Source organism: Ascaphus truei, chromosome 10 (genome assembly GCF_040206685.1).
Source record: "Ascaphus truei isolate aAscTru1 chromosome 10, aAscTru1.hap1, whole genome shotgun sequence".
Lineage (NCBI taxonomy): Eukaryota > Metazoa > Chordata > Amphibia > Anura > Ascaphidae > Ascaphus > Ascaphus truei.
Window position 1 is genome coordinate 41149069 of NC_134492.1, and position 104162 is coordinate 41253230.

The 104162-nt window shown below is 43.9% G+C and overlaps 1 protein-coding gene across 5 annotated transcripts; it reads left to right on the forward strand.

The window, feature by feature from the left end:
• The first annotated feature begins 6754 nt into the window (after positions 1–6754).
• FAM78B (family with sequence similarity 78 member B) lies at positions 6755–88609 on the forward strand. Of its 5 annotated transcripts, XR_012804113.1 has the most exons (5): positions 6755–7386; positions 73683–74224; positions 80123–80384; positions 86763–86857; positions 88135–88609. XR_012804113.1 is itself a non-coding variant. In XM_075616789.1 (2 exons), the coding sequence occupies exons 1-2, from the start codon at positions 7124–7126 to the stop codon at positions 74203–74205; spliced, it is 786 nt and encodes a 261-aa protein (XP_075472904.1). In that variant the 5' UTR covers positions 6756–7123; the 3' UTR covers positions 74206–80112. The 5 variants fall into 5 exon arrangements, 2 of the variants coding, with proteins under 2 accessions (XP_075472904.1, XP_075472905.1); XR_012804114.1 differs by lacking the exon at positions 86763–86857; XR_012804112.1 differs by lacking the exons at positions 86763–86857; positions 88135–88609 and adding an exon at positions 82510–83019.
• The last annotated feature ends 15553 nt before the right edge of the window (positions 88610–104162 follow it).

The following is a 104162-nucleotide window of genomic DNA, read 5'->3' on the forward strand; positions in this document are numbered from 1 at the left end:
AATAATAATATTTCGAATGGAAGGTAAAGATTAAAAGTACGTAGCTCTCATGTTAAGATGGATAATGGAAAGTTCATTCGTTTTTAGTACATGCTATTTTTCTATTTTAACTGCCACTGCAGTGGAAGCTACAGAGACCCAGAAATTATAATTGCCTCTATTATGGTTACTGCTGTAATCAGTGTTTCTGTAATGTCAGTGCTCACTGTAAATGTAAAAACGTCACATTAACACTCGGATACAGAATAGATATTTGTAATCTATTTTAATCATTGTCTTTTTCATAGTAATAATTATATCAGCACCATTGACATTCAGATAAAAACTCCCTACATCTTCTGAAAGGAAAAGGCGATGTTTGGCAAAGCTAATTCAAGCAGCTATACTGAAGTAAGGGCCACATGTTTCGCCATTTTGAATGAAAGCAAGGATCATTTTACCCTGTAATATGTAATAAATAGAGAGAGCAATACTTATAAGAATATATAATGTATTCATGTTGTAGTTCAGTACAATTCATCTCGCCTGTGACCAACCCAGCTCCTTACTGCTCCACCTGTCTCTACATTAAACTGTAATGTACACTGACTTATTCCTGATACACAAATATATATTAAAGATACAATATTATTGTATATCTATATTATACACTGTAGCAATATATAAGGACATTCTATAATGTCTCTGTGTGTCTATGTTGCTGGTTCATCTTCCTTTTGTTCAATCTCAACTAAAATCTCTATCTTTTGTGAAGCTTTAGTTAGCCTTCCCATGGTACTATTACCTCTCTGCTACGTCCCCCTCCTGCACCTATCACTCCTTTTACTCTACTTTTCCAGAGTGAGTGCCCCAAAAAGTCAACTAAGTGTCTGCATTTGCGACCCCACGGTGGGAGCTTTGTATAAGGCCGCGTCCATGCTCAGTGCGACCGTGTGGTCGATTGCTCGCGCGGCGCAATCAAACACATTGAGGTCTATGCTCATGTCCACAGTGCGCGTGAGCGTTCGGCGCGGCTGTTTTTTCGCGAGACAACGTTTTTTGTCTTTGTCTCGCGATGGCCAGGTCACGTGAGCGGTTCGCCCAATGAGGTTGAACCAGCTCCGTGACGTCATCGGCCACGCCTCCCCGTCGCGAGGATCTGACAGGCGCGCGCGGGGCCATGCTCTCTGTCGCGCGCGCGCGCGCGCCTGTACCATGGACTCGGCCTAAAGCACAGAAAAGAGCACAGCACCAATAACATTTATTTGTCACCTGCTTCTGCCCCAGATGTAGGAAACTAGTTAAACACGTGTCTGCCATTAGATGCAGACCATTAGTTAGATGAAGCTATGGCAAGTTAGACCTGGCAAAGAATTTGGATACATATAAAATAGAAATAAATGATGCACCCAGACACAGTGTGAGACATCTCATTATAATGCATGCACCTGGTGACTCCTCGTGTTCCCACTCTCACACAAGTAGACGCCCACAGGGGAAGAACGCATCCCTGTATGCATAGCCGCTAGTATCTGTGTGTCTCACACTAGATTGCTTCTTTTATTTGCAAGTTTAGTTTTAGTCTGTACCATCATAATTAAAAGAACAACATTCATCTGGACCAACGTTTTGTTCACGTGTGTCTAAGTGTATCTGCCTTCCCCTTAGTTTTACGTGTAGTTACATTATACATAAGTTGATTATCATGGACAAATGAAAGTGACCAATCCTTCCACAGTACAAACTACAGCAAAGATTTACAACTGTTGGATTTATGTGCATGTTTCCTTCAGGTGCACAGGTCCAGCTTTATTCACCCCATTGTCACATGCCGTAATGGGGTAACACTGCAGAGAAGGACTCTGGGCAATAACATGCAAATGAGCACAATGGGCATATCACGTTTAGCTACCTATCCACGTTTACACGGATTGCCTGGAGCCTTTGTCTGCTGCATCGCACAGCGTGTACAGTTCAGCCTGGGACGAGGAAGCGCAGAATCAGTGGACCCACTTCAAGACAGCTGTTTCGTCTATTTCGAGCCTGGTTACTCATTCTACACTGTGAAGCTGGTGAGGAGTACAAACTAGACACAAGAAGTTAAAACAATTTAGAGTGAATATTGTGGGGTTTTTTACTATCTGTTTCTGTCTTTCTATTTCCCTCAAACAGATGTGTACTGCAATTAGTACATGTATCACAGGTGAGAAATCCTTGGCTTAAGCTCTCGAAAGCAGGGAGGTTCTGATACAGTATACTGTTCCATGTATCTCCAGAATTCACTTAGCACTGATGTAAGGTGTCACACTGCGATCCCATATTAGCTGCTAATGATGCTTAGGGCCAGATACTGTAAATCAAGGCTCATAACGCCACCTAAATCAGTAACGGACGTTATTTGTCCCTGAGGTTAACGCGTATCCTCAAAGCTAATTATATGCGAAAACAGCGGTCTTTGTTTTTCTAATTAGCATAGGCTTCACGTCACGTCATTGTAGCACATCACATTAGCTTCCAATATCATGATGTTAAGTATGTCTTACTCCCATCCAGGACCAGCATGTTCTTTTGCGGGGCTCGAAACAGGGACTTTCGCGGAGCCTCTGACCTGGTCAGGTGCGGCATCTCAGGCAACGCGGCATCATGGCGCCATGCGCCGTCATTTTGTCATGGGAACGCGATGCCATGTGATGTCACGTCATGGCAACGCGGCGCCATTTGACATTGCGACGCTGTGTTAACGGGACTTTGAAGGAGGAGATGCCGCCGGACAGGGAAGAGAGTTACAGAGGCTCCGTGCTCTCCTCCAGCAATCAGCTTAATTGTTGTGGGGAAGAGCGCAGGGATTCGGTAACCACGAGGCACGGTGCAATGGGCCAACGGCACCGCCAGCCCTGCTCCCATCCACCCTGAAAAAGATATTTTGCAGTGGAGAGAGTCTGGATGGGTGTGATCCCAAGTTTATGTTTGATAGCTAATGTAATGTTAAGTTCTCACGTTAACATTAACCTTTGTGGATATACGCTGTCAGGGGGAACGCCTCTGTTGCATATTATTATCACTAACGGCCATTATCTTTAACGCAATGCTGTTTCTGGGAGAAAACATGACTTTATAGGCCTTTGAAGATGTACGTTAATGTATAATGTGACGTTAACTTATGTTACAACAAAGGACAGGGGTGCCCAATGCTACATCCAATTGAAAAAACATATATGGTAATAAGTATAAAGTTTAAATACTTGAATAATGATAATAATTACTTGGTTATTTAGTTAAACCCTTTGACCAAAGCGTCATACGCCTGCATACAAGCGTCAAGGTATAACCAAATTAATGCAGGTCCTACACTACACTGTGAACCCTTCCCTTTACCTCTGTATGAGGGGAAAGAACCATAGTAGGTCCTGTTCTTGTGTTGTCAACTGGATGTAGCATTGGGCACCCCTGTCTTTTGTTGTATACATTTGCCACGCTCAGTAGCACTCATTTTGACATAAATATATATTCATGATGTGGGGGGTTTAGGAGTTTGAGCTAGCTGGGAATGTGTGCGTTAATTTATGTTAACATCACATTAAGTCACCTAATAAGGTTTTGTTGTTCTGGTCCGAAGTGTATCTCCCCCTATGTCTGGAGCCAATACTCGTGTTAATGTCGTATACTCTTATCTATTAAAAAAAATGATGGAAGAAAAAAAATACTACAGCTACTTGTAAAATGGCTTTTTTCTTCAACATAAAAGAAGAAATCACCTTGATTTGAACATTTTTTTTAAAGTTTGTAAAGAATGCTATTTTTGCTAAAATGCATAGGCACATCTGTTTTTTATTCTAAAATCAAATATAGAAATATAGGAAGCCTGGATATTGGTTAATATTTTTAGAATCTGACGCACCAAGAGATAAAGTGACTTGCCCAAGATGAAAGAAATTGGGACATAATTTTAAACCCACATCAGAAGTCTGTCCACGACAGCACCCCTATTTCAGGTTTTATTCCAAGTAAACTAGGGGTCTATGTGTCAAGGCAAAAATTGTGTCATTCTGGTTCAAAAACATTGCTCCAAATGCATCAAAGAAAAAAAATCAGATCAAATATATTAAAAAAATAAATAAAGTACCACGCACGTTTCTTTATATTTGCCCAAGATCTGCACTAATTTTGCCTTAATTCATACCCCAGGATAGAATAAGCCCCAATGCAGGTATTACACTTCGATCCAGCGTTAACTGCCATTCAAGTCAATTCCAGATCGGGCTGCGATACCTGCATCAGCGCTTAGTGGTCCCAGGCCATAGAACCCTATACGTTTTCTTTGTTTTATCAGAACTTTGGAAGGCGTTTATCAAACGAAAGTAAAGATTGCTTTGTCTGCCTGATGTCTCCCACTGGGATTCCCCAGTTTTTGGGGGTTTGAACAGCTCAGTGAGTGCATTTCCAAAGCAATTCCTTGCAGCGCAGCAGGGGTTAAAGTGTCAGATGAGTTTAGCACATTCCATGCCTATTTTTAAACTGTATAGAGAGCGTTCCCCAGCCTAGCTATTACTGCTTATCTAAAAACATTGGGATGATTCCGGACCTGCAGGATTGTCGTCTGGTGTGTTTCCCTAGTCAGTTAATCTAAAACAGGTCAGGCAAACTCCAGTCCTCAAGGGCCAGCAGCAGGTCAGGTTTTAAGGATATCCCTGCATCAGTACGCTGCTTCATTGACTGAGTCCCACTGATTGAGCCACCTGTGCTGAAGCAGAGATATCCTTGAAACCTGACCTGGTGCTGGCCCTTGAGGACTGGAGTTGGCCACTCGTGGTCTAGAACACCTCCATGGTTCCCCTTGATAGCCTGCAAAGGATTCTGGTCCTAAAGAACCAAGTGCAGTATGTACAGTACAGTATGTATGTATAGTTTTGTTTATATAGCGCCACCATTGTACACAGTGCTTTACAAAACTACAATACAAGGAACATAAAGTAAAAACAATGGGGATGAGCGCAATAGGAAAATGGCAAAATAAGGCAGAGGGAGACCAAGTACTTTCTTTTCAGTTGAACAATTGGGTTAACCCTTTAACCTTTCTCACTACTGCAGGGCCCTGAAACACATTGCTAAGCAATGTATCACATCCCTCTCGGCTAGTGACAGGGTTAATCGCCAAAGCAATTAAGTGAAAGCCTCCAGGTTTTACTATACTATATAACGAACAGCCAATATGCAAAAAAGGCTGGAACAAGGTTCCTGCTGCAACCGAATCGTTGATCGTTTAATAAATTATCATTTTTCATTTGAAAAGTCGTGTGTGTGTGTGTGTGTGTGTGTGTGTGTGTGTGTGTGTGTGTGTGTGTGTGTGTGTGTGTGTGTGTGTGTGTGTGTGTGTGTGTGTGTGTGTGTGTGTGTGTGTGCTTTTGTTCTGAAATGCATGGATAATAGTGGAAGAACAGCTTCACTGCTCAGTATTTTTAGTTTTCAGAATAACATCAAAATTGCAAGGATACTATTGAACTATATATGACATACAGTGCATATGTATGTTTGTGCATGGTGTGTCTGTATATATAAGTAATAATTTATGCAATAACCATGTGTGTTGTATCTGTCAGCCCCTCTTCTGGCCTCTGTTCTTGAATTTTGTGTGGGTGTTTAAAGCAGTCATTACATACATTTATATGCATTTATTCACCATCTATATATGAAACAGAATTAATATAACAGAGATGTATCAAACAGATCTGTAGTTACTATTATATATATATATACTCTATTGATCTCTGACGAAGTATTATTATTATTATTATTGCATTGTTCATAGTAGTACTGTACAATCCCTGTACACACACACACACACACACACACACACACACACACACACACATATATATAATATATATATATGTGTGTATATATGTATATATATATGTATATTTATATATATAGTGTGTGTGTGTGTGTGTGTGTGTGTGTGTGTGTGTGTGTGTGTGTGTGTGTGTGTGTGTGTGTGTGTGTGTGTGTGTGTGTGTGTGTGTGTGTGTGTGTGTGTGTGTGTGTGTGTGTGTGTGTGTGTGTGTGTGTGTGTGTGTGTGTGTGTGTGTGTGTGTGTGTATGAAGCAGAAAATAGCTGTGTTAGTCCAGTTGCGATAATGCATGCATGTGTCAGGGGATTTAAACCTTCTAATAAATATTAGTGTGGCCGGGAAGGGACAAACTCCTATGATGCTGGTAAACCGCTTTTCTTTCAGGGTATAGATTCAGTGTAGAGAGTGTTGAGGTATCAGGTACATGCAGAGGCTGAACATGGAAAGATAAATCACAAAGAAGGGTGTGAATGGAGGGTGGAGGGAGCTCATATCTCTCTCTCTCACACACATACACACCTCCTCCCCATGCCATATCTCTGCCTCCCCTCCCCTGGCAGAGATAGAGAGAGAGGTGCATGTTGGTACTTGGGCTGCTGAAGATCATGCAGCTCCTTTGAATCCAAAGCTTATATCTGGCAGGGGTCTCCCCATGTCTTTTCCTGGCTCTCTGACAGCACAGTGGGTGGGAGGATCAGACTGAGAGAGATCCCCCCTGTACAGAGAGCGTCTGAGAGCAAGGCAGTGGAGAACAGAAGCAGCTAGACATCCCAGCTCCCTGCCACCTGGGACATGACAAGCCCTGGTCACCCCAGCAGGGCACAGGAGAGGCTGGATCTGGCCTGGGGTGGGGGGCAGGGGAGGGGAGGGGGCAGGGTAGAGGGAATCGGGGGCAGGTGGCATTGGAAAACAGCATGGTAGGAAGATCAAGATGAAGAGGAGGAGGAGGAGCGGGGAGGGGGGTATCCATCCATCAGTGTGCAGTATAATATTACCATCTGGCTAGGAAGATCCAAAGGAAAGCAGCAGCATACTCACAGGACTCATCCCCTGCAGGATTTGGAAGATCTGCATGGTATATATGTATATGTATGTATATGTATATACATATATATTATTGATGTTTTTGCAGGACATATTGCTGCATTTGCCCCCCTTGCCAGGAAGAAATACAACGTGATTGTCTTACACCCATACAGCATAGGTCTGCTTTTGCTACTGCAATTGCCCTGATCGGTTTCATTGATGCCTCTGCCCTTCTGCCCCCGACTGTCTCCGGCAAAGAAGCACCGATCATGGGCTGCCTGCAGAGCCTCACCTGCAAGTCCCGCATTAGAAGGGAGAACATCACCGTGTACGATGTGTGTGCCACCATAGACCAATGTCCTACCTCCATCGAGGAGAACTCGCCTATTGTCTTAAGGTACAAGACCCCTTACTTCAAATCCTCGGCCCGGGTCGTGATGCCACCCTTGTCCAGGAATGAGACCTGGGTGGTGGGGTGGATTCAAGCCTGCAACCAAATGGAATTCTTCAACATCTACAGCGACCTAGGCATGTAAGTCACCACCCTTGCCACTGATAATTATATATCAGTGATGTTCACCCAAAGTTGAGGTTACCATAGCATCTTCATAGATGTCACATGTAGTGTGATTGTATGTGTTGAACGATAATATCGGTTTCATGGGGTAATGTGGTGTCATTTCCATGAAAACCTAGGGTTACCATATGATATTTAGAGATATCAATGAGTAAATTAGGGATCTCGGCTAATATTATATTGGAATAGGTTGTCAGTCACTTTGAGCCAAAATTCATAATCTGCTCTTTGTAGATGTCAAGGATAAAAATAAGTGAGATCATTGTATTTGGACAGCAATTTATAGGGCGATGTCGGTCATTTATTCCTAAATTAGTGTCTGTCCAGGGTCCAGGAGTGGGTGAATGTGGGTTGGGAGTTTGACACCAAACTTATATGTTAATAATATTAGTTTCATGTTAAGTTATTCCTAACATTTTCACAGATATCATAGACCAACCACCCAAGGGAATTATTTAAGGGACTTTTGAAGAATAAATGTGGATTGCCAGAAAGTTTTAGCAAAAGTATATTTCACCTTAGATCTTCTTTTTTTTCTCTCCAAAATTGAAGGATGAAAAATGAGGGTATTCTGGATGGAAAAAAATACAATTTAGTGCAATAATTGTGTATTGAGTTAGTGAGACTTTAGTGATGCTTAGAATTAGTTACTGTAAATTAGAGATAATATATATATATTATATATATATATATATATATATATATATATATATATATATATATATATATATATATATATATATATTTGATCCCCTTAGGTCAGAGTTATCTGCAGCACAAAAAGGGTTCAAATGTATTGCAAACTAAGCCACATGAACCCTCATGTACTTAAAGGAGTATTGTATCTTAGCCATTGTAATTAGAGGCTATAGCTTAAGGATTGTTTTTACGATGAGAGATGTTTGGTAATAATTTATCAGCATTAGATATATGCAACAATAGGAGAGGAAGAAAGTGACTTCAAATTGCTACTTTTTGGGGGGTTGAGCAGAGTATTTTTGAGCTGTAAAACAGGCCAGAGAATGTGTGCTTTGCATCCAGTGCACAATATTCAGCCACTTGTGCAATCAAAGGCTGCTGAATGCTATTACTGCCCCATAATCTTCAATGTGCCCCATGTATTCCATCACATCAACACATACATGACATACAGGTACATTATATTTTTCAAATGTTCTCGCATAGGTACAATGTGCTAGGCATATTATGTCAGACACTGCTGCAGCGTAATACCCAATTATCATGCGGCTATCTGAAACTTGGCAGGCTGATGTTCCAACCCATACACCATCTCCTTCCATAATCTCCTATGTGTATTCCCATCCCATCTTTATCATATGCTCATCCTTTTCAGTGTGTTCTGAAATATCAGTCTCCAGGGTATCTTCTGTGCCACACAATGTAATCCCGGCTTTTCTTACATCCCCTTTCTTCTAGTGGACCAAGTAACTGGAATGTGTGGCACATACCTTTCAGCATCATCATGGGGACAAGGACAGGAATCCACACCACATGAATCCACACCACATGCATGCCACAAAACACAAGATAAGGACATACAGAATCATAAGGGATGCGTACATCTTCCAACTTCACAGACATGTACCTTTCTCCTTCTGTTACACATGCAAATGGGGCATATCCCACTCAAACCTTTCTACTACTATATGAAATAAAGTTATTATTATAGTACGGAATATCAGGGACACATACAAACCCTCCCGGAAAAAACAGAGAAATACACTTATGCCCATATTTACTAAGAAGCGTTCTGCTTCAAGACACCTTCTGCCACTGGAAGACCCCTTACAGCCCAGCGAAGTCAACAGGCTATAAGTCATCTTCTGGTGCCGGTAGGTGTCTCATGTCAGAAGACTAATGAGAAAATATTGGCCTTAATCTTCTCTAAGCACATTAGGGACACACAACTCATACACACCCATTTCCCAACTTTTTTCTACCAAAATGGCAGTAAATAGTCAAAAATACATGATTTATAAATCAAGAGCTAGAATGAAAGGTACACTAACAAGTACTAGAAAAGAGTCATACACCGGGCTACATACGTACTGTACAGTAACTCCCTTACACTTTAGAGTAAGTGTTTTGGAAGGATAAGTGCTGTACATGCGTAATGAAGGCAACCGTGAGTGTTTGGAAGGCCTGAGGGCATTGTCTGATCCAGTCACTGCAGTCTGTCATGGTTCTGGATAATAGAGAATGAATGGTCATGTGAGTATTGCAGTCTCTCCAAAGTTGAAGGGGCTATATAACACTAGCTAGTCTCTTCAAACAAAGGAAAGCTTCAGCTAAATACAAAGTACAAGTATCCAAACTTTGATATGGGAGAGGCCTGCAGTACATTGCAGAGCAATTTTTCCCTGGCCCTACAGGCCCCACACGGGTTGAGGATATTTCATCCAAGCAGGAGCTTATTCAAAATAATTATTACCTTTAAAAGACAAAGTCACGTGTATTCTGGAGTACAAATGTGTGAAACTGTTCAAAATGCATTCGCAAAATTGTAAGTGCTTTTGCCCCAATTTTTTTATTTTTTAAATAATGTTTCCAAATTGGTAAGCGTTCAGCTAAAGATCGCCAGGCAGTACGCAAAACATGGTCTGTGCGCCGCATTTATACAATGTTCAAAATGGGCCAGCTCTCAGAAAACACAATTACAAGAGACTTGCGTGATCCTTCCTAATAGCTTTCTGAATTGTCCGGTTTAAAGTAGAGTATAGAAATGTGGTGCTGCGATGACTGCCAAAAGAAGAAAGCAACGTCTTCCTCTGGCCCCTTCCTCAGGCTTACCTGAGCACCTGAACGCTGTGATTGAATTAAGACTACTCCAGAAGAAGTGGGTGAGTGCTGGTTCTTATGAACCTTTATGTACTATACTATGTACCATATTTATAGCCGCAGCATTAATTGAATCGAGAATTGCAAAAAGCTAATCTAGCGCTTTTAGCGAATTTGACAAAAAAAAGAGGCAGTTCGAGTGGCACTTTAAAAAAAGATATATATATATATTTGTGTTTTAATATATGCAGCCTTTGATTACCTTTATTGAAAACTAATTACCTAAGCTGACGATCGATTGGTTTTCCTGTAATCGGTCAGCAAAGTTCCCAGGGTTCACTAAATGGCTGCCTTTCAGTTTCAATCAATCAGCTACAATGTATTCTTATATTACTAGGGTAACATTTTCTGTTGATACCGTTTGCAGCTCCAACAGCTGGGAATATTAGCAACAAATTATCCCAAATGGGAAAGTGTTACAAATTTCTTGCACTGCTGGGGAGGTGGGCTAATGCCCGCTGTTGAAATCAAAGGATGCTCAGTATATTAAAATGGCATTAGAGTTGAATAATAATGGGAAAAAATGTAGTAAGTGTTATCTAATACTACACAACTGATTTATTTAATTTAAAAACAAGAACAAAAAAAACGTAGCATATTGCTTGGATTGTCGCTATAAACAACATTGCAGTGCACATTGACTTATTTCTTGGCGAATCACTTGCAAACTCTAACTGAGGCATGGCTTTTTTATTCTTTGCAAAAGGCCACGTTTGGCATGGTTTACGGCCTCATGCGGAAGTTTCACACGTCTCTATTCTGGAGTACACTTTCTAAGTGAGCAAAAAAAGCGTAGAAATGAACTGCCACTTATGTGACATATAATTCTGTAACACGTAACAACGATTAGAATGCGCGGAAAGTCCCTTAGGAATATGGAGGAAACGTGACAAGTGTGCGAAAAACAGCTCTTGGAAAATGCAGAAAGATGGGAAATATGAGCAGGAAAACCTTTAGAATGTCCGGGGAGATCTGTGGAATTTGTAGAACAATTTAAGGAATGTGCAGTCACCTTTAGAATAAAAAAAAAACATTTAAGCAGCTGATTTCTATATACAATACATGTGAGGCGTGCACTATCATTTTTAAACCTCCCTGTGTCATTGGAGGAAAGCTACCAATTGCCTTATTTCAGTTAAAAATAGAAATGCAAAGCCTCAAACACAGGAATAATACAGCATACTAAAATTATTAGAGCAAAATATAGCCTCCTACAGGCCGGTTGCTGTCCTTATCTCACCACTGTACCTACTGTAATATACTCTGTGCTGGCTCCATTCTTCCCCCCTTTCCTCTACCTCTCTATCGGGCCTGAAGTCTATGGGGTTTATTCTGTAAAAGGTGATAGCACCGATTTGGCTCTATTGCAGTTTTCAGAATAAGTCCCTATGTCTTCCTATCATTGTTCACCAATACCCCTCTCTCCTCTTTGCAGCCTGAAAAATGGTTATCCCTAATTATGCAGGTGTTTTTCTAATGGTAACAGCCAAAGCAATGAATCCACTACCATCTCGCCAAACACATTTACATATCTTCTGTGATATACACTGACATTCCTAATGGACTTACATTTACTACTGCTATCTCTCTATAGCTTCTATTCAATATGCTGAATATGCTTTGAATCTGTCTTCAACATGTTGGGTGAAGAGTTCAGCTCATTTGAACTGGATGGGACTAAAATCTTCTCTTGCACAGGGAAGACCGATTCACAACATGTTACATTATGTTACGTTTCTTACTATGTCACATAGATTGCAACCTCTTCAGGACAGGCTGTTCCTTCCCACTGTGCTTACTTTTATCTATATCTTTGTAATTTCCCCATATCTTATGTTACCTATATACTTTAGTGTATTATAAAATGATGAATATGTGCTGATACTATACTATTATAACGTACATTTTACAACCATGTGGATAATAATAATGCTGGTTCCTGATATAGTGTGAATTTGAAGCCTATGCTTCTGAAATGGAAGCCTATTTGTGTAGTATTAATTACATCAGTTCACATACTCACCATCTTTAGCTGCAGTCACAGGAGCTCTTGCTGCCAACTGGCCGGCACTGTTATTTTCTACTGGGCTATTTGAGAAGCAATGATACTGGAAGAATGTTTTTAATGTCCTCTCTCAGTGGTAGAACTGCCATTAAAAAGCACTGGCACTGTATAGGAGTACACAACCCTTTTGAGACAGCATATTTATAATGTTCATAATATAAGTGAGATCACTTATTCTTTAAAGAGGAACAGCAAGCTACGGTTTGCAAATAAAAAAATCAGTGGCACTTAATACCTCTCATCATCATCATCATCATCATCAAACTTCAAGCACTGTTGTATAGACCAGGGGTGCGCAAAGTGGGGGGGGTGGCATTGCAGAGGCCCGCGCTCTTCCCCCACGGCATTTAAATTAAATGCCGGGGGGATCGCGTCAGGCCCCTGCAACTCTAAACTTACCTTCACACTGCCGGCGTCAGGACTCGTGTCCATGGCAAAGTGGCGAGCAAATGGCACCGTGTGGTCATGTGACGTCACACGTGGCAAGTGACGTCACAGGTCACGTGACATCACATGACCCCACATGGGGGGGGGGGGCACCACCGGAACAGAACAGGCAGAGGGGGTGCTGCAAAAAAAGTTTGCACGCCCCTGGTATAAACCTTTAAACAACAAAAGGGATCATGAATGCCCCCTCCCTTTCAAGAAACAATAGGGACAATGCTGGATATTGTGACCTGTAGCAGGTTGTAGCTAGGCTTAGTGTGTAAAAGAAGACAGAGTATTAATGATATGGCCAGTCAATCACTCAACATTCAGCAGACGTTACAAGGGTTAGAGGAATATCAGCTTTTGCACAGCTAAGAGTTTAATATACTGTAGATCTACCCTGAAGAACTGTAGCATAGCACAAAAAGTACATTGAATACCTGCCCCATATTGCTTGCTATTTAATGTGTACTTTGGAACAAGGAGATAAGGTAATATGCAAAAGTTTATTTTAACCTTTCATTTTGTAAAGCGCTGCGTAAACTGTGGCACAATACAAATCAAAAATGATATATACATAATACACGCTGGCTCCAAACCAGGATCTATCTTGTTATAGCAGTTGATTTCACTAAAGAAGTTTGGTTAGCATCCAAGCAATTGCCATATAACTGCAATATGTAGAGTTTCAGATGGTTGTCTGACTCCTTAATGTCATTACAGACAATAATAATGCAGTTGAGACCAATTGCGGGCTATCCAACCTCTCAGAATATATGGAATGTGTACGGTAATTCTTAAACGTCTCATTCATACAGTATGATGGTTTAATAATACTAACCAATGAGCGATTTCTCTCCAATAAAGTGAAATTGTAGTTGAATAATTTTGCTTAGGCTTCTCAATGTAAAACTTCATTTAGGGCTGTGCAACTATTGGTAACACAAATGAAAGTAACAGTTGTCCATTGATGGGTACGCAGGTTCCAATGAGTGCGACGTGACTGACCTACTTAGATCATTCCAATGGTTTACATACGTCTTCTATATCCAGTGCTCCAATGAGCAGAGTTACACGTGACATCCAAACTGATTAAAAATACAAGATAATGCTAGGGTACAGACTGGGTAAAAATCCTGACACCAAAAAAGTTCAGGGTAAAAAGGTCAATTGAAGAATATCTGTAGCATCCCTTTTGTCAACATGAAATATTATTAACAGCAACTCAACAAAGCTATCATAAGTATTGCTTGCGCTCTCACTCTCAAAGGTGCTATTTTAATGCTCTCATAAAAAACACCATGCTCAGCATGATAGATATGACCCGGGTTTCTGGCCAGGATGGTGTAACATCACATTGCAACGGGTTGCAACATACTGTACTGTATGACAGATTCTATCATTATGCTTGCAGTGTATTGCAATAATCCAAACCCGTCATAATCTGACAGGCAATGGCAGGAAGTGAGCCTGTCATAAATAGCTCACCTGTCCCCATTCTAAGGCCCAGGTCCACAAAAGGGTGCTACGCTTTAGCACGCCTTTACTCCCATTCATGTAAATGCATGCTAAAGTTTAGAACCCCTTTGTAGATCTGAGCCTAAGTATATAGCAACGTCGTTAAACCAGTGTCAAAGGAAGGGGTCATCCACAGTCTCCACATCGGCCTGTCTCTTTTCAACAGTTTCTGTCTCCAGTTTACTTTACAGTTGAACATTTGTGGTTCTAGGTCACTCACTCAGGTTAAAGAAAGACACCTTTCCAGAGCATACTGTATAAAACAGTAGAAGGCAACCAGTGTCCCAAATGCTTCCTAGAAGTGACGCCCTTCGGACTTGTATTCATACCCAGAGGCTACCTGCTGCTGCCATTGTCACTCACTGAAAGATAGGAGAACGGTGTCCACAAGTCACATTAATACTGCAAAGTTCACTATTCTAAAAGTGGATATTTATCTACTAGATTTTCATACATTTACTGTGCGCAGAGCAAGTGTGAAAAACGTACTTCATTTAGTTACAGTTCTTTGTAAGTGAAATTGTAGTGTAAAGAGCTTTTGAGAAACATGTCTCTTCTTCGGGTATACTAACAGGACACTTGTAAATGGAGAGTGCACTTGAAGAAGAGACCTCTATACTTCTCCAGGACCAAGAGTAATAAACGACATTCTTGATTGTCGAATTCCTTGATCACCCTATCAACAGGCTGTCCAACCCAAATAAAAACACAGACACCAATTTTGCATGAAAACGGCCACAGCATTTATTTACATTTTAAAAACACACATTCCTTGCCAGCCAATAAACATATTAACATCTGTAACATATTATCAGCCATGTCCCGGCCACTGACACTAATGCCAATTGGCACCTACTGGTAAACAGAAATACACCAAAGCTTGCACCGCCCTTCCCAAGCACCAAGCAGCGTCAACCAAACATGTACGTCTTTTTCCTTTCTTTTTTACTTATAACGGGAGGGGAGCGAGGGAAACTTGTCTCTTCCAAGTTTAATTAAGTAATAATCCCCGAAGGACAGGGCATTATTGTCCAATAATGCGCTGGCTGGAAGGTTTGAAGGCCTGAGGCGAAGTCGAGGGACTTTAACCCAGCCAGGGAATTATTGGTCAGTAATGCCCTGTTCTGAGGGGATTATTACTATTATAGGCTAAATGTGGGCTTTTTTATTTTTTTCATAAAAAAGATAGACACTTTTGTAGTTATATTGATTTTTATTAGCATAATCGTCTACATTCTTATGCTTCTACTGCACGTGTTTATTAAAATGAAATTGTACGTACACACAGCCCCCCTCTACAGTATATACAAACACTCTGCATCCCCCCTCTATATACACACCCACTCTGCAGCTCCCCCTCTATACGCACAGACACACTACAACCCCCCTCTATATACACAAAGACACTCTGCAGGCCCCCCTCTACACCCACAAAACACACTGCAGCCCTCCTCCACCCTCTACACACACTGAAGACACACATACAACACACGCAGCAGCCCCACTCTACACCCACAAAAACACTGCAGCCACCCTGTAAACCCACAAAACTGCAGACACACACACACACACACACACACAACAAAACACTCTGTAGCCCTCCTCCACCCTCTACACCCACTGAAAACACCCACACTGCAGCCCCCCTCTACACCTACAAAACACACTGCAGACACACATACCAAAAAACAGACTGCTGCCCCCTCTACACCAACAAAACACACACCAGGAGCCCCCCCCCCCCTCTACACACACTGCAGCCCCACCGCTACACCCACAAAACACAATGCAGACACACACACCAACAAAAGACTCAGCAACCCTCCACCACCCTCTATAGTATACCCACAAAACACACGCTGCATACACACAACAACAAAACAGACTCTGCCGACAGAACACACACTGGAGACACACACACAAACAAAACACTGCTGCCCCCCTCTAGATTCACAAAACACGCAGCAGACACACACATTTCTCCTCACTCTCCTGTGCAGCTCTCTGTAGGCAGGGTGGGGGAGGAGTCAGTGCCTTGCTGGTGCTTCCTGTCCATCACCTCCCCTGTCTGAGAGCTGCTCTCACTCTGTGTGTATGAGAACTGAAAGCTGATTGGCTAAAAAACTTGGCAGGGTGCCAAAAATTCCGTCCCATTATTGAATGGAAAATTCCCGGAATTTTAACCAATCAGAGAGCAGGGATTTCAATAATGCCCGGAATTTAACAGCTTATAATACAAAATAATTGCCCTAACAGCTCCTCTCTAGCCGAACTCAGTTAGGCCTCACCCCTAGATTTTAACCTGACCAATCAGAGTGCTTTTGCTAAAACATTTTATTTTGCACTATAAAATACCGGGTAGCCATCACCAACGTCATGATACCCATTCCCAAGTGGTACATGGGTATCTTCTTTAGTGTCTGTGTCAAATGTAAGAAACGTTTGTTTTACGTTCAATATACATTGACACACGTTGTTGACGCTTACACGCTAATTCAGACTTCCCAGTTTAATTGACACATCAAAATCAGAAATGTTGCCAAGAGAAGCAGACATTGTTCAATTCCATTACAGTATAAGTAACTACTCCCCTAAACCCTCACATTACATGCACATTGCTTGCTAATTCAAACAGAGCAAGACAATATATCCTAAGCTGTTTATGCATATTTTTAATTATTGGTTTTACATCAAGTTAATGGCAAGATGCCAATTTTGTGACTTTGATACATCCAGTACTTTTATTTTACTAGCTATTTTTTAATGCAAATGCAGCACATTTGCTGCTGATCCTAGTAAATTGTCTCTCACTATTCGACCTTTGAAGGTAACGGGGAATTGCACTTGTGGCCCCCTACCGAAATTAATTTGCTTGTATCTTCTGCGGCTGAGTGTATTTGTAGTACACCAGGGCCCCGGGTATACGGCGGGTTCTGTTCCAGAGGCCCGCCGTATAGTGAAAATCGTCGTAAAGCGGATCCGGTGATTTTCACTTCTGCGCATGCGCATACCGGCATTTTTGCCGTTCTGCTCATGTGCAACCTATGGTATGCGCGCGCAACCTGCGGTCTGCGCATGCGCGCCGGGCGCACCCGCCCATTCTGCGCATGCGCGATTTACAAACCAACACGGCGGCCCCCTTCTTGGTGCCGCCATATCAGCGGATCGCCGAGAAGCGAAGCGCCGAGAAGCGGGGCCCGGCTGTATATTCTTATTTTAAGTCTCATTCATCTTTCACACACTCCTTTACAACTGAAGGGAAGAGATAAATATGTAGTTGAATGAGTCAATCGAATGAACAAGATATTTGAGATAAGGGTGTCAGTCATGATTTTCATTTGATTTATTTATTAAAAAAATGTTTTACCAGGAAGTAATACATTGAGAGTCATCCTAAGTATGTCCTGGGCAAAGTTATGATAACAATACATGGTTACATTACATTAACAGAGGCTGTACATTATATTTAAAGACATTTCATGAACAGTTAAAGATACAGTACTATGTTTTGGGTGTATGTAACAGTTACAGACCAGATTAAAATGTGAGACAGCTGAAGTATGGAAAGAATTTAGACTGGTGGCGGCTTTGAGAATCTCAGGTAGATTTTTTCCAGTGAGGAGGTGCACGGTGACAGAAGGAAAATCGACTGGATTCTTTGTTGAACCTTGGGACTGTGAACAGTATTTTAGAGTCAGATCTCAGGTGATAAGAGCTACTGTACGTGTGGTAGGGGAGAGGAGTTTGTTCAGACAGGCAGCTTGCTTGCCCAATAAGTATTTGTAGGCGAGACAGGTGGATCCTGCAACAGAAAGGGTTAATAGAGATATAAAAGCTATTCCAATATGACTGTTTTCATTCTCATTATATTATCACATTGCTGCCAAAATGTTAACGTGCGCAAGTCAAGATACATTTGCAAAGCTTCAGTCCAACAAAATAATATGCTGGATACATTACATCCACCACATGTATGTAGTGGAAGTAATGCATTCAGCATACTATTTTGCTGGTATAATAAACTGTTGGTAGGAGAGACAGAGTGGGTAGGACACGGCTCTCATTGCCCCCGTGTCACCCTGCTACGTGACATACCTGATGTGCCAAGTCAAAACTTGTTTTGGGATATAAATGGGTATTTATTATTAGATTACTACAGAACTGTGTCACTATATTACTATGCCACTATATTACAACTCAACATGTTGCTTGGTTACTGTGCCATGTTACTATGGTGCCTTGTTGCTATGTTACTGAAGATAGCAAGTGTATAACCAATCCTATCTTCATGTGCCAGGCCTTTCGGTTTAAGTTACTTCTTGATGATTAGAAACTTAGCATGAGTGCAGAAATTAAAGTGCTCTCCGGGACTATGGCAAGTGAAAGGTCAAGATCAGTTTTAACGAACGTCTTAACAGTGTGAACGGAGAGTGTGACAATATATATAGATTACTTTGCCATTTCATTCTAACCTGCGTATCATGAATAGGTCTACACTTCAGTGCTTTGGTCATAGAGATCACAGCATTTATACTCAGCGTGTGCTCATAATGATGCATGTGTAAAATACATACTGTACAGTACATATTTTGAAACTATAGACTCCATTGGAGAGAATGGTACTGAACGGGAAACTATATGTCTGAGAAGTTAATCTATTCTGCTGGTGCTATTATTCTTTTTGTCTGGCTTTGTCTCATTATGACTCGAAACACTAGTCCGTGATGCATTGCGAGAACTGAAATATCTTACTTAGCGAGTGCTATAAGGCCCCTTTATCTACTTATTGGTTCAAAGGATGCCACAGATTTCTCGATGTAGTACCGTAGTTTCTCGATTGTAAGACGCACCATTGATTTAATAACAGCTTTTCGGGGAAAGAAGAAACACTACATTAAATGTACAAAAAAAAATGCCAATGACAACTTAAATGAAGGCACAGCAGGTATGGGAAATAAATCCCTGTAGGTGCTACAAATGTCTCTGCAGTATTGTGCAATATGGCATAGGAGTCCAGGCAAGAGTTAACTTCTTATGCAGTGTATTCAAGCATTGAGTGCTCACTTGAAGGCCATATGATAGGGTAATATAAAGAGTGGTATGCAGGCACCACAGTGGGTGTGTGAAATGTACACTCACTGAAGAGAGCACACCCCACACCCACTTATGGGACAGCACCCCTCAACCCATAGGCATGAAACATAATAAAGACATGAATTGTAGAACTGCAATCACAGAAATAAGTAACTCACGAAACCTTCCTGGACAGGTGTAGCGTGCCTTCTTCCAATGAGAGGAATCCAAGTAGAGAAGAAAGTGGTGGAGCACTGCTGAAAAAATGAAAGGGCTGGAGGCTGCTTGCAAATTAAAAAATGCTTTAATTTATGGCATTAGTAGACCGGGCTACAAATAAGGTACCTCTGATGCGTTTCGCGCTATAGGAAACGCATCAGAGGTACCTTATTTGTAGCCCGGTCTACTAATGCCATAAATTAAAGCATTTTTAATTTGCAAGCAGCCTCCAGCCCTTTCATTTTTTCAGCAGTGCTCCACCACTTTCTTCTCTACTTAAATGAAGGCACCTTCAGCCTGTCATAGGGCAACAGCAACCTCCTTCTCTGCACTACGGGGGGCGCGCTAGGGACGGCAGCATCTCGTTCTAGGAACGTCATTCCACAACGTAGGAGATCACGTGAACCTCAGCTGACTCGCATTAGCGGCCATATTGATACAGGAACCATTCTGTTACAAATACCCGTTCTTCAATGTTTGCCAGCACATATATAGCTGCTATTCCAGATTGGGGAGGATGAGAAGGGATAGGTCTTCACCTCTTATTGGAAGAAAGAAACGTATCAGGGGCATTACAGCAATATAAAAAATGTACATCTACTTCAGTTAAATGGCCAACTACATCACAACTTACTCCTCTACCTAGGGGCTGGCAAGTTTCTTTTGGCATCGATTGTAAGACGCATCTTGATTTCAGAAACTTTAAAATGTGGAAAAAAGTGCGTCTTAGAATCGAGGAAATGCGGTAATTTAGTCTTATACAGTATACAAATGTATGTACACAAAACTGATGCATGGAATGCTCCTGCCAAAGAGAAAGCTGGTAGAGTAACCCTAGAAATTTTTATCCTTTACAGTCTACAAGCAAAAGTCAAAGAAAACAACAAAGCACTACATCATCAACTTTCTTACACCTAATGCTGCTTAGAATACAATAGATATTTCTATTTTGCAATACAAATATATATATAACCATTGCTTAGGTCAATTCTATTCAACATACTGCATATATGCTGCAATATAGTTTCATTAAAGGTGTTATATTTTTCAGTTCAAAAGAAGGGATCTTTAGTTACACATTTTCACCATTTTCGCCTCCCCCTGGCAATCCCCAAAGGGAAGGTCCAACACGAACAACAAATATTTACTTTGATTCAAAAGCTGAACTTTCCCTTCTTTTCTCTTTCATATTTATAGGAAGGAACTCTAAGGGGGTAATTCTATATCTGCCGAATCGGCCATTTGGGGATTTTTGGCCAAAATGGCTTGAATTACGACTTTTACAGATATAGAATCAGGCCCTAAGTCAATCACCGTTTGAAAACACTTACTGACTACTACCTACAAGTGGATCATCTGTGAGTAGGTGTTGTGGAGCGTAAACCAAAAATTCTTGAGGTGAAGCTTTCCATCACCTGACCTGTCCAGCTTAAGAATTGCAAGGCTTTGCAAGTAGGGACCATGACAAGAAATACCGGGTCACATTTATTAAGCCATTTTCTGCTATAAGACACCGTTCTGCGCTGGAAGACACTTTATAGAACACTTGCTTCAATGATCTGTAAGGTGACTTCCAGCACTGGAAGGTGCCTTATGGCAGAAGACTGCTTAGTTAATATGTCCCACTAGGGTAGCCCTAGAAGTGATAGGCTCCATACAGTATCTCCAGGACTATCACATGGAGGGCCCAGCCCTTGTTCAGACAGGCTTTGTGCCCATTACATGAGATAATTACCCCCTAGAGGTGATGGGCTCAGTATATGTAAGCTAATAATGTGTGGTGACAGCCCCACAGGTGACAGGCTTCACATCTCTCATTAATTCTGCATCCAGCACTCCGACTAAGGATATATTTCTTACTGTTGTAGTAATGCTGTGTAAGAGATCAGACTCAGAGAAGTTCCTTACACAGCTCTTTGCTTTTTTTAGCAGCAGGGAAAAATAATGCAGCACAGGGAACCAGGTTTGTCCTTGACATAGAAAGGCGATAGATAGTGTATGTTTCTTTGTGTCATGTTGGGTAATGTTAGGTTCTCTGTTACAAGATGTGAATCAAAACATTAAAAACTAAAATTACACCATCACCGGGAACTTTTCATGTGCTTGTTCATTTATTCAAAATATGTCGACCAGGAAAGATACTCTGAGATGAAGGGTTCATTTACGAGCGTGTCCTGTGTTATATTACGGAGGCATTCCAAAGGCTTGACACTGTAATAAACAGAATAATACATTACAGTTACAGATCTTACAGTAAGACAGTGACCTCGCCTTGAATTCTACAATTAAGAATTACAAATGGAATTAACAGTTCTAACAATATCTACAAAGTATAACAGCAGTTTATTATTATTAATAATAATAATAAGTAATAATAATAATATTAGCAGCCATTGGTGTATCTTTCTCTTATTTCCCATTATTCCTTTTCGCATAAGATGTGTATCCGTGCCTGCATTATTTTTCTGTGTTGGAAGCATTTGGATGTTATTATGTGAGAGTCCTGAGATATAGGCACATGAGCAGTGAGGCTGTATATGTCTCTATATTGCAGTATAGCCATATACGATTTTTAAGTATGAGTTCATAAGTGATACAGACAGTGGTAATAACACAACGGCTGCCTCACACCCAGCTCCTGTATACACCCCCAAGCAGCTGCCTGACACATCAAGTTATTTACACTGTAATTATCACTACTCATTAGGAAGAGGGGAGGTGCCATTTCCTTCATATATCCTTATTTCCACGCTGCATGGGAGGCAATTATTGTCTAATCATTCTCGGATAAATCAACATTTCTATTCCATTTCAATGATCCTTTAGTTCAGGTTAATTGAGTTCTCTGCTCTGTGGAAGAGGGATCTTTGGACGATGAATATGGGCCTCTTGGGATTCTTTCTGTGGTCAGTATGAAGCTCCTCACTGGTGTTAGCAGAATCACTGTAATCCATTGGTCAGTATACAGGCTCTCTCTGATGTTACCACAGTTTTATTAGGATACTTTCCTTAGCAGAAGATGAATATTTGGCATTATTAGAATAGTGTATGTCAGGGCAGCGCATAAAGAGACAGTGAGATTTGAAAAGCTCTGTACTATAACTGCATCTATAATATTCATATTAGTCCATTAAACTGTGTCACAACTTTAACCAAATGTACATCTCGCCAGAGCCAATAAAGATACTAGAACTTTAAATGATATACCATTACAGTGTAATGAGCAATAGGCATCTAATATTTTGTATTGATGGAATCTCTACACTATCCTCTCCATTACTATTAAGAGTATCCTATCTGACATTAGTGGGGGTATAATAAGCAGTTAGTAAGAGGGGGCAATCTCTGGTATTGATGGGATTTTAGAAACCAGTCCATGACCAGTACAAAGTACATCTTTTCTAACAGTAGGTTCAGTTTAGGATCTTCTTTATAGTAGTCTTCTGTTTTATTAGTGTGTCTTCTGGTTACTGCTAACCCTCTACAGTTAACACAAGATGACTATATGAGTGCAGCATTCTCCTCTACAGTAACAGGTGCAACTGATTATTATCCCCTCCTTAGCTGGTTGAAATATTCTTAAAATTATAGCCCCACTAATTCTTTCAAGGCAAATAATGCTCTATACTATAAGAGTCTATAGGTATTATTTTTTTTCAGTGAAAAGTTCATACATATTAGTCTTTATGCATTTTAAGTCATCCTTAAAAACCATCTATTAGGTTGAACATTAGAAGCAATGAGATCTATACATAAGTGACTATATGATAACCTATTCACAGTAATGCCTTGTTGCCCCTCTGCATGGATGTAGACTAATATAACAAAAGACAAAAGACCCAGTGCTGCATCCAATATGACTAATTACATAGTTAAATACTTATCTGGTTTTCTTTTCATAAGTGAGGGTCCTTTAGTTAAATTCTTTGGCCAAAGCATTTTGAGCCTGCAAACCCCGCCAACCTATCACCTCTTCTGCAAGTCCTAACACTACCTGCAAAAAGCTCTCATGACCTCTCTACTGGAGGGAGAACTGTCTTAATAGACGGGTCATTCACAGGTGCATAACAAGATCTGCCATTTAAATGTGGGAAGAGTGAACTTAAAACCAGGGGACAGTATAAGTATGTAACTATATAAACAGATAAGTATTTAACTATATAATTTGTCACATTGTGAGGTCACAATCCCAGTAACACCCCTTCTGACACACATATATGTGGTGTGGTGGGGTTGGGTTCTGAGCTTGCAGGGGTTGTGTGTAATGTAGAATTACAACTAGATAATGGGACAACATACAGCTGCTCCCGACAGCATCTTCACATTCCCTCTTTTGTATTCCATTCCCCCTCCCCCAATATCCCTTTGTCTGCTTGTCTTCACTTGTTTCCTCTCTGCATTCACCTCTTTATCTGTTCCTTTCTTCCCACCTCCACCAATGAAATGCAATATGAAGATTCATCTTCACTATGATGTGAAACAGCTAATAGTGGAATACTTGGCAGCACCAAGAATTCAAGGCATTTTCAGCATTTGGCCAGCTCCGTTCTGCGATCCACCAGCTGACATTGGGAGGGGCAGAAAGCAGAGTGTGACAGAGTCAGGGAAACCAGGGATAATGAGTAACCTTTTAATCACTGATAGCAGGTATTACACATGATCTGTTATTATTACTCAGTGTGCTCATTGCTAAGGACAGCTTATCTTTATAGTGGACAGTATAATTATAAGTGTTTACACATCCGGACAAAGAAAGGTTTGCTTTGGATGGAGCGTTAGGCTTTGTCCATAGTAGGACGCGCTAGCTTCCGCGCTCCTCCTCCTCCCCGGCGTCGCGCTTGCAAAACAAACTTGTTTGTATTGCGAAGCGGTGCTCTCCCTGTAGCACGTGCATGCTCTAACGCACACGCTCTATGCACTACTACATTGCCGTCCTAGTGTTTGTTTCGGTGCGAGCTGCGTAGCCTGCACTATGTACGAAGCCTTAGGCAGAAAATGTAGATAATTATATTTGCATTTCTGAAATGGAGGGAGATCTATAAAGGAAATGTGTATTATCTTTAATTGCGCATCTCAGCATCAATGCACTTTGCTCCAATTTTTGTGCCTTTGTTTACAAATAGGATAGTGTCAGTAGGAGGAATTCGGGATTCGTAACATGATGCACATGTAATGGGAGGTATCAAATTGAGTACATCGTTTCACCTTTCACTAGAAAGCTGCAAGGTCTAATGCTGTGTAAACTTCCCTGGCTCACAATCTTGATCAAATGTACAAGATTTTCACTTACATTTTGCATGGGTTGAAAAAGTATCTTAGTGGTAAGAATACTGTGGCTCTAATCCTAATTTCATCTCTCATTGTGAATTTGGGGAGTCACTCCTCTGTGCCTCAGGTTAAAAAAAATTATTGTAAGCTCTTCTGGGTAGGAACTCGTGCCTGAAAAATTAGATGCAGATACAGAGATTTTGAAGGTAATGAGGGGGGGGGGGGGGGGGGGGATTACTCAAGACAAAAAAGCCTCACATAATTAAATTCACTCCAAATTTGCCAGCATACATAAACCCATACGAATATACAAAATAACATTCTTTGTTCAGCTGATTAATGAATGAGGTCATTCAATATCTGCCGAAGAAAACGTTTGGGCCGTTTTCGCATGAATCTCTTCAATTGAAAACGGCTTCAGCAGATATAGAATGTACCCTGGAGTGTTAGTGCTGGGAGAAATACTGCACAAAAACATTTTTCTAGCACCTCCTAAATGGTGTTTTTTTGTTTTTGAATCCCCTATACCAGTGGTTCCCAATTCCAGTCCTCAAGAAGCCCCAACGGGTCAGGTTTTAAGGATATCCCTGCTTCAGCACAGGTGGCTCAATCAAAATGACTGAGCCACTGATTGCTCCACCTGTGCTGAAGCAGGGATATCCGTAAAACCTGATCTTTTTTTGGGGGGGGGGGGGGGAGGGGGTACTTGAGGACTGGAATTGGGAACCACTGCCCCCTATACCTTAGCACTGATGAGTGCAAGTTATGAACTGCTGCTGTATTTATCCTTCAGTAGGTGTCAGCCTGTAACTTGCCCTTTTAGACGCAGTATAGATGCAGTACTTATAGACTCAGTATGTATAGTGTATTCTGTGATTCTGGTTGCTCTTTTCCTAGTTAGGCCTAAATATATTAAAGTGTTCAAATGCAATGAAATATGTAAGTTGTTGAAAGAAAAAAAAAAAATATATTCTTTATATTTAATAAAGGGTGCAATACCACGTGTGAGTCCCATATATATTTACGTGAATATTGATTGATAATATAATGAAGAAATCACCACTGGGAGAGAGAAAAAAAGGGGGGGGAAGAAAAGGAGACATACAAAACAAAAAAGAAAACGCGCGAAAAATCAAATTTAAATATAAAATGAGAAATAGATGCAAAAAAAAACAAAATGTGAAAGACAAAAGTATATATATTGAATATAAGTCCAATCTGTCTGATTTCCTACTGTCTCTGTACGTTCTCCCTACCTACCAATTAGACTGTAAGCTCCTCGGGGCAGGGACTCCTCTTCCGAAATGTTACTTTTATGTCTAAAGCACTTATTCCCATGATCTGTTATTTATATTATCTGTTATTTATTTGATTACCACATGTATTACTACTGTGAAGCGCTATGTACACTAATGGCGCTATATAAATAAAGACATACAATACAATACAATACAATTTCCATCAACAAATTGGATAGTTACTCAAAATAGTTGAATTCTAGAAAGTAAAAACAAAAAGAGAGCACAAAACAAGTTCCGGAGTAGAAAAGATTGTGTTTGAACACGGGATGAGCATATAAAGGTTAATTATCACATCGGGAGTATATGGCCTCCTGTTTGACCATATGCATTTTCTCTGTTTTTGTGGACACATCAGTTCTTTTACTGTATCCTTATGTACATATTTACTCTCTTTATGGGACAATAGTTCCTTTGGTGGATACTATATCTTTATGTACATTAATATTTCTTTTACCTTGAGTGCAATGTGAAAAGGGGACTGCTGTGACCTTGTCACTTTCTCTGTATCTTGATACATATATTTTCCCCGTGCACCAGGTTTTCTATACATCTTGACACTTGGGTTTGAGCGGTATCCCGCCATCATCTGTTATATAATTATCACATCGACAAGATTTCATCAGTAAAAGTCAGTCAAAACGGACGGGCATACAGTACGGGTTAGGAAAAGAGACGTTGTCTGTTAGGAATAACAAACGAGCTCCCGCCCGGTTGTGATCAGTCAGCTGATTAATGATTTTTCAGAAAGTCATATATAGTAGAAGCTGCAACGTGATCGCCCGTGCATCCCAGATCATTTTTATCTGCCTGGTAGCCTCACCGATTTTTGCCGTCGGTGCTTCCGAACGCTGCTGGAGATTAGATCCTACACAACCAAGATGCTGAGTACCGGAACATTACGTCAATTTCTTAAACGATACATTCACCTTTTCACTGCCCTTATGACGTTCTCAGGACTTCACAAGATCCGGCAGGCCAGGGGTGTGATGTTGTCAGCATCATAAGGGTTATGCTTGTATTGGGGTGATATTGTGTTCACCTCTTCATTGGGGAGGTGTCGGTGTGCCCCATTTTTAGATGATGTTCATCGAATGGAAGAGAAGGACAGTCCACTTCTGTTTGCATAATCAGGAGACGGCTGTGACTACATAATTGCTACCCAAGCGATCACATGGTGGCGATTCCGGCAATCCAGTGCTATTAAGTGCTAGTTAATGGTAAATATGTTACATGCTTGAGCGCATCCACTATTTTGCAGATCCAGTATATGTTTCTAAGGGAAACACTGGACCAAAACCAGTCTCCCCTTACGCGTTTAAAAAAAATTGACGCTTCCCCCTTTTTTAACGTAGGGGGAAAGCAGAGGGTTGCTCTAGCTGAAACGTATTCATTTCTGCTCAAGGGACCCCCGGGTTCCCAAGACATGCACCTGCAAATGTAGCGCTGGTATTCTCCCCTCCAGGGGAAACAAAATGGTAGGTTTAATTTCCCACGATACATGGACCAATTGGATGCACTTACTATTGACCCATGTGACACGGGATTTAAACCACCAGGAAGTACCACTGCTAGCATTCTCGGTATTTATCTCGGGGACCAGGGGGCCCCCAGAGCTGAAATTAGCTATGATCAGCTCCTGTGACCCCCTGCTTCCCACGTACGTAAATAAAAAAAAGTCTTTATTTTTCATTTTACAATCTCGGGGTGAGAGAGGTACAAAATAATATGGGAGTTTCAGGGTGCAGGACCGGGGTACACGGGTACAATAATTACATGTGATTACAAATATACACAAACAGCACAGGTAACATTTTCAACAGACTCATTCAAGGTTTTACATATACATCGTTCTTAGCTCAAGTGGCGAATTCCTGTCCCCTGGATGGATGTGTTTGTGTGTGTGTGTGTGTATATATATATATATACCTATTAAGGTTATGGTGGGTAAAAAAGTGACTAAAACCCTCCACAGTAAAGCATAAAGCGACTGTAAATATTCCTGTATATTCATTTGCATGTCTTAGACAGGGTTGCAGACCTGTCTATACATGCAAATGAATATACAGGAATATTAACAGTTGCTATATATATATATATATATATATATATATATATATATATATATATATATATACTGTATGTGCCTCGTACTATTATCCTAGTTTCTCCTACTCATTATCTCTCGCTATTTAAGTTTTTCGCTAAATATAAGTATCAAGTAAGTCTAATATGACTCAATGATCTCTGTACCGGATTGGACACTTTTTATGCAATTCATTTAAAGTGTCACCCAACTAAAAAGCAAACATTGTCCTATTTAGTGGTGGGAGGCAAGTATATATCCCTGTCCCCTATACTGGGTTATTAGATACAGAGTTTGAAACAAAGTACCAGGCTTCTTTAGCCTTAGAAATATATACAGGTACAAGATGCAGTCATAGGGAAAAGTTTCTAACATTAACCACACTTAAAGCAATATTTGGAGGTATTACTGTATATTGTATTGTATATAGCTATCTGTTATTTAACAACAAACAGACAAATCTACCGCTGATACTAGAAAAAACATACAGTATTTAGTTATGATGATGTGCATAATAACTATTTAGCATCATTAACTAAGCAACCGTTCAATATATCTGTTACAATACAGCAACAGTTTGTGCTAAGGCAGGATATCACTATATTCTCCCCTGTTACCAGAAGAACATTTTCTGTGCAGAATTTGTAGGCAATTATTTACTAAGGCCTGGGACATAGTGGTTTGCCGAGTGCGGAAGCGCGCTGAGGCTCAGGGAAAGTGGTGCTTTCCCTGGCCTTACACAGCGCGCCGTCCGTGGGCGTGTCGGGGGCGGGCCAGTGACGTCACGGAGCTGGTTCGCCCTCATTGGGCGACCCGCTCACGTGACCGGCCCTGCGCTCCGGCAAGCAGGAAAATCTGAAGACTCGGTAAGACACACGCTTCCCCCAGCGTGCGGAAGCGTGCGCGAGCCCCTGCTAAAGCCACTCTCATTGCGGCTGCAGGGGCTCAGTGCCAAGCAGCAGCACGCCTCGGCACGGGTCAGCGCATAAGCGCTGACCATGCCCGAGGCCTAAGATAGACCTGCCAAAGATACATTTCTATCTGAAAGCACATTAACGCTCACATGCTTACTCTCCGTCTTTAAACTTTATTTGTTGTTTGTCTATCCCCGTTGTTATATCCCAAACACATTTATTTTTAATTACAAAATTAAAGTTTAAGTTTTGAATACTGCAGGGTGTTTCTAGTGCCACATAAGGGGATCCTTTTCTCTCTGAGTAAACATTCTCCCACTCAAAGACACAAACCGTTCCTATCAAAAGCAGTATGTTTCCATATTGTTACCCATGGGTCCCAAGCTGTTGTAAACGTGTTGGTAGGGTCATTTAACCAGGCTGTGAGTTTCTCTAGACACATTACGTGCCATATATTGTTGATTATCTTATTTAAATTCCGGGTGGGGTCTTCCACGCGGAAGCTGTAACACATCTGGTTGCTAGTAGTGCTTGGTTTATTAATTTTCCCTGTTTGGAGTTGGTGTTTTCTACTTTCTTGTGTAGGAGTGCTACCCAGGGAGAGGGGGTTTGCTGTACATTTAGCATTTCACGTAGCGTTTTGAAGACCTCTTCTGTCACTACTGGGAATTAAAACAAAAAGAGAAAGCCAGCACCCCCAATAGCACTCACGGTTACAGCATCACTGTTATCTTAAAAAAAAGTGTTCACACCAACTGCAGCATCTTGTGGTGATATTGAAACGCCTGTCTAATTTCAAAGGACAAGGCAATATATCAAAATACAACGTTTCGGGCCCAAAAATGGCCATTCATCAGGTAAGTTTATACATTGTATTTTGATATATTGCCTTGTCCTTTGAAATTAGAAAGGCATTTGAATATCACCACAAGATGCTGCAGTTGGTGTGAATACTTTTTCTTAAGACAACAGTGATGCTGTAACCGTGAGTGCTATTGGGGGTGCTGGCTTTCTCTTTTTGTTTTGTTGTCTATAAATATCTTAAGTGTCACATTTTTGAGGCAGACACCCCAAACTAAGAATGCATTCAAATTGGCTGATTGATAGTTTTGCTCAGATGATGCCTTTTCTCCACTATTGTGAATGGCTCAATGGGAGAAGGGGTGGCTCAGTGAGTAGAGATACTGACTCTGTACGACCACGTGGCCTGGTTCAATTCCTGGTGTTAGCTCCTTGTGACCTTGGGTAAGTCACCAAGAACATAGATTGTAAGTTTACCTGGGAAGGCACTCTGTCTCTAAAAAACCCTATGTGCTGTGTACTATGCTGTAATTGGGAAGTGTTTTTAGTCCTATTGGGAAAAAAGTGCTATGTGAAATAAAGTTATTATTCCTGTCACGAAATATGATAGAGCCCGTCAGATCGCAACCCCAGAAACATTCAACGGTGAGTGTTGCTTATCAAATGTATGAATCCTGGTTGACGTCATATACCACATGTATAATAACTTGTAACTTTTTGTTACCTTATTTACAGAGGTTGTGAAAATAGTGTTCCACATGTCCCTCAACTCTTGCAGCAGCAAAATCATTTTTTAATGTCACTAAAACACTGCAACCAAATGCATAAGGGAGGTGATATAATAATGTTCCAATAATTACATTCCAAATTGATATATGACTCACAAGTGAATGTATTAAAGGTGTAGCCTTGAAAACATAGAAAATCCAGGCATTTTATTCTAATTCTTATTAGAAATATTTTTTTTAAAGCTATAAAATAGTCAGCCTTGCTACTTCTGTAGGATCGAGCAGTGTTCATTTTATTCAGTGCTTAGCTTCCAACATTTGCACACAAACATGCAATAATATACCATGGTATAAAGCAGTCTGCCTGGGGAGGCCCCTATCACTCAGTCAGATGTCATAACTTTTTTTGTCTTCATTGTTAGACCCTATCTAAAGCTGCTAATACTGTCTGAAGAAGGGTTTCCTAATGCGGACCTGAAACCTCACAACATATGACTAACTGGTGGGGACCTCCCCAGAGAGATCGCTTTATATACACACACCATGATATAGTATTAAATATTTGTGTGCATCAGGCTGCGGCCCCTCTGGCGCTGATCGCGCTCATGCTTGAGAGCGGTGACGTCACCAGCTCTCCAAGCATGAGCGCTGGGTGTCCTTGCTATTTCGCAAGCGCGCTGGGGGGGGGGGGGGACGTTGCGGGCAAATTGAGCGCGCTTGAAACTTACATATTTTTGTTTACTTGAGCGCCAAGCTTGAGTGAGCGTGCGTGCCCAAGCAAAAGCGTGAGCCGAGACTTGCACATAAAGATTTGTGTAACTAAAAGCGGCAAGCACTGCGCGCTCAGCGACAGCGGAGCCGCAGCCTAAATTAGATGCCGCTGTAGCACCTGAATACAATTGATACTGTTTCCGCATTCTAGAATGTATATTTTTTTATGGTAGATTATCTGGGAGATTGCTGGACTCTCCTTCTTTCCATGCATCCCGTTTCCATTTGTTGTTTCTCGTTCTCTTTTCCTGTTGTCGACAACCTTCCTTCTTGATGTGCTATTTTTTAAGTGCTACAGTACACAAAGGAGAGGAAGGAATCATTGTAGAAAGCGGGAACTTGCCTGTCAAAGGCAACTTCAACAAAAATATGTATTTTAACGTAGATTGCGCCTTAGTAACATCTCAGTCATTGTGGGAAGAAATAAAGGTATTCTCTTTCTTGTAAACTCATTATATGGCCCTTATTTACTAATCAATGCTACTCCATAAGACACCTTCCACCACCGGAAAGACACCTTCCACCGCCGGAATACAGCCCACAGCCCACGAGAATGATAGGGTCATAAGTTGTCTTCTGGCACCGGAAGCTTTTCTAACAGCTTAGAAAACGTGGAGCTCTACGTTGCAACACAAACTGTTATTGGTCCCTGGCAGCAACTAATTGACTTTCATGGTGGGGGATGTCAACATTTGCAGAATAATCCGCCCTTGTAGGATGGAAATACCATGAGTAAATTGCTGTTGACATACAGTACGTCCAGCAAATTGCCCTACTTCTCATGCAAGCCCCCCTTCTCTATCTCAATAAATCATGCTCTTTTGGAGAATCAGAGATACACTCAAATGAAAGAAGGAGGAGAGGGGTAGAGATGGAAGGCGATAGGAAACTATCAATGTGGGAGAGGGAGTTCAGTTGCTGGAGAGGAATAGGGAGTGTAATTAGGAGGGGCAGGTCAGTATTTCTATTCGTACAGTGTGCGTCGTGTCCTCAGCTGCACTCAGTGTAATTGTCATGCTGCCTGTGTGATGTGTTTCCCCAGTCATTGCCGTGTCCCCTTTGGGGTCAGATTAGGAGGGAAGTCGGCATTGATTGCCCAACACAATCCAGTGCTCATTATGGTGAGGCACTGATTCAGCCTGCGGTGTCAGGGAGACCTACTGAAATCCACCCAGAAGTCTTTGCAGGCAGGCCAGGAGTAGGTGATTCTGAATTGCTACCGCTCATTCAAGTCGTATGTTCAGCCCATTCAGTGCAGGAGAGACCTACACTCTGAGGGGCACATATCTAGCTACGAACCAAACAATTCTTAATCTGATTGTCATTTATTTATAATGTGTCAACATCAATTAATGCAAGATAACACAATAGGTCAGTAGGGCCTTGCTACTGTGATCTTACAAACGAAGAGGTGGAAATGGGAAGGACACAAAGATCACTGGGGAGAGTGGGACTGGTGGTGCTCGGAGGACGTATGATGTCATCTAATTAGTTTGTTAATGATGAAGAGGATATCAGAAAGGTTGTTAGGCTACTTTGCAGGCATTCGATAATAGGGAATGTTTACATGTGTGAAGGGCTGGAGTATACGGTCAGCAGATGGGGTGGGGCTGGATCTACATAGGAATTATACATTGATATTGAGCACAGAATTCTCAGGGAACATCTGAAAGTGTAACTACAGCTACTTCCGCATTTTCCAACCAGGAAGTAACAAGCAATACACAAAGGCAACTTTTAATTATGCTTTTTGAAGTATGGCGAACAGCACTTCACATACCCAGAATGCCACTGGATAAGAGTTACCAATGAACACTGGACAAGAAATATGTGGAGCGAGTTGACAGGTGTAGGAGGCTTTTGATGTCTCAACATCTGATCACCATTAGCTTTGAATTATGTATAGAACTGCAGAGGTAAATGTGTTGTGGATCACCAGGGTATTCTCCATCTGCCTTGCAAAGTCTGATAGTGTTATGTATAAAGATACTAAAAAGAGAAATTATATGCTCAGCACTAAACACAAATATTTTTGCCTGTAGCAAATGTTACAAATGTAATAAATTTACCCTGCATGAACACCAAGGTTTTAAAATAAATGTAAACAGTAGCTCCAAAGGGCTATAAACTCTCCTTCCTGGATCTCACCGCTATGAAATGGTAAAGTTTAGGACCCGCAGTTTCTGCATTGCACAATTTTTCCAGGTTTAGAAGATGGATCTTCCTTTATAGACCTGCCAAATGAGGTTGCAGTTGACATAACCGTTGTGAGCTGTAGAAATCATTTTGTCCACGTTACCATTATTAGGGGTTGTGAAACGACAGAAATAAACAAGCTGAAAAGCACTGGGCTAAACAACTTGCAATCGGCCAAATGTCACTCTCGGCCAAAGTAACAAACAAATAAAAATTGTCATTTGGTATAAAAATGATCGGTGACCCAAAGCCTTTGTATGCCAACACACAGGTTTAATAAACTCAGGTATCAATGCCTAATATATCCAGAGGTTTGCATATACCATTCACTCATAATTAAGTGCTTTTGTAGAAGTTCACTGCAATTCATTAAGTATAATTTCACGGATAGCCAAATATGAGGAGTGGAGTTTTCATAAGGTCATTTTACCTTAACGTGACGTAGGAAGGTTTTACATGACAATGAGACTGTACACAATAATACATTGTAAAATAGGATGATCTTACTTCTAAGGACCAGATCCACACAGCTCTGTTAAAGGAGAAAATCCAGACGGGCGATTCATTTTCAATTTTTTGAACATAGGATTGAGGCATGTTTTTTTTTTTTTGGAGCTGGACACCATTCATTTCTGCTCCGGGGACCCCCTGCTTCAGAGATACTTACCCCTAAAGAGGGTGCCGGCATCTCATGCAAGTTTAAAGTTCCTGCGTCACATGGGCCAATAGGAAGCCGGAGCTGAAGACGTCACGGAGCTTTGAAAAGCGGCCATTGCGTGATCCCTGCTAGTCGAGCGGAGCGGCTACTGGCCCCTCTCAGAGGTAAGTATCTCCGGAAGCAGGCGGCCCCCAGAGCTGAAATCAATGAGGTTCAGCTCCGGAGAGCACCCCGCTTCAATCCTACATTTGTTTTTTAATGAAACATTTGCAAAAAAAACAATCACCTGCTTGGATTGCCTCTTTAAGGGACATAATGTGACATTAACCATACTTAGCGTCACATTGAGATTTAACCCAGTAATTCTCAACCTTGTTTGATCTCAAGGCACCCTTATTTATAATGCACAGTTGCTGAGGTACCCCTACAATTATTAGAACCTAAACTAATACACACACAATAGGGTACAGAAATATTGTATATACTGTACACAGGCAGTCACAGAACATAACAGAAAGAAACACACCACAGGGCAGGCAGCTACACACACACACAGACACACACACGCATACAGACAGACACAGTTACACAAAAAGGACACACACACCAATCACCACTATCTCTCACAGCTCTCTCTTGTCCATGCTGTTTCCTCCTATCACAGCTCTCTCTTGTCCATGCTGTTTCCTCCTCTCACAGCTCTCTTGTCCATGCTGTTTCCTCCTCTCACAGCTCTCTTGTCCATGCTTTTTCCTCCTCTCACAGCTCTCTCTTGTCCATGCTGTTTCCTCCCCTCACAGCTCTCTCTTGTCCATGCTGTTTCCTCCTCTCACAGCTCTCTCTTGTCCATGCTGTTTCCTCCTCTCACAGCTCTCTCTTGTCCATGCTGTTTCCTCCTCTCACAGCTCTCTCTTGTCCATGCTGTTTCCTCCTCTCACAGCTCTCTTGTCCATGCTTTTTCCTCCTCTCACAGCTCTCTCTTGTCCATGCTGTTTCCTCCCCTCACAGCTCTCTCTTGTCCATGCTGTTTCCTCCTCTCACAGCTCTCTCTTGTCCATGCGGTTTCCTCCTCTCACAGCTCTCTCTTGTCCATGCTGTTTCCTCCTCTCACAGCTCTCTCTTGTCCATGCTGTTTCCTCAGGCTGCTTGGCCTTGCCCCAAGCCAGAACTGGGCAACCTTCTGACACCTCCTCCTGGCTGGCTGCATAACTCAGCAGCACTAGATCAGGATCGAGGAAACTGCCCAATCCCCCTAGCAGCCCTTTGGCTTTGGTCTGGGAGAACAGGGGAATCCTGCAGCAGCCTTTTGATACTCCCACGCAGTAGCGGATTTAAAACTGTGCCGCCCATAGGTGCACCTTTTTGCTGCCTGGGCCTCCTCCTGCTGCAGTGCCACTCTCCCCCTTCTGCTGCAGCTTGGCGTCAAATAATGCCGCAACGTCACGTGATGATGCGTTTCATGACAACGTGACGCCATGTGACAGCGCAGGTCAGTTGATGCCGTGATTCTACAGAAGGAAGAGGGCAGCGCGAAGTAGAAGGTACGAGACCGTTACAGAGTCCCGGCACTCAGGGGGGAAGAGAGCGGAGCCTCTGTATATGGGAAGAGCACATTTGCTGCCCCCCTATCGGGCTTAAAGGAAAATCCGCCACTGCTCCCACGGCACCTCAGGGTACCCCGGATTCCCTGTTGAGAAACACTGCCTTACCCCATATCTTCAAAAGCTTACAATGTAACAACAAGTCATGTTTTCTCCTGGAAAGAGCATATAACGTCCGCTAGTGTTAAAGCTGCAGACCAAGCAATATCCTACAGGTGTGGGGTTTTTTTGTTTTTGTTTTTTTAACATAAATCAGTTCTTTACTATGAGAAAATACTTGAAGCATTTAAGAAAAAGAAAAAAAATAACTCGGAATTACATTTGGTATTAGAATGTAACAAGCATTTTTTGTTTCTATAGCAACCATTTACAAAGTCACATTCCCTTCCGCTTCTGAAACAGGCTCTGACACAGCCCTTTTTGAGCCCTGCCCTCTCTCTAAGGCCCGGGCCATAGAGGGGTGGGGAGAGCGGAGGCGCGCTAACGCTGAGGCTCGCCTGCTTCAGTCAGCGCGATTGCACGGACTTGCAGGCGAGCCAGCGTGCGAAGGGAGCCGGGGGAGGTGGTTGGAGGCGGGGCAGTGACGTCGCTGGGCCAATTGCCCGCGACGCACTGACGTCAATGTCACGGCGCCGTGACGTTGACGCTGCTTAAGGCTGATTGGATGTTTTCAGCCGACAGCGCGCTGAAAAACAGCTTGTCACTCGGCTGAAAACTCCAAAGCCTGAGCACGCCTGCGGACGCTCGCGTGAGCCCCCTCTCAAGGCATCCTCATTGAGGATGCAGGGGCTCAGCGCGGAGCGTCCGCAAGCCTCAGCGCTGCTTGTCCATCTATGGACCCAGCCTAACAGTGCACTAATTGTATCTAGTGACTGCCTGGTCACATGATCTTCCCCACAGAACTTTGCATCTTTGGTCCGCTTCTGCTGCACTGACAGCCATTTAGTGAAACCCCCGAGCCGAATCTTCGCCGATCAATCACAGTACGGATTGATCGGCAACTTAGCTAATTACTTATCATTGTGTGGATTGTATTGATGCACATTGTCACGGGGATCAGTACTTTTAATACCTTTATACCTTCTGGGATCAATTCACTAGGCAGGACAACATTGTTAAAAAAAAATGGGCTTTACTGTATATGGTGAGACCGCAGACATACAAATAATGCACAAAACAAGGGAATACATACCAATTGGAGGTCTGGGGGGAATTTTCTAGCCTCAACTAGTGCAGGGCACCTGCTTTAGGTACTTTAGGCTTACCCTGTCCGCCTCTTGTCCCAGGCTTCTCAGTGCTTCTCTCAGTGCTATCTAGCACAAAGCACTTTTGAATCTCCCGCTCTGCTGTGCCTCCGTCAAATTTTAGCTTGCTCCGCTGGTCGGGCTTGTCCAGTGCTTTTCTTCCGGTGTTTAGCCCTTTCACACAAAAAGAAGACAGGTGTGTGGTGCTCTAAAAATAGCCTACTGGTTTAAAATACACTTGATTGAAGAATCCTGCAAATGTGTACTCCCCAGTGGAGGAACAAGAAATATATCCCAAGGTATTCAGAACAATCACAACTCCATAATAAACCGACTAGTGGACTAGGGTCCCCACAAGCACTGTAGTAAGGGACCTCACAATAAAGTGACCCAACATAATGTATCGGAATGGAGAATGTCCAAGTGATATAAATAACTCACTCTGAGTGGAATGTATCATCCAGATTGTTCAAACTTCATCCACAGTAGGGGATGTGCTTCCGTTTTTTCAATATGCTGACAAGAAAGACAATGGGAAAAAGCAGGCACCAACAATTCAGGAACAAAAAAATGAAAGAATATCCAAAAGAGCGTGTGCCCATTAAAAATAAATTATTTAATGGATTCTTGCAAAAGTAACAGCAACATTACGGGGTACAAAGCCCCCCACCAACGCATTTCGAGCGTAAGCTCTTTTTCAAGGTGACTTAAAAGTACTCACCCAGCCGTTTTTATAGTCCTCAGAAGCGTGCTGTAATTCATCAGCCGTTCACTTCCTGAAACTTTCAAGAACGACGCCGGCGTGATGACGTCAGCACGCGACGTGAGGAATGCAAAAATGCATCCGGTGTCACAACACTTTACTAATTGTAAAATGGGTAGTATTGACACTTTCACCTATACGGGGATAGAGCATGTGCCAAGTCCGGTCAGAGGTGGCAACAGAGCAGAACTCCTAGACAAGCGTGGACTGTATTGGATTTTTACGTTAAAAACAAAGATTCCCTCTGGCCTAAACTCTGACTGGGACTTGGCACCATTTCTACATTAATTTATAAATTAATTAATTTGTGAGTTATGGTTATGAATATGATAGTGTTGAATGCACATACATTTTTTCTTCAAGCCAAAAAGGATAAAATTCTTCTTTGCCCATTTTTTACACATTTTTTACACATTGTCTATATTTGCATTTATGAGTCAAACTGATGTTATTGCTATTGTTATTAGGTTTTATGAATGAACTCATTACTGTTTCATAGGTAATCATCCTTCATTATGGTCTATTATTCTTATAACAATTTTGATTAGTTAATATCATTTAAATGTTATCTAATAGGATAAAATACTTTGATTATTTCATCTTCAACTATTCCTAATATGGACCTTAATGTAGTCACTTCCAAGTTCATCACACTATACTATTTTTTCTTTTTTCAAATGGATAATGACGTTCCTTTTTTATGTGCATTTTTCTGACAACATTAATATACATATTGTATGTATTTACATGCACTTATATTATTACTATCTAGTCTATCCGTTTGTTTGGTATGTCATTTCTTGTTTTTAGTAGGAATATTCATAGTTTATTTTATGATATTTCTTTTTAAACTGCATTGTTTTTTTCTATTTGATTGATTCTCTACTTTAGGAAGACGCACCAGGTACTCCTATTGCTATTTCTAGCATTGTATATGTTTGTTGTTCATGTTGTTAATAAAGTTGACATATTTTGTATGTTTTTTGCATTCCTCACGTCGCGTGCTGACGTCATCACGCCGGCGTCGTTCTTGAAAGTTTCAGGAAGTGAACGGCTGATGAATTACAGCACGCTTCTGAGGACTATAAAAACGGCTGGGTGAGTACTTTTAAGTCACCTTGAAAAAGAGCTTATGCTCGAAACGCGTTGGTGGGGGGCTCTGTACCCCGTAATGTTGCTGTTACTTTTGCAAGAATCCATTAAATAATTTATTTTTAATGGGCACACGCTCTTTTGGATATTCTTTCATTTTTTTGTTCCTGAATTGTTGGTGCCTGCTTTTTCCCATTGTCTTTCTAGCCCTTTCACACAGAAACACTTTTGAAAAGCCCGCCAGCGCGATCACTCCCGGAGATTGTCTCTCTCTCTCTCAGACTTGCATTGCCTCTCTCCATCTCGCTCTCCCTGCACCGGCCGGTCTCCTTACATAGCCAGCAAGCCCTATCTTTAACATGGAGAGGGCTGCCAGCCAATCACAGATGGGGGCTCACCCATCTGCACCAATGGGATGAGGGGAACCGGCTTCAGTGCCCAGGACCGCCACTTTATGACAGAGGGGCTGGGAAGCGGCAGATTTAAAAGCTGCCTATGGGAATCGTGCTGCAGGACTTGGAGTCTGCAACGGCTCCCTCCGGCCAGCCCCAAATCTCCCGGTGGGAAGACTCCATAGAGTCTGGAAGAACAAAGCGTCCCCTCGCGGGTTGCCCCTGTTCTCTGCTCTATTCCTCCTTTGATCCACCATCTCTCTGCTGGCACCTTGACTAATGAAATTACCGGGGCTGCCTTCAGAGATATGAATACAAAAAAACACTTTATAACACAGTACAACATATTGTACAGTGGGAATCAGGCTATCAGAGCTGAGGAATGAAAATTGAGTATTTCCGGGAAATATTGGGACACCGGCACGACTCGGTGTACCCTGCTTGTCGGGTAGAATTACCCTACTACCGGTAACTCCGGTCCACAATACTTTATCCCAATTCTATCCCTTGTTCCACCCTTTACTCCCTCGTCCCAAAATCCCGGGTTTTTCATACTTGGGGTTATTCTACCATGATAGTACACCATCTTTATCCACAGGCGCATAACCGCAGAGCAAGCCTGCTTGTCGGGTACAATTACAGTACTACCGGTAGAATCGAGCAGCAACATGTTATGTCTATGTTAACTCTAGATTCCCCCCGAATATCTACCCTGAAACTCATGTTCCCAAAGTCCTGGTACTGCAGCTCTTAACCCTAAGGGATCCAACCACACACATTGGACCCAATTTAGGAGCTTGCAGAGAGGTGGCTAGAGAAACATGATTTACAGGGGACACAGATGTTATACATTACTGGCCCTAAGGGCTTGCCCACATAGCCCAATACATACGGTTTTAGGGGTAACCAGCCGGGCTTCACCTTTATTATGAAGGCCGGCTACCCCCTACTGTCACACATATATTAAAGGGGGGGGGGGGGGAAATGGCAGCTTGGACTGCTGCTTAAATGAGATGCAAGAGAAGAGTTCCCCCTTTATAGCGCAAAGCCACTAATGTCCATTAAGGATAAAGTAGGGACATAACATTACGTTAGTTATATCATATCTAAACTTGTCGTTACTCCCATCCAGACCATGAAAAATAGCAAAAAAGGAGGCGGGTGGGAGTAACGCCCAGACATACTGAAAGCCCCATTACTGGAAGCTAACGCAATGTTGCGCAACTATTACCTGACATTAAGCCTATGCTAATGAGATGTAGAACGCCATTGTTTTTGCATATAATTAACTTTGTGGATACGCGTTAACATCAGGGGAAATAATGTATAGTCTTGTTTTAGGTAATGTCACACTATAAGCTCTGATTTAATGAAACTATTGTTATCTATCCAGTGAAAAGGGCAAAACAACTGATTCATCAACTTCCCTAGCAATGGCTAATGATAAGAGAATAATTAGATTACACAAAACAACCAAAGACATTGTGCGGTTTAACACGTTTTCAATATATACAGGAGTTTAGAAACAATCCTCGTCGTGGAAGAGATTAGGCAAAGATTGTAAAAACACTTCAAATAATTTGCTTACCAGGGAGGTGTTAAAAGTTACAAAAAATGAATCGAAAATATACTAGTCTGATTTTTTAATTGTCAATCCCCGACATTTACCTTCTGGACATATACAGGTAGCCCTCGTTATCCAACGTTTCACTTTACAACGAATGGCATATCCAACGCTTTACAATGCAACCCATAGGGCCATTTTTCGACGCCGGAATGCATTATCCAGCGCTCACCGACACTGATTAACATGGGACTCACTTTACAACGGTTTCACTATCCAACGCTACTTCCAGAACGGATTCCGTTGGATAACCGAGGATGCCTGTAGCCATGTCAACTCTCACTGATTTTTTGCAAGTCTCTGGTTTGGAGTCAGTCTCACTGATTTTTACCATAATCAGAGTCTCCCTGATTAAATTCAGCACTCACTGATTTTGGATCTTGGAGTGCGACTTTTATGAACATACCACTGCCGGTAATTCCCTTCGGCCCTGAGAGTGAATGCCCCTTGAACCAAAAGTGTATACAAAATAACATCTAGAATAGGGCACCTTCTGTCTCCTCTGCTAAGGCAAGACAACCCAATCTTGTTTAACCCTTTGATTGCCCCATAACGTAGTTACCACGTATTGAGGTCTTGCACACCGAGGGCTCCATGATATCGTAGCTACACCATGGGCGTTTTGCTTGTGCATTGAGGAGGATCGCTGCACATGATCTGAACGGAAGAGGTATGGAAATTTGCGTTATCAGTGGTGTACCGTGGAGCGATCAAATGATCGCGATGGGCTACAGGGGCTTTGGCATGCAGGTGCCGTGTCTCCCGTCCCCGTCCCCCCATTAGCCTCAAAGGGTTAAAGTGATCAAAATGTACTACTGATTTAATGTTAAGAACCACCGGTAAAATATGTTTTCCTGATTAGTCCAACATTCTAAGCTGTAGCCGTGTGTGGTGACATGGTTCTCTTATCACGAAGCGCTATGGATTACTCGCTAGCGAGGAAAACATATATTCCCTCCAGTCATTTGTATTGAGCTGTACAGTATGATTGCTCCTTGTGAAGACAGATAGATGCTGACATGTGAAAGCTGCTGTTAGGGGTGATTTGGGGGAAATGAGGGAGATCACCTCATCTTGCATTGAGATTGGTAGGAGGGAACTTCTATTAGAAGAACCATACACTTAATACAGTATGAAAGTATATCAGTCTCCCAAGTTTATAGGGAGAGTTGACCCATATCTAAATAAACCATAATAATAGCAGGAAGAATAAATAGGACGTATTTCACATAACCCTTTTTTACTGTGTCTATAATTCAAATAATGCAAAACATTTGAAACATCCTAATCATTTTAGATTAAGCCACGGGTCTAAAATCCTACTAATCCTCCCCCTTCCAGGCACCTAGCACCTGTGAAAAGCCAGACACTCTTACCAGACTGCAATACTGTAACATGGCCTGTAATGTCCTAAAGGGGAAACCCTGCAGGGGAATTACAAGTCCGTCCGAGTTAAATATAGCTGCCAGATTCAGTTTCTGCTGCAGTTACTAAAGCTGGGGCCTCTTCCATCCATCTAGTCCCAGCCAGCCTGTCCAATACAGCACAAAATGATGGAAGAAAACTACAGTATAATGAGAGTTAATACTAACCTGTCTACCCCAACTCATTACACCCGTCAGCCCAACAGGACAGATCCCAATGGGGAAATGAATCATGGTGTATTGCTGATAAACAATGCTCTACATCACATATAAAATAGTAGCAAAAGTACTTACAATCCAGTTTTTGAACATTGGGCTGAAGGAGTAGCTTAGTGGTAAGAACATTGCCAGTGAAGTGGGTGAAACCAGTGTTAGCTGTCATAGGGCCAGATCCACAGAACTCTGTTAACTCGTGTGTGTCATAATGTCCTGTTACCTAAAACAGTAAAGGGTGTTATTTTCCCTCAGGTTAACGCATATCCACCAAGCTAATGTAACCCTCCCTGCCCGGCTTCTAGGGAGATTACATCAGTGTACAATATTTGGCTACTCAGCATAGTTACCTTGACAAGGTGCTGTATTCAGGCGGATGGGTGATGAAGTGAAAATAATGGGCACCAGGAACGTTTGTAGTACAACATTAGTCTTTATTCATCTCCCAGGCACTGACGGACACACACACACACACACACACACACACACACAACGTTATACTATTTTCTCATTGTTATTCATGAATACTGTGCTTCCTTCAGGGCCCGCTCTTAACACTCAGAGGGAGGTATATCTGCTTAGTTGCTTTAGTGGTATTGGACCCAGCCACCTTGTTTTTCGCCGTAACTTCTTTTATACCCAATTTAAGATGGGCCCTTGTTGGGAACCTGGCCGGTCCTCTGCAGGTGAAGATTATACTGCCCTGTCTGGGAACTACCACTTCCATACAGGCTGAACCGAATAGTGGTATGGATCTGCCAGTAGAGCCGATCCTCTGACACCCGGTTACCCTCTGTCTGAGGCCCTCTGTGGTGTGTTGCTGTCCCCTCTCTGGGACCTGCTGGATTCCACTAGCAATCTTCTGAGATAATAACTTAAAGGCCACTGTCCCTATCTACAACATAATAAATAAGGGGGGTCTGTTCTGTTCTATTACTTTATGAAAACATACCTATCTACTCTCCCTGAGGCTCCTCTCCTCTTGTCCTCCTGAAACCTGAACCTCTAGAACCTTCCTCCTATCCTAGGTACCCCATTGTGACGTCAGGATCCCTATGGCAACACAGGGTGAGGCCCAGCATACACTAACTTGCTTGTAACCCCTTAGGACTGGGGTTACACTAATTATGTGCAAAAACAACAGCTGTTACATCTCATTAGCATAGGCTTAAAGGTGCTTTCCCGCCTACGTGTTTTTTTGGGGAGGGTGGGGGGTTATTCGGTAGCAACAGTGGGTCTCGGGAGCTAAACCCCATTAATTCCAGCTCCAGATTTAAAAGTCCTGCATCAGGCAGGCCAATAGAGTAGAGAGACACAACTATATTGGCTCCGTGACACGGAACCTTTACTTGCAGAAGATCCCGGGATGAGCCGGGGATCCTCCTTCATGTCTATGTGCCAATTAGGCAGACGTTACCACAATAAATAAATGCCACATTAACTCCTGTCATTGAGTTAAAGGGGAAATCTGATTTATGTAGCTGAAAAAAAATACTCTTTGGGGCCTATATATCAAGTGTCCAAGACCGAAGACTGAGCCACTGATTGAGCCACCTGTGCTGAAGCAGGGATATCCTGAAAACCTACCTGTGGGTGGCCCTTGAGGATTGGAGTTGCCCACCCCCTGGCCTATGTACTAACCTGACATTTCTCCATTTGCACAATCCGTATGAAAAAAAAAATATTTTGGGGGGGCGCACAGAACTGGACAACGCTTGGCGTACTGATGTTCATGGTATGTTCCAAAAATTTTTACCAAAATGTATTACTTGCACAGTATAGCTATGATAAATAATATTACACGAATCACTTATATGTACTATTACTAGTTGTAATTAAAAAATACACATCAGGTAATTCTTTTTTAATTGAAATTGTATCAATCAGGTATTCAACATATTTCAGGGTTGCTGTTTTTTTCCTCTAAGGCTGGGGTGCGCAAACTCTTCTCCCTGCGCCCCCCCCCCCCTGCCTGCTCTCACCCCCTCTCACCCCCTGCTCGCGCCACGCCGCGACATCACGTGACCCCGCAGGTTGCCATGGTGACGCGTCACTGGAAAGTTAAGGTAAATAAAGTTACAGAGGCCTTGCACGATCCCCGGCATCTAATTTAAATACACCCCCCGCCTGAAACTCTCGCGCTAAGGAACACTTATTGCCACTAAGTTGCCACTTTTTTTTGTTTTTAAGTTTTTTTTTTTATATATTTAATTTTCCTTCTCCGGCGGTGGCATTTATCCGGCAGCATCACCCCCTGCATGGTCCCGTCGACATGGCTCCGCGACGGCAAATGGCGTCGAGTTGCCATGACAACCAGACGTCACTTGACGTGACGCCTTGAGGTGTCACATTGTTAGGGCAAAGTGGTCCCGCTGGGCATCCCATTTATGTCACCGTGATGTCACATCATCATGGCAACGCTACACCATTTGACATCGCAGAGCCATTTTGAATGTACGATTCCGGGGGAGATGCCGCCCGAGAAGTCAGTGAAGACTTTTGGGTCGGACCGCCAGGGCGTGCTCATCCCTGGCCGTCCTCCTCTGCCGCCCTGCTTTGCTCCCACCGTTCAAGTCCTCTGACTGCCGCCCTGCGCCGCTCTGCATGTGCTGCTTCATCTTCTCCCACCGTTGCCCCCCAGTTTGTGCACCGTGCCCAGAGATTTGAAAGCTAAACCCGCAGCCCGGAGATTGGTTAGTGTAACCTGTAGTCTCCGGGTCAAACCCAGAGTGGTGGCAACCCTGCTAAGGAAGCAATGAATTTGCTTTGCCTCATTAAATGACTTAAAAAGGGAACAGCTGAATATTTGATTTCCTCTGGGTATCTCAAATAAAATGTTTGCGGTTAATTTAAAAGTTCAATCTTCTAAAAATGTTTTAAGAAGTGTCATTTATCAAAGTCTGTTCAGCTCCGGGGACCCCCTGGTTTCCATGATGGTACAAAATAAGGGGTAACCACTGCTTAAAAAAATGATTGAACCCCAAAGAGTTTGCCACTAGAGGTGACTACCTGCTCAAACCCAGAACCGCTCTAGAATTGGTATGAGAAGAAGACTAGGGTGCAGAGGGATATAACAATATAGACAAAAGACTCCTCCCCTGACTAAGTGTACGCTTAGTACGCGAAACGTGTGTAGGGATTTTTAGTGACGCCGCGTCGGTAGTGGGAGGCGGCCGGCATCCGGAACAACATCGTGACCTGGTTGTATGGCGGTGTGTATGCTACATATAATTTCTATTTAGAGAACACTAAGAATGATCACAATAGCAATATGTGTTGCTCTTTTGTAGCTAAGACCTTGTGCGCTGCCTTATAGCTACTGTATAACTGTGTCCTGCTGTGTTTTATACCTAAGCAGCAGTATTGTGCATAGAAGAATAGGCCAGGGCCTATGGCCATGGTCAAAAAGACCGTGCTGAGCTGCGCTGAGGGGAAACATCATCCCTATCAGCACGGCTTTAGACGGCGCTTCCGCACACTTCCGCAGGAGTGCGGAGGCGTCTGGAATTTCAGCCAACAGCCCAATTTAATTTTTCCCGCTAAGGGAAGCGCAGGGCTGGTCACGTGACCACTAAAGGCCAATGGCAGTCCGTGACGTCGGCGCCGTGACGTGGCACGCTAGCCCCGCCTCCCGCCCGCCTCCCACCCGGCACACGAGCGTGCTCGCTGACGCTCATGCAGGGACACGAAAAATCTCCTGCTTGAGCAGGAGAGCATGAGCGTCGGGACTGCTCAGCGCTCTTGTTGTCACCATGTCCGAGGCCTAAGCCAGCGGTGCACAAACTGGGGGGCCGCAAGATTTGCTAGGGGGGCGCGGTGGTTACAGAGGCCCCTGCGCTCTTCCCCAAGGCATTTAAATGAAATGCCGGGGTTGGCGTGAGGCCTCTGTAACGTCCCTTACCTGCTGCCAGCCGGGTCTTCGGCGACGCGTCACCATAGCAACGTGGTGTCAAAGGACGCTGTGGGGTCATGTGACGTGACGTGTCGCCATGACAACACGGGTCAAATTACACTGCAGGGTCACGTGACGTCACGTGACCCGCGACGTCATTTGACGCCAGGTTCTAACCGAGGGGGCGCGAACACTGGGGCTCCCAGGCAGGGGGGCGCACGCCAAAATCTTTGCGCACCCTGCTCTAAGCTAATGCTGATACATAGGCTTTTCATATTACTTTATAGAGGTCATCCGTCTTATATATAGCACACTACAGCAACTCTATACAGACACTCAAATTGTTTATTCAGCTTAAAGCTGCAGTTCAGTCTATATCCTGCATGTGTGTTTTTTTTAATAAATCAGTTCTGTAGTAAGAAAAAATACTTTTAGCATTTTCGGTTTTTAAAAAAACAACTTTGAAAGACCAATTTTCTTGTATTCTATTTTAACAAGCATTTGCTTAGGCACTGCCCCTTCATGGCCTGTCACAAACCCAGGCACACCCCTTTGTCAGCACTGCCCTCCCTCTCTCTAAACGTGCACTAGCATCTGGTCACATGATCTTCCTCATACAGTAGTACATTCAAGGAAGCTGGAGAAAAGGGATCAGCCATGCATAGCAGCTCGGATAGGCGATTTCAAACTTATTACAGTGTTTATTCCATTCATTGCACGTGTATATAATGTAAAAATTGTAATAATTCCATTTATAGCAAACGTGTATATGTGAATATTATTTAGATGTATATGTATGTTACTGAAATGTGGAGTGAGTGTGTAGGTAAATACACACAATACACTTCCACTGCATATATATATATATATATATATATATATATATATATATATATATATATATATATATATATATATATATATATATATTATATATGTATGTATATGTGAAGTTATGTGAGTAAAAAAGTGACAAAAACCCTCCATAGCAAGGCAAATAGCAAATGGAAATATTACTGTATGCTCATTTGTATGTATATATATATTTATATACACACACACTTCAAATACGGATAGTGATTCACGTAAATGATATATATATTCACTTTCTGGGAGTATAAGAGTGACTGTCCTGTTGTTCCTTTTTTTGTATCCATCATTGAATGGTATGCACCCTCTCTTTACGTTTATTTTATACTAGCTGAGAGACCCGGCGTTGCCCGGGATGTAATGTTCCCGCTCCTCTCTCTCTCCTCACCCCTCCCCCTCTCTCTGTTTGTCCCCCATTCACATCAATCCAGTTCCCCCCCTCCCTCCTTTACAGCTTCATGCAGTGTGTGTGCGTCAGTCATTGTGTGTGCGTCAGTCAGTCAGTGTGTGTGCGCGCGCGTCAGTGAGTCTGACGCAGAAACACAAACACACACACAGACTGACTGACGCACACACACACACAGTCAGTGTGTGCGTGTGTGTGTGCCTCAGTCAGTCAGTGTGTGCGTGCGGCAGTCAGTCAGTCATTCAGTAAGTGTGTGGGTGTGGGGGTGTGCGCGCGCGCGCGTCAGTAAGTGTGTGTGTGTCAGTCAGTGTGTGTGTGTGTGTTTGTTTGTGTCAGTGTGTGTGTGTGTGTGTCAGTGTGTGTGTGTGTCAGTGTGTGTGTATGTGTGCAGCAGTCAGTGTGTGTGTGTGCAGCAGTCAGTGGGTGTGTGTGCAGCAGTCAGTGTGTGTGTGTGTGTGCGCGCGTCAGTCTGTGTATGTGTGCGTGTGGCTGTGAGGGGTTGTGTGCATGCGGCTGTGAGGGGTTGTGTGCGTGCGTCAGTATGTATGTGTGTGTGTCAGTCAGTGCGTCAATCAGTCAGTGTGTGTGTGTGTGTGTGTGCGTGCGTCAGTCAGTCAGTGTGTGTGTGCGTCAGTGTGTGTGCGTGCGTCAGTCAGGGTGTGTGCGTGCGTCAGTCAAAGGGCAGGCGTGGGGGGGGTGAAGGGCAGGGGTAGGGGGGGTGAAGGGCAGGGGTAGGGGTGGGTGAAGGGTAGGGGTGGGTGAAGGTCAGGGTTAGGGGGGGGTGAAGAGCAGGGGTAGTAGGGGGGGTGAAGGGCAGGGGTAGAGGGGGGTGAAGGGCAGGGGTGGTGAAGGGCAGGGGTAGGGTGGGGTGAAAGTGAGGCACAAATTGTTGGCAGGAGTAAAATGTCCCTACACACACACACACACACACACACACACAACGGGAGTGAGAGGTGGTGGAGAGTGGGACTGGCGCAGATCCGAGGCTGCTTGGCCCCCCAGCGGCTGGGGAGTTGGCGGCCGGGGGGGTAAGGGAGCAGGCGGGGGGGGGGAAAGGGAGCAGGCGGGGGGGTAAGGGAGCGGGCGGGGGGGGGGAGGGAGCGGCGAGGGGGTAAGGGAGCTTTGGCGGCTGGGGTAGGAGGGCCGCGCTTACCCCCTTTGTGAGTGTTTGTATGATATAGATATATATGCACACGCACGCATATACATGCGCACGCGCACACATACACGTGCACACGCACACATACATGCACACACGTATACATGCGCACACGCACACGCACACATACATGCGCTCACGCACACGCACACAAACATGCGCACACGCACACATAAACATGCACACACGTACACATAAACATGCACACACGTATACATGCGCACATAAACATGCGCAAACGCACATATATACACACAAACATGCACACACGTATACATGCGTACACGCACATATACATGCGCACACGCACACATATGCACACGCACACAAACATGCGCACACGCACACATAAACATGCGCACACGCAAACATATACACTGTGTGCGCATGTTTATGTGCGTATATATTTATGGTATTGCTTGACCTGAGGAAGAGGAAAACTCTTGAAAGCTTGTCCCATGACACAAATTGTTGGTCCAAATAAAAAAAAGGTATCAATAAATACTGAAGAACATATATATATATTTTTTTATATATACTGTATGTATATATGTATATGTATGTATGGATATATAGCGAAGGTCAGCAGCCGGCAGCGGAGGGAGAGAAGGACGGCATCCTGCAGCGAAGCTCGACAGCGGCAGAGGACAGTAGCCGGCGGCGGAGGGAGAGAAGGACGGCATCCTGCAGCGAAGCTCGGCAGCGGCAGAGGACAGTAGCCGGCGGCGGAGGGAGAGAAGGACGGCATCCTGCAGCGAAGCTCGGCAGCGGCAGAGGACAGCAGCCGGCGGCGGAGAGAGAGAAGGACGGCATCCTGCAGCAAAGCTCGGCAGCGGCAGAGGACAGCAGTGGTGGAGGAAGGGAGAAGAGGACCATGTGAATGGGACAGGAGCGGGACAGGAGGGCGGTAGGGAGGAGTTACGCTGTAGCAGCGGCAGACACTGGAAGTCAGAGAATACTTCTGTCAGACCGCTTGTGTGTGTGTGTGTGTGTACACACACACACACACACAAGCGGTCTGACAGAAGTATTCTGACTTCCAGTGTACACACACACACACACACACCTCTATCTAGACAAATCACCCAAAAATCTACTCGCCCCAGTCCCACCTTTTAAAAAAAGAAATGGAATAAAATTCCTAGTAAGAACTAATAACATTTGTTTTTGACATAACCGTTTATTTATTGTATTACATTTATACTTTACTTCAACTTGTCCTTGTTACTGTACATAGTTCCTTACTAATCTAATAAAAAAAGCCAGATATAAATGAGTGAGGGAGAGGGTGGGCGGGAGAGAGTGGGTGGGTGGGTGGGCGGGAGAGAGTGGGTGGGTGAGTGGGTGGGTGAGTGGGTGGGAGAGGGTGAGTGGGCGGGAGAGGGTGAGTGGGAGGGTGAGTGGGTGGGTGGGTGGGCGGGAGAGGGTGAGTGGGAGGGTGAGTGGGTGGGTGGGTGGGCGGGAGAGGGTGAGTGGGTGGGTGGGTGGGAGAGGGTGGGTGGGTGGGTGGGAGAGGGGGAGTGGGTGGGTGGGGGGGAGAGGGTGAGTGGGTGGGTGGGTGGGAGAGGGTGAGTGGGTGGGTGGGTGGGAGAGGGTGAGTGGGTGGGTGGGTGGGGGGGAGAGGGTGAGTGGGTGGGGGGGAGAGGGTGAGTGGGTGGGTGGGTGGGTGGGCGGGGGAGTGGGTGGGCGGGAGAGGGGGAGTGGGTGGGTGGGCGGGGGAGTGGGTGGGTGGGTGGGAGAGGGAGTGGGTGGGTGGGTGACTGAGTACTTGTGGTGGGTGGGTGTACTTAGTACACACTAATATATACACACACACACACACATATATATATACACACACACACACACACACACACATATATATATACACACACACACACACACACACATATATATATACACACACACACACACACACACATATATATATACACACACACACACACACACACACACACACATATATACACACACACACATATATACACACACACACACACAAACATATATATATACACACACACACACATATATACACACACACATATATACACACACACACACACACACATATATACACACACACACACACACACATATATATATACACACACACACACACACACACACACACATATATACACACACACACACACACACATATATATATATATACACACACACACACACATATACACACACACACAATCACCACCTTGCTGCCACCACTGCTCCGGGACACAACCCCCCTGCATCTCCCGCGCGGCAGGGAGGCAGGCTCAGGGACCGGAGCAGAAGGGGACACATCTCCCGCTCCCCCCTCCCTTCCCCACCCCCCACAAGGCAGCGCAACCCCCCTGCATCTCCCGTGCGGGCAGGGAGGCAGACACAGGGACCGGAGCAGAAGGGGACACATCTCCCGCTCCCCCCCCCCCCCCCCCCCCACAAGGCAGCGCAACCCCCCTGCATCTCCCGTGCGGGCAGGGAGGCAGACACAGGGACCGGAGCAGAAGGGGACACATCTCCCGCTCCCCCCCCCCCCCCACAGGGGCAGCGCAACCCCCCTGCATCTCCCGCGCGCGCGGGCAGGGAGGCAGACACAGGGACCGGAGCAGAAGGGGACACATCTCCCGCTCCCCCTCCCTTCCCCACCCCCCCACAAGGCAGCGCAACCCCCCTGCATCTCCCGCGCGCGCGGGCAGGGAGGCAGACACAGGGACCGGAGCAGAAGGGGACACATCTCCCGCTCCCCCCTCCCTTCCCCACCCCCCACAGGGGCAGCGCAACCCCCCTGCATCTCCCGTGCGGGACCGGAGCAGAAGGGAGACACATCTCCCGCTCCCCCCTCCCTTCCCCACCCCCCCACGGGGGGCAGCGCAACCCCCCCTGCATCTCCCGCGCGCGCGGCAGGGAGGCAGGCACAGGGACCGGAGCAGAAGGGAGACACATCTCCCGCTCCCCCCTCCCCACTGGCGGCACAAGCCCCCTCCATCTCGCGCAGGCTGACAGCCACAGGGATCGGGCAGAAGGGGGCACCACACAGCGGCATATCGGGAGCGAGCACACGTCACTGGGAGACTCATGAATATTCATGAGTCTTCCACTGACTGCCGGAGGCAAATTATAAACAAATGCCAGCTTTTAATATGTCACAAAAATTTCGCCGATTAATACATGGAGAACGGATTGACTGACAGCTATACAGTTCTTTAGGTAAATAGAGATTGCCCACATGAAGCTATTAAAGTAAAAAAATAATTTAAAAAAAAAAAAAAAAAAAAGACTGAACTGCAGCTTTAACAACTTAGGTGGTCTATGTATGTGATACTTGGAAACACTTTTATAATAGTCCCCATACGATCACTATTATATACCTTAAAAGAAAAATACTTTGTTTGGATACAGCTGTGTTTCCTCTTTTCCATACCATAATAGACCCCTTGTATACGCATTAGACCTAAATACCAAGGTCTTAACATAAGACGACCATATCTCAAGTTCTAAGCAGTACTTTATTAGCTGGTTCTTTTCCGGGTACATAGTGTTACTACCACAATCTATTTAGATACAATACTTACCTTACTGGTTGGTAGTAGCCAGCGGCCTCACCAATGGGGATTTCTAACCATCACTGTAAATAAATTATCACTTGTGTGGATGTCTTTATAATAAAACTTAACTATTTTCTCAACTTATACAGTGGGAGATTCAGCATTTTCCATATGTCTAATTCGGTGTTAGTGGTACATGTGAGGTATATATTGATACTCCACATTTAAGGAATATTGCGATTCTGTGATTATTGAATCACCCTATTATATTCACCATATGTACTTTGAGTGCAATTTGCAGGGACATTTTGTAAGTTCTCTGTCTTACATACAAGTGTTTTTGTCTAAACCCCAAAGGGGCCAGCAACACATTAGCCCAAGTGATAATGCATACAATTAACACAGGCTATTGTCCAATGACAATGAATATGTCCCTTTCAGTCCAGAGCATACAGGGAAACAGAAGTGACGTGTGGCCTGACACATTGCTACAGAAGTCCAGATTGCACTGACAGGGTTACATATAGCCTGTCCTGTGTTCACTTGTAGTGGCAGAGCTGCATGCTCTGACTGCCTCCCTCGGTACTGACTTTCTGTTCATATGTCCTTGATGAAAACAGAAGGGTAGATCCACATGTAGCTGGAAGAGGCACCAGTCCTACCAGCTTTGATTAAAGGGGCAGCACCACCTAGAACAGGGGTGGCAAACTCCAGTCTTTAAGGGCCACCAACAGGTCAGGTTTTAAGGATATCCCTGCTTCAGCACAGGTGGCTCAATCAGTGGCTCAGTCAATCACCCTGATGAATGGTTTTACTTAGTTGCCTCCTGTACAATTTCCTCATGTTGGTGCATTTTGAATAAATGCTAATAATCAGTGGTTGACAAATCACCAAAAATCTACTCGCCACACAAAAAAATCTACTCGCCACCTAGTACCAAACGTGTGCTGCTTGGGACAATATTTACTCGCCCGGGGGTTAAATCCACTCGCCCGGGGCGAGCAAATGTATAGGTTTGTCGAACACTGCTAATAATAATGACTTAACAATGAAAATATTTATCTCGAGATGTGAGGTGTGACACAGTCTCATCACCAAAAGATAAAGGTTGTAACAGCCCCCCCCCCCCCCATATCATAATTACTGCAAACACATTGAACATTGTATCATACTAGTTAAAAATGTCTATACATGTCCGATTTATATTTTTTTTTTTAACTCGTTATATCTGGGTAACCGAGTGCTCCCTTGAGGGTTGGGGACTGGGGATCAGCTGTAAAGAACCCCCGAGTTCAGGTAGTAAAAAAAAAAAAATACTATCTCCAATAGCAATGACAGTATGGGCCGCTGCTTTAGGTGACCAGTTCTGAAGAACAGGCTCTTGACACTTTTGCTGCCAGTGAGGACTACAACAAATTGACCCCACTGACAGTAAAAGGCTAATGCCCCAGCTGGACGAATGGAAGCCGTAGCCAAAGGCCTTTAACCCAGCTGAGTAATAGCCCAGATAGTCTGGGATTGTTACTATTGTAGGTGAAATTCGTTTTTCTTTTAATGTTTTAGCTCTTACTAATTTGCGTTTGTGAATCCCTAGGCCATTAATGCCCAGAACTCGGAAGCTCCGGTTGTGAATGTCGTAAAGTTTATCTTTAATAAGTTCTCATTGGTTTGTCTCGTGACCCTGCTTATATCTCTCAAAGTGAAATCATATTGCAGTTTTCTAGTTTTGTACAAAGAAACCCTGGGCAGGGCCATGCTAGTTTTGTTACTAAGTGACCCTTGCCGTTCAGGGGACAGACATGCAAGCATTGTCACGTTTTTTTGGAAATAAAACTGGTTGTCGATATCACGCTGGGAAGTCAATGAATGACGGAGATGTCGCTTTGACATGCAACATATTCACCAAGGACATGTTTAAAGCAGCAATACCCCTATCTAAATGTATGTCATTCTTTTTTCTAACAGAATCAGAACTAGGGAACTCCTAAAGCTCAACTCCGGGGTTTTTTTTTTTTTTTTTTTTGCTCCAACCACCCTCTAACTGAGGGGCGGGAGCTTTTCGGGGGGGGGGGGGTATCACGGTGGTTACAGAGGCACCATGCTCTTCCCCAAGGCATTTAAATTTAATGCCGGGAAGCGCATGCAAGGCCTCTGTAACTTCCCTTACCTGGTCTCCAACGGCTACCAGCAACGCAATGCCATGGTAACGCAGCATAAAATGCTGCTGCGGGGTCACATGACGTCAGAAGACGCCGAACGCAGGAAAGGGGGGGGGGGGGGCGAGTAGGGGAGGAGCTAGCAGGGGGGGAGAACAGGCAGGGGGCGCAGACTGAAAAGTTTGCGCACCCCTGCTCTAACTCCTGAGATATGTATCTCTTCTTTGTCTGTGTTTTTGGTCCCTTTTGGGAAATCAATATGGCTGCCCTCCAAGCCTCAATTCCATGAGCTATGGCACTCTAGTGCCGTAATCCCTCCGGAACTCAAAGGGTCCTTTCTATTCTTCTTGGACAGATTTTACCAGCACAGATGGTATTTTTGCCATGAACTTGGCTGCCAGTAAGTTCAGTGATAATTACTGGGGGAAAAAGCATGCTGCAATCCTGTGGTTAGACTGAGCTGTGGTTGACAGGAAGCCCGCACTGCTCCTAGCGTTGTGTGCTCATCCTTTTCTTACCACCAGATAAACTATGACCATCAGACAATAAACAAGGTTGTCGTCATTACCTGGAGTACAGGGAAAGTGAAGGCCGTCTTCACCGTCCTACTACTTCCTTTCTGATCTTGCACATAGTGACAACGGTGTAGAACAATTGTATACAGGACATAAGAGTATATAAACCACATTTATTAAGTGGTGCTAAAGCCATCAGACACTTTCTAACGCTGGAAGACACTGACTATACAATAGATTGTAAGCTCTTCGGGGCAGGGACTCCTTTTCCTAAATGTTACATTTATGTCTGCAGCACTTCTTCCCATTATGTGATATTTGTATTATGTGTTATCTATATGATTATGTCACGTGTGTTACTGCTGCGAAGCGCTATGTAGATTAATGGGGCTATATAAATAAAGACAGACAGTCTATTCACTTGAATAGATTGTAAGGCTCCATTGCTGGAAGGTTTATTATTGCAGAGCACCGCTTAGTAAATATGGATCTATGAACCAGCGGGTTAACCTTTTCTGTGTCAGAAGGCCCTGCAAAGCACCGCATTCCACCTCTCCGGCTATAAACCGTTTAAACACTCTACCTCCTTTCTGTTTGCTGTGCTGTCAGAGTCGCACAGCGCTATTAGAGTAAGATTATGTGCAGGTGTTTATGTCTTGGTATATAAATAGCAGCTTAAAATGCAGAGTTGATCCAACAGTTGATTAAATGGCAGGGAGGGGTGCTGTTTACTGGATACAGAGAGAGATGACAGCGCAGACAGGGGAGTCATTAACACATCACAGCTTTTGTAGGTGAAAAGGTTAAACTGTCTTCCAGTAATCACTACTTTTCGTTTGTACAGATTGTGTGTGTACTGGATCTTTCCACTGAGTGTTTACACACACATATATACACATTATATACATATGTAGCGGGGTACCCCCTGGATACTATTCTACCCAATGGGCTGGCAGTAAACCCTGGTATTAACAGGCTTGCCAGTAATTGCTATGGGGTTTTCCTTTGGTACTGCACTTGAGTGACAGCAAGGGGTGGTACATCCTGTTGTAGCTGGGACAACGGGGTGCCCGCCTCCTGGCTGTACTTAAGGGCAGGGCTGCCCTAAAATTGGAGGTTGTTCCTTCCACCTGAGGAAGGCAGGTCACATGACTGGGAGCCTGAGATTGGGGTCTACCCATGTGCTCTTCCCTGCGGGGAGGAGTGAGTGTGAACCAATACCTCTGCCTCCGCTAGGGAAGTGGGGAAGAGCTAGGATGGCTGCGGGTGCCCTTGGCCTGTACTGGCGGTCCAGGGACGATCATCCAGTGATAACTGAGCCAAGAGACCGTATCCGCCAGAAGACTGCTGAGTACCTGTTGTGTTACTGCAGACCGTAATAACAAACCGTTCCTGTTTGCAATATACCTCCGGCCTGGTGTGTGATCTAACTGGGGGGAGAGGTAACCAGTTCTACCGTGGGAGATCATCTCCATTTCCCTGGAGCCTACGGCAGGTGGAGGCGCTGCACTGCTAAGTATCATGTGGGGTATTAAGCCTAGAAGCCTGTTCCTGTGTCACCAAGTCATTGCGGACGACTCGTCCCTCCTGTTGCCAGCAGGTATATGCACCACACACCCTGTAATGGCCCCTATCTGTGATTGGGGGGGGGGGGGGGGGACACCGTTACACATATATACATATATAGAGAGGGGTGTTCCTCACAGCAGCAAGGCAGCAAGAACGAGACAGCACACAGATGTATACCAGGAAAAACTGTATTAAAGGTAAGGGGCACATACACCAACGTTTCGGTCCTCACAGGGTGATCTTTCTCAAGAAAGTGCATATATATGTACATATACATACACATATTATACATACACACATATACACATATACATATATATACAGTCAGGGCCGCCAACAGAAATCATGGGGCCCGGGACAAATGAAAGGAGCAGCCCCCCCCCCCCCCCCAGAACCCATAGCGCACTCCCCCTCCCCCCCCCCCCCCGAACTCATAGCGCACCTACCACGAAAAAATATCTTTTAGTGCGTAATGACAGTTGAATGACAGTGGGTTGAATGACAGTTGAATGACAGTTGGGTGGGTGAGTGGGTTAGTTTGAATGACAGTGGGTGGGTGGATGAATGACAGTGGGTGGGTGTGAGGGTGGCTGAATGACAGTGGGTGGGTGGGTGTGAGGGTGGGTGAATGACAGTGGGTGTGAGGGTGGGTGAATGACAGTGGGTGGGTGAGTGAATGACAGTGGATGGGTGTGAGGGTAGGTGAGTGAATTGCAGTGGGTGGGTGAATGACAGTGGGTTTGGGTGCGGGTGGGTGAATGACAGTGGGTTTGGGTGGGTGGGTGGGTGAATGACAGTGGGTTTTGGTGGGGGGGTGAATGACAGTGGGTTTGTGTGGGTGGGTGAATGACAGTGGGTTTGGGTGGTTGTATGACAGTGGGTGGGTGAATGACAGTGGGTTTGGGTGGTTGAATGACAGTGGGTGGGTGAATGACAGTGGGTGGGTGTGAGGGTGGGTGAATGACAGTGGGTGGGTGTGAGGGTGGTTGAATGACAATGGGTGGGTGTGAGGGTGGGTGAATGACAGTGGGTGGGTGTGAGGGTGGGTGAATGAGAGTGGGTGGGTGTGAGGGTGGATGAATGACAGTGGGTGGGTGTGAGGGTGGGTGAATGACAGTGGGTGGGTGGGGAATTACAGTGGGTGGGTGGGGAATGACAGTGACTGGGTGGGTGAATGACAATGGGTGGGTGTGAGGGTGGGTGGATGGGGAATGACAGTGACTGGGTGGGTGAATGACAATGGGTGGGTGTGAGGGTGGGTGGGTGTGAGGGTGGGTGGGTGGGGAATGACAGTGACTGGGTGGGTGAATGACAATGGGTGGGTGTGAGGGTGGATGAATGACAGTGACTGGGTGGGTGAATGACAGTGACTGGGTGGGTGAATGACAATGGGTGGGTGTGAGGGTGGGTGAATGACAATGGGTGGGTGTGAGGGTGGGTGAATGACAGTGACTGGGTGGGTGAATGACAGTGACTGGGTGGGTGAATGACAGTGACTGGGTGGGTGAATGACAGTGACTGTGTGGGCGGGAGACAGTAAATTGGTGGGTGGGAGACAGTGACTGGGTGGGTGACAGTGCTTGGGTGGGTGACAGTGACTAGGTGGGGGACAGTGACTGGGTGGGGGACAGTGACTGGGTGGGGGACAGTGACTGGGTGGGTGACAGTGACTGGGTGGGTGACAGTGACTGGGTGGGTGACAGTGACTGGGTGGGGGACAGTGACTGGGTGGGTGACAGTGACTGGGTGGGTGACGGTGACTGGGTGGGTGACGGTGACAGTGGGTGACGGTGACTGGGTGGGATGACTTACCTTGACCGGGTAGGTGCAGCTTGACGCCGGACGCTTCCCCCTCCTGCCCCTGATATCCCCGCGGCAGCTGCCCGGGACGGGAGGTGAGCTTGGGGGAGGGGGCACGAGAGGTGGACTCGGGGGCGGGGGGCACAGGAGGTGGGCTCGGGGGGTGCGCGGGCCGCAGGAGGAGCTTGCCGGTACTTCCCCCGCTAGGGAGGTGGGGAAGAGCTAGGATGGCTGCGGGTGCCCTTGGCCTGTAGTGGCTGTCTAGGGACCATCATCCAGTGATAACTGAGCCAAGAGACCGTATCCGCCAGAAGACTGCTGAGTACCTGTTGTGTTACTGCAGACCGTAATAACAAACCGTTCCTGTTTGCAATATACCTCCGGCCTGGTGTGTGATCTAACTGGGGGGAGAGGTAACCAGTTCTACCGTGGGAGATCATCTCCATTTCCCTGGAGCCTACGGCAGGTGGAGGCGCTGCACTGCTAAGTATCATGTGGGGTATTAAGCCTAGAAGCCTGTTCCTGTGTCCCAAAGTCATTGCGGACGACTCGTCCCTCCTGTTGCCAGCAGGTATATGCACCACACACCCTGTAATGGCCCCTATCTGTGATTGGGGGGGGGGGGGGAACACCGTTACACATATATACATATATAGAGGGGTGTTCCTCACAGCAGCAAGGCAGCAAGAACGAGACAGCACACAGATGTATACCAGGAAAAACTGTATTAAAGGTAAGGGGCACATACACCAACGTTTCGGTCCTCACAGGGGGATATTTCTCAAGAAAGTGTGTGTGTGTGTATATATATATATATATATATATATATATATATAATATATATATATATATATATATACACATATATACATATATACATATTATACATTATACATACACACATATACATATATATACAGTCAGGGCCGCCAACAGAAATCATGGGGCCCGGGACAAATGAAAGGAGCAGCTCCCCCCCCCCCCCCGAACCCATAGCGCACCTATCACGAAAAAATATTTTTTAGTGCATAATGACAGTGGGTGGGGGGTGGGTGAATGACATTGGGTGGGTGAATGACAGTTTGAATGACAGTGGGTGGGTGGGTGGGAGACAGTGACTGGGTGGGCGGGAGACAGTGACTGGGTGGGCGGGAAAACAGAGACTGGGTGGGAGACAGTGACTAGGTGGGGGACAGTGACTGGGTGGGAGACAGTGACTGGGTGGGTGAATGACAGTGACTGGGTGGGCGGGAGACAGTGACTGGGTGGGTGAATGACAGTGACTGGGTGGGCGGGAGACAGTGACTGGGTGGGCGGGAGACAGTGACTGGGTGGGCGGGAGACAGTGACTAGGTGGGGGACAGTGACTGGGTGGGAGACAGTGACTAGGTGGGGGACAGTGACTGGGTGGGAGACAGTGACTAGGTGGGGGACAGTGACTGGGTGGGCGAGAGACAGTGACTGGGTGGGCGGGAGACAGTGACTGGGTGGGCGGGAGACAGTGACTGGGTGGGAGACAGTGACAGGGTGGGTGACAGTGACTAGGTGGGGGACAGTGACTAGGTGGGTGACAGTGACTGGGTGGGAGACAGTGACTGGGTGGGAGACAGTGACTAGGTGGGGGACAGTGACTAGGTGGGGGACGGTGACTGGGTGGATGACGGTGACTGGGTGGATGACGGTGACTGGGTGGATGACGGTGACTGGGTGGGTGACGGTGACTGGGTGGGTGACGGTGACTGGGTGGGTGACGGTGACAGTGGCTGACGGTGACAGTGGCTGACGGTGACAGTGGCTGGGTGGGATGACTTACCTTGACTGGGTAGGTGCAGCTTGACGCCGGACTCTTCCCCCTTCTGCCCCCGATATCCCCGCGGCAGCTGCCCGGGACGGGAGGTGGGCTTAGGGGAGGGGGCACAGGAGGTGGACTAGGGGGGGCGGAGGGCACGGGAGGTGGGCTCGGGAGGTGCGCGGGCCGCAGGATGAGCTTGCCGGTACTTCCCCATCCGTCCCACGTTGGGAGCGCGGGGGTGGGGGGAGCGGGCCCTGCTTGTCCTGCGCATGCGTGTTGGGAGCGGGGGGAGGGGAGCGGGCCCTGCTTGCCCTGTGCATGCGCGTTGGGGGGGAGCGGGCCCAGCTTGCCCTGCGCATGCGCGCTGGGACCGCGGGCAATCGCCGCCATTTTTTTAAAACTTTTTAAAAAATGTATTTAATTAACTGGCGCCCGGCCGCGCATCTTGCGCTATGTCCCGCCCACCTCCTTAATTGCATTTTCAAGTTCTCCGATTTGTTGTGATGGAGGTCTTCTGGACTTGTGGTAACAATAGCAATGTCATCTGCAGGATGCAGGTGACCAGTATTGACCATTGATTTTGAATCCTTTTTGTCCCAGTGTTGCTGTGAAGAGCTTCGTGGCCTGGGATTTGCCTGTCGCACACCCTTTCTAATCTTACCTTGATGTATATTCACGTACTCTTATGGTTGATGTGGCATTCTCATAAATGTTCCTTATAATATTAATGCATGCTTCTTTTACATTTTTACTTCTTAAAGCATTTAAAGTGACTAATGTGTAGACAGAATCAAATGCTTTTTTCATAACCTCTGAGTCTTAAACTGAGTAGCAAATTGAATTCATTACAATTCTCGTCACTTCTCCTGCTTGTTCGGTAGACTGGGCAAAGTCCACTGTCTATTGCAGTCCATTAATGAGTATTGTCATATCAAACTTTATTTTGTAAGTGATTAGAAGTAGACTGGTTGGTCTTCTTTATCTCCTTTCCTATAGATGAGGATAACTATGGCATTAGCAATGGGGTGGATCCGCTCTCTTGCTTCCAAGTAGTGTGTGGTAAAGTAGTAACAATGAATCCTCCTTGCAGCTGCTGTGTATAGGAGCCCTCCCAGCTCCTACAGACTCCACCAAAGAAAACCTCTGCGGATATAGCAAGAAAGAAAAAAAACCACAGAGCGCACCAGAGGCAAGTACAATGGGTATATTCAACAAGTAAAAGGAAGTAAGTAGAAACTTACAATTCAGATATAGTGAGATCAATAGATTTAGTGGTTCATGGTGCCAATTGCCGATCGAGACGCTGGAGGTAAGGCGTTCTCAGACTCCATGTCCCGCGCTGATCAGGTTCCGTGCCTGCCGCAATACCTGGCAGAGCCTACTGAAGACGCACTAGGCTCCTGCACATCAGGCAGTTACTGTCGGAGACGCAATCCGGAACAACCGTCGACATACAGCTGGTCCCAGCGCGCGGGACATGGAGTCTGAGAACGCCTTACTTCCAGCGTCTCGATCGGCAATTGGCACCATGAACCACTAAATCCCTTGATCTCACTATATCTGAATTGTAAGTTTCTACTTACTTCCTTTTACTTGTTGAATATACCCATTTTATTTACCTCTGGTGCGCGCTGTGTTTTTTCTTTATAACTATGGCATTACTCTATTGTTCTGGAATGTTTCTGTTCTTCAAGCAGCATGGAAACAGTTTTGTAAGGATTGTCTCTACTTCTTCCCCAGCATATTTCAATGTTTCAGCTGTAATTCCATCTTCCCTGGGTACCTTTCCATTGTTCATGGGATTGTATTGCCTTTGCTACTTTTCTGGAAGGATTGGTGGTTTCTTCTCGCTCTTCGTCTGCTGGATCATGCCCTATGTTCTTGTACAATGTCCTGCTAAGTCCTTAACTCTTTATGATAAGTGCACAGTCTTTAACTGTAGATCCATTATCATTTTTAAGTGTGATGATTTGCTTCTTCCCAATCATAACTTGCTGCTTCATCCTCCTTAAACTTGTGTTAGCTTCTATGATCTTCTTCACAATATCACAGTTACGTTTTCTTACAGCTTCAGTTATATGCTTGAGGGTCATCTCGCAAAGCCCCGTATACTCAATTTCTTTTCTTGCGTATTGGGATTGCTTCATTTCATGTTATTTACTCTGTAACTGCTTTGTCTCATCTGATATTTTCTTATCCTGTTTTTTGTTATTGATACCGCCCAGTTTTTTCTGAAGATTTCTACTACAATAACTACAAATAAGGTGCAGCGGTGTTTCAGCTTTGGTTGAAATTTACTGCTATTATCTTTGAGGTTCTTGATATTGATTGTTCTGATCTTCTTTTTAATCATTTTTTTTTTCTATCTTCGCAATAAGATTTCGTTTGCGGCAAACCAATCGGTGATCACTTTTTTATATCGAAACAGTTAAGGACGCTGTCGTTTCCAATCATGTGTTTCTTGTTAGCTAGGACACAGTCAATTTCATTCTTGATTCCATGCTTTGTCTATTTGCTATTTGAATCGTTTTTAAAGAATACATTTGTGATACAGGAGTTTTCACATTCTGCACATTCTACCAATCTGTCTCCATGCTCATTCTTGTTGCTGTAAGTGTAACCATACTTAATAACTGATGCCTCGTCTTTGCATTGTAATCTCCCGTAATGATCTTGAGGTGGCACTTTCTTTGTTGTTAAGTTGGTTGATTTTATGGTTGAAGTCTTCCACTTCATTGTCTGCGTGACTTGATATTGGATCATTTAAAGCACGTATCCCTTTGTCAACTTAAGGATGATTAAGATTTCTGCTTTCATACTCTACTGGGTTATTTTTCCATTTCTTGGTAATGATGAAGCATACTCCACTGATTCTTCCATTTTCTGATAGGTGTCTGCATTTGAGCTCAATGAGGCTTTCATCATTTCTTCTTACTTCACTAAGGCCACCAATATCCCATTTCATTTTTTCAAGATGGGCTCCAGTTCTTGTAATGCCGCTTCACTGGAGAGACTCCAGCAGTTGCAGGTAGCCAGATTAAGGTTTGAATTACAGCTAGTGTTTAACCTCTTGGATTCTTAGCATCCTCTGCCTTCTTCCTGAACTCTGTCAAGCCGAGGGACAATCCGGGATCCAGAAATCGAGGGTCATTACTTTTCCATATTTGGGGGACAATACCTTACTTGCCATGTCGCCTCATTTGCATGTTGGCAGGTACCTTTCCCACTTTAGCCAGGTATAATTGTTAAAGTTTTTATAGTATGGTTGAGCTTACCTGCACAAGTGAGACTATACATCGTCTTCAACACTTTGAGGTCTGAGATAAGGATTTTAGGGAAGTATATATATATATATATATATATATATATATATATATATATATATATATATATATAATATAATATAATATATATATTAGTATTGAGTATTGCTGACCTGAGGAAGAGAGGTGAACTTTCAAAAGCTTGTCCTGTGACATAAATTGTTAGTCCAAATAAAAAAGGTATCACCTAATACTGAAGAACTCATTTATTCTGCACTATCGCAACTGGACTAACACGGCTATTTCCGTTTTATATATATATATATATATATATATATATATATATATATATATATATATATATATATATATCTTGGTATGGATCTATGATATTGTTCATACAAAAAATATGTATTGTCCATAATTCTTATTTATGAATAATCTGTTAAGAAACGACTAAAACTAAATGAAAGTTGTAGATGAAAGTTGAACAAAATCAAGCAAAGTTCTTTTCAATCAATGATATGTAGGATGTAAATCCATCATTAAAATAATAGAAGAGGATAATACACAATTCCAGCACTTACCTAAACCAATAATGGTACAGTGAATCTACCAATATCTTGTGGTCAATGCAGTATAAGCAAAGAATACATATACAAAGTTTGTGGCAAGGAATGTCTAGTGCAGGGGTTTCAAACTCAGTCCTCAAGGGCCACCAACAGGCCAGCTTTATGGATATCCCTGCTTCAGCACGGGTGGCGCAATCAGCAGCTCATTCCGGTGAATAGATCAAGATAGATACGTCCTGCAGCCGAGAAAAGTCACGGATTGTCCAAAGCCTTCAAACAGATGAGGAAAAAATAGTTCTCTGTGGCCCAGGTCCTCAGGTGATTCCGTGCGGGGTGTAGTATGTAATAAAAAATGAAGAGAACAGTGTATACTGCAAAGTATTACACAGTGACAGTGGATACTAAATAATATATAAGAACACTCACAATCTATGGCACAAGGTCCTCAGGTGACTACTTACGTGATATATTATGTAGAGAATAATGCAAAGTGATTTCACAATTACAGTAACAGTGAGTAATGTGCGTGATGTAATGTAATGAAGATTAAAAGAACCGTGTATATTGCAAAGTGAAGATCCCATGCAATATGAAAACAGTCGCGCTAATAAATGCAGTGCTGTGCGGTTGGTAATCACGCACTGTGGCAGGGGTTATACGAAATACGCTTGAACCCAGGAACGGTCAGAATTGCATATGGCCCATCATACAGAGATGAAAAAAGTATACACAGCGTGATACTGCTAACACATTTCAATAAAACATTAAAATAGACAGTTGGAATCGCACTCACGAACGCCCTGTTCCTTTGCGCTTGAATTGAGGTAACTGCAGGTCCCGCAGAGAACAGGGCGGAGCCAGCTGGAGATCCGACGTGGAAGTGCCGGCGTCTCTCGTGCTCCTAGAAGTTGGTAAGGAGCTAGCTTCCTCCGTCGCGTTCTGGAAACGCCTCCCATCGCGATGATACCACTGAAATCAGCGATCATCAACGTCCCTGTGAACTCAGGTGCACTCCGGTAGCTCAACTCAGCTGCTACAATAGGCCTATGCTTTTCACAACTGCTCAGGTCGCTTCCTCGGGGGTTAAAATAAAAGAGGAGGCTGAGAATGAAGCTCCAAAAATAGTGGTTAAAACAGATTTACATTTTTTTTTAATTTTTTTTTACATAACCTGAACTCCAGGCTGCTGAGTTACATACAAATGAGTTTTTTTCCTGGGTATTCTTTTCTTGTCTGGGAAAAGCAATATATTCACCTTTAGCACAGTACAGATGAAGCACAGTACAGATGAGGCACAGTACAGATGAGGCAGTTTGTCAGTAGCAAGAAACTTACGCTAGCTGTAGAAGCAGTTTAATAAAGCCAATAAAAGCTCTGGGAAATCCATATATAAATTGGATGGAAAGCTAAAAGTGACACACCCACCGTGTGCCCATTTGCATGGCACTACCCAGAATCCTTTGTTTGCATCTTAACCACGTAGCAGAAGGAAGAGCTGGGCACTGCAGATTTGTCTTTCCAAATATGCTTTATTAAGCCATTAACAGGTCCAATGTTCTAGCCTTTATTACACTGATTCCTGGCGGCTTCTCAACTATGTGCCAAGATCGGCCATCTACAGGTTGAATAATAGAGTACTCTTCCCGCCTTGTTTGAAAGGAGGTCATTCCATGTGTGAGTAAGTATATTAACAAGTTGCGGCTGAAGAACTTTGAGAGCTACAGTACCTGCTGAGCTTATATCTTCCTGCCAGTACTGGGAGTTGCAGGTCTGATAAGGAGGAGGATATCTTTATTTTGAGTTAAAAAATAAACATATGAATGGGTTTTCTGTTCAAGTGCCTGTGATCATGAAGATAGTCAGGGGTGTTTTGGGGAACCAAACCCAGCAGTGTAAATAGTCAAAACTCAGCTGTATAATAGTTCAGAAGCAAAGACCACTACGGTAATACATAGTTAGCAACGCAGTAACTTCCACCCATTTGAATGATATGAATGCATTGTTCACAATGTCTACCTATACATCTCACCAAATTAAATAAGGGCCCTAGTGTTGTATCTTTTGTCACTGTCACGATCAGGATTGATCGGACTACCAGGTACAATCACTAGACAGAACGCAAGTGTTTAATAAACCAAAGTTTATTTAAGCCATGGAGCAAACAGCAAAACAAACAGTACAACAGGTACAGAAAGAGGATAGGGGGAAATTCCGAGCTGGCTAGGTGGAAAGCTCTACCGAAGCCGGCTTACCCGCGATGTTCCCCCGGGATCCTTACGGGAGAAGTAACAGTTCAAGTCGACGTTAGTCTCAGTGACCAAGACTAACACACTGTACAGCAGGCCTCGAGGGCCGCAAACAGGCCAGGTTTTCAGGATATCCCTACTTAAGTTGTGCAGGCCTGCTGTACAGGGTTTAGGGAGACACTGACCACTGTACTGACAGCAACTCTGCAAGACAAAACACAACCTGAAGAACTCTGGGCGGCGGCAGTCGTTAGGCCTTGGTCCCGCTGCGGCCGGCGGCGCGCGCGGCCGCGGGCCACCAGCTGCTTGCCCCCGTTCTAGATGCCCCCGCTGGCTCCTTCCGGCGTGGCTGACTGTGTGCTGTGACGCGTCAGCCAGCCGGAGCTACAAGGAGCTTGTGGTTTTGGCGAGCGTCACGTGACATCCCAGTAGGCAATCCGATTTCCCCCCCCCCTGCTCCGATCCCCTCCCCCGTTCCGATTCACCCCCCCCGTGTGTATTTGCCTGTGGTGTATGAGTGTGTGAATGCCTGTGTGTGTGTGTGAGTGCCTGTGTGTGTCCTTCCCTCTGTGCCTGGCTTCAGAGTTAGAGAGGGTTCGGGGGTGGGGGGGGTACGACAGAACGAGAGCCCCCCGCTCAAACCACGCCCCCCCCCCCCCCCGCTCAAACCACGCCCCCCGCTCCGGCTCCCGCTCCCTACAGACCGCAGGTAGCGGTCAATTGCCTGTCAGCGCGCCGCCTGCATGCAGTGCGGGCACGCTGACTGAGGGAGCGGGGCCTTAGCCTTAGACTTTTCCCCACTCAGGGAGCTGTCGCAAAGTCTAGGGGAAAAAACAATACACTTGATACAGGATCAATAGTCTTTCCCGACAGGGGGCTGATTAGCCTGGCCTCTGCACATGACCCAGGTACACTAATGTCATTACCGGGGCACCGTAGACCCGGGAAACATAGGGCGACATGCCCAAACATAGCCATGCCTCTATCCAGCACAGAACACCGGATACAGGCTCGGGAAGCACGGGAAGTGGCAGAACTGTCACACTGCCGGTGTAACCAAACACGGCACCAAAAACATAGATTGTAAGCTCCACGGGGCAGGGACCTGTGCCTGCAAAATGTCTCTGTAAAGCGCTACGTAAAAAACAAGCACATGCTATTATTATTATTATTATTATTATTATTATTATTATTAAGTGGCAGAACTATCACAATGCCGGGGGGAACAAACACGTTACTCTGACGGCTGGGAGTCCTTCTCATATAGAAAGAGGGCCTGTGCGTCACAGTCACGTTATAGAAAGCTGCGGCACTGGAATACTCCCTCTAGTAAAGGCTGTAACCAGCTGGCTTTGAAAGCATGCATGTCCATGATGAAAGAAATAGAACCGGAGAAGCCAGCCAATGGTAAATATAGGTTTTCCTTTCTATCATTAAAACGTACAATTAGGTGTCAGTGAGCATCAGCCACGCTGTCGTAGAGTACAAGAATATTCTCCTACGGGCACAGAGGGTCCTCGGCCGCCTGCGTCACTGCTTATGAGATCTCGTAGGCAGGCACCGCGGCGAAAGGGAACCGCAGAGTAGAACGGCAAATACCAGGCTGAGTATAGTGTGCGACGCCCATCACGGGGCCTACCTACGAGACCTCAGAAGCAGCGGCGCAGGCGGCTTTCGGACCTTCTTTCTGCCCGTAGGAGAACTGTCCTCGGTCTCCATGACCAGCGTGATCGAGGCTCCCTGATATTTACCCAGTGGCCCATTTTAATGTCTGCGCTTTCTATGATATAAAGGAAACGGATATTTGCTGTTGGCGCACTTCCTGTTCTGTTTCTTCCTAGAGACGTCCTTGCGGGGGTGGCTGAGGCGGGGAATTGGGTCACCCCCATCTTTTGGTGCTAAGCGGCACAGACGGAGATTGAAAGGAGAAAAAGACCACGAGATCCCTATTTGTGCAGCGGGGATATCTGTATTCATGCGCGTTATGAACTTTAACCCTGGCATATATTATCTACGTCTAATATGATGAGGACACATACATATTGAGAAACGTCACAAATACGTGTTTTGCAGAGTTTAGCGGTTGTACAAAGCTATTTATGTAACAATACAAACAATAGTTGTGTGTGATTCCTGTGACCTGCAATTCTTTATCACTGTCTATTGCATGTAAGGGCAGATTTATCAAGCTATGGTAAGGTTTAACGCACCCAGTCCAACGTTAACTCCCATTCAAGTCAATGGGGGTTAATGCCGGATCTGGTGGGTTAATCCAGGGGTGCTCAAGTCCTGAAGTCTCCCCCCCCTCTCCCCCAACAGGGCAGGTTTTCAGGATATCCCAGCTTCAGCCCAGGTTGCTCAATCAGTCCCTGCTTCAGCAAAGGTGGCTCAATCAGAGGCTCAGTCTTCCACCTGTGCAGAAGCTGGGATATCCTGAAAACATGACCTGTTGAGGGGCCTTGATGACTGGGGTTGAGCCCCCCTGGATTAATCCCTAAGAGCACTTGAGGAATCTGGATTATAGAGCCCAATGCCTTTTCATGGGAATACAACATTGAAGCCACTGTAGGTAAATTTAGGACAGAGCCGTTTTGAAAAGGATCCAATTTCCTAGAAACCAGTCGGAGAAGAACAGCTTCAGCTGGCAGCTTTGTAACGCACAGAAGAGTCTTTCTATGTGATTGCGTTCAACTGCAGCAAATGTAACACCAAGAGACACACAGGCAGGGAGTATTATGTTGAGTCGTCATATTTGAAATAATTCATAATGAGCAATATTATGTAGCCCTTTTTCTGACACTCTAAAGAGACTACGGGTAACTGCACGCACCTGCGGCTCCAGGAGATCTGAGCCTCCGCTAGCTGGGAGCCTGGGGTAACACTTATTAGCGCAGCGCCTCCACTTACCCAGGATCCCCGTGATGTGAGATTCCCCTGGGCAAGAAATATAACAACACCTTATGATTGTAACTGGTTTTACTATAATGCATGGTAACCTTAGCACTCTATCATAGCAGTCAACACATAACATAACACTTATACTATAATGCTTATCCTTAACTCAGCTAACTGGTAATGTCCTTATAACGTGAGTGGCTCGGCCACGCTCTTAATGAGTATGTCTCTGTCCCGTCACCGCGTGCCCCACACACCGTGTCCTTGCACTAATAGAGAGGATTGCTCCGTGTAATTAGGCCCTTGGCCACTCACTAGTGTCCCCAAAGAGTTAGGCCTAAGGCGGGATCAGCACCTGTTGACCGGTGTTGGTGCACTTGATGTAAATACCTTCCGGTCACGGCGGTGACCGGTAACACTTCGAAAAGGATCAGACGAATCCTCTGCTTGCCTTTGATGTTGCGTGGTTCAGCTGCCTGGTCCCAAACAGCTCGGCACCTCTTTGCTCCTCACACTTGTCCCTAACTGTCTACACAGTAAGGTGACTGATCGCTACCACTATGGGCGTCCCTGCAGCACAGCAACCTACTGTGACTCAGGGGTTTTCCTAAGGGCCTATGGGGTAAAGCTACCTATGCAGGTGGGTCACGGACCTCCTGCACGCATACACCCTCCTCCTTTACCTTCCCGGATCCCCTCTGCCTAGCATGGTCTCTCCCCCATGCTTCCCTTTCCTCCTCCCGTAAACCCAGCCTTCTGATTGGCTCCTGACATCAGCTGACTGTCCCAGAGCTCATGGGAGTTGTAGTTTGCCAACGGAGCCTTTTCCCTATTGGTCCGTCGTTTGCGCGCTTACACCGCGCATGCGCGACCTCTCCGCTCTGTCAGTGCCCTCTGAAGGTTGCGCAATAACATGGCGGCGCCCTATACTGTCGAGTCGCCGCAGAACCTGCACCACTCTCTCCAAGCCCTCTCTGCAACCACCTGAGGTATTTAACACATCCCTACAATTATAAGCGGGCTGCACAATGTCAATGTGAAAAGCAAAACCTGAAGATCATTTGTCACAGTTTTCAGAGCATTAAGACACCTACCTGGTTGGTTTTCCATCCCGAGGACCTCTTGTTTTGTAATTGTATAACTGCAATAGCCCCACTGCTGCCATTATATTTGCAGACATTAAGGACTAGAGCCACACAGCTCTGTTAGGTCAGGTCTCATAAAGTGACGTTACCTAAAACAGTAGCAGACAGGCATAGCCACAAAGCCTATTGTATCCTGAAACAACGGCCATTGTCTATCTCATTAGAATAGGCTTAAAATCACGTTGTAGTAGCACACTGTTGTGTTAGCTTCCAATAAGGTGACGTTAAGTATGTTTTTGTTCGCTGTGCTCCCATCCAGACTTTGAAAACGGGAGGAGTAGGCAGTCGAGGAGGGGTATGACTACTACATACATGGGAAATACGGAATGGGCCGTGACCAAATCGCCACCGCTGCTCCGCCGCCAGGACTACTCACCTCAGGTCACCCCGCCGCCTTCCGCCATCGCCGCAGGTCACCTCCATCTTTAACCCCTCACCATTTTCCGCCATCGCGCACGGGTGACCTCGCCGCCTTCTGCCATTGCCGCAGGTCACCTCACTGCCTTCTGCCATCTTTAAATGTCCTCAGGGCCGCTCGGATCTCCCCAGCCGCAGGGCACCTCGCTCCTACCCCAATTTTTACCTTTCCTGCATTGTGCTGGAAATGTAAAAATGTGTCATGGCTGCTGGCGGCCGCGCAAAGTGTCCTGCGCATCACGGGCGCTCACAAATGGTGTCAGAGCGAGGTGCCCTGCAGCTGGGGAGATCAGAGCGGCGCTGAGGACATTTAAAGATGGAAGAAGGCAGTGAGGTGACCTGTGGCGATGGCGGAAGGCGGTGAGGTGGCCTGTGGCGATGTATCATGTGGCTTCTAGATCATGGGAAATAGGCTCATTTCAATATACAACGTTTATTTAAATGATTGCAATTAGCATATTTCTCAGGTATCTCAGGTGTGCTCACAGGTATCTCCTCCTCCTTGCTTAGGTATGACGTAACATTACGTTAGTTAAGTCCATGTGTTAACCTTAACAGACTTTAGTGGATATGCGCAGTTAAGGGGAATGCCTCCTTTGCATCTCATTATCACTAACGGCATTATATTTAATGCAATGCTCTTTCCGGGAGAAAACGGGACATAACGTTAAGCTATTAACCTTTGAAGATATGTAGTAAGGCTTAACGTTATGTTAGGTTAAGTTAAAGTTTTGTGGATCTGCCCCTAGCACTAACATTTCCTAAGCAATGCTAAACCTTTGCACATCTTAAATATCAATGGTTCTTAAGATGCGCGTAACACCATTTAGTAAATCTGGGTTACTGCCATTGTAGTAACGTTAAAGCATCATTTACTGTTCCTAGCGACAAAAACCTTTTTAATCCTCTCTGAGAAAAATAATGTTGTACTGTACAAGTACATCTGCGCACTGCGAATATCTATACACTTTATTAATGCTGATGTACCTGTTAGTCCACACTCAAGGATAGAGCCACAGAGGTTGATTAAATCTGGGCTACTGACGTGACTTCACCTAAATAGGTAACGTCCGTTAGGATTTCCTGAGTGTAACGGGTACCCACAAAGTTAAAGAAATGCAAAACCAGCAGCCGTTAGTGATCACATTAGCATAGGGTTAACGCCATGTGAAGTTAGCACTGCCTTGTGTTATCTTCAAATAACATGGCGTTAAGCCTGTCTTACCCTAAGGTGACGTTACTCCCATCGAAACCCTGAGTAGGTGTTTAATTAAAGTTAAAAAAAAAAGGGAAGACAGGAGAGGAAAAGAACTCTGTAAATAACAATACGATAGTTAAATCCTACCCAACTGTGGTCTGACACTAAGCCATACCCTGTAACAGACCTATTTCAGGGTCTTGATGCTGGCTCTGACTTAACGTCCGTTACGTCACATCCCTGCGTTAACGATAACAGAGCTCTGGGGATGTGCGTTGTTGGAGGGAACGCCTCTTTTGCATATCGTTAGCACTAATGTCCGGTATAGTAACGCAAGGGCTCGTTACGGCTGAAAACTGAACTTACCGCATCGTAGGCCAAAACAGCCCAAATCTGGGGTGATATTGAGGCACTGTTGGTCTATATGAAAAAACACAACAGCCATATCCATTCTTTTGTTTTTCTTACATAGAAAGGTTTCCTTGCCAGCTCCACTTATAAGCCGTGCAAACAATCAGCCTGGGGGGTTACAGTATGTCTAGAAAGATGGTGCCTGGCTGGTTCTGCTCTATTGAAGAGCTTTCACAGATCAGCTGCACATATTCACATCACATGGCACCTGGTTCACTTCTTAAATCATTAACTGTAGACGTGCTCGTCCCCCTATATCCTAGACTGTATCCTCAATAATATCATAGTGGAGACTCACGGTTGTGGAAGGTGAATAAATCCAATCCTACTATTCACTTACCGCATCGTTACTGTGACGATCCCCGTTAGCACTCAAGGTGTTGTTAACTGAAGTTACCATCTCGTTACATCATTAACGGAGTTCTGCAGATCTACCCCTCAGGGAGCAACCCTGAAGAAGGTACACTAGATATTCTAGGTTTGCCACACCCTGCACACAAAATAATAATAGGCTACCAAATTTTGTTTCACCTCAGTATTGTGGGTTGTTACTTGCTGATGGAAGGTAATATTGCGTGTTATGCAATGGTTCTCTATTCACTAAGTAGAGGACGGTTTAGATAAGGGGTGCGTAAAGTTTTGACCCTGTGCCCCCCCTGCCTTCTCACCTCCCGGCTCGCGTCCCCCCTCCTGCAAGGCTGCGGCATCAAATGACGTTGCGGGGTGATGTGACGTCACGTGACCCTGCAGCGTCATTTGATGCGGTTTACGATGGCGACACGCTGCCGAAAGATAAGGTAGGAGAAGCTGCAGAGGCCTCGCGCGGTCCCCCCGGCCCTTCATTTAAGTGCCTTGGGGAGAGTGCGGGACCTCTGTAGCCGCCACGCCCCCCACTTTGCACACCCCTGGTTTAGATGGTTGGAAGTGTGCAGTCATACTTAGCACTGCTTTATATGTCAGCAGGTTTATTTTTCAGAGTCTCTCTTAACGAATGAAAAATATGAGTGAATATAACCCATGTAAAAGCAGTTACACTAACTCTGTTTTTATCAATTGGTCAAGATTGCAAATATTGTCTTAGACCTCTTTGAAAATGTGGCCGAGTATAAGTGTAATGCTTCTCACCGTATTACCACATGTTCTCCATTCCTTTGCTAGGTCTAGCTGGGAGCTCCCTGATTTGAGGGAAGGGAGGGTGAAAGCCATCAGCGACTCAGACGGCGTGAGCTACCCATGGTATGGGAACACCACTGAAACTGTGACCTTGATGGGACCCACCAACAAGATCTCCAGATTCTCCGTCAGCATGAATGACAACTTCTACCCCAGTGTGACGTGGGCTGTACCCGTCAGTGAAAGCAACGTGCCCTTGCTCACCAGGATCAAGAGAGACCAAAGTTTTACCACCTGGTTGGTAGCTATGAATGCCACCACCAAGGAGAAGATCATTCTGCAAACTATAAAATGGAGGATGAGGGTGGATATTGAGGTGGACCCATCCCAGATGCTTGGTAAACGGGCCAAGCTGGCGGGGAGGACTCAGCAGGAGCAGCCAAGGATTTTAAGTCGCATGGAACCCATGCCACCCAATGCACTGGTAAAGCCCAATGCTAATGATGCACAGGTTCTAATGTGGAGACCCAAGCGTGGACAACCAGTGATAGTGATCCCTCCTAAATAGACCTACACTAGGATTTGGGGTATGTATTGAGTGACAATAGGACGTGAACAATTTTTGGAGATGCTTTCAACTTACAAAGACCACACAGAGGGTTACACGGCTACAGAAACTCTTTGCGGTGACTTTTGATTACTTACTGTACCACGAGCACTTTTGGAAGGCGTACAGACATTTTATACATTATATATATTGATGTCAATCAACTAAAACAAATGGCATTTGCCATGAACATTTCATAGTGCCTGTTGCCAAACAGAAGTAAAAGCTCTAGGAAGACCCTCAGTTCAATGTCCAGAGACTTAAATGACTTCAATCTCCTTTACCCTCTTCTTATACCCACCACTGTGCTAGGTGCAGGTCAGGGAAAGATGAGATATGGCAAGGTCATCAGTTTGCACTTATGCACAGTGGGCTTAAACTCAAATGTGGAAGGTTCCAGGGGAGCTAAAGAGTAGGAGTCAAAGGGGGTGGGGTACTAAAAGTATTCAGTATTAGCCCACATTGTGAATACAACCATGGGGGGGGGGTCTACTTTTAAGATGTTTCACATGGATAATAGCAACTGGAAGAGTAGGGATACCATCATATAAAATCCTTCTAGTAGGTCCATTCACTTTCACTCTTAGTATACAATAAATCGGGGGTACCCAATCCAGTCCTCAAGCCCCTTCCACAGGTCAGGTTTTCAAGATATCTCAACTTCAGCACGGGTGACTCAATCAGAGGCTCAGTCGAAGCTGAACACCCCTGCAATAAATGGTCAGCCACATTTAAATGCCTCCCTCTAAGTGGTCTGGAGGCAGCTATTTGGAAGGTAGCCTCGGGAACATATGATGCTGTTTGAAGGATAAGAGCATAAACCATATACAAGTATTTTCACTAGCTCTGGAATGTGTGCCACTAAATTTACGTGGCACAAAGAGAATTTCAAGAAAGTAGAAACGGTCAGAAATATTGCTAAATGGGCAAAGTTAGATACCAGCCTCACGACAGCAGAATCTCAGTCGGCGGAGGAAATCCAGTGGTCAACTTAGGCTGATCCTAGGCAGTAACAATGTATCACTACTTTTTACATTTTTTTTTAACCAAACCCAGAGTGCTCATTTTCTGGTTATAGACGGTACCAGTTTCTTTGTAAAGAAAATGGGATTTATTTTATGAGAATTTTCACCCTTTCTGTTTTACTGAGCAAACGTTTGAAAAAAAAAAATGCCAACATACATCCCTCTAGTTTACCAGCTTTCTTACAGGTAATGCTGCTGAAACGCCTGCAAGATCAATATAATTAAGAATTTCTTATCTCATTCTATTCTATTCAAGTCTATTATGATTCTATTTATTCATATTTGTATTGCCGGCTTTTAAGCAACGTTGTAGTAAGTAAGTAGTAAGTAACTAGTAAGAAAGTTTGGGGTCTAGAGGGATGTGCGTTGGTATCTTTTCATTTTGGTCTTATGGATGAGGTCATTCACCAAAATCACTCCTATTAAAATGACATGGTTTGACTTCACTATGTATTGAGTGCGTTTGCTAACTGTGGATTCTGCCTTCCTGATTTTATATCATCAATATTGCACAAGTCTTTGGGGATTATAATACAAGACAAATGTGTGCTCATTTGCATGTCAATTCCCAGAATCCCTGTCTGCAGTGGCAGAACTGCATGCCAAGAGATAACGGGGGAAAGCAGGGTTGCAGACCTGTTTGAGACATGTGAATGTGCTCACAAGTGATATTTTTTATTTGAATTACAATATAAAGATCTGTGCCCAATATTTAATCAATGTCAAGTTTTCTTTAAATTAGGCACAGAAGCATTCCTGTTTTTTTAAGCAACCAATCACTGTGGAAAACCACAACAGAGGTTCAAAGATAGTGTCAAATGCTGTTCACTAAAAAAAACAAATACTTTAATCCAGGGATGTCAAACTCTCTCCATATGAGGGGCCTGATCAGATTTCATTGTACTTCATTCGGGCCATACGTGCCGTACATTTTGAAATAAACGCCAGTTTCTCCCCCGCATTCTCCCCTTTTCTTCAGCATCTTCCCCTCCTAACCAGATTCTCCCCCATATGCTTCCCTTCTCACCAGCTCTTCCCCACATGCTCGCCTCCTCAGCTTCTCCCCCACATGCTCCCCTCCTAACCAGCTTCTCCCCCACATGCTCTCCTCCTTACCAGCTTCTACCCCACATGCTCTCCTCCTCACCAACTTCTCCCCCACATGCTCCCTTCATCTGCAGCTTCTCCCCCACATGCTCCCCTCCTCATCAGCATTTCCCCCACATGCTCCCCTCCTCACCAGCTTCTCCCCCACATGCTCCCCTCCTCAACAGCTTCTCCCCACATGCTCCTCTCCAGCTTCACACCCACATGCTCCCCTCCTCACCAGTTTCTCCCCCACATGCTCCCCTCACTAACTTCTCCTCTACATGCCCCCTCCTCGCCAAGCTTTTCCCCACATGCTCCTCTACATGCCCCTCCTCACCAGCTTCTCCCCACATGCTCCCCTCATCTCCAGCTTCTCCCCCACATGCTCCCCTCCTCACCAGCTTCTCACCACATGTTCCCTCCTCACCAGTTTCTCCCCCATATTCTCCCCTCGAGCTTTTCCCCTCCTCACCAGTTTCTCCCCCACCTGCTCCCCTCCTCTCCAGCTTCTCCCCACATGCTCCCCCTCCGTCACAAGATCGCGCGCCCGCCCAGCCCGAGCTGGTATAATCGTCGCACAGAGCTGATTGCTTGATCCAGATGAGGCAGAGCAGGTGAGGTGGGTTCCAGTGAGGACGAGAAACAGGAGCAGAGCGGGTGGGGAGGGGACACAGTTGAGGCGGCAGCAGCAGCAGCAATGCGAGAAGGCTAGCAGCGCACTACCATTGTTGCAGTAAGGCTACGCTTATAGTGCCGGCGATGCGACAGCGACGTCAGGCTACGGTCGTTAGAAAAATCAAATTGAGATGACTTCCAGCGATCGCGACCGAGCCCTCGCTCCGTCACGCCGTCCCATCGCACTTACTATAAGCGCACGCGGCAGCAATGCATTTGTCGCCGGCGCTATAAGCGCAGCCTAAGTTCCTGCTGCAGTCGAAGCCTCTCCCCCACACCGGCTCACCCTCATCTCCTGGCAAAGATTCAACCCCACGCGGGACAGATAAAGGCGTTCGGCAGGCTGGCCCGCGAGCCTAATGTTTGACACCCCTTCTTTTAACCCTTCCACCGTGGGATGTCCAGAATATAAGGAAAATACTCATTTATTTTAGCTATAAATCTTTGAGGCTGAATTGAAAAGAGCAGCACCCACAGGTTAAAAGCTGAATTAAACCATAAAACAAATACATGTGAGGTCTAAGTGCTGTGTGTAAAAAAAACTCACAAATTAGGAGAGGAGAAAAGAGATGGAGGCTGGGACAGCATCAACGGTAGTAAAGGAAAGGTGGTGTCTTGGCGCTTCATTTTCAGGCGTTCTGGGGTATATTTACTAATGTGTAAGGCAATGTATGGCACATTCACTTGTATGATTTGTAAAGGCTCCTTACAGCTTAGCGGCACTTAGCAAACATGGTCCTAAATGATATCAAATGTAAAGAGATGAGTGCTGCTCAACCCCCAAAATAATGCTGTGTTACCATTTTAAAAGCTGCTGGGGATATTCTCTGGCACCACAAACTAGAATATATTCATGCTATTTACCATTCCTGAGATACCAAGCTCTTGAATACAAAGATGCATTGAAATGGCTGCTAGGAACTACTACATATAAAATATAATAATCTCCTTATTACTTGGGAATGTCTGTAAATTAAAAATGGTTAATACTTGTTGAAGAAAGCTATATTGTAGAATTAACTCGGGTCCAATGGATTTGGGCAGGTTTGCAGTTTCAAGTATACAAAAGAAAGACAAGATATTATAACATAGGGAGGAGTTGTAAGTGCTTCTCTCAAGTGTTGTAAAGAGTGAATTAACCTGAAACAGGATTTATTATCTGATGGTACCTTAACTCCTGGAGTGTGCATACAATAATGAAGAGACTGGGCTACAGTGATCCCCATTGCCTGTTATCAGATTCTAGTTCCACTCACAAGGAACTGTTTATGGTGCTGAAAAGAGTTACACTGTAACCAATATAAAACATCTTCCCTTCATTCTTATGTGTAATTATTTCTCTCTGACACTTTGCATGCTTTGATCTTTTAGTCATATTTAATTTATTGATTCTTTTTTCTCTTTTTTTTTTTTCCTACTCCGAGATAAAAAGGAACGTCAAGAGAAATGTGGCTTTTGGAAGTGTTACACTTTTTATTTTCTCTTCTGGTTTGGATTAAAGAAGGAGGGTTAAGTGTGGGTGTTTATCAATTTAAAGGAGGTTAAGAGGGCTTAAGAGCATGTTAACAGTGCTGCAGATGGAGGGGCTGCCCTGTAGAGTGTGTTTTAAGGCACATAAGCTGTAAAAAAAAAAAACTGTAATCAGATCTCGAAAGCAGTTAGCAGGAACTGGGAGTATTCCAACACCAAATGACGATTATGATGTGAAAATGCTCATTAGAGGCAAGGCAGCAGCAGGACTGTGCAGCTGTAAATTAAAGACTTCTGGGGATTGAATGAGTCAGTAGGGGGTGAGAGATAGAAAGGACGTGTGGTCCAAAAATACAGGGGAGGAGATGGTAGAAGGAAGGGAGACAGAACAATAGTAGAGCTAGAAAGAGATAAATATAGGTTTACAAGCCAGTAAGAAAATAAAGTAAGAATTATTTATTTATAAGTTATCCTTCCAATTACCTAAGTCGGGGGACCGGTGAAGATACTGATGACATTGAGATTTAGCTATAGCCTTCAGGGGTGAAATGTTGAGAATCACTAATGTTTATGATCACGAAGATGCAGAACATGAATTTTCCAGTTATTTTAACTCTAGTCTTCAGGAATAAGTCTTACCGTGTCGTATTTAATTAAACTAACAGCAATCTACCTACCCAAACAACTGATATGAATAAGGATGCAATGCCTGCAACTCTTTGTGTGTATTTATTTATGTATTTATTTGGGAGTTGGGTTGGGGGATATGGGAAAGCAATCTACTATTAACCTAGATGCCTTGCGGAGTCATTAATTCAGGCTTCATTGAGAAACTTACTCTTTCATGTGGCTTCAAGGCAGAGTCTGAAATATACCTAGATTGGCAGGGGGTATTTTATGATATTGAATATTGGATGGTATTGATAGCATGGTATGGGTTGTTCTACTCTCAGGGCAGTACAGAGGTGAATGTACCCTGCTCTATCCACAAAGAGCGTCCTCAGAGCAGTGTGTGTGTCGAAACGTCTACTACAATTGCCTTTATTGGTCCTATTTTGTATGTAGATGGGTATTTGGTGTGTTTGAATTGAGTGTTCAATTGAGCATTATTGGTACGGGATTGGTTCAGAATGTGGGTCTCATTAACTAAACTGTGCTTAACAGTTTAACATGCATTCATTCCTTGGAGTAGCATGTGCTAAAACTTCTAGCATATTTTAGTAAATAAAGCCCTAGATTTTCTATTTCAATGTGGGAGGGATTCGTTGTGCTGGTAAGAGTCTAAGGTCTCTGCTCCAGGCCAAGTACTTCAGGGAACTGCGACTTAATGACACTATGCAGAGTGCCTTATTAACCCCTTGAGTGCTGAAGAGGTCAGCAACAAAATAAGCTGTAACCCTTCCCAGCATTGAAAGGGATGGGGGGAAAAAACCCACTAAATGTAAAATGTATTTGTAAAATAGGCTCTCGGGGTCATTAATCCAACACCTTCAGATATTCCGAAAACAATTCGCATAAACTACGGATTTAGTTTTTTTTCCGTTCCCCATGATTTCATTGTTCAATACAGAAATGATTGTAAAAAAAAATATTTGTGACTGGCTGCTTTTTATTTTCAGTGTGTGATGTGTTTCCAGATGCGGATAAATAAATGAAGTTTCTAGGTACTTGCTTTCTAAAAGTGTCCAATGCAACTCAGTCACACCGACATATCAGGAGATAGGAATGAGGACTGGAACACCCTATGTTTCTCATTTGGAACCATGTGGCCAGCCTACAGGTATAAGGATAGACTGGTGGTTGATCTTTGCTGCAGGAAGACATCATGTGGAATGAAATCAATTTGACGTATCCAGCAGGACTGCTGTTGTGAGAGAGCAGGTGAGCCTATTAAAGGGACACAAGGCATTTCTCTTATAAGAATTAAACCTCTACATATTTATGCACAGACACACACCTATAAGTGGTCAAAGTGGCTTTAAAAAGTTGTGGTATTGTGTCTGGCTTAAACATTTCTAAATGTATTGAACAATGGTGAAAAGCTATTCTGCCATAGTTTAGAAAGAATGCAAAAATATATTAGCTTTATAATAACAATCACTTTATTTCACATAGTGCTTTTCTCCCAATGGGACTGAAAGCGCTTCACAATTACAGTATAAGGCTGCGGTCATGGTGCCTTCTCCCGTGCGGAGGCTGAGGGAAAGCGAATGCTTTCTCTGACCATGGTAAGCGTGCCGTCCATGGGCGTGTCTATCGGCGGGCCAGTGACATCATGGAGCTGGTTCACCCTCATTGGGCGAACTGCTCACAACATGACCGGCCTGTCGCGCCAACAAATCAGTTTCAACTGATTTCTTGCGCAACGCGCGCACCCTCCCACTTTCGCCCGCACGCCGCGTATAGACGCGAACACTGCCTTAAGGCTGTCTGTTTGCTCAGCGCACGGTCGGCGGCACCATATCCGAGGCCTAATGCGCGGTACGTTGCACATAGGAATATTTACAGACACAGTGTGTCAGACAATATGTATGCTTAGAAAGCAGAGAGGGAGAGGGGCTTTCTAAAATAAATCCATGTTTTATTTAAATAGAAAGTAGAACTATTAGTCAGGCAATAAAAAACAATAGTGGTACTCTGGGGTTGTAATGAAAACCGTAGTGGTACTCCATACTCCTACACATAAGCCCTTTATCCCCTGTACCCAATTTTCCAACTCTTTCTGTGCATGAAATGTCTGTGAATTCACTGAATAACCCTGTTGTTTTAATGCAACCATGTATTTTTTATAAGTCTATGCCCAGGACATACTTGAAAACGAGAGGTAACCTCAATGTATTACTTCCTGGTAAAACATTTTTATAAATAAAATACTCCCTAGTACAGTGGTTGCCAAATCTCTCTTCAGAGACCATCAGCCACACCAGGTTTTTCAGATAACCAATGCGTTTGCTCTTAGGTGAATGCACCTAATTTGAATAGAAAGTTGGGTGGGAGAACATTGTGCGGCTCGGGGCCACTGACGTGAGGTTTGGTTCTACCTTCACACTTCGACCACTGACACATATATGTACCATACATTCATATATAGTGATAAATACATAATTACTCGTGGAAATACACACAAATTCCGTCACATGTCTTAGTAGCAGGATCTTTCTGTAAGATTTGCCAAGAGATCATTTCCGAATAGCTAAAAGACAAGGAGTCGTACACACACCTCATATTCTCTGGAACACTAATGCAAGCTTCAAAGGCAAGGAAATGATTTAGTACAAATGCACATAAAACCTCAGAAAATGAAACTTCATAAAAAACACAAATAATGTAGTGTGATCAGTACACTCGGGGAGATTCACTAAACACGTGTTATTGCTCCAGGTTCTCGCTCTAACCGCTATTCACATCAATGGCAGTTGAGGCGGAGCAGAGGTGTGATCCCCCTTATCGGGGTACTTTTCTTGGTTTTTTTTTATGCACTGTCCAAATAACATTGTATATTAAAAAAAAAAGTAGTCTTGCGGTGCTACTGTGGTTGTGGATATATTCTATTATCTCAATCATCCATCATAAATGATTCAATGCACACACAAATAATGTTCCCAAAAAGAGCTGCAGTGACATACAAGTATCAACATTTTCAGGGTATCGCTCTTCATCAGGACCTTTGTATAATGTCACCAAATGTGAACATTTATAGTACAGACTCACCCATGAGGATGAAGAAGCCACAACACAGTGTGACACAAAAATACAGCTACACTGCCAATGTATGTGTCAAAATACATAAACAAAAAGAATTAACAAAATATAACAAGAGATAACAGTATTCATCTCTAAAAAAAAAACAGGTTTCCTATGTTTTTGCTCAACAGCCTTACAACACTTTCAGTAAAAGCATAAACGTTACATAGTAGATGAGGTTGAAAAAAGACGTATGTCCATCAAGTTCAACCTGTGCTAAATTTATACGACAGTTACTTATATACTATATTTTTATTTACAGTATTTTGATCAGGGACGGAAAGCGAACAAAAAAACCCCAGCGAAACATTATCCAATGATGTCTCATAAAGGGAAAAATTAATTCCTTCCTGACTCCAAATAACGGCAATCAGATTACTCCCTGGATCAACATCCTTTCTATGTTTACTAAGTTGCCGTGGTTGCGCCTTGGAAATAAAATACACTTCATCTAAGTCCTTTGAGGGCTTGCCATTTCTCTTATGTTGTCTGACCTCCGGACAAGAGCATCTTGACATTGTGAGTGCTCATCTATACCCTTGTATGTATGTATGTATGTATGTATGCATATATATATAGCCACCTTTGGTTAGATTGACTACAAAGACCTATATATTGGCTGGAAGATATCTGGAAACTTTAACTGTAAATATTCTCTATGCAATTGGAGCCTAGTGAGTTTTTTGCTGAGATGCTAACACTCCTTGATAAAGCGCCTCGGTGTGAAATGCGTAGGTGTGGGCTACCTGCCTATGTTATATATGATGATCCATTAAATTATTTTTTTATACCTTGGGAACGCATCTTTCTATATCTTTTTTTCAAGCCTATGCATGGGTAGTGCTCTGCTTTTTTCCCTATTTGTATTCATATGATAGAAAACCCCTTAGATGTTTATCTTTATAAAGGCTAAGGTATTTCAGGTACCATATCTACTTAAATGCTTTCTTGCAAATGTAAGGTCCAAGTGAGTGAACGTTCAATACACCTAGGAAGATATTCACCAAGCTCAGGGTACCGCAGCTAGATCCTGTGCTAACTGCCATTCAACTCACTGACAGTTAATGTGGGATCACTACCCCTATGGGAGCTTAGTGAATCCTGACTCAAGTTGGAAGCGAGTCAAAATATTTAAAAAAGAATGTGTATCACTGGAAATCACAGGGCACAACATTATTTCTAGAATATTCAAATGAATACTGGATACCCGGACGTGTGGTGCAGAATGCAAGGTAACATGTACCATGCTCTTATTCTATGGTGTAGGTAGAACATTTGCCTATTCAGGGCATCGTCAGCAGCTTAGTCTTTTATACCGCTGATCATGGGCTGAACAAGAGAGTGACTTTATTCCTTCCTGGTTTGAATTCTATAAAGGAGAGTTTGTCCTCCATATCTACTTCTGCTGTATAAAGATGATAAAGAAACAGTTTAAGCCAAGTATCATATCCATCCCTCTTGGTGAACTGTGCCCATTTTCCATATCCACCATGCCTTCTTCTGCATAATGAACCTCAAACCTATTCTTTCCTCTCTTAGCTCTCTGTACCTGTTGTAATAGTTGGGAACAGTAACTGACAAGTGTTGTGACCATGCTCCAAAAATTGTCTTGCTACAGGGGAGTTTGTGGTCTTTAAACCCTATATCACTCGTCTATTCACTAAGCCATCTCTTAAATTGCCTGGAGATCTGTCCAACACAGAGTTCGCCAAAACAACGTTTGAATCACCGGTTACAAATGCCTTCAACTTCATTTTGTAATCTAGGTGAGGATGTGTAACACCTCATCTGATTACCGTACCTTTCATAATGCACATACAAGGTCTTAATGCTTGTAGATGTGAATTAGGGGTTCTCTTTAAAGCTCTCCCTGAGATTTTCATCTTGTTGTAGATGAAAATAATCGTTTCTTTGTGTATTTTGACACATACTTTGGCACCACCGCTGTATTTCCATGTCCAGCTGGGTTGTGGCATCTTCATCCTTGGGGTTGGTCTGAACTATAAATGTTTACACTTTTTGATAAGGCAGTGTACATCATTTCTGATGAAGGGGGATGTGTTCATCTTTACTTAATATGCACTAACACACTTTGATGCTTCTTTGATCATGATTCCGCTGAGTTCTCCAAAATCAAATGCACACAGACAGGGATCTCATATCAAACCCATGCTCAGAACGCAGGGCCCATAAACCTGTACAGACAGACATTTCGGAGGCTAGTCACCAACACACATACATTCCACAGGGAATTCCAACCACTAGACATTGGCAAACGTTTCTCAAAAGTTCACGAGCGCAGCGAAATTCACTGTTTCTTGCAAACTTTTTTTGTGACGAAGTTTGCGAAAATAAATGTGCTCGATCACATTGGACATGTGACCTTGGTATATTTAATGCAACTTTCGAGAAAAAAAACTAGACGAAAAGTGCAGTTTTTGCCAAATTTGTAATGAAAATTCGAAGGAAAAAGGTGAATGTTTGACATTTTAGTCGAATTTCAAGTCAGAATGGTAAAATTGTGTTGGAAATTGGCGCAAAAATATTGCGATCTGAAATGGGATAAGTTTGCCCAATTTTTACCATTACCACACACACTTCTGAGACAGAGAATGCATCTAACACAAACACACCAATATTAAGGCATCTCTACCTCGAACAAATATACAGTACATACACTTCTGAAGCAAAGAGACGTTTAAAATGCAAACCTCATGCAAGGAGCTTTTCTAACTGATAAATAACTCCCATCATATCAAAATATATAGAGTAAAATGCGTGTTGTGCTATCCCAGCCATGAAATCATGTTTATATCTACATTTTGTAAAAAAATATAGGTTCAAAAAAAAGAATAACACAAAATATATATATTTATTCACACGCATATATATATGAATTCATAACAAGGACTTGAAAGTGGAATAATAATTTGTGAACCCCATGAATAATTCATGTAGTGAATATTTTCCTTTTCATCTCCTTGAGATTCAGCATCAATGATGGAAGACAGATAATACTAAAAAAAAAAAAAAAAAACAGAACTTATTCATCGCATTTTATATATTCTTTGTTTTAGCCGAAAACATTGTTCAATTAGAATAAGAGAATGTGTGCGTAGCTTCCTCCCGACTTACCGCTTCATCATTTCCACATCAAGTATTCAATGTATGGCTATTTATCCTGCCAACACTATGGTATTAGGCTATTACCAGCCATATACAAAGGAGAAGAAAAGAAAAAAGCCCTGTATTTACAGTGTGCTGACTGCTATCCAGTCCCAAGCAGGGCAGGCTCTGCCCAAAGTACAGAGATTTCAACCTCCAAGGACTGAAATCCAAGGCCTACCTGTTTACCCAGGCATTTAATTAATGAACCACAAACCTGTCCGGCATTTAATAGCTACAGTACCGTCCCATCCTGTATTGTGTCTTTCCTTGTGTTTGGTCTCTTTTATAAACCTTCAAATGTTTTCTTCTCTTTTTGTAACTGTGAAGCGCTTTGAGTCCCATTGGGAGAAAAGCGCTATATAAATAAAGTTATTAATGAGATTTGATGTTTCTGGCCCAAAATTGTATTCAATATTCTGTGAAGCTGCTTCCCATTGTGAGAAGCGATCAACTATATTCAAATGAATGATACTAAAATCTAGTCCAACACAGGGAAGCTGTTTCACAGTACACTGAATAATAGCCTTTGGAATTAAAACTTAGTTTTATGAACCCATTGGGCAAAATGCATGTAAGAGCAACTATCTACACGTCACTTAATCAGAGGAGGTATATGCTTATTTAGACACACTTATTGTCTACATGGAATGATACAGAATAGATTCCAAGCTCCTCTTATTGGTACATGTAAGAAATTTGCTCGTCATCCCTGTGAAGTTTAGGTCATTATTCTTTGTGCTGTGAAAATCTCCTCCTGCACTAAGGAAACGTTTGGCTCCATGCAAATGAATGGGACTCAAATCTTCTCCAGCATAGGGAAACAGCTACACGGCACCTTGACTTGGCGACTCTGGGCATTATTCTAGATCAGCCAAAACAGACGATCGGCAGTTTTCAGCCAAAAAATCCCATTGACGTCAATGAGGAATTCCGTCCGAAAATGGCCTGATCATCCACTTTAGCAGATATAGGTCCATATGCACTAAGGGTGCTAAGCTTTAGCACACGTTAACACCCAGTCACTTGAATGGGAGTTAGGGCATGCTAAGGTGTAGCACCCTGTAGTGTACGTAGCCCATAGAATCAGCCCCTTCGACTTTTCTTTTTAAACTGTCCAGTTTTCAAGAAGCTGAAGAACAGAGACAAATCTACAGTGCTCAAATACATAACACCCAATGATTACATATTGTCCCTGTTACCTGGCCATTTCAATGCATCTATAATAGAATAGGGTACACCCTACAATGACAATGAGATGGTGTTTCTAGAAAAGTATATTGTGTGGTGTTTGAGCAAAATGTATTTTGTCATTATCAGACACACTATTGCATTTCTATTTCTGAATAGAACAACATGGTCAAAAGCTTCCTTCTGAAAACGCCATTTATTTCAGGGAACAATGCAAAATACAACGTTTCAGGCCACAAACGGACTTTCTTCAGGTAAGAGGTCTGAGAAATAGTGTATCAGTTTCGTTTTAAGTACACACGCGGATGTCTAAGTTACACCCAGGAAGTGATGTCATCCGAGTCTTCTTCTGCTCTGGCTGCATCCTTGTTCTGAGTCGGCCAAGTCTTCAGGGCACCGTCACCGTGTGACGTTAAACGTCCCAGCCGAGGTGCTGCTGGAACGCAAGGAAAAGCTGTAATGCAAACCCTATCTGTGCAGTTTCTCTATACAGAAAGCAGCTTAACTAAATGAAAACACCAATACAAGAAAGGGAACCAAAGTGAATAAATCAAATAAAGATTAGCACTTGTGTTAATTTGTATCTAAAATAGCAGGAGTTCTAGTGGAAAACTTCAATATTTTGTAGGTAAGGTTACTCACACTATTTTAGTTTTTATTATTAGAGGAAAACTCTAAGATCATTGATTTCGTTCATCCCTTCTCCGGTTACTGAGCATTTTGGCAAAATGAGACATTACAGTAACATCAGCCAACTAAGATTTCAACTCATTGGCTGGGTATCCCCTCTGAATAGAGGAGGAGCCAGGGAAACATTGCTCCTAGAAAAGCAATGTAAATGAATATATGACATGAAGAAGAAAGATCCGGTACATCCGGATTGTGGCCGCGCAACAGAAGGACGTCACTCACTGTTGGAAGTGAACATCCAGCCAGGAGAAGAGGGGACGGGCTATCGTGAGTACTCACTCCATCCGTTTTGCTGAGCAACTGCAGCCAATCACCCTACACTGGGACGGGACTGCACACAGTACTACACCCATATCTCCATCAGGCTTGGTTCTATATGCTCCACTTATTCATCAATACCCAGGCTTATCAAGCTAATTGGTGTGTATACCTGGAGTTACCAGACGGTCTCTCTTGCTTGAATATATGACATGGATTGCATTCATCCTAAAGGGATGAATGAAATGAATGTTCTTAGAGTTTTTCTCTAATACCAAAAATGAAGATTGTTCTGAGGAAGCCGAGTGCCTCAGCGAAACATGCTGAGTTCCCGGTTGGCAGGGAGAACTGCGGAGACGCGTCTGTGTTTCCTGGACAACCGGAAGTGCTGATCGCGGTCACGCGAGACGCCGAAAGATAGTGGAGGCGGTGAGATCGCGGAGAGGCTGTTACTTTGGAGATTTTCTCCGCAATGCTTTAAAAGTTTTTTTATATGTGAATGCGCATATTTAAATTTGTCCAGATAACATTTGTTTATACTATCTGCACTATTGTGTTTTTCTCTGCTTTCCCCTGAGATCAGTTGCAGTTTACAGATTGACCCACAGTTTGCCACAGTATGGGACATGCTCATTTAATCCAACTACATGTGAGTAAACTGGACTTCGCAGACCACATACCTGGTGGAGAAACAAAAAATACGTCTATGAGCTCTAAAGGGCACACTGACAGCAAACAGCAAGCAATGCCTAATCCATGATAATGTGAATAATAAAAGGAGCATATACGGAGTTATAACATACCTAGTACAGAGGTAAGTATAGGGGTGGAATCGGGGGCAGACCCGCACTGTCCGACAGTCAAACCAGTGGAGAGAATCATCCACAGCAAATCTGCTGCAGCTGCAATGAATACCCTGTTCCTAAAGCTATCCGGTATGGAGTATGCCATATACTCACGATTAATACCGTTCCCCTTGCCTCCAGGCTTCGCGGTGCACCCAACTAGGTGTTCAGCGTCCCTCCATGGCGTCTCTCCGATTGGTGAAGCATAACAAAAATAGAATGATCAGAAGACCAGCCGCCCCGGACAGAAACTAAAACTCACCAGCAAAAAATGATTAAAAAAATACTTTTATTGGACTTCATAAAACGGATACTGATCCACAGACAAAGAAGAAACCTCCCACGCGTTTCAAGCAACAACTGCCTACTCCTTGAGAAAGAGCAGTTGTGCTTGAAATGCGTGGGAGGAGCTTTCTTCTTTGTCTGTGGATCAGTTACCGTTTTATGTAGTCCAATAAAAGTTGTTTTTTTAATCATTTTTTGCTGGTGAGTTTTAGTTTTTGTCAGGGGCTGCTGGTCTTCTGATCAGTCTATTTTTGTTTCACATACCTAGTGTGACGATATTGCGCCATTGGTTTTTCTTTTCTACTCTCCCACATTATTGGACATCCACTGCTCGCCTAAAACTTTGAGCTTCTACAAGGATTCTACAGACCCTGAGTCTTTATACACGAATGCTGTTCTCCCCAACTATTTGGTTGTATTTTTGACAGGTTTTAACAACACTCAGTTGCAAGTGCAGATAATGCAATTTCTGACTACAGTATGTGGATAGTAGGAGAAGTGAATTTAATTTATTTGCATATACTGAGATAACTTTATTGAAGCAGGAATCGATTTCAATAAGACCAGCAATAATTTGATGGTCCATCCTACCAGAGATATGTGCCAGAGATATATTTTAAAACCTTTAAAGCACCCCGCTTCAGGCCCACTGGGAAGTGAACGCAGCTTCCTTCGGATACGTGTCGGAGAAGGATGATGGTTTGATCTTTCTTAGACAGTCAAGGTGTCCTTGAAGGGGACGGGGATTTATAGACCACAGAGGTTGAACCTGCTTCTGCCCACAGTCATAGACTTCCGCCTGCCAAATGAGCAGAGGACCTTATGTAAAAAGAACGGCATGCTTATGTGGAAACACCTTGTAAATACATTCTCTCTAACATTGGATCAAACTGCTATTCTAAATACAGTGCTGCCCTTACAATTAGTTGAATGAATCCCAGTGCTCACGTCTTCTATCCTATTAGAGTATTTAGTCCTACATTATCCTAATAGGTTGTGTAGTATGGGTTCAGCCTGATCTCATCCTATTACGGTAATATGTGGGATTTCAGCCATATATTATCCTATTAATATTTTGTGAGGATTTATTATGCTATTAATGGAATTTGTTTTTATTACACTTACATTATTAATATCATTTGTGGGCTCAGCTTTGCCTTATGAGATTATTTATATATATATATATATATATATATATATATATATATAGCACAGCACTAGGAGTAAATGCAGAAAATATATTCAATACATAATCAAAAAGTCCAAAGATTCGGAGCCAACACATGGCCCATTCATCAGGGAAATGCATCTACTGTATATATCTATATCTATACACACACCTGCACTTGCAAAGCAGTATGTATTTTCGCCAGTAATTTATGATGTTATGCAGATAATATGTATGGGCAGTGAGATAGTGCTTTCTATATTAGAATGGATCAGGTAGGAGCCTATTTAAGTGGGTGCGTGCTACTGTGCTTGGTCTGGAGTTGGTTTAGCAGTACATTGTGTGACGAGGTTATTTGGAGTGAGTTCCATTAATGCCATGATGTTATTTTCTGGGGGATTAGGAATCACAAAACATCGTTCATGGTAAAAATAAAAAAAACACATTAGTGGAATTATTTAACTAGATATCCCATTTTTCTGTAGATTAACCAATATATTTTGGAAAAAATGATCATTTCCAATTCATTGTGGGTTACATCTTACTGATAAAGCCAGAGTGTCAAATTCAAATCTTCAAAATTATTTTTTGCAAAACCATCAATCACCTAATTGTATTATTATTATTATCAATTATTTTTAAAGCGCCAACATATTCTGCAGCGCAGTACAATGGGGTACAGAGTGACATCCATTACATAAACAGAATGCCACGCCAAATAGGATAAGCGCAAACAGATACAGAAGGTAATGAGGGGCCTGCTTGTGAGATGTTTACAATCTAGAAGGAGTGAGGGACAATGTTGAAACAAAAGGTAAAGGGGCTGCTCAATGTGGGACGGAGTGTAACTCAGGATGGGGTGTGGTCCAGCCGCACAGCTGATCCCATTAAGGTTTGGGAGTGTGGATGTTAGGGTTAGGGTTGGGGGAAGGTGGGGAATGTTAGGGGTACGTCAGATAAGCTTCCTTGCAAAGATGAGTTCTCAGGGAGTTTTTAATTGTCTGTCAGCTGGGGAGAGCCTCATAGTAAGCGGGAGGGAATTCCATAGAGAGGGTGCAGCACGAGGGGAGTCCTGTAGGCGTGAGTGAGAGGAGGCAATAAAGCAGGTGAATGTCATGGGCAGAACAGAGGGGGTCATTCACGGCAGGGTTTTTTTTTTTTTTTACCATTTGGGGATGAGATGTAAGGGGCGGCAGCATCACTGAGAGCTTTGTAAGGCAGAACCTAAGGGGCGGCAGCATCACTGAGAGCTTTGTAAGGCAGAACCTAAGGGGCGGCAGCATCACTGAGAGCTTTGTAAGGCAGAACCTAAGGGGCGGCAGCATCACTGAGAGCTTTGTAAGGCAGAACCTAAGGGGCGGCAGCATCACTGAGAGCTTTGTAAGGCAGAACCTAAGGGGCGGCAGCATCACTGAGAGCTTTGTAAGGCAGAACCTATCTTTAAAAGGGCAGCCCCAGCAGCTAACCTACACACAACAAATGTGTAAATAATGTCAAAATCTAATTGTCTGGCTTAAAGAAATGTAACCACAATTAAAGCAAAGATCTGACTGCTTTTGTTTCTTTAGGAATTAAGCACGATTTCATTTTCTTCAGAGCCTTTGAATTGTGGAGTGGTTGTTAGTCAAATATACCCTTATCAGAGTCAATAGGTAAGGCATGGTAGAGAGGCCTTTCCTGTGCAAACTCTTATTTAACACACCGAGGGTTATTCATTAAGCTCCACGAGTGCTGACCAGGGCACTATTGAAAGACAACTCTTATTTAAATCAATGGGAGTTGCTGTGCGATAGTGTCCCAATCGGCACTATCTGAGCTTAATGAATAACCTCACAGGTACATCGGACAAAAGGGAGTATGCAGAAAAATCAAACCCCTCCGAAGTCTCAGCTTGTTTACATGATAACGTTAACAATTATTTTAAAATACTTACAGGTGTCAGCTTTTTAAAGCTCCCGTGTCGCATGGGCCAATAGGAAGCCGCACCAGATGATGTCACGGATTCCTATTGGCCCGCAGGGCCCGGGAGCTTTGAAAAGCGGCCATTACGTGATCCCTGCTTGCCGAGCATTGCAGCTACTGGCCTCTACTACGGAGGTAAGTATCTCCGGAAACAGGGGGTCTCCAGGCCTGAAATTAACGTACCAGATACGTAATGCTTGTTTTCATGTAGCAGATCGGGCTGAACGCTTCAACTGAAAGGAAAGCCCAAGCTAAATGGAAGTTTATCCCCTCTGCACTTCAGTTTCTGGCATCCGGGCACCAGTTGTGTCATGTAATTGCTCCTGAGGCAGTCACACAACACGCAAGCGCATACAGAGGTGCCGTGGCACCGACCCCTGGAACTGTAAATGTGTGTGGGGGGTTAATTTGGATCGTGTGTATATATGGGGTTTGTGGGTGGTTAATTTGGTGTGTAGGTGTGGGAGGGGATTAATTTGGTGTGTGTGTGTGTGTGTGTGTGTGTGTGTGTGTGTGTGTGTGTGTGTGTGTGTGTGTGTGTGTGTGTGTGTGTGTGTGTGTGTGTGTGTGTGTGTGTGTGTGTGTGTGTGTGTCCTCTCATTTTATACACACACACAAACTAAATCATTGTTGTCAGCCGGCGGTAGGTTCTAAAAATGTGTAAGATTTCAGCTGCCAGTTCATCTCTCAGTTTATTAAATAACTTGTGAATACTTCATTTTGCAAGATTTTCTCATTTGCATACCAAATTTGCATGTCACACAGAAATGACAAGCTGAAATAAAACTGCTACCACAAAAAGATTTATAGCACAGTTTCGACATGCGAGAAGTGTTTAAATAATACGGTGAGAAGTGTTTCCAAGTGATATCACCACTTACCTAACGTAATGAATAGTCTCTTAAAAATAATATTAGGTGCCAGCTTTTAAAAGCCGTCCTCCTTTTTTGTTTCAGCAGGTCCTGTTTGTTTCAGCTCAAATTCCCCATGTATCTCAGTACCTTGTTGTTTTTTGTAGGAGATGTAAATATATTATGTATGTGCATCTTTATTTATATAGCGTAATCCAGGTACATAGCACTTTATAATATACACATCATATTATAGCACATAGTGGGAATACGCGCTTCAGACATAAAACAATAGGGAAAGGAGTCCCTGCCCCGAAGAGCTTACAATCAAAGTATTCCGGGTAATGTGAGGCATGAAGGTACAAAGTACACAACAATACATCTGCAAACCTTCCACAAAAATGGGGTTACGAACTCAAAAACCTTCTGTTTCCTGTAAGGATAATAGCGTAATTTGCGTTTGAACATGCATAAAATAGAGCGGGGTAAACAGTATTTAGTGAAATATAATGCACTGTGAAAAGAGACCGTAGGGCTTTTTTTTGTGTGTGTTGATTTGGCCAGTTTCAAAGAAAAGAAAGCAGCTGATCCGAACAGAGAATTGGAAGAATGTATCACTTAAGATGAATAATAGATGAGTCCCTGGTAATTAACATTCATGCTTCCTTTTAGGGAAACAATAGGAGGGGGGATAGCAGATACCCTTCAACCTGGGACACAGCTGGTATTCTGACTGCCAGCCTAGCCCTTTGGTAATTAACTTCTTCAGTGTAGGTGATGCCCGCAATAAATTTGAGTGTTTCAGGCACTGAAGAGGTTAGCATAATGCCTTCAAAACATATAGTATTGTGGCTATTGCAAACAGATTTGATATATTACTGTAATATATGGACTGACGAGTGTTGGATGCTATCAAGTGACCTTTTTGGGGGGGTTCACGAGTTCTTGTTTCTGTGAAATGCTCCCCTAATTTATACCCTTCCATGTTATACTTTTACCTACAACTTTTATTTAAAATTGATGCTCTTTCTCACAGGGCCCTAATATGTGTCCTCTGGACATCTCCTTCATACATACTGTGTATCATTCAGCTGTTGTTGTAGTTGAGGTCTTCAATTAAATGGTACATATTCCTGCTGGAGACACCCCTCCCGGTAGCCCTTAGATCAAGGGTGGCCAACTCTAGTCCCCTAGGGCCACCACCAGGTCAGGTTTTAAGGATATCCCAGTCGAAAACTGAGCTATTGACTGAGCCACCTGTGCTGAAACAGGGACTGATTTGGCCACCTGTGATGAAGCAGGGACTAATTGAGCCACATGTGATAAAGCAGGGATATCCTTAAAACCAGACCTGGTAGTGGCCCTTGAGTACTTGAGTTTCCCACCCCTGCCTTAGATTGTCAAGATTGGACACTTGTCATATTATAATGGTCTGCCTGTAAGCATCTGGCTTTTCCAAGTGCACCTGGTTATATAAGTGTAAGTTTTAAACAAACAGGAGGAGTTTGAACACAGCATTGTCAATAGCGTTTACACCTGCTACAATGTTTGAAGTTGCACGGTAAGGCAGCAGTGTTCTGCGAGACATTATGGAAATGCAGGTACTGTCCCATCTGTAGGCACTTCTCTCTGTTGCAGGAGGACATCTCTGGGCTGCAGCCTGAAATAAATAGGTTTCGCGTATCCGCCTGCTTCACACAGGCATCACTTGAGAAGCCACTGCTCCCCCAGAGGCCACCGAGGAGGACGTCGGTCTGGACTATTGTGGAGTTTGAGTCTTTCCACACACGATTATATTTTTACAGATTATATTTTAGCAGTGCTGAGTTTTCAGCGATGGGAAATTGTTGAAGGGATTCTTTGGCAGGATGGGGGGGATCTGAGTGGAGTGCAGGGCCAGTGGGAAAAACTAAAAGATGCAGTACTAAAAGCAACCGAGCCTTGTGTTAGACAGGTCTACAAAAGCACAAGGAAAAGAAAGCTGATATGGTCCTGAAAAGCTGTAGCAGGTATTGTAAAGGTTAAAAAGACAGCTTTTATTAACTATAGGCAAACTCTGAGGAGAGAGAATCAGGGAATATCAGGCTAGGCAAATAATAGCCCGTTATGCAAAAAGACGGGCACAACCTTTTTAGGTATCCAAGTGAAAAGAGAAAAACATAAAGGAGGAATAGCACAACTAAAGACAGAAGAGGACAGTCATGTTGAGGGAGACATACTGTAGGTATATAGCTGGTAACCTTAATAGTTATTCACAGCTGAACGTGAGGAGGGGGGGGGGGGTCACGATTGGGTAAGAGGAATATAAATGGAAAGACACTTGTTTGTTTATATGCAGTTTTAATATATGTCTTTATCTGTCATGTTTATGTTTTGGGGGGTTTTATTTTATTTTTGTTATGTCTGGTGCATTATCTGTTCATTTTTGTTTCTCGCTTTGCCAGGTCGATAATGCGGTTCGGCGCTTTTTTTGTTTCTTTTTTTTGTTTCCGCCTGCTTCTTTCAATCTGATTAGGTTTATCCTCGCTTCTGTCCGTGTTGGTGATTATGATGAAAGATTTCCACCTTGCAGGATTCTTATCCATTGGGGCTCCAAGCTTCCCACGCCGTGTCAACTGCCGTGCGGTCGACAAATCATCGGCGCGTGACGTCACACCCGCAACAGATTTAAAAAAGCAGATTTGTACTGCTCTTTTTACAGCTCGATAAAGCGCAGTATGCGTGAAATGCGTTGGTGCATTTTTTTTACCTCTGTTGTGGTCACGTGATCTAATAAATATATAATTTTTATGGGAGTCTCCTCTGGATCATCGTTTTTTATATTTTGATGTTTGCAGATGTTGCTCTGCAGCTTTACCTCTTTCCTATTGATTCCTCTCACAGTGGATTCTGCACACCACAGGACCTCCACGGACTAAAAGGATGGACAAAGGGCACTCTGAAATATGTGAGTTACCCCTCTCTGATACCACCCTGAATTATCTGTGATTATTTCTAATTACCTCAATATGGGAGATGTTTCTTGTGCCATTTTCCTTTACCTGTGGTGATCTTACCTACACCATTCGTACTACAGAATTGTCACTTTATGTGTACTACAATTATTCTATGGAAAGGAGGCTCTAGACTTTGTCATTTTCTTATACAGTTCACATAGAGCTTGTTGCGTCTGAGCACCGGATCCTTTTGGTCTTTGCTCTTATAGCTCCAGATGAGTGGAGCAAAGTGAGCGTTGTCCCGCTTCACAGAAGTGAAGGTAGGGAAGAGGCAGGTAACTACAGGCCAGTGAGCCCGACATCAGTAGTAGGCAAATGAATGGAAACTCTGCTGAAATAAAGAATTGTTGAATTTCTTAAAGTCCAGCAACTTTCTTACTTTCTCCTTAAATGGATAAAATAACTGAAGGCTAGGCAACAGAGTTGTGGCAAATGGGAGTACATTCGGAGGAGCGGGAAGTTGAACAGTGGAGTGCCACAGGAACCTGTACTGGGCCTAGTTGTCATTCAATATCTTTATTGGTGACATTATACATACCCTTCCAGGCTAAGTATGCCTTTTTGCAGATGACACACAGATCTCCAACAGAGTTGACACTCCAGATGGGGCGTAAATAAAATGAATAAGGAGGAAGGTCGATTGAAGCAATGATCGAGAGCATGTCAACTACAAGTCATCAATCAATGAGAACCTTAAGGTCAGATAGGTTACCATATAATGATCACAAAACAATAGAGGTTTCAAAAGGGTTCTCCTTATTTGATGACGCAGGTTTTATTGTGGGGGAATGAGAAATACTCACTGACACTGGGTCACCTAAATTGGTTTAGAAATGTCCCTTTACTTAGTTAAAGCTTTGTTACTCTTATATATGCACACCTGATAGGAGTGATGTGAATTGGTAAATGTACTATTTATAACTACAAAATAATGCACTTGGGTCACAAAAAAATCCAAAAAGCAGAACACAGAACGTAGATTCATTGGCGCAAAGAAGGGCTAGTTAAAGGGTGCATGATCTACAGAATAAGACTTCTCAGGAAAGACTAAAAGGACCTTAATATGTACAGCTAGGAGGACAGGAAGAGGGGGATATGATTGTTAAAACCCATTTATGTATTAAAAAGTTTCAAAGTACAGGTGGGAAGCATATTTAAGAGACAGAGAGGCACTAGAACAAGATCATTGCTCCAAAATTAGAGGGTGGCAGGCTAAGCTAAAATGTGAGGACGTACTTATTCCCAGAAGTGGTGGTGGATTCATGGAAAGGCCGCCCAAAACAGGTGGTAGGGGCTGGTACATTAAGGGAATTCTAATATGCTTGGGATAGATAGCAGGGTATCCGAAATACCAAGGAAAGCCAAGTATCAAAGAAGGCCTGAGGGCTTACAGTAAATAGGCAGCCAAGTGGCCCTGACCTGCCGTGATGTTCCAGTGTCTATGTTGGGCACTTGTAGATTTAAATCCCAGAGTTACATTTTAAATTTCTGGTTTTAGATTGAAGTATGCAGAAAATAGAGAGAGAAAAGATAATCCTATGTATGAGATGCACTCCTCTACATCACTATTGAATGTATTCCAATTATTGGATTAATGATCTATTATGTAAATAAAACGTCTGCCACTGTGCTTTAATTTATCCAGCGTCAGTTAGCCATTTAGCAAGTAAATACTACAGCATATACTGTAGGTACCTAACAGGCAATTTTGTTAAGATAAGCTGTTTTCAAAGGGATCCACTCTCCGATGTATATACAGTATCGGTCGCTCGCTATATTAAGCAGACATAATACTGCTCTCATTAGCTCTGTTCACTTGCTATTTCTTAGGCAATCCACCCAGTCCAGCTCACACCTATACTATCGAGAGCAATATCCTGTGCAGAAGGTGTGGGGTTTATTTCTTTGCCAGCGTAGACCTATGTGCATATCACCCACAGGAACTTTGACCCTCTCTTGGGAATCTGTACAATTTGCCTAACCCGCAATCGGAGTCTGACATAAGCTATTTGTGCCCATTGCAGATTTGAACTGATAAGGGCATTTTTCTCTCTAGCAAGTGAGGATTTTCACTAGCCAGCCAACACTGAGAAACCTAGTAACCTTAGAGACCTTAATCCTGACTTGGCAATCATTTATGTCAGAACCTGGGTAATCTACCTAACCCCGAAAAATGTCTGACATTGTATATGTTTTCCTTTAAAACATAGCAAAACCTTACATGGGGGGCTTCATACCAGCATATCTTCCACACATGACCTGCATTTTATTCTCGTTTTGTGCAATAAATGTATAACTTTTTAAAAACACTTTAACTTACTTTCACTGATATAAATTATATTTTATTTGCATCCTTTTTCTGGTCATTACCCGGCGGTTTTTCGCTCTCTTTTGTTGTGATTCATTATTAAAAGTTAATGTTTTATTTACATAATTGATCATTAATCCAATAATGGAATAAATACAAGAGTGATCTACAGGTGTGCATCTCATACATAGGATGGTCTTTCTCTCTTTTCTGCATATTTACAAGCTTCAAAGGAAGCCCAATCCCGAGTTAGCGCCCTCTCTTCCATTCACTTAGGTAGAGTGGGGCATTGAAGCAGGAGGAGCTCGTCTTCCCATAAATACTCCCCATCTTTTTATCCTTCCTTTCACAGAACAATCTCTCTCTCCCCCCAATGTCCCCAGGGCTCTGTCTTTGACCCCTCAGCATGCAAAGCCCTCACTTTATTCCCTTTGGCATTAATTCCCTCCCAGAACTTGAACCTTTTGCTCTTTCAGATTCATCCACCTTCATATATTCCCCTTTTGATCGTCCTTCTCACATTCACCGTATCTCTGCCGTCCTCCCACTGTACTGTCCATCACTGCTCCTCCCTTCCATATCACTTCTCCTCCATCTGTCTCCCTTAGCACCATACTTAACTAGTATATAAAACACCCCTTCAATGCATAAGGAACCTAGCTCTGTGATGCACTTCAGGTCACCCTCCCTGGATGGTGTTAGATAGACCTCATTTTGACACAGGGTTGTTTGGGGCGAGACACCAACCCCCTTAGCATATGAGACAAAGTGTATGGCAGCAGCGTTTGCATAGAAACCCGAGACCGCATGTCTGTGACAGGTGACAATGCACATTAATAGGGCTCAGGTCTCCGGATCAAGAGGAGAGAAAAGCTGATGACAGAAACAGAGGCTTAGAATAAAAAAAGGATACGCTGAGCGTTCGGAGGCAAACTGAGGAACAAAAGAGATCGGGTCTGAGCACTGCAAAAAAGTCCGGGCTGAAGGCGGGTTGAAAAAATAAACTATTTGGCCTGATTCCTAAATACAAACAATGGATACTAGTCCTCTTAGGCTGCGCTTATAGTGCCGGCGACAGCGATGCCGCGTCAAAACAAATGCATTGCTGCCGTCGCGTGCGCTTATAGTAAGCGCGACACAACGGAGCGACGGCTTGGCCATGATCGCTAGATATCATCTCAATTTGATTTTTCCAGCGACCGCAGCCCGAAGTCGCGTCGCCGGCACTATATGCGTAGCCTAACGCGTTTCGTGCCTTAGCGGCACTTTATCTCTTTGATATAGTGCCGCTTAGGCATGAAACGCGTTAGAGAACTAGTATCCATTGTTTGTATTTAGGCATCAAGCCAAATAAATAGTTTATTTTTTCAACCTGCCTCCAGCAGTTTTTGCAGTGCTCAGACCCGATCTCTTTTGCTCTACTACATATGCCTGGGATTGATGCACGCCACCTGAACGGACCTTCAACCTTCGTTTGTGAGTATACTTACGGTATCTGTATACCAGCTTTCTCTTTTCACACGAGTAGCCTGTGCGGACTTTGGACTGTTGCAGCATCCACGGAGCAGGAGGATACGACGGAGGATCACAAGGGAGGTATATTATGGATCTAAGGTATGCGGTTGTTCGCGAGTCCAATTAAGGCCTCGGACATGGTCAAAAAGACCATGCTGAGCCGCGCTGAGGGGAAACATTATCCCTATCAGCGCGGCTTTAGACGGCGTGTGGAATATCAGCCGACAAGCCAATTTTTGTTTTCCCGCTGAGGGAAGCGCAGGGCCGGTCACATGACTGCCAGAAGCCAATGGCAGTCCGTGACGTCGGCGCCGTGACGTGGCGCGCTAGCCCCGCCTCCCGCTTCGCATCCAGGCCCGCCTCCCACTCAGCACACAAGCGCGCTCGCTGACGCTCATGCAGGGACACGAAAAAGCTCCTGCATGAGCGTCAGCGCTGCTCAGCGCTCTTCCCTGCACCATGTCCGCTTCCTAATACTCAGCCTCCCCCCTCCACCTCTATGCTATGGACTCTGTGTGAGCATTTATACACACCATAACCACACAACACTGGGCTACAATATATATACGGTGTGAATTCTACAAGAGGTCCGTTTCTCATTTTATACCTTATCTACAGTTATTTGTGGTATATACCTTGCGCTTAGCAGGTTTTTGGTAGCACCCCTTCAGGCCTTACCTCCTACTTTCGAGAGAATGTTACTTTTGTTTTTTGTGCTCGTCTAAACCGCTTCACATCCCAATTATAAAAAGTTGCACTAGGATAGAGTGTTATATATGAGACTGTTCAAAAGTAGTATGTATCACTTCCATGAAGTCAAGATTCCAGCGTAATAGGAGTCAGACTAATTATATAGAAGGACACCCAACCCCTGCAGTAGCAGATATGTAATCTGTTGCTGGCTCATCTGTCACAGGAGCAGTTAACAACATTCCTTTTATCTTCAGATCTTTACATTTCAAACACTACAATGTAAAAATCCTAAACCCCCAAAGATTGTAATTGAAGCTGCAGTTCCACTCGTGTTTACATAGCAATTCTGGAAATGCACCAACGCTTTGTGTCTTTTACATGTTTGTTTAATAATTTAAAACATCTTTTTCCCATTGCAAGCCTAATCCTACCAGCCGCAGAAAGCACACAATCTTATATTAAAGAGAGTACAATGCGCTCAGTCCGTGTTTAGGGCTCATATGTTGGAATACGAAATCTAGCAGCGATTCCTACATTGTAGTGATAAGAGCTGAATTACAAAGCCGTTTGTAGAAAATGTGCTATTTTTAAGAATCCTGGCACAAAAGTGTTTGCATCAGCATTAAAAAATAACAGCAAACTACTGGGAAAATTCCCAATAAAAGGATGTGATATGGATGAAAAAGGGTATGAAAAAGCAATTTGTAGAACACAAGAGAGAAAAGTTTTTTTTAACCAAATAGATGAAAAAGCTGTTATTATTACCATGGTAATCTCCAATAAAGATGTTGAACTATAGCCAGATTTACTCGTCAATGAATTAAATGTCAGAATATATTTTCTTCAACTACAGCCCAGAAACACAAAATCCTGGCACTTTGGAGATGAGTCAATGATGTGTGATACATCTCACAAACATGGCCGCCGACAGAGGGGGGGAGCCGGGGAACATGTCCCAGGCCCGGTGGCTGCAGGAGGCCCAACCACCCAGTAGTGGCCAACTTTTGCATCCAGCTGCCGAGCATCTGGTTGCCGTCGCTGGGCCCCGGCTCTCCCTAGCTGCTGTCTGCCTCTTCCCACGCTGGCCTCTCTCTCTCCCACCGGTGCACACTGGAAGCTGGGCATACCCGGAAGTTGGTTCCGGTGAAAGAGAGGTCCGCTGCAGCTGGTGAGAGCAGGGACACCAGAGTCCTGAGACCACCCAAAGTAAGTGTGTGGTGTTTGTATCTGGGGGGGTGGGGAGTTGGTAGTGGTGTTTGTATCTGTATATATATATATTTTTTTTTTGAAATGTTTATGCCCATATTTGCTACACCGTGCTATTTAATTAGATACAACGTTTATCCTATGGAATACATAACGTAACTAAAGCTCCTATTTAATGTGTTGTGAAGATTTTAGTCTAACGCCTCTATTTGCTGCTGAGAAGCCACTTCCAGTGCTGGAGAAGAGAACAGTTCCGTTTCAAGGTCTCACGGAGGGGCACCGTAGTAACGTATTGATGTACATGGGTGGGAGAAGGATCCAAACACGAAAAAGCCGGTGCACAGCCAAAAAAGGTAACGCTGGACGTGGAGACCAAGAAAGGTGTTTATTGATTAAAATCCAAAAACATGTCGTGCTTGCAAGTTCTCTATCATGTTTCGGACGGACGGCGTAGGTGCTGTGTCAAAGAGCACCTACGCCATGCGAAACATGTTAGAGAACTTGCAAGCACCGCATGTTTTTGGATGTTACCTTTTTTGGCTGTGGACCGACTTTTTCCTGTTTGAATCCTCCCCCCTGCTACATACTTGCTTGGGAGCACGCCTGGAAGGAACCTCCGTTCGGACCGTGAGTAATCTGGACTATCCTAGCCACATTATTGTTATGCTGTTCATCATGCCAGTGGATTCTGCATCTTGCACATACCCTTGGGGCTGGTCTTGTTAGGTACCGCTGATAGCCCTTCTCCGGGGATCCGCGGTGGCCTCACGTTAAGTTGCATTTTTTACTGACAGGCTCACGGTGATAATCACTTGCCCACACACAAAGATTTGCTGATTCCACAAGATTCCTGCTTTACAGTGTTATTCACCAGTCCTGTGGACCTATTATTGTTATTCATACTGTGGTTTTTTGATGCAGCGGACTCTGGGACTGAATACAGCTCAACCTTTCACATGTTGTACATGGGATTTTGCAGGCACAATGATTCTCTGCCCTGTGGAGTTCACAATAACAAAATCATCCGCCAAGTTCAAGCAAACCCAAAAAAGACTTTAGTGTTGGATCAGAATTGAAGTTGCTATGTATCAACCAAAAATGGAATTGACACAACACAGAGGTTTCATATGTGGTTAACAAATGGTATTATTACAGTACGGCGGATATCAATGATATTACAGTAACTATTCAACATGACGCAACGAACTATGAATCATACATGTAAAGCCTTCTAACGTGTGACAGGGTTTTATGAAGGTTTTATTTTACTACTTCTTAGCCCTAAAATGTTGACATTAAAAATGATGAATCTATATACATCGGCCCCAAAGTGACTTTCCCCAGGTCACAAATAGAGCTGGCACTGGGATGCAAATGGTGTCCACCTGTTTCAGAGGCCGTGAAGTTTGCATTGAGCTACTCCATTAACAGAATGGGACTTTTAAACAAGGCTGTTTCGCTGCCTTTCAGCCACCGGGGGACAGTTGGGGCGCCATTGTTTAGCCACTGGCCGTTTCGGTCCCGAGGTAGGCGATTAGCGTTAGGATTGGGGATTATGGTTGTTAGGGTTAAGGTTAGGGTTTTTAGGGTAAGGGGTTAAGGTTATTAGGGTAAGGGGGTAAGGTTATTAGGGTAAGGGGGTAAGGTTATTAGGGTAAGGGGTTGGAGGACACATTACCTGTGGCGGCCGAATGTCCCGCCGGTGAAGCGGTCACATCGCCATGTCCTAGACCACTGCTTTCATTTGTTGGGTGGGGGTGGGTTTCAGTCGCCTGCCTTCCTAGATTACCACAAAACAGTGGGAAATGACACATTTAGCGTTTGCATTCTATACGGTTGTTGGTAACTGTCCTCTTGTAATTAAATGCAGCCAAGCCAATGCCCCCTCCCCCCCAACCCCCAACCCAGCACTATTCCCCCAGAAGGTGTCTAAATGGTTAGAATTTAAAAAGGGAAGAGTCAGAATGTATTTTTAGTTGGGAAAATTAGTACAATTGGCACTCATGGGGGCAGGACTGATCCCGGAAGCACAGACAGTCATTTTTAACGCTTTCAATCACTAGACCAGCAATGAATAGGGGTGGATGACTGAATTATATCCAAGATATGTATGTAGCAGGGCCACCCCTGGCTACTATTCTACCCAATGGGCTGGCGGTAAACCCTATCAGGATGCCAGTAGTTTGTATGGGGTTTTCCCCCTCACCTTTGGTACTGCACTTGAGTGCCAGCAGGGGGTGGTACATTCTGTTGTAGCTGGGACAACGGGGTGCCCGTCTTCTGACTGTACTTAAGGGCAGGTCCGCCCTAAAGTTAGTAGTTCTTCCTTCCCACTTGAGGAAGAAAGGTAGCACAACTGGGAGCCTGAGATTGGGGCCTTCCCGTGTGCTCCTCCCTCGAGGGAGAGTGAATGTGGACCATACCTCTGCCTCTGCTGGGGAGGTGGGGAAGAGCTGGGACGGCTGCGGGTGCCCTTGGCCTGTAGTGACAGTCCAGGGACCATCTTCAGTGATAGCTGATCTGAGGGACTGTATCCGGCAGAAGACTGCTGTGTAACTGTTACTGCAGAGTGTAGTAATAAACCTGTTCCTATTTTCAATATACCTCCTGCCTGGTGCGTGACCTTACTGGGGGGGAGAGGTAAAAAGTTCTACCGTGGAATATCCCCTTCAGTTCCTGGAGTCTACAGCAGATGGAGACGCTGCACTGCTAAGCATTATGTGAGGTATGAACCTCAGAAGCCTGTTCCTGTGTCCCCACTACCATCGGCAGACTCAGCCCT

Excerpts from the sequence above, each read along its gene's own strand:
- FAM78B (XM_075616789.1), top strand. The coding sequence starts at position 7,124 with ATGGGCTGCCTGCAGAGCCTCACCTGCAAGTCCCGCATTAGAAGGGAG. Across the intron at positions 7,387-73,682 it reads ATCTACAGCGACCTAGGCAT|GTCTAGCTGGGAGCTCCCTG; the intron begins GTAAGTCACCAC and ends TTCCTTTGCTAG.